The sequence below is a fragment of the Rhinolophus ferrumequinum genome, chromosome 22 (assembly GCF_004115265.2).
Source record: "Rhinolophus ferrumequinum isolate MPI-CBG mRhiFer1 chromosome 22, mRhiFer1_v1.p, whole genome shotgun sequence".
Taxonomy (NCBI): Eukaryota; Metazoa; Chordata; class Mammalia; order Chiroptera; family Rhinolophidae; genus Rhinolophus; species Rhinolophus ferrumequinum.
This window is the reverse complement of record NC_046305.1, coordinates 28,174,687-28,280,304: the sequence shown is the minus strand read 5'-3', so window position 1 is coordinate 28,280,304 and position 105,618 is coordinate 28,174,687. Positions and strand designations below refer to the sequence as shown.

General features: G+C 42.6%; 4 protein-coding genes across 7 annotated transcripts; 2 read left to right on the top strand and 2 right to left on the bottom strand.

Annotated features, from left to right (window-relative positions):
* Positions 1 to 9,846: 9,846 nt before the first annotated feature.
* PEX19 (peroxisomal biogenesis factor 19) lies at positions 9,847 to 20,801 on the bottom strand. Of its 2 annotated transcripts, XM_033092990.1 has the most exons (9): positions 20,690 to 20,772; positions 19,978 to 20,208; positions 19,141 to 19,250; positions 18,559 to 18,724; positions 18,044 to 18,129; positions 17,664 to 17,825; positions 11,488 to 11,664; positions 11,209 to 11,253; positions 9,847 to 11,043 (listed from the first exon to the last, which is right to left on the bottom strand). In XM_033092990.1, the coding sequence occupies exons 2-9, from the start codon at positions 20,147 to 20,149 to the stop codon at positions 10,960 to 10,962; spliced, it is 1,002 nt and encodes a 333-aa protein (XP_032948881.1). In that variant the 5' UTR covers positions 20,150 to 20,208; positions 20,690 to 20,772; the 3' UTR covers positions 9,847 to 10,959. The 2 variants fall into 2 exon arrangements, with proteins under 2 accessions (XP_032948881.1, XP_032948882.1); XM_033092991.1 differs by lacking the exon at positions 19,978 to 20,208 and having other exon boundaries at positions 10,411 to 11,043; positions 20,690 to 20,801.
* A 3,430-nt stretch (positions 20,802 to 24,231) lies between these two features.
* COPA (COPI coat complex subunit alpha) lies at positions 24,232 to 62,523 on the bottom strand. 2 transcript variants are annotated; one of them, XM_033093630.1, is made up of 33 exons: positions 62,368 to 62,523; positions 60,891 to 61,004; positions 60,613 to 60,686; positions 56,393 to 56,473; positions 55,985 to 56,061; positions 55,168 to 55,277; positions 49,934 to 50,043; positions 47,492 to 47,591; positions 46,757 to 46,892; positions 45,907 to 45,989; positions 44,323 to 44,473; positions 43,295 to 43,361; positions 41,839 to 41,914; positions 39,733 to 39,815; positions 39,089 to 39,228; positions 38,454 to 38,539; positions 38,201 to 38,366; positions 33,446 to 33,608; positions 33,193 to 33,339; positions 32,223 to 32,412; positions 32,023 to 32,118; positions 30,825 to 30,913; positions 30,564 to 30,687; positions 29,076 to 29,165; positions 28,788 to 28,897; positions 28,330 to 28,407; positions 28,095 to 28,163; positions 27,394 to 27,530; positions 26,932 to 27,118; positions 26,729 to 26,839; positions 26,289 to 26,450; positions 25,361 to 25,555; positions 24,232 to 25,090 (listed from the first exon to the last, which is right to left on the bottom strand). In XM_033093630.1, the coding sequence occupies exons 1-33, from the start codon at positions 62,405 to 62,407 to the stop codon at positions 25,031 to 25,033; spliced, it is 3,702 nt and encodes a 1,233-aa protein (XP_032949521.1). In that variant the 5' UTR covers positions 62,408 to 62,523; the 3' UTR covers positions 24,232 to 25,030. The 2 variants fall into 2 exon arrangements, with proteins under 2 accessions (XP_032949521.1, XP_032949522.1); XM_033093631.1 differs by having other exon boundaries at positions 38,201 to 38,339.
* A 38-nt stretch (positions 62,524 to 62,561) lies between these two features.
* NCSTN (nicastrin) lies at positions 62,562 to 76,852 on the top strand. Of its 2 annotated transcripts, XM_033093634.1 has the most exons (18): positions 62,706 to 62,721; positions 63,917 to 64,021; positions 64,640 to 64,787; positions 67,289 to 67,412; positions 67,911 to 68,032; positions 68,450 to 68,595; positions 69,344 to 69,494; positions 69,811 to 69,920; positions 70,179 to 70,331; positions 71,000 to 71,104; positions 71,286 to 71,363; positions 72,219 to 72,391; positions 73,828 to 73,930; positions 74,056 to 74,151; positions 74,463 to 74,550; positions 74,798 to 74,952; positions 75,179 to 75,391; positions 76,005 to 76,852. In XM_033093634.1, exons 5-18 carry the CDS (start codon positions 67,918 to 67,920, stop codon positions 76,125 to 76,127), a joined length of 1,809 nt encoding a protein of 602 aa, XP_032949525.1. In that variant the 5' UTR covers positions 62,706 to 62,721; positions 63,917 to 64,021; positions 64,640 to 64,787; positions 67,289 to 67,412; positions 67,911 to 67,917; the 3' UTR covers positions 76,128 to 76,852. The 2 variants fall into 2 exon arrangements, with proteins under 2 accessions (XP_032949523.1, XP_032949525.1); XM_033093632.1 differs by lacking the exon at positions 64,640 to 64,787 and having other exon boundaries at positions 62,562 to 62,721.
* A 3,363-nt stretch (positions 76,853 to 80,215) lies between these two features.
* NHLH1 (nescient helix-loop-helix 1) lies at positions 80,216 to 90,091 on the top strand. The gene is made up of 2 exons (XM_033093770.1): positions 80,216 to 84,289; positions 87,840 to 90,091. Exon 2 carries the CDS (start codon positions 88,012 to 88,014, stop codon positions 88,411 to 88,413), a length of 402 nt encoding a protein of 133 aa, XP_032949661.1. The 5' UTR covers positions 80,216 to 84,289; positions 87,840 to 88,011; the 3' UTR covers positions 88,414 to 90,091.
* Positions 90,092 to 105,618: the final 15,527 nt, after the last annotated feature.

Sequence of the window (105,618 nt, the reverse complement as noted above, 5' to 3'; positions counted from 1 at the left end):
GCAGTAACATTTAACCTACAATTATGTATTTTTTAATCTAACTATACTATTAGATATAAGCACTATGAGAGTAGGGTCTTTCTTTATCTTTGTAACCCCAACACATAAGAGTGCCAAAGCACAAAATAGCTACCTAATGCCCTACCATTTCTATTCATTCATTCATTCCATCAACAACTATTGATTCTATCAACAAGTACTACATCTGAGGTCCTGTTCTAGGTGCTGGAACTGCAGGAGTGAATAAAACAAACCAAGTTTCCTGCATTCACAGAACTTGTATTAGTGCAGGAGTTGGGAGTGTAGGGGGATAAGAGGGACAAAATTATTAAGACAAAATTATTGAGTACTATAAACGAAAAGAAAGCAGGCTATGCTCTTTTACGTAGTGGGTTCAGGGAAGGCCCCTCTGCTGATGACATTTGAATAGAGATCTGGAATGAGCCATACACACTGGGGAAATAACCTTCCAGGCAGAGGGACCAGCAAGGTATAAAAGCCTGAACCGTGAGTGTGTTTGGTGTATTCAAAGAACAGCAAGGAAGGCAAAAGAGCATGTAGGAAATTAGTTTGGAGAAACAAGATGGGAGCCAGATGACTTACAGACTCATAGACCAAGGAGAAGACTTTGGATTTTACCCAAAGAGTGCTAGGCAGCCATGGAAGGTTTTGCATAAAAGAATGATATGATCTGATTTTTATCAATGAAGAAATTTACTTTGGTTGATTCTTTGAGAACTGCCTGCAGGGAGGCAAAATAGAAGCTGAAAGACTAGTTAGGAAGCCATGTTGCAGTGGAAGTGGTTGGATTCAGTATGTAATTTAAAGGTGGCAGAAGTGATTTGCTAATAGATTTGAATAGAGGCTGAAAGGTAAAAGGATTCTTTCCTATTGCATTTGAGGTTGTAATGATCATTACCCTTTTTAGATATTCAATCCCACTGATTCCTAAGACACTGTATTCCATAGTTCTATTTATATCTCTTACCACTTATTTCATGAGCTTCTCTTCCCCTTCATTTCACATGCTCTTCCAAAGTGATCTTATCCATTCTCAGATTAAACTACCACATAATGATGATTCCCAAGTTTTTATTTCCAACCCAGGCTTCTCCTTCATGCTTTAGACTCACATACTTGACAGCTAGTGGCACTTTTTAAAGAAAAGCTTTATTGAGATGACATTCACACACTGTACAATTCACCCATTTAAAGTGTACACTGGCTTTTACTACATTCACAGATATGTGCAACCATCATCAATTTTCAACCACTATCATCACCTCAGAAAGAAACAGTACCCTTCAGTTATCTCCCCATCTTTCCACCCTCGCCAGCCCTAAGAAACCATTAATCTATTTTGTCTCTGTAGAGTTCCCTATTCTGGACTTTTGTATGAGTGGAATCATATAGTACATGGTTTTTTGTAACTGGTTTCTTTCACTTAATGTTTTCAAGGTTTATCCATGTTGTAGCATGTTATCAGTACTTCATTCCATTTTATAACCAAATATTCCATTATATGGCTGTACCACATTTTGTCTATTTGTTTATGAACACTTGGGTTGTTTCCACTGTTTGGCTATTATGAATAACGCTGCTATGAACATTCATGTGCAAGTTTCTGCGTGGACATGTTTCATTTCATTTCTCTTGAGTATATATATATATATATATATATATATATATATATATATACACCTGGGAGTGGAATTTCTGGGCCATATGATTAACTCTATATTTAATCATTCGAGGAACTGACAGTTTTTCAAAGTAGTTATATTTTATTCACACCAGCAATGTATGAGGCTTCCAGTTCTCATCCTTGCTAATACTTGATATCTGACTTTTTGATTCTGGACATCCTAGTGTGTCTGAAGTGGTATCTCATTATGGTTTTGATTTGACTTCCCTGATGACTAATGCTGTCAACCATCTTTTCATGTTTATTTAACATTTGTGTATTCTTGGAGAAATGTCTATCAGACATTGTACATTCATTTATGTTGGGTTGTCTTTTTGAGTTGTAAGAATTCTTTATATATTCTAGATACAAGTAACTTATCAAATACATGATTTGCAAACATTTTCTCCCATCTGTAATTTGTCTTTTCACCTTTTTGATGGTGTCTTTTAAAAATTCTGATGAGGTCTAATTTATGTTTTTTCTTTTGTTGCTCATGCTTTTGGTGTCACATTTAAGAATACTCAGCCAAATCCAAGGTGTTACCCCTGGGTCTTCTTGTAAGATCTTTATTGTTTTATTACTTTTAGGTCTTTGGTCTATTTTGAATTAATTTTTGTATATGGCACAAGGGTTAAACTCATTCTGCATGTGGCTATCCAGTTGTTCCAGAACTATTTGTTGAAGACTATTCTTTCCCCACTGGATGGTTTTGGCACCCTTGTCAATAATCAGTTAACTATAGATGTATGGGTTTATTTCTGGACTCTTAACTCCATTGGTACCTGTCTTTCCTTGTGCCGATACCACTTTTTTTTTTTTTTAATTGGTGAAGGGGAACAGTGTGTACTTCTAGGACTTTTTCCAAGTCAAGTTGTTGTCCTTTCAATCTTAGTTGTGGAGGGCGCAGCTCAGCCCCAGGTCCCATTGTTAGCTGCAGGGGGCACAGCCCACCATCCCCTATGGGAGTCAAACAGGCAACCTTGTGGTGGAGAGGACAGGCTCCAACCAACTGAGCCATCTGGGAGCTCAGCGGCAGCTCAGCTCACGGTGCCGTGTTCAATCTTAGTTGCAGGGGGCGGAGCCCACCATCCATTGTGGGAGTCCCCACTGGCCCATGTGGGAATCGAACTGGCAGCCTTCGGCGTTAGGAGCACGGAGCTCCAACCGCCTGAGCCACCGGGTCGGCCCCCACTCTGTTTTGATTACCATTGCTTTGTAGTAAGTTTTGAAATTGGGAAGTGCGAGACTTCCTTTTTCAGGATTGTTTTCTTATTCTGAGTCCACTGTGATTCCATATGAATTTTAGAATTAGCTAGTCTATTTCCACAAAGTCAGCTGGCATTCTGATAGGGATGGCATTGAATCTGGAGTATTTGGGGGAGTATTCCACTTTAACAGTATTGTCTTCTGCCCCATGAACAGATGTTTTTCCATTTATTTAGATCTTCCTTCTTTCAACAAATTTTTGTAGTTTTAACAGTATAATTTTACACATCTTTGTTAAAATTATGTCTAAGTATTCCTTTTTTTCCTAAGTATTCTTTCTGATGCTATTGCTGCTTTCTTAATTTCATTTTTGGATTGTTCCCTGCAAATGTATAGAAATACAATTGATTTTTGTATATTAATCTTATGTCCTGCAACCTGCTGAACGCCTTAGTTCTTAGATTTTTTAGGGAACTCTAGGATTTCCTATATACAAGATCATGCCATATGCCAAGTTTTATTCCTTTCCAATCTCTATGGCTTTTTTCTTGCCTCATTGCCCTGCTAGAATTTCCAGCACAATGCAGACTAGAAGTGGCAAGAACTGATATCCTTGTGTTGTTCCTGATCTTAGGAGAGAAAGCATCCAGTGTTTCACTATTAAGTATGATGCTAGCTGTAGGTATTTTGTAAATGCACTTTATTAGGTTGATATTCACTTCTATTCCAGCCAATGGCATTTCAACATTACCAAACTGAACTTACTTGTGCTCTACCTTCTGTCAAATTCAAACTGCTCCTATTCTTCTTAGTTGACACCACTGTTCTCCTGTCTTAGGTTGGATTCCCTAAAAGCAGAGCCTGAGAAAGGAATTCTGTGCAACTGGTTTATTGAGGGAGTGCTCTCAAGTAAAATGTGTCCTGTAGTGAAGAAAGCAAGATAGGACAGGGGGAAAAGTCAAAGATATGGGTAAGCTGATTAGTTTAGCCTCCACTGGGAACTTTTGGCACATAAATGGTAAATCTGTCCCACCTTGAGGAAAGGGGAAAGGACTTTTGTACCCTAGTATCATTTGCTATAACTGCGTATCATCACTGATAATGCAATCACTATCAGAATCCCCACTGACTTCTTTGCAGAAATTGACATCATACCATTGGCTGTGGTGCTGTCCCTAGGAGGGCATAACCTTCCAGAAGTTTCCAGAAGCGGCTCCTGTTTGCACAGAGGGCAGTTCTCACGAGGATGCAGCTGTGAGCTATTAGCCACTATAATTCCTGGTAAAGGGGATCTAGACAGCGTACCAACAATGTCTACTACAGTCTACCTCTAGCATCGCTCAGATCCATTTGCTTTGTACATTAAGTTTACTCTATCCAGGCAGTTTCTCCAGCATTCTGGTTAGTCGCAATTTCTGGGGACACTTACAAGAAGAGGTTCTGAGCCCCTGGAGATACCTTTATCAGACCATAATTGTTTAGTCATTTACAGTTAAAACTGAGTATAGGAGGACCAAGAAATACCCTAGGGAATCACATATGTATCACTTTCTGAATCCATAATGTAACAGCAGTCTTATCTCCTCATAACGAACAGTCAGTTATCCCAGACAGTAGAGTAACTTCTTTGCCTAATAGTTTGCTGGCATTAGGAGCCTCAAGTGACCAGATGAGAGCCATTATCTTTTAAGTTTATTGAGATTCTTATGTCGTGCCTGGTAGAAGCATCCCCCCTTTGGGAACTAGTACCTCCAGACCCACAGAATTTAAAGTTGCAGGGATGGGAAGCACAAATCCTCAAGTGAATGACTGGAAGTGATGTTGAATAGGGTCACTCTTATTTCCACCCTTGATTTCAGAGCCCATGAATTCTACCTATTGGGGATAAAGCACCCTATTATGATCACGTAGTTTTACTGTATTGCAAAGGACAGCACCCCATCCTTGCTGGCACCACAAATGCACCTTCAAAAGACCATTCCACTACTCTGCCAGGTCAGAAGCTTCTGGCTGGAAAAATATTTGGTAGGAATAGTGGATCACACTGTCATGTGCCCACTGCTGCACCTGCTTTACCATTAAGTGGGTCCCCTGTTCCAAAGCATTAGGTATGACCCCATGGCAGTAGAACAAACATCTCTGAGTCCTTGGATGGTAGTACTGGCTGAGGCACTTTAGGCAGGATAGGCAACGCAAAATATGTTATCAGTCCTGATCAAACTGTTGCCTTTTTCAGAATGGAAAATGTTCAATATCATCAACTTGTCACCAAGTGGCTGGTTGTTCTTCTTCAGCAGTGGTACTCAACTGGGGATCAGCATTGCTTTGTTGCTGACAGGTTTGACATTTAGAAATAGCACCAGCGAGGTCAACTTTAGGTGACAGAGGAGTCCATGCTAATAGGCCAACAAATAGCCTCCATCTCTGCCACTGGGGTGATTTATGAGCACAAAGTGCAAGAACTGTGACAGGTAAGGTGGTCCTGAAATCATCCTGTTCATTTGGTTATTATTTAGCACTTTTCGGGTGAATACTTTAATAGGTCCCTCTCTCATAGACCCCCAAATTCTCCACGCCAGACCTTTTTCACCTCCATTTTCCTATTTTGCTCCTGAACAACTAGCCCACTGTCTGTGTGTTCAGGTATATCCTTGCCTCAGGCCACTTCTCTCCCCAAAATGGATAATCAGGTACACTACCTGAAGTCCCACTCATTGAATTTCCCCTCATTATCTTTCTGGATTTCTCTGGATTAGGCTGTTGTAGTCCATATTTGGCTTGCTCTAACATCAAGCCAACCCATCCACGGACCAGACTTGGATTTTTTCCTCCTCTGTAAAATGGTTGAAGGAATTCTTATGTTCCCATAGGTATGATATGAGAAAGGTATTAGTGCAACAGACGTAGGTAATATGCAGGCCTGGGGCCCCTTATTCAATTTAACTTTCTTGTGCCTGACAAGTTTGCTTGGGCTTCTTCCTGAATGTACAATTTCCATTGTAAGATGGATGGCTATTGTATCCATCCAATCTTATGGGTTGGCAGGCCTGGCAAGAACCAGCTGGTTATATGCATAACTGGTCACATAGTCACTTGATATTTCATGGTCAGAAATTGAGTCTTTATCAGGACCTAATAGCATATGCCAGGAGATGTTTTTCAAATGGCGAAACTTTCTCAACTGTAGATGACATCACCTTACTACATAAACCTAGATTGTCTGTACTGGAACTCTCCTACTGTGGATTGCCTGAGAATCCACAGAGCATCTTTTCATTCCACATATACTTCTAGTACAATGGAATTTACCATGTCGTGTGGCCCAAGAAGCAGGGCTGCTTGCATCATAGCCTGGACCTGCTGCAGAAGCCTTTCTTGCATACTCATGTACAGAATATGCTGCCTCCAAAACTGGAAGAGGCATTGTGCTTCTTTCTTGGATTAAAAGACATAAAATGCAATAATATATCCTTTACGTTGGAGGGGAAGTCTCGGAATGCTTCAGATAGCTGGACTCCTAAAAACTTAACCAATGTGGCAAGGCCCTGTATCTTTGCAGAGTTTATCTCCCACCCTTCTGGAGTGTGTGTCTCACCAATGAATCCAGAGTACAGCAGGTCTTCGAATAACATTTCGTTATAATATTGATGAGATGCCAAAGGAGCTTAACTCCTGTTTGCATCAATTAGCCTATGGTAAAATTGGTTTCATTATTCATCATTTTGCTTAAAGTCGCAAAACCTATCGACATCATTAAATGAGGACTTATTGTATTCACTAGATCAGGAGTCAGCTAACTTTCTGTAAAGGACCAGGTAGTACATATTAACAGTCACATATCTATACCAGAGGCTATGTTCCTCTGTCTAGTAAAGAAAACACAGGACTGCAGTTGTACTACTACTTGCTTAATTTTGCAGTAGTCCATTGTAGTCCACCACAGGCCATCCAGGTTTTGCAAGGCCCACACAGGGGAAAATAAATCAGGATATGATGGAGACCAACACCCCCGCATCCTTTTAAGTTTTTAAGGGTAGAACTAATGTGTCATTTTCCTTAGAATGCATTATTATTTTTTATTTACCATTGTTTCCCCGAAAATAAGACCTAGCTGGACAATCAATTCTAATGTGTCTTTTGGAGCAAAAATTAACATAAGACCCGGTATTATATTATTATATTATTATATAAGACCCGGTCTTATTTTACTATAAGTAAAATATAGTAAAATAAGACCGGGTCTTATATTAGTTTTTGCTGCAAAAGGCGCCTTAGAGCTGATTGTCCAGCTAGATTCTATTTTCAGGGACACACGGTACTATCTTGGCAGAGGTAGGGATGTAGTTTCAGGGGCTTCTACTTGGCCTTTCTCCCAACTGCGAAATATGTCCATTCTATTTAGAAATTGGAAAAATGGCCATAAAGTGGGTCTTTGGACCCACTGGGAGACAGATTTGGGCAAGTACTCCATTTATTTACTGACCCCCGTATTTCCCTACTGTAATGGGGGTGGGGTGTGGAGGGGTGGGGAGGGGATGCACTGTGGTGCTGCTTTGAGTTCCTGGGCGTCAGTGTGAAGTCAGACCCCAGTATCCCTGTTTCCCAACTCAAAAAATCTGGGTATTCTTTCCCTACTGTGTGGTTAACTAAGTAAATGGCTGTTTCAATTGATAGGCTGAATTTGAGAACTGTCTGAGGCCTAAAAACTGGGCAAGGAGACCTCAGTGTTCTAGTCAACCATTCTTGGTCTCTCGTAATTATATACAAATCAATACCTTCCTTGGCTGCCCATCTATCTGGTCCATAGGACCACCCATGTTCCATTAGCCATCTCCGCTTGGACCATACTGCCCTTATGGAAATTCACCCATCTTGCTTCTGAGAGTTAAGTGTTGCCATTTGGCCTCAACTCTGCTATGCCAGAGTTGTCATCCCACCGCTACTAAGGAAACCAAATTTTAAACAACATCCCCTTCTATCAGCCTCCACCCACAGAGACTGCCACTTCCAAACATCTCAAAGATGCTGATGCCCCCTTTGTCAGTGCCTTTCCTTTATAAAATATTTTTCCCAGCCCTTCCTGAGGAACATAATCAGTTGGTGGGTTTCTCAGTATAATATATACTCATTCCTGCATGTCCACTTCCTCTAAGCTTTTTGATCATTTCTCGTAGCAGTTACTGTGGGCCATCATTTTTCCCAAGCTCCCAAAAGCCATCTCCAAAGCATATTATAAGCACCTCATGGGGACCCTGCCAAGACGATCCAGAGTCACAGGAAAGTGACTATTATCCCTATTATCACAAATTCTGTATGAATTTGATTCTTAATTCATGAAACCATATAAACAACCACAAATTTGTTTTCTAACATAAAGAATTTTGGAACAAAGAGGCACCTCCTTCAAAGTTTGAGATCAGCATAAACGCTTCACATACAGCTTAAACTTAAGCTTTGTAATGGTTATTTTTAAGCAGCAGAAAAAGCAGTCTAGAAAAAAATGATGTCCTTACAATGACACATTCTTGCTGAAAAAAAAGTTCACTAGAAGCTAGCGTCACCTAGGAGAGACCTATAAAGAAATGTATGTTTGGCTGATGGAGCCCCAGAGAGACTGAGGAGAGCCACAGAGCAGTGCTACTCAAAGGTGGTTCGAATTTGTACTAGTCTGTGAATAGTTTTTTTGTTTGTTTGTTTTTACCAGTCTGCAATATGATAAGTTAGAAATTGAGAGTTTACAAACTTTCTAGCATTTTGACATTGCTGTGACATCCAAGTGCATGATCCGTGGAGTTATTCTGATGAATGCAGTCTGCTCAATTTGGATGTTGTCAAACTTGTAAGGTGGGGAGCATACAGTGTGAACTGCACACTTGTCATAGGCAACAGGAACACATATTGGTGTACGAAGAATTGGATATTTGTAAGACAAAACCCTGGTTCTTTACCACAGACAGTTTGAGAAGGACTGTTCCATCCTTCCACAAGTCCTAGAATAATTCAAACAGTCTTTGGAACAGAGTAACTGGAGGTCAATTTGTTCATGTTCAATTAAAATCAAAATGAAAATAAATGGCTCGAGAACAAAACTAAGGTAGACTAGGGCATCTATTTAGATTCTTGGAGCAAGCTCTGGCCAACCTAGTGAGAATTTGTAAATGAAAATTGGCAGGACAGTAGGAAGACAATTCAAGGGGCAGGGAGGGCCCTTTTGTTCTTCCCTCCTGCCTCTTTATCCTCATCCAGCTTTTGGTGGGAGCTGTAAGGAGAGAATTTTGGCCATTCAGGCCCAAAACCACCACCAGAAGTTTGTTTATCCTTTCCCTATCTCTTGGAGAGTAAAGGAGTCTCAGATTCAGATCTGCTCTTTCATACTGATAAGGAACAGTAGCTGGATCTTCCCCAAAAGCCTGAGGCCTCATAAACATTTCCTTCCTTGCCAATACCATAGAACATGTGAAATTTTAAGGGGTGAAAAGCCTTATTCCAGGGGAAAGTGACATGTCAGGAGCTCACAGTGACTCAGATGATAAATGTGAATTTGCTCTGGTAGTTATTTTCTAAGAGCTGAACCTGAGAGCTAGCTGGTCTGACCAGAATATCCATCAACATATGGCAGCCAAGGTCCGTAGACCCACTGGCTTCCAGAGGTCAGCTCAAAGAAAAATAATTTAGAAAACATGTTAACAATATATTACTAACATTAATAAAAATAACATGAAATGTTAAAATCAATACAAATGAAAGAGCTTCCCAGATTAAAATACTCAGAGGAAATGATGATAGGACACTGAGTCTCCTTTGCCAAATGAAGTGCTGACTGAGCTGGGGAAGGGGGATGGTGGTGGAACCTAGCACTGCAATGTTATGCAGAACTAGTCTGCTAACATTACTTACACTGCAGCTTAGAGAAGCTGAGGAAAATGAGAAAGAGACCTGGATGAAAAACAGGCCACACTCCTCACTCAGAATATTTATTAGTCAGAATAAAGAACCCAGGCTGCACCTTACCCCCTTTACCAAACTATCTCCCTGAATCAAGGGACAGGATTCAAAGGAGAGATGTCTCAAATAAGACAGACTGAAGAACAGTAATTCATTTCCTCGACTTGACACTATAATTATATGTGTTTGTCAGGGAGAGAGAGAGCCAGTAAGAGTGGTGGATGGATTAGATGAGGGGGAAACAGGATGGGCCCTGTTTTGTCATAGTTTGGGTTCGGAGAAGGGTTGGAATAAACAAGTATTTTTAAAAGAGGGGAGATAAGAGGAGAAGCAAGGGCAAAGGAAGGTCAAGAGCTGGGTTCACCCTGATCACACGGCATGGTGGAAAGAACCAGGGCAGCAACTTGACTTCTCAGGGTGGAACAGACAGTTGAGGACTCAGCACCTGGAGAGAAGAGAATCCCAGGGCTTCTCTTTCAATCCTGCTGTGATTAGATACAAAAACCCTACTATTTAAACTTGCCTGTAGCAAAACAGTGAGGCAGGGACAGACTTGAAATGATATCCTACTTCCTTTCCCTTTAGGGAATTCAGAAAGATCTGTCTGAAGGTAAGAGGGCATAGTGACAGACCTATAACTCCAGTCTAGGTTGTTTCTCTCCATTCATTCCAGAAGACCCTGCCCAAAAGAACTATAAAAATACAGAGTCCCAGGACTCTGTCTCTGCTCCCCAGATCCAAGAGAAGGGAGCAGAGACAAGGCACAAAGACCCTGGGTACAAAGGTGAAAATCAGTGTGGCCAGAGATAACATTACTTTGGGAGACGGAAGAAGATGCATGCCCCAAAAGGGATGTCTTCCTTCACCTGATAGGTAGTCAGGCCTTTCCTAGCAACAGAAACCACTACTGAAAGAGCTCTAGAAATGGCCTGCAGAACAGGTATTATTCCTAGAAAGACAGAGAAAAAGCCTCAGGTGGTATGGCACAATCTTGGCTGGGATGACAGAGGGCAGTGGGCAGACCACTCCTGTAGACGGCACTCCTGCCTCAGCTCCTAGTGGTTCTGCTGACTCCAGGTGTTCCCAGATGGCTGGGAATCAGGGAGGAAATGTGTTGTGTTTCACATGATCAGACACTGTTCGCCATTGGCACCTGGTGGGCCCGATAGATTGAGGGCATCCAGGTCAAAGTTGAGGCCAGGAGGCTGGAGAAGAGATGAAGGGACTCAGGTAACTGCTCATATTTCAGGTGAGAGCACCTAAAGGTCCATCCCCAGTAGCCACAATTATCACCTGAGGTGGAATCACTAAAGGTTAAAGAATTCTAGAAACTTGGGCACAGATTAAAACCTAGGAGAAGATATACTCACCATCTCCCCAGCCAGCTCTTTTGGAGGATGGCCCAAATCCTGCAGCTGCAAGATAAGGAAAAAGAAAGGTAAGACAGAAAAAAATTCTAAAACACAATATAGCAAAAGAAGAATCTGAGCCATGGTCTCTATGCTTTCTCCTGAGGACTGTGCTATGTGGCCTCTGTTGGGCTCCCTCATCCACCTGGGTTTGACAGTGTGGCCTCCTTCCCAGATGCCTCCTCCACCAAACACCCAAGTAGAGACTACCAGCAGGCAAAAAACAGAAGGAGGCCTTACCTGCTGCATAAGATCCAGCACTGTCTCAAAACGAGCTTTCTGAGTGGCCTCACTGTCTGTGGGGGTCTCTGCCTCAAACTGCTCACATATCTTGCCCATGACACTATGTTGTTTCTGATATTTTTCAAACTGCTCTGGAGGTAGAGATTCCTGGTGACTCTGCAACCATTCTGGATACTAAGGAAAGAGAAAATGAGTGGGGAAGAATTAAGTGAACAGTGGATAAGGAATAGCAATAAAATATGAAGAACAATAAAGTATGAACAGGAAGGGTGCACAGAACAAAAATGCTAAATAAGCTAGATTAGCACTGACTCCAACCAGATCACCTATGCTAGCATTTATGACCAGAGGATGGCAAACTTCTTCGATGAAGTGCCAGATAGTAAATATTTTAGGCTTTAAGAGCCACATATGGTCTCTGTAACACTCTTTTGTTTTTGTTTGACATTACAACCTTTAAAAATGTAAAAGCCTTTCTTACCTTGAGAGTTGTATTTGGTCCACCCAGACCCTGGTCTGCTGACTCATGGTCTACACTATTCATTTCACACTTAATCACATTGTTGCTCCGTGTCACTGAAAAGCTATTCCTATATTTTATCTCTTTAGTAAAACCATAAGCTCTTTGACAGCAGGGAGTATCATTTAAATTACTCAGTGAAACCTTGGAGAAATAAATAAAGTTAGAAATGCAGCAAGGGGTTATCAGACAAAGAAAGTGTTTGAAAACTAGAAAACAGTTTACAGAAAACTAGAGCTAAAAATGCCGGCGTGAGGTGAGCCTCTGTAAAGCTCCCGTGGAATTTACAACTAATCGAACAACAGTAACTCCACAAAGGACTCCCTGCACAGCAGACAGGGAAGACGAAGAGGCCCACTACTGAATTCACCGAAAGGTGGGCGAATCGCACAGGGGGGGGGGGGGGGGAGAAGTGCAGAGACGGAGCCGAGTAGGCGGGCGGCAGGACACAGACCTAGCTCAGTGCTCCGAGCTCGCTGCATCCCGGAACTACCACAGCTGCGGGAGAGGGAAGAACTCAGACTGCTAGGGTTCCGCTTATGGCCCACAGGGCTGAGGGGGCAGCATATAACATGGCTGAACCCAACGCTCATGGCAGAGACCTCGGAGCAAAGACTGAGGGAAGAAGGCTGAAAATGCTGGTTTAAGACCTCACTGCCGAGCAGAGAACGGACACCTTAGGGACTGAGACTAGCCGCCCCCTCCCTACCCTACCAGAGCTCGCCCCGCCCCCACCTGCCCGGTGCTAGAAGCAGAACAGAAGCAGTGTCAGATCAAAAGAACAGAATATTTGCTGTTCTGAAAAACTGTGAACCGCAGACACAGATTCGCAGCCCAACTAGTTCCGGCAGAGGGGAGGGAGCTGTGGAAGCAGGACCAGCTGTAGTGGTGGTCGCCACCATTGCTCTGGGCCATCTCTCACAACTCACCCAGCACCTGGCCCCACCTATCTGGGCGGATCCCTGCAGGAGGAAACAGAACTGCTGAAACACTTGGGCTCTAAATCTGGTGCAGGAAGAGCTTTGGAACTTCCAAAGCTCTCCGCATACCCATACGGACACTGCGCCCTGTGATCCACGCGAACTATTAACAGAGGAGAAGCCCATCTCCCAAGGAATCCCCCCATTGTGAGAGAAGCTGGAATAGTGCACAGAAAACATAGCACTACCGTGTGAGAGAGAAACAAAAGGCTGCAGTCGGAGAGAAAATAAAACATTCTACCAACAAGTACTGGAAAACAAAAGAAAGACCTCTTCCTATCAACCTGTTGCAGAAGCCACTCCTGTAGATGTCTAGGAAGAGAAATAATAAATCAGTAACTGCCATGAATAACCAAGGCAACAAGACAGCTCAGAAAGAAAGTGAAAAGTCTCAAGAAAAGGAACTTAAAAATATGGAAATATGTAACTTAAATGACAGAGAATTCAAGATTGCAGTTCTGAAAAAACTCACAGATTAGATGAAAAAAACTAAACCCAACCATATGCTGCCTTCAAGAGACACATCTCAGCTACAAGGACAAGCATAGACTCAAAGTGAAAGGGTGGAAATTGACACTCCAAGCAAATGGTACCCAGAGAAAATCAGGTGTAGCCATAATGATATCAGATGAAACAGACTTCAGGGTGAAAAAGGTAACAAGAGACAAAGATGGACATTTCATAATGGTAAAGGGGACTATACAACAAGAAGACGTAACAGTCTTCAATATTTATGCCCCCAATCAGGGAGAACCGAAATATACCAAGCAACTAATAACAGAACTAAAGGGAGAAATTGACCAAAACACAATTATACCAGGGGACTTAAATACATCATTGACAGCTATGGATAGATCATCCAACCAGAAAATAAATAACAAAATAGCAGCCCTAAATGACACATTAGATCAAATGGACATAATTGACATACATAGAGCACGTCATCCTAAAACATTAGACTATGCATTCTTTTCTAGTGTACATGGAACATTCTCAAGAATAGACCATATATTGGGACATAAAATCAGCCTCAGCAAATTTAAGAAGACTGAAATCATACCAAGCATATTCTCTGATCATAAGGCTTTGAAATTGGGTATCAACTGCAAAAAGCAAGCAGGAAAAAACACAAATACATGGAGATTAAACAACATACTTTTAAAGAACGACTGGTTCAAAGAAGAAATTAGACAGATAAAAAGATACATCGAAACAAATGACAATGAAAATACATCCTACCAAAATTTAGCGGATGCAGCAAAAGCAGTTTTAAGAGGGAAATTATATCCTTACAGCCCTATCTCAAGAAACAAGAAAAATCCCAAATAAATAACCTCATGATACACCTTAAAGAACTAGAAAAAGAAACCCAAGGTCAGCAGAAGAAAGGAAATAACGAAAATCAGAGCAGAACTAAATGAAATAGAAAACAAAAAGACAATAGAAAAAATTAATGTGACAAAGAGCTGGTTCTTTCAAAAGATTAACAAAATTGACAAACCCTTGGCTAGACTCACTAAGATATAAAGAGAGAAGACACTAATTAACAAAATCAGAAATGAAAAAGGGGAAGTTATCACGGACACCACAGAAATACAAAGGATCATCCAAGAATACCATGAAGGACTATATGCCACAAAATTCAATAACCTAGAAGAAACGGACAAATTCTTAGAAACATATACCCTTCCGAGGCTGAACCATGAAGAACTGGAAAATCTAAACAGACTGATCACCAGTAACGAAATCGAATCAGTCATCCAAAACCTTCCCACAAGCAAAAGTCCCGGACCAGATGGCTTCACTAGTGAATTCTACTAAATCTTCAAAGAGGATCTAATACCAATCCTGCTCAAACTCTTCCAAAAAACTGAAGAAGAGACGGTACTCCTTTACTCATTTTATGAGGCCAACATTACCCTGATACCAAAACCTGGTAAGGACAGCACAAAAAAAGAAAACTACAGACCAATATCTCTGATGAATACAGATGCAAAAATCCTAAACAAAAAATTCTAGCAAATCGAATACAACAATGCATTAAAAAGATTATTCATCACGACCAAGTGGGGTTCATCCCCAGGGCACAAGGATGGTTCAACATCCGCAAATCCATCAATGTGATACATCACATAAACAAAATAAAGGACAAAAATCATATGATTATATCAATTGATGCAGAAAAAGCATTTGACAAGATACAACATCCATTTATGATTAAAACACTTAATAAAATAGGTATAGAAGGAAAATACCTTAACATAACAAAGGCCATATATGACAAGCCCTCAGATATTCTCATAATTAATGGTGAAAAACTGAAGCCCTTTGCTCTACGTTCAGGAACAGAACAGGGCTGTCCCCTATCACCTGTGCTTCTCAACATAGTGTTGGAAGTCCTCGCCAGAGCAATCAGGCAAGAGAAAGAAATAAAAGGCATCCAAATTGGGAATGAAGAAGTTAAATTATCACTCTTTGCAGATGACATGACGCTATATAGAGAAAACCCTAAGGACTCTACCAAAAAGCTATTAGAAACAATCAACGAATACAGTACAGTTGCCGACTACAAAATCAACGTACAAAAGTCCATTGCATTCCTATATACTAAGAATGAAATCTCAGAAAAAGAAATACAAAAAATAATTCCTTTTGCAATTGCAGCAAAAAGAATAAAATACCTATGAATAAACTTAACCAAGGACGTGAAGGACCTATATGCTGAAAACTATAAGATATTTTTGAAAGAAATTGAAGAAGACACAAAGAAATGGAAAGACATTCCATGCTCATGGATTGGAAGAATCAACATAGTTAAAATGGCCATGTTACCCAAAGCAATAAAGAGATTTAATGCAATCCCCATCAAAATCACAATGGCATTTTTTAAAGAAATAGAACAAAAAATCATCAGATTTGTTTGGAACCACAAAAGACTCTGAATAGCCAAAGCAATCATAAGAGAAAAGAACAATACTGGCGGTATCACACTCCCTGACTTTAGCTTGTACTACAGGGCTACAATAATCAAAACAGCATGGTATTGGCAGAAAAACAGACACATAGACCAATGGAATAGAATTGAGAACCCAGAAATAAAACCACATAAATATGGACAGATAATTTTTGACAAAGAAGCTAAAAACATACAATGGAGGAAAGACAGCCTCTTCAATAAATGGTGCTGGCAGAACTGGATAGCCACATGCAAAAGAATGAAACTGGACTGCTATCTGTCACCATGTACCAAAATTAATTCAAAATGGATCAAAGACTTAAGTGTAAGACCTGACACAATAAACTGCATAGAAGAAAACATAGGTACTAAACTTATGGACCTTGGATTCAAAGAGCATTTTATGAATTTGACTCCAAAGGCAATGGAAGTAAAAGCTAAAATAAACGAATGGGACTATATGAAACTTAAAAGCTTCTGCACAGCAAAAGAAACCATCGAGAAAATAAAGAGGCAGCCAACTGAATGGGAGAAGATTTTTGCAAACAGTGCCTCCGATAAGGGGCTAATATCCAAAATATACAAGGAACTCATGCAATTCAACAACAAAAAAACAAACAACCCAATTGAAAAATGGGCAGAGGATCTGAAGAGACATTTCGCCAAAGAGGACATACAAATGGCAAGTAGACATATGAAAAAATGCTCAATATCACTAATCATCAGAGAAATGCAAATAAAAACCACAATGAGGTATCACCTCACCCCAGTCAGAATGGCTATCATCAACAAGACAAATAGTAACAAGTGTTGGAGAGGGTTGGTGGGAATGCAGACTGGTGCAGTCCTTATGGAAGGGTGTGGAGGTTCCTCAAAAAATTACGAATAGAATTACCATATGACCCAGCAATCCCTCTCCTGGGTATCTACCCAAAAAATCTGAAAACATGTATACATAAAGACATGTGTGCTCCAATGTTCATTGCAGCTTTGTTTACGGTGGCCAAGACATGGAAACAACCAAAATGTCCTTCGATAGATGAATGGATAAAGAACTTGTGGTATATATACACAATGGAATACTATTTTGCGGTAAGAAAAGATGATATAGGAACATTTGTGACAACAAGGATGGATCTTGAGAGTATGATGCTAAGCGAAATAAGTCAGACAGAAAAAGCAGAGAACTATATGATTTCACTGATATGTGGTATATAAACCAAAAACAACAAAAGAACAAGACAAACAAATGAGAAACAAAAACTCATAGACACAGACAATAGTTTAGTGGTTACCAGAGGGTAAGGGGGTTGGGGGGTGGGAGATAAGGGTAAGGGGGGTCAAATATATGGTGATGGAAGGAGAACTGACTCTGGGTGGTGAACACAGAATGGGATTTATAGATGATGTAATACAGAATTGTACACCTGAAATGTATGTAATTTTACTAACAATTGTCACCCCAATGAATTTTAAAAAAAAGAAAAAGAAAAAAGAAAACTAGAGCTGAAGGATTTCTCCTTCTACCTTAAATATCCTCAGTTTGGTAGCTTTATTCTCTTAGAGACAGAACTCCTTTCCAATTCTTCCCACTCCAAATAAAGAAGAAAAAAACAGATGGACTTGAGTACTCGTTTCTCTATCTCTGCAGTCTCTAAGGAGACAAATTAGCCCACAGGAGAGCAAGGAAGAAAAGCAGAAATAGAAGTTCACATACCTTTTCTGTGATCTCCCTCAGTGATGGGTACAACACATCCTTGGACAGTAGGTTCTGCATGATACTCTGCATGATGGGGAGGATGTTGCCTTCCCCTTCCCCTTCATCCATGCCCAACCCTTCCATGGCTTTGGTCAACTCCTCTTCTGACATGCCTGAGTTCTAAAAAGGACAGGAGAGAGATGAGCAAGTACATTGCCTTCTTGGGATGCTTACTACCCTTTCAGGTGGGAAAGAACTATTTAAACTTGCCTATAGCAAAACAGTGAGGCAGAGACAGACTTGAGATGATACCCAAGAAACTCTGTCTTTGAGAATCTGCTGGTGAAGTGTCTAGGAGTGGGCCCCTTGTGGTTCCATTCCTGCCCACCCCCCCTCACCTGCAGATCAGTGGCATTTTTGGCTAGTCCACTTAGTGTCTCCTTTAGGCAAGAAGTGAATTCTTGTTGGGAAGTCGCATCACTGCCTAAGAGATCAAAAGAACCAAGGTCATTAAGGATTTTAACTGTTTGCTTACCTAGGCTGACCTGGTTACCAGCTTGGACATGGAGCATTTACTAGTGAGTCACGATTACTCCAAATCTTTATAGTTATCTTTATAGTCATTTTCACCAATCTACATGGACTACATGTCAGTTTGTTCTCCATGATGACACCTTCGAAAACACTGCGACCATTTACATGACCAGCTTTCAATAATCTTTCCTATTACTTTCCACTTATTTCACCCCTTTCATTAAGCAGCGTGCCCATCCTTCCTCCCATCTCCTTGCCCTACCCCCATAGAAGTGGTATCATGACTATCAACTTCACTAAGAATTTTGGGGTTTTCAAGCAACGATGACTTAAGAAGAGATTTGTTCAGATATTTCCAGTTGTCAGGCACCCCCCTCACCCACTCTCCCAGCAGCCTCTGAGAGCTTTTGGAACTGTTCCACCAGGTGGGGCTCTTCCTCAGCCAACTCCTTCATTGCCTTCTCGAACTCTGCAGTGGCTTGGGAAGCCAGCTCGCTGTCGAAAAGTTCCTGGAAAAACTTCTCTTGGGAGGCGAAGAGGGCATCCTGCAGGGGAGGAGTGGCCAAAATGCATCTCTTACTTGGCACTGCACTGCACCTGGTTTCTGACAGAAACCACAGGCAGAGGCTCTGAGAAATGCAGTGTCTTCTTCCTACCCACTTTCACTGAACATTCTAATGACCTCTCTTAATAAGGACAGCAAGAAGGTATCTGTCAGTATGGAGTGGTATTCCCAAACCAATCATTTAAATTTCCTTTCTTAAGGAATCCCCTTGAGATCTCTAAACTCCACCTCAAGTCAATTCCCTGTTTCACAAGGACTGAGGCCTGCAAGAGCACTCAGCAGTGTGAGGCCAAGGCACCCTCCCCTCACTCCCCTCTGGCCCACTGGGGCCTGCCCCACCTCTGCTCAGAGTTGCATGCCATCCCCTCCCCTCCCTTAAATGGGTAGAATTTATACTTTGGCAGTGTCTCCTGGCGATCTCTTCTGGGTCCCTGAAGCATCAGGGGCTGTAGTGGTAGGAGGGGGTGCTGGGGAGGGTTTGGCCTTATCGAAATCATCAAGAGCACCTTCAGAGACAAGAGACATGGTATGAGTTTTGGGGATGGATGAGGATGAAGGAATGAGGGGTTTCTGGGTAAAGCACTGAGAGAACAATTTTTCAAACTGCCCACGTTCCTAAATTTTTCTTTTTCTGAGTGTCCCTTTCCTGGCCCTCCCCTCAGTAAGCCTCCCACTTACCTCCCCATTACCTAATTTATTATGATCAAAGGGGAAGAAACATCTTAAGGAACAGGCATCTCTCTCAGAGCTGGGAGGAGAGGGTTAAAAGAAGTTCTGCAGAGACATCTCCATCTACACAGTGCCTTCCCTGCCACACTCTAATGATTCCCTAGAAATCTTATACAAATATCTAACAGGCACAGAGAACACAAATGTCCTTAACCCCCTGAACTCACTCTGGATCCCTGAAAGGAATAATCTTCTGCAAGAAAGCAAAAGCCACAAATGTCCCACCCAGCTCCTCATGGATCCTGATACAACTAGAAACTGAGGGACTCCATACTGCACTCCAGGGAAGGGCATTAAACTCTCTTTTCTTATCCTTCAACTTAGGCCTCCCTGGGCAAAGCTCCTAGAGCTAGTTCCCTCTGGCCCCATCTCTGCAGATAACTGTGAGCAGATAATTCACACAGAATCACTTGGCACTGTTGCTGAATCACTTATTCACTGTTTCTGTTGTCCTTCCACCTGCCCACATCTCTGTGACTGGGCAAGAGACAAAAAAATATTCACCTCTGCCCTGAAAAGCCTGTGTCCTCACTACCTTCTGCTTGCCAGGCCTAGGGGAAGGGCACTGGCTCCACTCTGGGCAAGAAACCAAGAGGAGTGGAGGACAGGGTTCAGGAAGAAAAGAACATCCACCCTCTTTCAGTAGGGTGAACTGTCTTCCTTGAGACCTTCTCATCCTCTATTTTTCAAAATAATGGCAAGGGAGTCGGCTTCAGCTTTGACCTGATGAAATAACTGAAAAGGGGCCTGGTGAGACAAAGGTGAAAGGACTGGGAGCAGGAAAGTGTCTTTTATGTTAAGGATAAGGCAGTGCATAGCAGAGTGAGCTACGGGCTTGTTAAGAGTTAATGTAAGCAATCTGCGAGTGTCTGGTTTGCTGCCCACCGAGGACCGAATGAAGTTCGACTTCAAGAACTTACTAAAGGGAAGGAGGGTTTGGAACTGGATCGTCAAACGCAGTCCCCTGGGTTACTGTTTCCCCTCTGGCAGAGAGATCAACGGTCTGGGCTCTCAGGGGCCCAACGTGAAGGCCGCAGCTCCCGCCGCGGAGGAAGATGAGGGGGACCCAGAAATCGGGATCGCAGTCAGACCCTCCGCACCCGTCCAATCTTTGGACAGCCTTCCCCGCTCCGCCCCAAATATCTCAGGCTCACTTAACTCCTTGAATGGGTTCTCATACCCGCCCTCCTCGGTTCTTTCCATTATGGACTCTTACTTTCCAGAAGCTCTTCCAATTCCCGGTCCGCTTCGGCGCTGACCGCACAGTCCTCCTCCGCGGCGGCCATCTTGCTACCTCTGACTCGCCGTAGGAGGCGGGATTCCGCTAGGCCCCCCGCGCTCCACCCTTTCCGCCTCTGCGACCAATACTAATTTGGGGCAGTACGGAGCCGCCCCAAAGGGACAGGAAACTCGATTTGGGGTGGGTTTTTTCCCCTTACGCCAGGAATCATTGAACTAACATAGAAACTTACTGTTATCTTTTGCTAGGTTTCTTACTGGCCTGGCTTCCTTTCATTCAGTTTCCCTGATTACCCAGAGAAGTAGCTCTTCCATTATTTTTTTCAGTACTTAACTCTTTCTGACATAATATATATTTTACTTATATTGCTTATTGTCTCCCCTTCCCAGTTCCACCCCTCCCCCCTAGAATTTCAACACCGTGATGGCAAGGATTTTCGTCCTGTTGTCTTCAATGCTGTATTCTCAGCTCCTAGGCTAGGGCCTAAAACTTAGTAGGCATTCATTGGCCATCCTTTGTTCTCCCAGATCCTTATGAAACACGTTTCTCTGTGGGACCTAATGGACATCTCTCCTTTCCTATTCTCCATTAGAACTGTTAGACTAAAGGACACAGGGCCAGGACTTGTTACGACTCAATGTTGGTTGAATCAATTCAGGCAGGAAATGAGACTCTGGGACCTTGGACTGAACAAGAGGGCAATTTGAATGTAGTAGTAATAGACCTGCCTTCCCTGATCCATCTCCTTTTCTCTGTACAGAACGCAACCTCCAATGGAGTGAAGTTGGAGAGGCTCACATAGAGACAACTCTAGACATCCCTTTCCTCCTCTGAGATTGTTCTCCTATTCAGATCTGTCATAATACATAAACTGCTTCAGACACAAATCTATTTTAGCACTTACAGGACATCTGCTGTTGTTTAAGACCTGTTGCAGCTCACAGTGGAAGATAGAGATAAATCAGGATCAGCCCTTGCTGACTGGGGATTAGGCTGGAGGTAGGACTACACATACACACAGTAAGAATGGCACAAGGAAAGTGTCTTTAAAAAGCTCAGGGTAAAGTGCCATAAAGTTTAAAAGGGAGAAATCACATCAGAATGAAAAGAGTCACTTCATGACTTTCATCCTTAGCTTTCCAAACACTTGAATACTGTGTCAAGCACCAGATTAGGTACGTTTTCTTTCCTTTACAGATAGGGCACAGACTTGTAAAATCATACCTGTGCAAAAACTACTGTATTCTTCTAAGCACAAGTAGTGTGACTTGGGAGAACACATTCTGAACTGGGAGACCCAACTCTGTCAATAAATTACTCTGTTCAAAACCCTTCACCAATTTAGACCTCAGATTACAAGTATGTAACAATACAGTTGGGACTCCAAGGTACTTTTCAATAGTTCTATAATCAACACTTGTAACAATTTATTACAGGCTAACTTGCTCATTCAATTCCAAACTGCTTACATGTGTATGCCTAATATAACTATAACTACCGTGTTTCCCCGAAAATAAGACCTCGCTGGGCAATCAGCTCTAATGTCTTTTGGAACAAAAATTAATATAAGACCCGGTCTTATAGTAAAATAAGACCGGGTCTTATATTAATTTTTGTTCCAAAAGATACATTAGAGCTGATTTTCCAGTTAGGTCTTATTTTCAGGGAAGCATGGTATATCAAGTGCATGTTTAAAAATATAACAGGCATTTCTATTGGCTTTTCATTAATGTGGCTATATAATCATGTTAAGGAAAATACTAGATGGTAATTGAGAAGATTAAGATGGAGTTCTAAACAAGCACGGTTCTTTGCTTTGTATCTTAAACTTGCTTCTGCTTTTGTTTTTACTACTGATACTCCTAACACTTCATCTCATATTTACTCACCTTCTGCCTTTCTAATGTATAGTGAACACTGTTGCAAAAAAGTAATTTACAGCATTTTTTTTTATATCACTCTCTCGCTTAAGGATATAATGGCTTTCCACTGTTTATTTACCGACTTCAAATTCTTGCCCGGTATTCACAATTATTTCACATATATCCATGTTGTTTCCCCAATTCCCTAAGCTTCAAGAGGCACAGATTGCACACTTTTTTCATATCCCTGAGTTCAGAATGTTTATATTTATATGTGAAGTTAATTTTGTAATTTAATTTTTAAACATAGAAAAAAATTTTTTTGCCAAAATGTATCACCAATTTGCTTGTTTACAGAAAGAATGCAGGGCGGCCAGATGGCTCAGTTGGTTAGAGCGCGTGCTCTGAACAACAGGGTTGCCAGTTCAATTCCCACATTGGCCAGAGAGCTGCGCCCTCCACAACTAGATTGAAGGCAACGAGCGGTCGCTGAGCTGCCAGAGGGGCGGCCGGATGGCTCAATTGGTTAGAGTGTGAGCTCTTAACAATAAGGTTGCTGGTTCAATTCCCACATGGGATGGTGGGCTGCGCCCCCTGTAACTAAAGATTGAAAACAGTGACTGGACTTGGAGCTGAGCTGTGCCCTCCACTAGACTGAAGGACGACGACTTGGAGCTGATAAGCCCTGGAGAAACACACTGTTCCCCAGTATTCCCCCATTAAAAGTTAAAACAATAAACAATAAAAATAAAAAAATTTATATATATATAAAGAATGCTTATAACTTGAGAAAATGTTATCAAAGTAGTATGCAAATTTTTGAAAAAACAGGCTCAGCTTGGGGATACTATGTTTAGAAAGCGACTCTTAAAGCTAAAAAGAAAAATAAAGGCCTGTGCTCTTTGACGTAGGAATTCCATTTCTAGTTTATCCCCCACCTGTATAATGTGTGTTCAAGTTATTCATTGCAGCCTTGTTATAATAGCCAGAGATAGACTGGAAATAACTCAAATATCCATCAAGAAGGCAACTTACATAAATCGTAGTAAATAATACATGGTACACTATGCAAAGAAGTAAAAAAGAGTGAAGCTCTCTAATATAATGAGATGAAAAAAAAATCCCTAAAATATGTTAAGTGAAAACATTAATAAGGTGCAAAATCTTTAAATAGCCTGCTTCCATTTATGTATAACAGGGGGATAGGGAGAAACATATTCCTATCTGTTTGTATATACATAAATCTCTGGAAGGATAAGGAAGCTAACAACAGTGGTTTCTTGTTTTGGGGAAGGTGATAGGAACTATGTGGCTGAGGAAAGGGATGGGAGGAAGACGTCACAAAATAGCTTTTTACATTTACTGATTTTTGAATCATATGAGTGTACTGTTTATTGAAAACATGAATTTAAAATGAAAAAGTACATACTTTAATCAAAGGCACAGCATGTCACTGTATAGTCTTAGCACATAACAAGCAAAATACTGTATTGCTAATATAATAATTGTAATAAATACAACGTGTTTAATACTAATTAATCTGATATATAAAACATCCAGAACAGTTACAGGTGCTCAATAAATATTGGTATAATCAGCAATAGATAGAAGGATGCAGTTCAATGATGAAATGAGGGAGCCACTTACTTTCTACCATTCTCATAGCAGTTTAATATATCCTATGGGAAAAAAAATTTAACAACGGGTATTTATTATTTTGTAATTAGAAATAATTATCGAAGGAAAGACATCTGCTTTGGTGGGGCAGCTGCATGGAGTAAGCAGGAACATGAGCGTATCCAGGAAACAAATAGCAAGCCATAAAATTCTTGTAGAAATTTATTTAGTGTGAGAAACAAAAAATAAGAACAATGGTTGTAAAGAACAAATCAATAAAAAGGGATGTGCGTTTTTGAAAAGCCAAAGTTTCTTCTTAGACTTTAAGTTTCTGGGCACACAGAGGGTACCTGCCTGGGAGTTTAAAATGGGGGATGGCTAAGAGTTTGCTGTGATTGAGCAAAAGATGCTATCTTATTTATTATATCCCATTCCTTTCTAGCAAAAAAGGAAAAAAGGTGGTGAAGAGGAAAAAGATAAATATTGAAGGAATTTACTAAACAAATGTTCACCACTAAGTTTTCATTTGTTTCTTGAAAGAGCTAAGCTGGGAAGGCAAGTTCAACTGTGACTGCAATTGTGACTGCAACTATAGTAGTGACCTTGAAAGAATGAAAGGTCCTCAAAGGCAAAAAAAAAAAAAAAGAAAAGTCAAGTTTAGACATTTGATTAGCCACAGAAGAAGAGAAAAGGACACTACATTTTAGGGTAGGGAGAGCTAAATGTCAATTTGAAAGGTAGTTAAGGAACAGGGAGTTACAAGGACACAGAGACTAATTCTCTGGGGCAGTGGGAGGCGGATGGTATGGTGATTGACCCTTTACACACAAAGAGGGCCTTAGCGAAACTGCAGAGGACTAATCCTTAAACCAATCACATCTTTGCCAATCTCTGTCACCTGTAGAAGAGGAAACAAGAAAAATTTACGGGTTTGTGAGGGTGAGAAGCCTAGAAAGCTTACTCCCTCCACTCCTCAATGAGCACAGTAGAGTGATTTGTTATTGTTTGTTACTGATTGGTAAAGAGCAATGGGGAGAAGTTCTAGCTTTCTCCAGTATCACTGTCTCCAGGAGCTAGGGGCAAATAGAGGAGAAAAAGGACCAACATGCTTCTTTCTCGTTCACCTTCCCTCAATATTCTGGATGCATTTCTCAAGGACAGTACTTACTGTAGTGACCCTGCAGATTTGACCCTTGAACTCCGGGCAATAGCAGGCTCCACTGAGTGGACATTTCTCCACTGGCTTTCCACGGTAGATGGGCCGATAAGATGCAGCACAGATATCGAAAGGGTTGTGCATGTCATAATTGAGCTGGTAGACATCTGTGGGGTTCTTCTCACAGGCAGACAGGATTTTGCGGGTCTAAAGATAGGAGGGAAGGAATATTTATTTAAGAGGACTGAAAGCTGCACACCACAACTCAAATGATCTCATCTTCATGGTTTAGCAGTTTATTTGATGCAGGATGCAACTGTACTAATGAATTCAGAATATGTCCTCCGTACAGGACATACATGAAGGGATAACAATCACCATTCCTCTGGTACCAGGCTTTCCCCTCTCAATACCAAAGAAGCTCCATGGATCTAGACCCATGTTTCTCCGCCATGTCTGAGAATTATCAGGCCTGAAAGAGTTGGAACTGGCTTCCACTGCCCAATAAGAATGCTTTTGGAGAACACAAGTAATGGAAAATGTGGTAATATAATGTGGTAATAATATGTGGAGGTTAGTTAGTGGTGGTATTAGGTTGGTGCAAAACTAATTGCAGTTTTTGCAATTATTTTTAACCTTTTAAACCGCAATTACTTTTGCAACAACCTAATAGTAATGGGAGATCTGGAGTTTAAGGACAGGCATGGGGATATTTTCAGATATAATCTCACACTGGCGTCATGTCTGAATTAAGTTATTAGTTCATTTTTCAGGAACAAAAGGAGGCACCCATGCCAGTAAATAAACACAATGGCATTCTGTTAGCTCTTTTTGATGAATGTCATTCAGTGCTTTGTTTCAGAGGCAAGGGCCTTGGTCTTCTACTCCCTCCATGTGAAAGCAGATCTGGTTCCCTTATGCTACTGAAGGTCCTATCTACCTGTTGAGCCACCTCTGGCTTGGGTCCAAGTTCTAACAGGCGCCGAGCAAAGGTGGCAGCTGTCTTAAAGTTCTTGAGTTTAAAGAAGAGGTTGAGGGCTGTCCGCAACACCAGAATCATGTGCACAGGCTGCAGGTTTGAGTGGGTGAAGTAGGCTGCCATCTGGTGGACAGAAAGAGGAACACATGCCAGGCTGATGCTACAGCTGAGATAGGTTATTCATAGCTGCTAAACAAGCATTAAAAACAAAACAAAAATAGGACTAGTTATAAAGCAGAGAAGTCTTCTGCTTCCTAGGTATGCAGCACTGATGAGATGAGGAAGAAGGGTGGAGAAATACATTCTCTTCTCAGAGAAATGGGACCAGATTGAGAATTCAGACCTAATGGAGGATGAAGGGGAGAACGCCTCTGTACTGCGCAGAAGCCCAGAGATCTTACCTCACAGATGCGCTTCTGCTGTTCCAGGGTCTCTTTGGGAAGCTTCTTCCTTTCTGTCTCCATGGACAAACCCACAATATACTCACGGCAAATGGTGATGAGCTGCTGGGCCTGGACAGAGAGACAAAGGAAGGTCATAATACACAAGAAAGAAAAGTGGGAGTGCTCATGACTAGGACAAATGGCTAGACCTCTCCTCTAACCTCTGCAATCTCCTGTTTATTGTCCACAACAAGGAGTGGTACACTGAGTAAAATAGAACGGAATTTTTCCACAGCCTCCTCAAACTTGCCAACTGTGGTGAGCTGGTAGCACAGCTGCAACCGTTGGATGAGGTCATTAAGCTTCAGGCCCACAGCTGGTACACTGTTCTTCAGCCCTGCATCCTTCCTAAAAAGGGAAAAGTTGGAAGAAGACAGGATAATCGTGAGCCCACCAGGACTCAACTTTTTTTCCTGGCAACATGATCACAACCACCCTATTGTGAAAGTTAACTTGGGAATAGGTTGCAGAAGGTGTAAACCAAACCTCATGAGTAGCAAGCCAAAGATCTTTTTCTACTAGGTAACTTCAGCTCTGGGACAATTGTGACTGTCCCTGAGACTACCACCTGAAATATCTACCCCAAGTTGAAACAGATAGAAGCCAGGAGCAAAGGGCCTTACCAATTGCGATTAGGGTAGCCATACATGGAGGGTAGGCAGGGCAAAGCCTGATAGGTGGTACGGCCTCGTGCATAGGTCTGTAGGAACAGTTGCTTGTAGGGGCTAAACTGGGTTACCCCCACCTGGTCATGAAGAAGCTGGAATACAGGAGAAAAGAGACATAGGATTTTGGTCCTACCACTTAAAAACTTGTTGATCTTGGGCAAGGTACTTAACTTCTCTGCACTTGTTTCCTCATCAGTAAATTATATGTAATTATAGAACCTACTTCATTTAATAATATCCATAAAGCACTTAGGATAACGCCTGGTACATAGTCAACAGTGAATAAATGTTAGTCGTTATAGCAGTTGTGGTGGTTGCTATTATTGCCATTACAACACATGGCTTAGTTTTCAAAACATATACCTATTCATGAGGGGTGCTGATTTTACTGATGGGAGCCAGAAATCAGGCTTTAGAATGAGTGGAAGATGGCTGGAAGTATTCACCGTGGGAAACTACGAAGCCAAATGGAAAGCAGGTAAGAGGAAGACCTTATGAGGCAAGTTTCCTCAGTCAAGACCAAGGGCTTCCATGATAAATACATGCCTCTGCCCTTGTGGGTGGGAAATTTCCATTTGGTTAAGGTGAGTCAACCATCTCCCTGGTACCCTGGGCCATACATATTCAACAAAAGCCAAAGTAACTTTAATACTTACCCGCATGGCGGTTTCAAAAGAGCCTGCCAGGATGTGATCAACTGGAAGTTGAGTGTTATTGCACCAGATCTAATAAGAAACAGAAAACCCAAGCCAAGTGAAGTCTTGCTGTTTCTCTTCCCAAACTATCCTATTCCGTATCTACAGTAGAAAAGTATCAGTACTCCTTACACATTAATCAAGCATAGCCAGATCAGAAACATTCATCCCCACAGGGCTGTATTTTCCTGCTTACCTGATTTGGGCTGGTTCCCTTGGTGGGGGGCACAAAGAACCCATCCTCAACCCCACCAGCTGCCCCAGGGGGTATATCCTAGGAGAAAATCAAAAAGTGAGTCATCTTTTCAGCCATTTAAGCACTTAGTGCTGATAAATCTAAACAGAGCCCTTTACCTTTTTCCTAGCCTCTATCAGGGAAGAAGACCATCAAAATAGGAACAGCTTCCCCGGTAACAAAATGATAACCCAAAAGCTGCTGACAAAAAAGCTTGCTGCCTTTCATAAGCTGCCGCTGGCACAACCCTGATTATCTCATTCTTCTTTCTTTCAAATGGGAGATAAGCATCAGATTAAGAGGGTCTAGACCCCTTCCCTTTTGAGGACCTCAGGACAGGGGTGGGGAGTGGTGATAAGGCCACTGGCTTCCACAGGGAGAAATGGAGACAACCTTAGAAGGGTAAGAATTCCACATACCAGCTCAGGAGGGAGCTCCAGATCTTCCTCTACATCCCAGCCACCACCTTCTTCCTGTCCCTTCCCAAGAGCATCATCCCCCAAACCTTCTGTAGCCTCCACAAACCCATCTGTAAGAAAAATCCAGGCTCAAAATAAATCTTCTGAGTGACACAATCTTAGCCAAAGGAAAGCAATATGTTGAGATCCTTTTGGTCCCAAGGTTTGGAACCCTGCAGAACTGCCCACAGCCCAGTCCCAACCCAGGGGGCCCATCTGCCCAGACCAATCCTAGCACAGCATTCTTACCTTCATCCAGCTGCAGCTCTGCATCCTCTCCCCAGCCCTCAGTTCCAACAGTGTCAATGTCAATGTCAGCAGCCAGTGCTCCTCCCTTCCCTATAGAGTGGACAAAAAGGAGCTGGTTATAGCCCAGCAAGTCTGAGATATGGCCTCCTCTGCAGGCAAGTTGCATTCTTTCAAAAGCAGGTGCCAAGGTTCTGTTCACTTACTGTTTATTATTCATTTTTGTAATATGTATGTTATGCTAACTTTCAGTAGTTTTCACAGAGAGAGGGAATAGAAAAGAGATGGAAACAACTGGCCTTCCTGCTACCAAAAACTGCCTCTTAAACCAATTTTTACTCATCAGCCTTTGGCTAGGAACTCTTAGAATTTCTTGCTGAGATCTTTGCTGTTATCACCACTACAGTGTGTACAGGGCATGAGGACACAAGGTAGGTAACAGCAGTGGAGGAAAGAGTGGAGCCGGGCACAAAATGCCTAAGGGTCTATTTAAGCTCTAAGTCAGGAGAAATGACTTCATAGACATATCCAAAAAGACAGGAGGAGGGTAAAGGTGGGTGTGGCACAGAATCTGAGGTAGCTGAATTTTTACCTTTAACATTGTGTGTCATGAGTAATAAAATACTGAATAGAGAGTATAACTATACATAAGGTGTAATCAAAAACTACAGTGAATGCTGCTGCCGAGTGCCATCCAACGAAAAGGCAGGGATCTTCAACAAGGGAAGTGGCATGTTGAACCTTAGTAATAGTATGTGACAAGTTTCAACTTGTTTGGTGCAGTCAGTCAGGTGTGAACTACAGTTGAGAGAAGGTGTGTTTTAAAGTGTGCCGTAAATCATGGATCATGAACAACGCATTAATGTGAAATGGGCAAACGGGTTTCATCCTCCATCATGACAATGCTCCATGTCACACATTCCTTCTGGTATGGCAATTTCTGTCAAATAAAAACATCACGGTGTGTCCTCATCCACCTTATTCACCGCATCTGGCACCATGCAACTTCTGGCTCTTCCTCAAAGTCAAAATGATTCAGGACATCAAGGCAGCCACGACAGTGCAACTAGACACTCACAAAAGACTTCCAGAACTGCTTCAGAAAGTGGCAAGAATGATGGGATAAGTGTGTGTGAAGCAAGGAGGAGTATTTTGAGGGGAATTAATAGCAATGCATCTTTTACTGTAATAATGTTTTTTAATTTAAACATTCACCATATTTTTTGTTCACACCTCGTATACGGTAAAACCTAAGGAAATACACCAAAATGTTAGAAGCATTTTCCAAATGTTAAGGATCTCATAATGCTTCTCTATTTAGATTTAAAAAGGCTGCATTATAACTCTGTTTGGCATCTCAGTGCTCCATGAGGCTTCATTCAGAAAAAAGAACAGATGAAAAGGTCAGAAGAGCCAATGGTACTCTCTGCCAATGGGGCAATTCTTCACAAAACAAACAACAAAAATGCTATGAGAGAAGTGGGCACTTACCCTTGCTGGCAATGGAGCCTTCAAAGAACCCTTTGGATACAGTCAATAAGGGCCAATTGGTATCCAATGGCATGATAGGTGCAGGTGGCTGGAGCAATTTGGCATTGGGGTCAATGTCTGGGATCTGAAAGGTAGAGGAAAGAAAAGAAAGCAGCTCTCAGGAATCATATACATAGGAGAGTGACATTTATAGACTTTAACTGTCCCAAGATCTCAGAGTTAATCCTATAATCAGAAACACTCACATAAATAAAGACTCACCGTCTCCTTCTCTGGGTCAAATGTCTCCTTCAGGCTCTCAGCTTCTTCATCTAAGCCATGGGTAGCAGCTGTGAGATAGGCCAATGACTCTGTAGAGAAAATAGACATTGTGGTATAGGTACATTTCCAAGTAAATACTGCTGTGGTAGGCAGACTCTAAGATATCCCCCCAGTGATCCCTGCCTCCTGGTATTCAAGTCCTTGCATAATCTCCTCCCCTTAAGTGTGCACTGGACTTGTTGACTCACTTCTAATGAACAGAACATGGCAGAAATAATGAGATGTCAATTTTGAGATTATCATACAAAGACCATAGCTTTCATCTTGGGTACCCTCTCTTGCTCTAAGGGAACCTAGCTGTCATGTCATGAACTGCATGATGGAAAAGCCTACATGGCAGAAAATTGCCACCTACCAGCCAACAGCAGCGAGGACCTGAGGACTTCCTACAGACATGTAATGAGCATAGAAGCAGATCCTTCCCCACTTGAGACTGAGATGTCTGCAGCATTGGCCAACACTTTGATTACAGCCTCATGAGAGGTAATGTGCCAGAGGCACCCAGCTAAGCCATGCTGCAAACTGTTGTTGTTTTAAACTAAGTTTTGGGGCAATTTGTTACACAGCAATAGATAACTAATACAGTTGTTTATCCTTGAGATCTATCATCAGTGTTGGTGAGAACCTTGGAATCATCCTTGACTCCTCTGTTTCACATCCCATATCCAGTCTTTCAATAAATCGTGTTGATTCTATCTTTATATGCTGAGTCTGACCATTGCTTAACCCTTCATTGCTAGCACCTTGGTCCAAACCACATCTTTTATCTTTCTTATTCCCTAATGTATCTCAAATGCTAGTATAATGCTTGGTACGCAGTGGCTTCTCAAAAACTATCCCTTGAATATATAAACACATAAATAAATAAATAAATGAGTGAAACCTCTAGGACCCTTTAAAACCTCCTATCTCCTCCATGACAATGAACTATTTTCCTAAGAGAGCTTGGCCAGACTGAATATTCTGGCTATACCTCTTTTTGGCTTTGAAGAAAGTCTTCTGAACATGGTAGGAATATATTGCCTCTTCTGGAAAAATGCACAATGAAGGCAAATCCCTCACCACTACACATGAATAACTCACCATGAAGAGAAGATACTTCTAAGGCCCCAGGGAGATGGTGAATCTGGGTACTTACTCTGCCCACAGTTCTTTAGGATCCGCACCCGTTCTGACACATCGCCCAGGTACAGGGCATTCTGATAATGGCCACTCATGTCCTTTCGGATCTCAGCTACACCAAGTCAATAAGAGACACCAAGTTAGGTCTTCTCTCTTAAGTTTTCTTTCTCCTCTATTTGCCCTCCTCCTTCCCATGCTTAGTTTCTGGTGCCTCACCAATCTTCATCATCTTGCGAAGTTTCTCTAAGTTGCCAGTGATAAGGTATAGAAAGGAAAGTCTGTCAAAGTTTTTGGTGCGCTGATAACACATTTCCACAATCTGGTGGTTCCCCTGTAGCAAAGCCACTTCTCCCAGCTTTTCCCAGCAGTTCTTGTCATCCAGTGCTTTGGCTGCTTCCAGAGCAATCTAAAGAATTCCCAGGATCAGAGTTAACAGGTTGGATAATACTGGCTCCAAACCAGGGACTACAGTCAAAGTGTTTGCCTCTAAATAAACCTCCCAAGGAACTCTGTATACTTTCAATCAAACCTAGCTTTCAGTCTAATTGTACTAAAAATCCTATCAACAAACAAGATCCCTTTGGATCCATGAACAGAAGAATCATATCACATTATCCTCAGAAATTTATTTTTACAACAAAATTATCTCATAGCAGTTGCTGATTCCATAGGGCCAATTCTTTCTTAGATACCTTATTTCCTACTTGCCAAGTCTGAAGATCCATAGGGGCTTTGGGAAAGGCAGAAGAAATAATGAAAGAATGAAGTTCAGAACTGGAAAGTCAATGTTCCTAAGCCCTCTCCCCATTTAAAATAATGTCTGTGGACTCCAAACCCCAACATTTAGTAAGTACTCCTTCACCTAAGCAGCCAATCAGCAAGTCAAATGTCAAGGAAGTAAGGAGATTTTTCAAATTCCATGCTATCTTGCTCCTATTCTAGAAGTTACTGGATTCAGAATAACTAAGCATGACAATAGTATAAATGCTGTGGCAGAAGCAGACAGGAAAAAGTAGAGACTGGCAAACAGCAACAGAAAGATGGCTCTATCTAACAACTAAAAAGTCCCAAATTCTACTATACTGGCTAAGAAAGCAAGCCCAGAATAATAATGCCTCATCAATGCCACCCTGACCCTCTTACCTTCTCTGCAACGATATGGGGCTTATAACCACATTTGTCTCACCTCAATGTTGCCACACTCCAGTGCCAGACTAAAGCGAGTTTTCTCATCCTTGACAAAATGCAGTGCCACTTCAGGATAGCCCTTCTTCTGGAGATATGCAATGATAGACTGGCCTACTAGTTTGGCATTCCTTACCATGTGCAGCACCTATACATTTGGGGTGGAGTAGGGCAGGAAACAAAGATTACTTACAGGAGAAAAAAAAAGAGTGCCGCCCCTCTCAATACTCCTAATATGGTTTCTCCTTTCATACCTCATCATATTTTCTGTTGATCAGGGCCAGCTTGAACTTGAACTCAGTAGGATCAATGGTGAGCACTCGAGGACGACACTCCCTATCTAGGCAATATACATTGTTGCCCTTCACCCTTGTGACATAGATGGGTAAATCCAGAGTTCGGATGATCCCGTAGTCCCTAAGAAAAAGAGTTAGAGAGCACAACTTTCAGTGAGTGAGGGGGAAAAATCCAGCCTGTAAAGAAATGGAACAAGCCTCGGACATGGGCTTTTGTTTTCTCATTATCCTTTTGTCAAGTGTCATTTGAACAATGGTATAGGTAGAAAGTGATTTAAAAAAAAAAAGAGCAGAACTAAATGCCATATTTACTTATTTTATTCTTTTGTGCAAAATGGGAAAAGATAGGGCATATAGTATGATCTTTCTTCATATGCTATTACTCGAAGAGCTAACAGACTGGGCTATAGGAATCTGACCTAAAAGTTAACTCTTAAATTCTGATATATAATTACTAGGTCACTATGGACAGTTAACGCCTTCCTTATAAGCTATAGGGGAAAGTAGGAGAGAGACGTCAAGATTTCTGACACACAGAAAAATGATAAAAAGCATAAAAATTTTTAAACTGAATGAAAATAAAACATTTATAAATTAAAACTTATGGGTATAGCTAACACAAAACTTGGATAATTGATAGTGTTAAATGCATATAATGTATTAGAAGAAAACTGAAAATTAATGAGCTTAATGCATATATTAGGAGAATGACTAAAAATTAATAAGCACCCATCTCAAAAATTTTATTGACCTTTTTTAAAGTTTAACCAAAGAATATAGTCAGAAGGAAATAATAAAGTCAAAGTAGAAATTAAGAAACAGAAAACAAAAATACAATACAGAAGTTCAATGAAGAAAAAAGCTGGATAAAATTGATACACTTTTTGTGAGGTTAATTAAGAGAAAGAGAGAAAAGGGCAATAATAGGAATGAAAAAGGGGCTATCACTATAGATCCTGCAGAATGAGAATATGCATAAACTTTTCTTAAATGATCTAATCCTGAGAAAAATAAAATTTACCAAAATTGACTAAAAAAGAATAAAACACCCCTATAGTCCTATAATTGTTTCATAAAATACACTGAATCAAATACAAAATTCTCCTATACATAAAGTTCCAGGCCTGGATGACCTCACTGGCAAATTCTACCCAACATTCAACGAAGAATTAATTCCAATCTTACAAAAACTCATTGAGAGAACAGAAGAAGAAGGTATATTATTTTGCTTATTTAATGAAATAAGCACAACCTCAATACCAAAACCTGACAAGGACAGAAAAGGAAAATCATAAATCATAGGCCAATCATACACACACACACACAGACACACAGATGCAAAAATCCTAAACAAAATATTAACAAACTAAAACTAGCAATATTTGAAAAGGGTAAGACATCATAACCAAGTTAGATTCATATCAAGAATACAATGGTCTAACATTAAAAAATATATCAGTTTAAATTTGCCACACTAATCAATGAAAGGAGAATAATTATATCACTACCTCAGTATATGCAGAAAAGGTATCTAATACAATTCAATATTATTTCAAGATAAAGCAAGGAATACCTTGATAAAGAGTATCTATAAAAATCTACTGAGGGCAGCCAGATGGCTCAGTTGGTTAGAGTGTGAGCTCTTAACAGCAAGGTTGCCGGTTCGATTCCTGCATGGAATGGTGGGCTGCACCTTCTGCAACTAAGATTGAAAATGGCAACTGGACTTGGAGCTGAGTTCTGCCCTCCACAACTAGATTAAAGGACAACGACTTGACTTGGTGATGATGGGCCCTGGAAAAACATGCTGTTCCCCAATATTATCCAATTAAAAAAATAGTAATAATTAAAAAAATAAAAAATAAAACCTACGGGGAAAAAAACTACAACAAGTTTATATAATGCCAACGAAAGCTCACCCTTTAAATTGGGAACAAAACAAAAAAGTTTGTTATCACTATGTTTATTCAACAGTGGGCTATAGATCCTGGTCAGTGCAGTAAGACAAAAATATATGAAAGTAAAAGTACTAGCAAAGAAGAAACAAAACTGTCATTGCCATGCAAGATGTCTATGGAGAAAATTATAAAACTTTATTGAAAGATGTTTCAGAAGACCTGAGTAAATGAAAAGCTACTCTACCAAGCTCACAGATTAGAAAAGTTAATATTGTAAAGATGACAATTATGCCCAAAATGACATATAGATTCAATGTAATCCCAACTGAAATCACAATAGGGTTTTGTTTGTTTTTGCTTTATTTTATGTAGAATTTTGCAAGCTGATTCTAAAATTTATACTTCATCAGGACAACAAATTATTTGAAATTTGCCTTTTCAAGGCAAAATTAATTTGAAAATAGTCTAATAACTTAAATAAATAAAACAAAGTGGGAAAGATTTGAGGACCTAGATGTGAAGGCTTATAAAGCTACAATACTTAAAGTGTAGAAGTAGATTAGAGATAGATCACAGAAAACAATTCCTTGCGTTTGTTTAAACATGATTTTTATATGACACAGATACTACTGCAGAACTATGGGGAAAGACTGGTCTTTTCAATAAATGACAATAAATGGGACAGCTGAGTGTCCCAATGGAAAAATGTGAAACTGAGTCCCCTATACCTCACACCACACACAAAAATGAACTTCATGTAGAGTATAGACCCAGATATAAAAGGTAAAACTATAAAGTTTCTACCAGAGATATAAAAGAATGTCTTTATGATCTTGGAGTCAATAAAGTTTTCTTAAATAGGATACAAAATTCAATATCCATAAAGGATAAGATTCATAGATTCAACTACATTAAAATTAGGAACTTCTGTTCATTAAAAGATATCATAAAGAGAATCAAACGACATGCCATAGAATGGGAGAAGATACTAACATCTGCAACACATAGCCCTGACAAGACAGTTCCAATACAGTTGACGCTTGAGCAACATGGGTTTGAACTGCGCCGGTCTACTTACACGAGGTGTGATCAAACAATATGATGAATGTTTAAATTAAAAAAAATTTATTACAGTAAGACATTGCCATTAATTCCCCTCATATGTGGATTTTTTTCAATACTGTAAATTTATTTTCTCTTCCTTATGATTTTCTTAATAATGTTTTTTCTCTAGCTTACTTTTTCGTAAGAATACAGTACATAATACATATAACAAATAAAATGTGTGTTAATCAACTTTATATTATCAGTAAGGCTTCTGGTTGACAGTAGGCCCTTAGTAGTCAAGTTTCTGGAAATTGGAAGTTAAGCAAGGAATTTCAACTACATGGTGGGGAAGGTATTGGTGCCACTAACCCCAGCTTTGTTCAAATGTCAACTCTATATAAAGATCTACAAATTAATAATGATTTTAACTCATTTAAAAAATGGATAAAAGACTTGAACAGAATTCATAGAAGAGGAAATACTGATGAATAGCCAAATGAAAAGTTGTTCAATCTCATTAGGAATCAAAGAATAGCAAAGTAAAATTACGATGAGATACTATTATACATCCACCAGATACCGTGTTTCTCCAAAAATAAGACCTAGCCAGACAATCAGCTCTAATGCATCTTTTGGAGCAAAATTAATATAAGACCTGGTATTATATTATAATATATTTTATCACATTATATTTTATTATACTATATTTTATCATATTATATTATACTAATATTATATTATACCTTGTCTTATAGTAAAATAAGACAGGGTCTTATATTAATTTTTGCTCCAAAAGATGCATTAGAGCTGATTGTCTGGCTAGGACTTATTTTCAGGGAAACACAGTAGACAAAAAGAAGTCTGAGAAAGGCAAGTGTCAGCCAGGATGACAAGCAAGGAAACTTTTATACAATGCTGGCAGGGATGCAAATTGGTACGACGACTTCAGAAAGCAGTTTTCACATTATCTAGTATTTATAAAGATATGCATACTGTATAACTCAGCAATTCTGCTCTGAGTAGACACTCTAGAGAAATATGTGTATATGCACCAGGATACATGTAAAAGAATATTTAAAAGAACATTGTTCATAATAGTCAAAACCTAGAAATCACTCAAATATCCCTTTAGAGTAGAACTGATAAACTGTGGTATGTTTATATAATAGAATATTATACAACAATGAAAATAAATAAATTAGAGCTACCACATGGATAAATGAATCTTACAAACAAAACACTGAACAAAATATGAAATAATATACTTAGCCTGATTTCATTGATATGATGTGCAAAACCAGGCAAAATTAAATCAGTTATTTTAAGATACACACTGGGTGGTAAAATTGCAAAGAAAAGCAAGGAAGAAATTACTAGAAAGTAATGGGTGGGGGACAGTGGGGCTTGTGATCAATAATGACCACATGGCAAAGGGCTCCTTGGGGTGTCAGAACTGTTCTATTTTTTGACTTGGGTGGCAATTATATATGTTCACTTTATAATTATTTGCTATTCTCTCTCTCTCTCTCTCTCCCCCCATATATATATGTATATGTGTGTATATATATATATGTAATTTTCTATATTTGTGTCGTATTTCACAATTTTAAGAGTTGAAAAAAGAATATTCTGATGCCCCTAGCACATATATGCTAGACAAAGCTTTTGCATGAAGAAAGTTCAAGGACTTCAGTGATATCTCTTGAGATAGGACAGTGATTTCAAGAAGCCAACTTCTCCTACTATGTATCTCAGATAATTAACTTACCCAGTGGTGACAGCATATTTGATGTGGTTGCTTGTGGTATAGATAAATACCCCACTCTCATCCCAGGCCCCACTCTTGACACGGATGTTCTCATGAATGTTACATAGAGCCTCCAGTTTGCGGTTACAGATCACAATGGCTGTAAGAGGCAAAGGGCATGAGTGCTCTGCTGGACAGGGTGAGTGCAGTAGACTGGCAGGGATGGGGAGGAGGGACTGGTCTCCAAATCAGGGTGGATATAATGAAGACTTACCATGTTTGGCCAGTAGTGCTACATGGGACATGTCTGCTGACCAGATAACATATTTCACTTTGGAAATCTTCACAGATGCCAGAGTTCTGGGACAGAGAGAGAAGGGCAAACATGAGTGGACCTGATTCCCTTGTCCCAGGTTATAACCTACCTCCTTCTCATCTCCAAATTAATGTAAACTCCAATTTCTTAAAATACCAAATAAACATTCTCTGTAGCAGTGACAAACATTTTGGCTCACACTGTACACTTTCCCCTTCCTCAACTTCAGGGCCTTATTACCAAGCATTATTAGGGATTTGCGTTATGTCTGTTTTCACCACTGGACTGTAAGCTCCTGTAAGTACAGAAATTCTATTTTTCATTGTTGTGTGCCTATCATTCTATCCCAAAAGCATTCTTCATTTAGGTTAGTGATCTAAAAATAAATAAGCCCTTGTTTTAACGCTAATGCTTATGTATAGGATGGAGAGTGATTACAAAGGGAAAAATGTGGCTAGAAAGTGTTTGGGAGTTATGGCACAATAAGTGATCAAGCCAAGAAGCAAACTCACTTTGGGAAAAAAATGGTCCCACTAAATTTGTTTACTCTCCCCCACTATATGCCTATCTGCTTGGGGCATCTGACATGTTACCGCTTCTGCTGTACGTCAAAGAGTGTGATGGATTCTGCGTCTCGAAGCAGGAGATTGCCTGTGCCAGCATAAAAGATCTCATCACAGTTGGGCACCTGTACTTTTTTGGTGATTTCATTCTTCAGATTCTTGATCAGAAGCTGAAATGAGTATTAGAGATGGGTTTAAGAGAAGAGTGTATATATGACAATAGCTGACAGTATCCCTCAGCCATTGTTCCTTAGCTTCAATAAACAAAGTTTTTTTTTTTTTTCTGTCCAGGTAAATCAGCAGTCTGGATAGACCCTTCATCCAAGATCCTCTCTAAGGGTCCTGTGTTTACCTTGTTTAGGACCTATTACATTTTAACTGCCAATGGGTAACAGGATAAGGATAAGGTCAACTCCTCATCCAGCCCACCTTTTTCAAATTTGATGTTTTTTGGCTCCTGAGTTGTCAACAGTGACTTTGGCTTGGTTCTTAAGTCCAGAGCCACAGTGACCATCAACCCAATCAAATCAATTTAAGGCCTTTTCGTCTGATACATAAGGATCACAACCACCCAGGGGAGGTTAAAAGGGAAAAGAAATGCTCTTTATTCTATAACAGAAAGGACACTGCCACCACACTCCCCAAATTAGTTTCCCCTTTTAGTCTTAACTCACTGAGTGCATCCGATCTAGGACAGCAAACCGATTTCGAGCAACCCAAACAGCTGTCAAGCCTGAGGATCGTTTCCCTTCAGGAGCTGAGAACAAAATCAAAGGGCGGGAGCATGTGGTGAGCCACTGGCAGGTGACAGAGTCAGGTGCCATGAAGCTGCCAGTCTTGCTGGCTGCCATGTTGGCCATGCCAGTTCAGCTGCTTCATAACTAATTCAGCCATAACCTGGGGCTATTGTCAGTGACTTTTCCCCACCAGTCCCCTCCAAACCCCAACCTGCATCCCTGCCAAGCCTTTTTTCTCTAGGCCAAGTGGCTGCATTTCAGCCAACACCATGTACTGGCAGAAGGACTGCCCATCTTGGGAGACAGCACGCTCCATCAAGCTAACGAGCAGGGCCTCACTGGCCAAGCTGTGGCACACTGAAAGCAGCCTGTCAGTGTCGCAGGATCTCCTATCTCAACAAGCTGGAATAGAGAGAGCCCCCTGCCCAAGATGCAGCTGCTTGGCTGCTTTTAACATGTAAATGTAGACCTCCAATAGAGCAGAGTGGGGTAGAGCACTCCCAACAAAATTTTGACAGGCAAGTATTTAGCACCAAGCTGTTGCTCCATAAATGTCAATCACTCTCATTACCCTGCAGAAAGTTACAAAATGTTCCTCAGTTTCCAATTTCAATGACTGATTAGAATTCTGAACAGGCACTCCATTCTCTGGAAAACTTCAAGGGACATACATGGAAGGGTGTGCTGAAATATTTGTTTACCTATGGGTATGTTCTTTTATCTATTAGTATCAGCAGAAAACTGGATAGCACGTGATGGCCAGCCTTGCTTTGTATTTCTCTGGCACCTGGGGGTGACAGACTATTTACAAACTAATTCTTATGACAACCAACACTCCCATTTTCCAGGGAACAGGGAACCTCACTATTCAAGCTTTTGCTCTTCTCTGCTGCCTACCACTGGAATGCACCCTTACTCCTTTACTAATTACCATCTCCCTCAAAAGATGGAGAAGAGAAAAGCAGGAAGAAGATAAAACTACGATATTTTAAATTCTATTCATTGTAAATAGATGGGGTAAAAAGCAAAGGGGTGGGTAAGGAGGGACCAAATCACAAAATTCAGTCAGAAATGGCTTAACTAATTAATTCATAGGGGAGACTTTGAATTATGGATACCAAAGACATATAGGTTTTCTCTCTTCTTGCCATAACCACACTTAAGAGAGCGAATCATATTAGCAGCAATAATGACACAGTAGTGGCACCCACTATAGGGACAGAGTGAACAAAATATTTCTCAGAATTTGTTGATGGGGTCTAAAATATGAAAGTATGCTAGTAAGAGTGGGGACCTGAGAAATAAACCTCTGACCTATAAACCAACTGGAGGAAGTGTACTGAAAGGAGCATTAACAAGATTCAAATCTATTCTGAGAAGGTTTTGTCAGCAAGTTCTAATAGTAGTAAGGACATCAATAAGAGATGGTGGTGATGGAAGAGGCAGGCAGGGGTCTCAGCTGGATCCTGGGATCCCTGGTGGAATGTTGAGCTGTTAGCAGCCTCATGTTTTTGACATGCAAAAGGAAGCAAATAGGATCTGGATGTGGATGGGAGAGCATAAATCCCTAGTCCCAGGATGAGACATTGCAAGATTGGAACCATATTTTTAAATAAATGAAATTACCAGGGTGGAAGTCATATCAGCTGACAATAAACTAGGATAACATGTTGGGCTGAAAGAGAAAATGGAGTCTCTAACAACCAAATTATAATATATGTGTGTATACACACACACACACACACACACACACACACACACACACACGTGTATATATATAGATACACACACACACACACACACACATATATACACACACACGTGTGTGTGTGTGTGTGTGTATCTAGCTGGAGTAATAAAATGGAGGAGGAACATGAATATTTCACACTATAATCGCCTCTGATGCAATTGTCAGCGGCACCTGCCACAGACATGAGTGATGTGGCCACAGCCTGGGAATGGAATGCGAAAAATTCAAAGAGGAGTGATGATGTAGGGGAGGAGAGCTAGAAACAGAGTTGGTCAGACAAACAGAACACGTACCATCAGGATTCTGGGAGTCAGCATCCTTGGGTATAGTATATAAGTCATAGGTACTATTCTCCAAATTGCTGGCTCTCTGTAGAAGGGAGAAATTAAACTGTTAGTGAGAGGCAACCAAGATACCAGTTTATTCTGAGAGAGAAAACAGTACATTTACACAGGCAACATGAAACTATACTTTTCTCACCCTTCACCCAGATGACATTTGAATGTTTCCACAGCTAAAACTTATAGGACTTGCTGCCAAAGAAATCAGCATTCCTGTCACCAGGGTTTCCAGGCGGGAATTCCCGCCGGTTCTCAGGAATTTTTTTCACTTTCCTGTTCCCGAATCCTGAGATATAAACTGTTTTCTGTTCTCCACGATGAATCGTTTACACAAAGTGACAGCCTATACTACCAACCACCTGGGTTCAAGGAGCTGATTTTCCCGATATCCTGACCAACTTTTCTCGGGATTTGGAAATGAAAAAGCGAAAAAAATTCCCAAGAATGGGCAGGAATTCCTACCCAGAAACCCTAGCGATAAATAGGAAAAATGTCTAAGAGATACATTGTGAGTAGTATGTTTATTTCCCATTGTGGGTATCACCGGGTTCAAGGAGTCTAGTTTCCCGATTTCTCGACCAACTTTTCTCAGGATTTGGGAACAGGAAAGCGAAAAAAATTCCTGAGAACGGGTGGGAACTGCCTTCTGGAAACCCTACCTGTCACTTTATGTTTTTATCTTCCAAAGACGTAGCTACTATTTGAATGAAAGCAAGGATTGCTCTTTATTCCACAAATTAACCAACTAAGACCCCACTATTACAGTGCCCCACCCGAGTATACTCATCAACTTAAAAGTCTGTTTGAAGAAAGAAAGCAGAAGAAAAGGTATTAAAAAAGACATTGAAGAAAATTGCCAGGAGGAAAACATGGGACTGTTAGATATTGAAAAAGGACTGGGATTAGACACTAGAAGTCACATGGGGAAAGACAGGTTTTTCTGTCTTTTTAACTTGGCAACCAGGACTCTAAAATTAAAACGTTCTTTTTTGAATTGTATGGCAAGATATGAGGAGGGCTACGTGATGACCCTGAAGGCAACTACACTGAAAGTACCCCCTCTTTCAAAATCATCTCTACTATTTTCACCCAAATGGAGGAATCAAGATAAGCATCAGTTGCGCATAAGATATAGTCCTAAACATTCTCTCAAATTACTTTTAATAATTTGGGTCATTCATCTTGATGCTTCATTAAGTTTAGAAGGTGTTAGCCTTACGAAAGATATAAGTTCAAAAACCCTTAACATATTTATAACAACTGAAGACTACTTGGTTTGAGCCTCTGTTTTCTGTGTTAGCTCTCTCAAAATGACCAATAGGTTCTAAGAGTATATAAGAGATTCCTGAGGCATGAGAGAGACCTACAGAAAATGGAGAGGTCCTAGGAGGACTCCATGGTTACTTACTGTACACAGTAGGACTGCATTTTCTGCTGGATTGTATGACATATTGAACACCGGAAACTTGGAACCACTAGAAATATAAAGAGAAAAAAAGAGAAAAAATAGAAAGAGGAATAAGGATAGAAGGAAGAAAGGAATTATTCCTACATCTCCTACTTATCTAATCTTTACACATATACTCATCATCTTTATAATCAGGAATAAAAATAAATATTGCATCTATTTTCTTCCTTCCCTTAAGACTTGGGGACTTCCCTATCTCAGCTTTGAGCAAACAGTTTTTAAAAAGCAAACCCTAGTAGAAGTCAGATTATTCAACAAAAGATATGATTAGCATTCACTTATAGAGAGTGAAACTGGTTCTTCTTGGGTACAAATTCCTACAGATAATTGCAGTGGACGCCACAGAGTAACATGATGTGATTTGTCTCTGGCTAGTTTCTCCCATCCCTTGAAATGTTCACATAAACCCATCTTTTTATTGTAGTCATGCTAAAGGGTGATTATCAAATCCTCATGCCAAAGTCTGCCAGCATGAATGTTTCAGCACGATGATGCAGCTGCCTTTCTAGGACAGTTTCTTTTGCCAGGTATCCCAGAGGTTATCATATCTTCAGAGTTAAAGAGTTTCCAGAGACATATGTCTGGTTTAGAGTTGGGTGTATTTTGCTGGAAAGCAAAGGAGAGTTACAGAAATGATAAATAAAGGCAAAAAGGCTGCTCGCCAAATGGGGCTACTCTACCAGGAAGCTTTCTCTGGTTTGCAAGAGAACAGGCAAACTGTGGCAGTATAATTTCCTGTCCACCGGGTCACTAGCATTCTCAACAGGGGAACTTTCATTCCCCTTGTGGCCACCTCCTTGCCCACCATGCTCCTGGAGTTTAAACTGAGCAGCCTCAGGCAATGGAGGTTTGATCTATGATAGGAGATGAGATCCAACATGTTCTTAAAAGAACAGAGTCCTGTTTGTGGGTATTGTACCATGGTGACAGAGGGCAGAGTTTGGAGGGAAGAAAAAAGTCTGATTTACCTCCGCAACTGCATCACAGCTACATCTTTAGAGCTGTTGAAATCCAACTGACGTAAGAATCGGTCCTTGACATAATGCAGCATATTGCCATGAACAGCATAGGCTGGCCGTTCCCGTTCCAGTTTAAACACAATCATGCCACCATCATGGCCTGAGGCACAGAGAGAGGAGAGGAAAAAATTAGCCGTAGGCAAGAAAGCAAGCTGGAAACAGGAGGTACACAAGGATGAGGATTGTATATGTACGCCAAAAACAAAGTTAAGACATCTCAATGCATCCTTCATTTGCCTAAATTATCATGATCCTTGGAGTCTTTATTCAAATAAATTTCTGTGAATCCTTTCTTCTTACAGTAAGTCCTCACTTAAGGTAGTGAATAGGTTTTGCAACTTTAAGCAAAACAATGCATCACGAAACCAATTTTACCACAGGCTAATTGATATAAATAAGGGTTAAGTTCCTATGGCATCTCAGCATTGTAACAAAATGATGTTGAACCAAATGTTTTAGTATCAAGGATCTGCTGTACTCTATCACACTGCCACATTTAGACACACCCTCTTCTGTGTTCTCCTAACACACTTTGTACAAACATCCATTATAGCACTTACTCACCCTACACTGTAATTGTGTAGGCCTATCACTTCCGCTATGCCATGAGCTCCCTGAAGGCAGAAATTACAATACTTTCCATCCTTCTCCAGTACCTAGCTTCTAAGAACATAAAAATACTTGCTGAACAAATAGATGCCTTTGTGGTTCTGTTTTTAAACAATGTCTTGCTTTTTCCCTACTGGCATCACTCATCTCTGAGAGCAACCTTCGACGTTTGTCCTCCAGTCTGCTCTCCACATACAAACCAGATTGTGTTACTTCCAATGGCTTTCCATTCAGAGTGAACTGCACTACCTCCTACACGTGGCCCCTTACTCACTGTGCTCCTCCTGGCATCTTCCTCAAACAAACTCAGGATCCCTCACATCACGGTCTTTGCATTCCTTGTTCCTACTGTCAGGGTACCTGTCATTCCCTGCACTTTCCAGAGCAGCCAACATTAAAGCAGCAATCCCCACACTCATCCCTCTCTATCTCCCTTACTTTTGCTTAACTTTTCTTCGAAGCATTTTTCACTATACATTGTTTTACACATTTATTGCTTTATAGTCTATCTCCCTTCAGTGCAAATAAAAGCTCCATGAAGTCAGAGACATTGTTTTATGCTGTAATACCAGCACCCAGACTAGGGATTGACACTCAGTATATGTTTGCTAAATGAATGAGTAAAACTCAGCTTCTAGCTCCTCAGTGTCAGAACTCCAAGTGTCCAGTATTAGCCTCCTATGCTCCTATGAAGTAATGAGCTTTATTCTTAAATGGCTCTTGGTGGAGAAAGAACACTGAAAGAATACTACTCCAAGAAGGTAAGGGGAAAAAAGGAGAAAAGCCTCACTATGTGGTTCTGAGAATTCTATTTTTCCTTGTCATCCTACTATTCATTTACTGGAGACAAAGCTAGTGGAGAATCACTCTCAAGACTTATAAATTTTGAACTAAAACAAAGGGGGAAAAAGATATGCCCCTTACCTGCTGCAAATAGGTTAAGGTTGGGGTGGGCGGCTAGGACCCAGAAACGATCATGGTCCCTGCGGAAGGTCTGAACCCCTGTCCTAGGAAAATAAAAGACACACAAAGAAAAATATTAATTTCCAAGGAATTTTCAGCTCATCACGTACAAGAGTATTTAGTGGTAAGCCAGCGTTTAAATCAGGGACAGTATACTGCATATCTTAAATAAAGGTAGTCATGACAAATTCTACCAAAAAACAGAAAGGAAACTCCAAATTGACCCTATTATTTTGATATTTCAATTTCCCCCATTCGTCATAATTTTCTACTATACTGCTTTCACTCCACATTTCTTATTCTTTAGCTACAGAAGACCATGCTTAATTTTAGAAGAGAAAAAGAATACACATAGAGATTTCTGTTTGACGAAAAATTTGTAAATGTTGGCTGATTTCTAGGTCCCTTCAATTTTTCATAATAAAAGCATACCTTGTTTTATCAACCTTTGCTGTACTGCGCTTTGTAGATATTGCATTGTTTTACAAATTGAAGGTTTGTGTCAACCCTGCGTCAAGCAAGTCTATCAGCACCATTTTTCCAACAGGCTCAGATAATGGTTAACATAACTTTTATAAGTACTGGGAAACCAAAAACTTCATGTGACTCACTTTATTACCATATTTACTCTACTGCGGTGGTCTGAAACTGAACCTACAATATCTCTGAGGTATGCCTGTATATGATTTGGCTTTTCTATATGCTGAAGATGATGAAAAACAAACAGAAGTATTCTAATTTTTAAAAAGAAAGCGAGTAAGAGAAAAGGACTTCCCCTGGGTTTGGTCCCACAACATTGTAACCCATTTACCGCTTAGACATATCCCAGACTCGAATACTCTTGTCCTCAGAATTGCTGAGGATCAACTCTTGGCGAGGGTGGAAGACAGCACAAGACACATTGTTGTAATGGCCCCGGCAGGTATCAACCTCCCATGCCTTTGATTCTGAAGGACAAAAAAGAATTAGGTCATCACAACTCCCTACTACTATGAGTTTGGGATTTGGAATTATGACATCCTCTAACCAAATGCTAGGTAATACTACAAAGTGCTATATTAGCAACTTCTTTCTAATAGGGCAGTTTTCTTCATTTAAGCCTTTGAGCCTTTTTATATTTAATTCTTGTTTCATTTTGACCCTCCTATCAATTTTAGTACCTCTTCTCCATCATTCTTTATCCCCTTACCCAGTTTTGTCACTAGCTGTCACTATAGAATAAATGTAAGCTCCATGTGACAGGAATTTTATCTGTTTTAGTCACTTGCTATATCTCCAGACCCTTGAACAATGGTTAGTATAAAGCAGGTACTCAATAAATATTTGTTGAGTGAATGAATTCCTTTTCTTCACTATGTTCCTACTCCTCAAAACTCAGGATGCTATCACAAGAAAACAGGGAATGGGGCAATTTTTATGTTCCCAGGATTAGCATAACCACCTAAGGTAGTAAAATGGATCACTAAGTCCAGAAGACCTGGATACTTCACCTTGCTGGCCAGCAGTCAATTTTTTAGACATGGTGATACTGTCATTCTTCACTCACCATTCATGCGCCAGATTTTCACTTGACGGTCATCTGCCCCAGATACAATAAGGGGCATAGTGGGGTGGAAGGCAGCCCAGTTTACTCCACGATCATGACCCTGTGGGAAAAAAGTGGTTCTTCTAAAACGGCTTTATGTCCATTACTCAAAGTAAATCAATGGACCATGCTGATGGTTGTAAAAAATATCTCTGAATTTTACTTTTCGTTTGAAAAGACTAAAAAGACTATGCTGCTCTAAGATTTGAACATGAGAGTTACTATGTCAATCTATCCAGTATTACCCCCAAATTCTCATGGGAGTTCTCCCCCCAAATTCAGCTTCATTTGTATCTGGGATATATTGCCTTTTTACTTGTCTATTTATAAATTTCTCCAATTAATTATAACATCCCAAGAATAAAGACCAATTCTGCGTAACCAGATGACTCAGTTGGTTAGAGCGCAAGCTCTAAAACAACAGGGTTACCAGTTCGATTCCCACATGGGATGGGGATGGTGGACTGCACCCCCTGCAACTAGACTGAAAACAGAAACTGGACTTGGAGCTGAGCTGCGCCCTCCACAACTAGACTGAAGGACAATGACTTGGAGCTGACGGGCCCTGGAGAAACACACTGTTCCCCAATAAAAAATATATATACGTTAAAAAAAAAAAAGAATAAAGACCAATTTTATAACTTAATGAAGAAATTCTCAAAGTGTGGTAGGGAAACTTTTAGATGATCCCCAAGTTCCTTTTGGGAAATCTGCAAGGTCAAAACTATTTTCATAATAATATTAAGACATTATTTGTCTTCTCACTCTTTTTTTGTTTTTAAAGATTTTATTGGGGAAGGGGAACAGGACTTTATTGGGGAACAGTGTGTACTTCCAGGATTTTTTCTAAGTCAAGTTGCCCTTTCAATTTTAGTTGTGGAGGGCGCAGCTCAGCCCCAGGTCCAGTCGCTGTTGTTAGTTGCAGGGGGCACAGTCCACCATCCCCTGTGGGAGTCAAATCGGCAACCTTGTGGTTGAGAGGATGTGCTCCAACCAACTGAGCCATCCAGGAGCTCAGCGGCAGCTCTGCTCAAGGTTCCGTGTTCAATCTTAGTTGCAGGGGGTGCAGCCCATCATCCCTTGCGGGACTTGAGGAGGTGAACCGGCAACCTTGTGGTTGACAGCCCACTGGCCCTCACTCTTTACTCTCTCATGAGTACAGCATTTTCCAGAGGCTACATGACATGTGATAATATCACTGCTTATATATTTCATGTTTTAAAAAGTTCTTGGTTTCATGTGTGCTTATATATTTCACGTTTTAAAAAGTTCTTGGTTTCATGTGTGCTTATATATTTTATGTTTTAAAAAGCTCTTGGTTTCAATTTCAATATGGTAAAAATGAACAGATATAACCCATATAAACAAAAACTCTTTTGGGTTCTCAATAAGTTTTAAGAGTATAAAGAGGTTCTCAGGGCCGGCCCGGTGGCTCAGGCGGTTGGAGTTCCGTGCCCCTAACCGAAGGCTGCCGGTTCGATTCCCACATGGGCCAGTGGGCTCTCAACCACAAGGTTGCTGGTTCGACTCCTACAAGGGATGGTGGGCTGCGCCCTCTGCAACTAACAACGGCAACTGGACCTGGAGCTGACCTGCACTACGATTGAAAGGACAACAACTTGACTTGGAAAAAATCCTGGAAATACACACCGTTCCCCAATAAAGTCCTGTTCCCCTTCCCCAACAAAATCTTTAAAAAAAAAAAAAAAAAGAGGTTCTCAGACCAAAAAGTTTAAGTCCTGCTGATTTTAAGATATATTATACCCTATTTATATAGTTGTACTCTGTATTGTGACATAGTCATAGATAAGGCAGTTTAGAATTAGTATTTTTGAGATAGCATGTGGTGAAGTACATGGGTCTTGGAATCAGACAAATCCAAGTTTAAGGCCATTTAGTGTGGACTTTGGTAAATCACTTAATTTTTCTAAATCTCAATTTTTTAATCTCATGTCAGAAAAATTAGGTTAATAATGTCTACTTCAATGGATAATTGTGAGGATTAAATTATTTTTTAAAAAATATATTTTCCATCTTATGCTTTTGTATTTTCCTACCATGTATCCAAGTTACTTACACATACATGGTTGGTTCTCAATAACTTGGATTAAATCCTCTCACGCACCACCTTTACAAGAGGCCTGAGATGGGCTTTATTTTGGGATGGTGATGGAGGCTATGACAGCTTTCTCTCTATCTGTCCACTATGTTTACAAGGTAATATGACTCTCCTTTAGGTGGCACATAAGTTTCATACCTGTTGACTCGCCCACTATTCTATTTCCAATGCCTCAAAAATAGTGCCTAGCACTTATTAAGCAGTGTATAAATCTTTGTTGAAGGAATGAACACGTTTCCCTGGAGAACAGCCCATATCCAGCCGATGGCTGTGAAGATAACTACCTCCAGTACATGCTTCACCACTGCATCCGTAGTTCCAAACAGATCAACCCCAGTTATTCCTCTCACATCCGACTCCACTGCACCAGGGGACAAGTTTTTTTTCCTTAGACCTTTGAAGGGATAAGGAATGGGATAAAAGATGCAAACATAACATTACCAAAAAGAGCACAGTAACAGAAACACAGAAAGATACAGTGATAGACTAACATTAAAGAAAAGGAAGGTAGGAAGAAACTTAGAGACTGAGGAAAGAAGAGAGATTCAAGAGCTCCTGCCTATTTCTTTCTAAAAATGTTCAAAATATTGAAGTACATTCACTATCTTCTCTCTTGCTCCCTAACACTTAACAGACCCACTACTGGGATTTCTTCCCAGAGGAGGACAATCCAAACTTCTGACACTGCTAACGTCTTCAACAAACCTGACCTCGAGAATTGTCTATTTGAGATAATGTCCGTTTCCATTCTTTAATGATCTTGAAATGTGGCTCAAAAGGCAAACATTCAATTTCCACTTTTAGCAATCTATAGCAACTTTTCTTCCATCAGCTCAAAGAATTTTCAAAGGAAAGCCATTTGGGAAGGCCACAGCTCAGTGTTTCCTAAACTGGAAGCTTTTAGACAACGCATGGGGAAGTCCCAAAGGAGTTAAGGAAAATAGACCTATTAAATATATAATAGCTCTTTGATGGAAGATACTGTAAAACTACAAACTATGCAAAAAGTGTACTCAGGTCTTCTACTTGACTCTTAGGTAGGGGGCAAAATAATAAGACTGTCATGTCCTTTTAAGCTCTTGCTTAAAAGGCTAGTGATCGCCTGAATACATGTATTTTGCCATTTAAGCTTTTGGAAGCTAGTTTCACTGGGAGGAATTAGTTCATAATTTGTAAACAATGGAAGAAAGACTCTTATATGTAGGATCCAAATTTATGGCAAAACTACACTTACCTTTAAAAGCTAACTATTATATTTGTGCTATAATCAGAACCAAAATTATGACAACAACACTACTATCTTACATTTGAAAAAAACCTTTGTGGTTTTCAAAGCACTCTGACATATGTTATGTGATTTGATTTTGATAACAATCTTTGAGACAGGCAAACAGGCATAATCATACCAGTTTATAGATGAGATAATAGAATTAGGACTAAAATCCTATCTTTTGAAGTATATGGGGGCAAAGAGGAAAATGGGACCACTTGGCATTTATAAAACAAAACACAAATGTCTATAATAGAGAGGAAAATAAAAGCTATCACTGAAAATAAAAGCTAAATAGTTTTAAGCCTAATTTTGGCATCGGTAGGAATACGCAAACATTAAGTTTAATGATAATATTTATCTTCATTATATTAAAATTATAATGTATCTCTTTTATTATAGTGGCACGTAAACATCAGCACTGGAGAAACAAGTGCTTAAAAAGACATGACAGTTTTAATTATCTTGTCTTCTGTCCAAGATAAGCATTTAGCCAATAAGTAGAGAAAAATAAAGCTGATGCTTTAAAAAATAAATAAATAAAAGAACTCTCCTAAAGCTTCATAAATACATTATCACAAGGATGCCTCCTTTCACTCATTTCACTTGTCCCTTTAATGGGATCTGTCAACTTCTTCTAATAAATCTGGGGTATAAAACAGACTCAAAGAAAGATACAAAGACAGACAGCTGTGAGGAACTTCACCTCCAATAACCTTCAACAAACACATTAAAAGGGAAAGCTGTATGACAGAATGAAAGCCTTTGTTGCACTTGCTTGTAATGATCCAGGAAAAGTGGCAGGGCAAAGACAGATGAATAGTAACAGGCAGTGAAAAGATACTTAAGAGAAGAAATATTTGAGCCTTTGACAAGCCACTCACTAAGAATGAACAACAGATGGAAAATTTCTACAGCAGCTACTCAAATCCAGAGGGAGGAGAGGACACTCTCAGAATGGACCAGTTTGACGCACAACTCCCAATGGAGACCAGGAGAAGTAGTAAAATGAGAGGGGAAGTAGTAAAAAGAGACGGAGGAATGAGGACAGGAGTTGACAGAAAATTAATACTTTTTTAGAAGTCATTTCAAAGATTAAGCCTGAATTACATGGGTTCGACATGCAAAGATGTTAGCACATTAAGATAATTTCAATTTACTTGGAAGCTCTAGGTAAAAAAGCAACCTATCTATGTTCTATATCTAGGTTGTAAATATACTCCCTTTTAAGCAAATATTTTTTGCCAGGCTAACACAAAAGATTCAGATTAAGCTAAGCCCCATCGGGCTCAATTCTCAAGAAGACAGGTTTTCCTTTAGAGATTTCTGTTTTCTTATTGCTTACCTGGCTCAGAGTGTTCCCTTTCTTTTATAGAATCAAAACAGAAAAATTAGAATTTTCACCAGTTCTATAAATGTGAAAGTATTCATTCTCTGACTCAGAATTAACTTTTCCTCTCCTGGAAATATCAGCTCTAGTCCCTAACAGACCTGAAAGCTAATTCCTCTTCCTGTGTTCAGACTCAATGGAACTGAGGCAAAAACAACTGCTAAAAGAATATGCTTAGGGCCGGGCCGGTGGCTCAGGCGGTTAGAGCTCCATGCTCCTAACTCTGAAGGCTGCCGGTTCGATTCCCACATGGGCCAGTGGGCTCTCAACCACAAGGTTGCCAGTTCGATTCCTCGACTCCCTCAAGGGATGGTGGGCAGCGCCCCCTGCAACTAAAATTGAATATGGCATCTTGAGCTGAGCTGCCGCTGAGCTCCCAGATGGCTCAGTTGGTTGGAGCGCGCCCTCTCAACCACAAGGTTGCTGGTTTCAACTCCCACAAGGGATGGTGGGCTGTGCCCCCTGCAACTAGCAACGGCAACTGGACCTGGAGCTGAGCTGCGCCCTCCACAACTAAGACTGAAAGGACAACAACTTGAAGCTGAATGGCACCCTCCACAACTAAGATTGAAAGGAAAACAACTTGACTTGGAAAAAAGTCCTGGAGTACACACTGTTCCCCAATAAAGTCCTGTTCCCCTTCCCCAATAAAATCTTAAAAAATAATAATAATAATAATTTTAAAAAAAAAAGGAATATACTTAGTTCTAGAAAAGGAAAGAATAAATGTAAAAGTCTAACCCAAAAGATCCTTTCACTTGCTTAATACCAACGCACCTCCTTCCATTCTGGTTAAGGGGTTTTGGAGAGATTTGAATAGAGAAAAACAGTTGGAAATTGGTAAAGAGAACATTAACATTAGTAGAGGAGTTAGCACAGAATTTTCAATAGAGCAAGTATAAACCCCAGTTGGGGTCACACTTTCTCCCTCCTTCTCTGATTTAAGGCCCTTAATTCAGAGGCAAAAATATTCTCCAGCCTACAAAGGGGAAGAAAAGGATTTCTTATCTTGAGCATTTCATGATCACCAATGAGAATCTATCCACCTAACTGCCTCAAATTGCTTTAGCTAGGTTACAGGGAAACACTGCTGCGCTAGTATCAGGTGGTATAAACTCTTAGAGTGGAGCAGTACAAAGCCCTTCTTGACCTGGTGTCCAAGGCAGAAGTTAAGCCCTAATGGCCAAAGCATCAGTTTATGCATGTAACAAATTAACTTCTTTATGATCTAGGATGGCATTTAGCTGTATACCATTCTTAGAAGAACTAAGAAAGTAGTCAAAATAGTCATTTGAGTAGCCTTAATTCTGTCACAGAACCCAGTTGGGAAAGGCTAATCTAAATAACTGCCTCTCATCAGCTGGAACAGCATAAGCCAGGATCCAACCCGACAGACAGGGTGCTTTGAATGTGCGCATAGTGAAAACCCATGAAAAGCCATAGCTAGGTTACTAGGAGAGTGAATAATAAGTTCCCTGGTACTAGCAGTAAGGAGAGGGCACAGGCTCACAATGTCCGTGCCTAACTCCTCCTATTGGCATAGTTGGCCCCATCTGGGTGTACTTCAAAACACCTTGCCAGTCTGATACAAAACTGCAATGGCAAAAGCCCTAGGTGAAGAAGGTCCAACTGTCCCATCCCCAGTACAATCTTGTTTATACCACTTCCTTCTAATTTGGAACCTCTGAAAACTGCAAACACCACATGCTCTAGAGGTTTTACTCTCCAACTATCCTCATCTTCCCTTTGGCTTGTTTCTATGCTACATGAATCTTAAACAACTGCTATTTCAACATTCCAAATGCTGCACCCAGGAATCCAAATTTTCAACTTGCTGTTCATTAATGGCTTGTAGGAACAGCAAGTACCATACTGTCCCAGCCCACCATGCCACAAAGGAATTGGGAAAAATTATCACCTCGGCCATACAATGCAGAAGGGTGACTCCTTCATTACCATAAAGAACCAGACAAGGACCTATGAGGGGGCCTTTCTTTTACAGAATGAAAACAGTTTATAGTCTAGCCACTGACCTTTCAGAGAACCCAACCTCCAAGAATTTCTAAGGCAACCAACAAAGGAGATTCAGCAAGTGATAAGTAAACTTAACTGAGCATAGAATCACAGCATTTAGAGTTGCACTTCCCTATTCCGATTCCCAGCAAAGCACTTTCGTTTATCCAGCATGTCAATCTCATAGCTACAGTCCTTTCTGCATTTAAATTATCTGGTTAGCAACTTGTCAGATCTCCTCCATTCAGCACTAAACATTTAAATACTATCACAAAATCAAGATATATAAACTGTGAATGGAGGGATTATCCAAATTATCCAAAAATCTGTAAGTTATTTTAATTTCTGGTCCTAGAAGTCTGTCCTAATATTTAAAGTATTCTGGAAATAATTCAACACACACCTCCTCAATGCTCCTTACACTAGAAGAAATATAAAAGAGCGATTTTCCTATATCAAAATGAAGCCATAGGATCCAAGAGTCCTATTTCCCTGCACTAATTTATTCCCCAAATTTGTTTTTGTCAAAGATTTTTTTTTTTGTGGAAAGCTTGATTCTTAATCAAATTTTGCCAATGGTATTTAGATTTTTAACTAAAACTGATTTAACTAAAAAGTGAAACTTTCTTCAAATTAAATGAATTTTTTAGAGCAACCACTTTTCTGAGGAAACAACTCTAACATGAAGAACCATCAAAGATTTAATACCTTAAGAAACAAAGATATTATATGAGAGCAGAATATTCTAAATTTTCCTGTTCTAAGTCAACTACCTTCATTATTTTAAGCAATTGCAGTTTTGCACCAGACATGACTAGGTTGTCCCCTGAACTTGGGCGGCTCACCAGAAATATCCCAAACGCGCACAGTCTGGTCCAGGCTGGCTGATACAACCAAGTCTTCAGAGGGGTGGAACTGAGCACACATTACGTAATGGTTGTGCCCTGTTAAAACACTGCAAGAAGGAAAAAAAGATAAAGACAATACCAAATTAGAGGAAGGAATCAACAGATTCCTACATGCTAAATACCATTCTACATATTTAACAGATACAGATATTCAATTACACTTTTTTTCGAGGCAAAGGCAAGTCATCCTAACAATACTGAACTAATAATGAGCAAGGTCAGCTGTTTTAACAATAGCTCTCCTCTTACCTTTAATGCTTTGGTATTAATTTCAGGAGAGCTGAGATTGTATAGCTCTCCTCTTAACAACATGTTAAAATATCAAAATAAATGAAATATTAGTAATTCATACTGGAAACTATCTGTTAAATTTTAGTGGACTATCCCTCTTACATAGTCCTTACATCTTCATGGAAAGCTCAAGACCGAAACACAAAGCAAAACGGAGGTCTAGACCTTGATTTAAGTTTAACGGGAACAGAACTAAAAACCAACTAACAGTTTTGTTCTAAAAGCCTAGCTATATGTCCCCCTTTCTCTGGTAAGAAATGATCAGAAAATCCAGATTCATACCTTACTTACAAGATTGCTTTCATATTTATCATTTTTTATAAAAGCATCTTACAAATACAATCAGTAATTAATCAGCAGACCCTGCCCATTAGGGGAGGGAGATGATTGTTCTGAAGAAAAGTTGATTATAAAAACACTAGGAGAAAGGAAGACACTTCGAGCCCTCTGTCTCCTGTTTTACCAGACACAGGTTCTAGACTGCCAGTTCCACACTCGGATGGTCTGATCATCTGAAGCACTCAGAATCCAAGGATATTCCTGAAAGATATTCCAGAGAAAGGGTTTGAACATTAAACAAAAGTGTCCTTTCAGGCTCCTGTTACCATTTCTCTCTTTGGAGGGTTCCATTGTCTAACATCTCAGCTATATGAGCAAAGGGATGCTGAGTCTGATTTGATTCAATATAACCCTGAGTGCTTTATTTTACAGAAGGAAACAAAATAGGAAGGTTAACACCACTCAGATCCTAGAATAGCCAGTCCAATAACATAATTCTGTTATGAAAGCATGGGTTCTTGAGGAACAAGTAGATGATTCTTATGGGGAAACTGAAGAATGCTCTAAAACTAGAGGCACCATGGCCACTTACATGATGAAAAAATGTGGTGCGGATGTAGTCTAGGTGCCCAAGCAATGTGAAGAGACAGCGCCGAAGCTTGTAATTCCAAACCTGCGAAGATGGAAACAGATCTAAGGAATAGGACCTAAGGGTCCTGAGCCTCTAAAAGACTCAGGTTTCTCAATAAACAAGTTGGATTTATATTTGGGTATTTCTATATAAGTAAGAACTTTGATAGGGAGTCTTGTTTTAGGTTGCAGGAAAAAAGACCAAAGTCATCTAAATAACACATGGGGAAGAAAAAAGACAAAGCTAGGGAAAAACCTAAAGCTAAAACTATGGAAAAGGTTTTTCCATTCTTTGGGGAGAAACCATCTGTTTAATGACATGAGACAAGATGTTTATCCAGGCTTAACTTGAAACTTTTTTATACTGCATAACTGTATTCTCAGCTTAAAACACAGACCTCCCTTAGTGCTTTACCTATCAGGTTAAAAAAAGTAGGACAGGGCCGGCCCGGTGGCTCAGGCGGTTGGAGCTCCGTGCTCCTAACTCCAAAGGCTGCTGGTTCGATTCCCACATGGGCCAGTGGGCTCTCAACCACAAGGTTTCCCGTTCAACTCCTCGAGTCCCGCAAGGGGTGGTGGGCAGCGCCCCCTGCAACTAAGATTGAACACGGCACCTTGAGCTGAGCTGCCTCACAGATGGCTCGGTTGGAGCGCGTCGACCTCAACCACAAGGTTGCCGGTATGACTCCCGCAAGGGATGGTGGGCTGCGCCCCCTGCAATTAGCAACAGCAACTGGACCTGGAGCTGAGCTGCACCCTCCACAACTAAGACTGAAAGGACAACTTGAAGCTGAACGGGGCACCCTCCACAACTAAGATTGAAAGGACGGCAACTTGACTTGGAGAGGAGTCCTGGAAGTGCACACTGTTACCCAACAAAGTTCTGTTTCCCTTCCCCAATAAAAAAAAAATCTTAAAAAAAAAAAAAAAAAAAAAGTAGGACAGACACCAAAGGAAACAATAATATAACATATGACATCATCTTCTCTTAGACTCTTACTTTGGTGGCAAATGATGCCAATACGTTCATGATATACACTCATCTACCATGTAAACAGACTTTACTTAACTCATTACTATGGGAAATACTACATGCTCAGTTAGGCTGAACAAAGCAGAGAAACATCCTACAAAGTTGAGTTAACTACCAAAGTACCAGGCTTCAATGAACACAACCGAAGAAGACACTGAAATCAGGACCATCAGTGTAAGAGCTCAGGCTCCCCATCCAAACCACGCTCTCCTCAAAAATGAAAAGTCAGATGCTTTTCTTTTTTTAGCTTTTAATACATGTTTATAATCTCTCCAGGCCAGCTTACTATTATTCTTCCTTTGTTTTACTTAAAAATTTTTAAATTTTCTTTTGTAAATTACAAAAAAATTTGTAAAAATTTGTAATTACATAAAAAATTACAAAAAGTAATACCATTTCCTATAACAAATTAAAATAACCCAAAAGTATGATTGTCCAAACTAGACCATAAGCTCCCTAAAGACAGGGCCTTTGTCCATCATGCTCAACATTATACCCCTAGCACATAATACAGAGGCGAACACTTAGTAGGTGCTCAACAGGTATGTGTAGAAATGAGAAAAGGTAAATAACAGAAAAAGTGAAAATATCCCAATACCTTCACCTTCTTCTGTTGAATCATCTATAAATAAATATACATGTATACAGCAGAGTTGGAGTTTCATACAAACATTAGGTCATATCATACATACTGTTTTGTAATTAGCCTTTTGTCCCCTTATTGAGTTCAGAGATTTAAACTTTCACATACTTAGCTTCAAATTGTCTTGGCTCTTTTATAGTCCTCTATCAAACTCCAGAACTCTGAATCCTTAAAGACCGATAGGGTTTGTAGACTGACCATTTGCTGGGCTTCCTACCTAACTCTTTGTAAATCTGGATATAGCAAACAATATGATGAACCACAGACATGACTTTTCTAGATAATCTCCCTTTCATCAAAGAACTATAAATTAAAACCACAGCATGACAACACTACATACCTACCAGCTGGCTAAGGCAATTCCTTTAATTAAACAGTTTTATTGACATGTAATTCAAATCCCGTACAATTCACCCATTTAAAGTATAGAATTCAATGGTTTTTAGTGCATTCATAGTTATGCAAACATCACCACAATCAATTTTAGAATAATTTATCACCCCCAAAAGAAAACTATACCCATTAGCAGTCACTTCCCATTTCTTCCCAACCCTAGATGACCACTAATCTACTTTCTACTTTATAAATTTGCCTATTCTAGACATTTCACATAAGTGGAAGATAACTCCTTTTTAAAAATATTAATCATTTTGGAAAAACTTTTTTGTGGAAGTAAACAGAGTAAATATCAATTTTCTTTTTTCAATACAGGTTCAAAGTCTCTGGCTCCAGCTTTTGCGCCTTTATAACAGTCAAGGTCTTCTTCAAAGAATTGCCTATATTCTGCCTCTGCTTCCTCACTTCACATTAAAGTGCTAAGATCATTTATGCCCCGCTAAATAAACAATACAAAGATTACTTGGTCTTTATCTTACGCTGACCACTTTCTCCTCCCCAAAATTCTCTCCTTCCTTGGTGTCCAAGATGTTTCTGCTTCTCCCTTTTGGTTCATCTCTAACCTCTCAAGTCATTCTTTCCTATACTAATTTTACTTTCTCTATCTTTTAAATGACAGTTTGTTTTCTCATTCAACATAATTCCTGAGTGATATGTTCTAACTGCTTCTGCTTTGGCTCCCTCCTTCATGATGACAACTCCCAAATACATCTCCTGTGCAGATATAGCTCCACTAGGCATCAGCACCAAGATGGTAATTATTACCCATCTGCTATGAAATGAATGTGTCCTTCCCAAAATTCTTATGTTGAAATCCTAACGCCCAAGGTGATGGCATTAGGAGGTGAGAGTTTTGAGGTGCTTAGGTCGTAAGCGTGGGGCCCTCACGAATGGGATTAGTGTCCTTTTAAGAGAGACCCCAGAGATCCCTTTGTCCACTGCCACCATGTGTGTACATAGCAAGAAGTCAGCAGTCTGCAACCTGGAAGACCTTCAGCAGACCCGGACCATGCTGGCACCCTGATCTTGGACCTGTAGCCTCCAGAACTGTGAGAAAGAAATTTCTGGGGGGTGACTGATTAGCTCAGGTGGTTAGCGCGTGGTGCTAGTAACACCAAGATAGCCGGTTTGATCCCTGCATGGGCCTCTGTAAGCTGTGCCCTCCTTTAAAAAAAAAAAAAAAAAAAAAAAATTCTGTTGTTTATCGGCCACCCAGTATGTGGTATTTTGTTATAGTAGCCCGAACAGACTGAGACACCATCTTCTTCCACTCCAAAAAATTGTACTTGTTTTTCCTTTCCTAGTTAATGGTACCCTTTCCACCTAGTGACCTAAGTTAGAAGCCTGAGATAAATAATCTCACTTATTTTCCCTTACAATTCCTCTAACATCCATGCAACAAACTTACTGATTCATTTCCTTAAGCACTCATATCCATCTTTCTCTCCATTTCAAATGCTACTGCCTAAGCTCAGGCGCTGTTCCTCTCTCATATGAACTTATACAACAGTCTCCTAACTGGTATCTCCGCCTCCAGTCTTGCCCAATTCATCCAATCTTTTCTCTATACTACCACACAAGTAATCGTTATAAAAAAAATGTCAGTCTGATATCACTCCTCTTTTTAAAACCCTTTAATGGTTCCTCGTTATTTGTACAGATCCAATCTCCTGAACACTGCAAACTCCATGATCTGGCCCTTTCTCTCATCTTACACAAAACTAATTATAGTTTCTTATCCAGCTATGTCATGCTTTTTGGTCTCTCTACCTGGAATGCCCTTCCCTATTTCACTTTGGTTATCTCTCTATTGTATCACTCACTAAACTGTACACACCTATTATTTGGATATACAGTTATCTCTTCTATTAGAATGAAAGCTCCTGGAGAACAGAGGCCATTTTTTATTTATTTTTGAATTCCCAAAAAATAAAACAGTGTCTGATACACAGTAAACATTCAGTAAATGTTGCTGGATAAGTGTTCTGGATAACATTGTGAAAAGCCTGAGCTCTGTATGAGTAAGAAGTACTGTTTTTTAGACCCTTCCACAATTCCCAAACTCCATGTTCTCTGTTCTTTACTCCTAGTAATGACAGACCCGCTGTACCTTAATCTTATAGTCGTCTCCTCCAGAGACAAACAGTGGCTGCTGCTTATGGAAGTCAATGCCTCGTACTGGACCTGGGGAAAAAGGCAGGCAATATATGTTAAAGAGAGCTATGCTTCCTAATCTCTAAGGTGATTCTTATTCAGGATCTTCCAGTTCTATCCCCTCCACATTGTTTAATCCTAAAAGAATTAATGTCAAACAAGGCTTAAAGTATTCTAGAGGACAATAAATACTTGTATCTTTTTTTAATTTCCTCCTAGAAACTATTATCTTACCATCATGCTCATCAAACTTGTCAATGAGGGTACACATCCGATAGTCCCATAACTGGATGACTCCATTGTGTAAACTGGTCAGGATCCAGGGTCTTTTGGGGTGAAAACTGAGCCCTGGGGGAAAAAAGCAGAGAGTGATCCAATAAATTAAGTAAGCCTCACAAAGTCACCTCCTGTCAATTCTGATAAGAAAAAGGAACAGCTAAGTTAATCCTAGGTTCATTCATTCATTCACTGGATGCTGGGCATTGTGAATTTTATAAGGTGCTGGATTTTAAAAAAATATTTGCTATCTTCTTTTAAATATTGTTGGAATTTGTCTTAGGGTGCAGTTAAATTACTTGGAATCAGTTGATTCTTTTGACACTTGCGTTTTAAGTTTTTTTAGGGTGGGTCCACAGCAGTCTTTAGTGTAGGTCTAATTTGGCACCACTATTAATGCAATACCCTTTTGAAGTCTCTATATGCCTTGTAGTTGTAGGAGGTCTTTCCATCCTCGCTAGCAAGAACAGATTTTTAAGCTAATGAGTCTATGTCAGGCACTGTAACAAGCACTTTTCATATACTTTCCCATTTTAATTATCTTTATTAGAGAATGTTAATTATTCACATTTTACACATTAAACAGATTTAGAACTGTTAAGTCATACACCTAGCTAATGGATATTTCAGCATTCCAAAGCAAGCCCATCTGATTCCAAACGCTAAGTTCCTAACCACTTTGCAAGCTGCATCTTACTAAATATTCAAGATATATACTTTTTCCAAATCTCAGAAGACCTTATTTCTCTGCCTTTCCCACTGTAACATTCTAAGAGATTACTGCTGTGATTTCAGTCATTTGCCCTCCACCCCCAACCACTGATACTAAAGCTCTAGAATTGCCATACTTAGGAAATAAATATGCCCAGTTACCTTTGAATTTTAGATAAACCATGAACAATACCAAAAATTACTGTTAATCTGAAATTCAAATTTAACCGGGCATCCTGGCAACCTTATCAAGTTCAGACTTTACTGGGGTTACAGGCCTAAATGTCCTGTTTCCAAGTAGGAAATAAAGCCCAATGGAGGCATTGGATGTTGACCTGGTGCAGCCTCCTTAAGTGAGGTAGCCAGTGCTCATCTCCAAAAAAGCTACTGACTTGGATACAAATGGCAGAGGTCGAGACTCAATCCCCAGGGACACTCCCTAGAATACGTCATCAAAAAGCCAACAGGTCACAGGGCGTTGGGAGCAGAGGAATAAAAGTCAGGAACACAGGCCCCAGATGAGGAGAAGGGAAAGAATTGAAAACGGGCCTTAGGACCCTCCTGAGGTGTGGCGGGCTGGAGAACCGCCCGCAGGTCTAACTTCCCTCCGGTCCATCTTCCTCAGGGTTCGTTCCGAGGGCCCAATTCGGCCCACCGGTCTACCTTCTCTCTTCCCCGGTGACAGCGCCGCCCCTGACATCCAGCCCCTATGCTCCTCTACTACCTTTGACCCGTGCGCTCTTGGTCTCGAATTTGGTTAGCATCCTTCAGGCCTGCAGCTCCGAGCTCCTAATCCAAGCCCCGCCACTCCCTGAAGCCCTTCGTTTGTCTCCACGTCAGCGGCCCTCAGCAGCAGCTCCCGGAAGTTCCTCCAGACACGAACTTCCGGTCCCTGGAGCTCCGGGCCACAGAGACGGCGCCGGTGTGGGCCTAGAGAGGCCACGAACGGACAGGAGGGGCACAAAGACTTCCGCTCCGCAGAGAGACAAAATGGCCACGGCCGGGGGTGGTGCCTCTGTGGCTTACCTGGGATGTCGGGATCTTCTTTGCCTTTTGTCTTTCTGCGTCCTCCTGGCAGGTGAGGCCTCCCTCGTCCGTGAGTCTGTAAGGAGAACCCTTCGGATCGGCCCAGCCGCGAGCGCCACCGTCTATCTCCTGGTTCCTTCTGCCCTTCTGTCCCCCAACCCTGTAAATCTCTTTCTCATTCGTTCCCACGACAGAAGTTTCCCTTTTACTTGGACCCGAAGGTCTCTCCCCCGCGGCACGTCGGGTCGCCCCATTTCTTCCTCCAGGTCTTCTCCAGGACTTCCAGCCCGACTCTATCCCACTTTATCCGGATGCCTTCTTTTCCCCAGGGCCCCAGCCACCCCACCCACAATCAAAAAGGACAGATGTCATCGTTCAGCTTCCTTCCCAAAGCGGTTAGACATTTCAAGATGAAAGCAGCCTCGTTCTGTGGGTGCAGTGCAGCGCTTATTAGAACAGTAGATTCCTCATTTTCTCTGCTGTTGATTCCGCGTACTTTATTCTCCGTACTTTTCCTCAGTTTGTGTTATCAGGATATGGGGTACTCTTAACTGTCTAGACCATGAAATAATGATTCAAGGAACTTTAAGCATTTATAATGTATATAAGTGTTTGCTTATACGCATTTATTTTCTGGTATATGGCTTTCTAGTTTGTCAAGCCCTAAAATTCAAACATGCCTGTATATAACGGTGACCATACCTTCCCCAAGTTCACATAGTTTTTAAAGATCCCCAAAGGAGAAACTATAGCCGCCCCACACTGGGCACACACAAGTGATGTACTGATGTTAGATTAACTGACAGGTGTGGCAAAGATTTTCTCCCAATTCTGTTCAGACTCCTGGAAAAAAGTCTCAGAAAGATTTTTTAAATTGTAATTTATAATCTTAGATTGGAACCCTTTTATTAACTAATTTGTAATACACATACAGATAGAAAAGTGGAAGTGTGGTCACCGATGCAACCAGAAGCTGGTACATCTGAGGTTAAATGCCTTTCCTCTGACAAAAGAAGTTTTTTCTTTTAGCTTCACTGTCAGTTGCTCTATGTAGAATTTGTAATAACCCTCTGAGGCACATAGGTGGTTGCATTTAGGTGTTCCAGTAATGTGCCCAAGAAGTGAGAAGAATGGACATTAGTCCCATTTTAGAAAGTATGATATGCCCAAGCCATCCAGTGAGCTAAAGACAAGATGGAGGCTAGTACTATCCTAGTTTTTACTAACACTTTTTATCTTCTGATCAGGTTTGTGCGGGGGAAACTCAGTGGAGAGGAAGATCTACATTCCCTTAAATAAAACAGCTCCCTGTGTCCGTCTGCTCAATGCCACCCATCAGATTGGCTGCCATTGTGAGTTGAGGTTGGGATTTTTGCCTGTGGCCATTGATGGTTCAGTCTTTGCCCTCGATATAAATATCCAAGTCCTGCTTGGGAGTCTCAGCATACAGATTAGGCTATGTGGGTGGGAGCTGGTAGAGAACCATTTGTCAAACCAGGCAAGATAGTTATTAAAAGCTAACATTTAGCAAATGCTGCATACTAAGCTTCTTACATGTGCATCTCATTTAATCTTCACAACAACCCCATGGAGTAGGCTCTATTATCTCATTTTACAAATGATGAAACTGAGTGGGACTTAAAGAAGTTCAGTAACTTTTCCAGGATCATCCTGCTATTAAGGATGAAGCTAGGGTTTGAGCCCTGGTGGTCCAGATTCCAAGCCAGGACTCTTAACCACCTAGTGGGTCAAGTGGAAAACTATACTGTTTTCTTAGGAGAAAAAAGTCTCATATTCTATGGAATTCAGTCATTACCTGAACTCTAAATGATCTTTTTGCAACCAAAATGGGCTTCTTGAAGGCAGTGAACTATTTGAAGAGAAGGCATTGATAAAGCCAAATAGTTGCAAGAGGAATTTGTAAAGCATTTGGATTTGTCTTTATGCTTTGTAAATGTGTTCCAAAACAGGGTACCATGACAACATGCCTATAAAACTATGAAAGGGGAAAAAAGTTGTGATCTGAAGTCTGAATCCCAGTTCCTCTTCTGCTTAACCTGCTATCTTCAAATTTTGTTCTTCTGTGGATAGTAGCTCTGTCTGAATGTAGTTTTGCAGGTAAGCAGGAAACAGAATCAGATCTTGGCTCCTTCATCAAATTGGTCACCTCTGAATTTCAGTTTACTCGTATAAAGACAATATACCTACACAAAGCTGAAAGTCAGACAACCTTTAATAAATGTATATTGATGATGCTGAGTAAATAATGTGGTCTCAGCAGTACTCTGTGACTTTCCTGAAACCTAATTTTATAGGAGAAAACGGGGACACAGAAGTGACGGACTTGCTCAAGGTGGCAGTTACTACTTTTGTACCTATCCTTCCTCTTATGTTGTCCCATATGTTTGCTACAGGAAGTACTGGGAGTAGGATAATTGGTTTAAGCAGTTCCAAATAACATTTCTGTTGTACTTAGTTCTTAAACTGGACTTAGTTCTTAAACTGTGGGCTGAGTCAGACTGCTGATCTTGCTAGAACCCCACTTTAGTGCAAGGGCTAGGACCCCGTCCTCCTGGAGCTAGCCTCCAAGATACCCCTTTGGGAATGAGTCATTCTGCTGCATGTTCTTAGAGCAGCCCTGTTGGAAGCAAAGCAGTAGCTTCTAGAGATACAGCCAAGTGCCAATACAGAGAAACAAGTGGGGAGGGGCTGGACTCTGGCCACTTCCTCATTAAGATCTTGTTTCCTTTTCAACCTACTCATTTCTAAGTCTTACTTCATCATGTATGTCTGTCCTGAGCAGGCTACGCTCTCTTTAACTAGAGTTGCTACCATGATAAAAATGAAGGAGAAAGACCCAGGTTTGATTTTCTGATTAGAATGCCCTGTTTCTGTTAGACCCTATTAAAGTGCTCGAAGAGTTTATATATGTAGGTTTCTTTTCATTCCTTTCTTTCCTTTTTGAATTTGTCCCTACAGTATAAGATAGATAGGGGTGGAAAATCTTCTCCTCATTGAAGGTTTATATAAAGTAAGCAAATTACTTAAGACAACACAGTCACCCACTGGAACCCAGATTAGAATCCAGGTTTTTTTCAGTGTCATAACTTGTCTTCTTCTTGTCCTCCTTGGAGCTGAAGTTACATATTTTTTATTTGCCAGACTAGCTTTTCCTTTTCCCATGTTTTAAATACTATGGCAAAGACTGCTGTCTTTTATTTTACTTAGAACTGCCATTGATAGGTAGGTCTTTTTTTTTTTTTTAATGAGACTTTATTTGAACCAAACTGATGACATATGCGAGGGAGCAAGATCTCAAATGCTCCCAGGTAGATCTTTACTAAAGTTATTCCAGATTCTGATATTCCTCTGTATTTTATTATCGTCACTATCAACATGAACTTAAGTATTTGCTATGTGTAAGACATAGTTGAATGTTGTGGACCTGCTTTCATATCTAGATTTTACCAGATCCCATGGGAGCAAAAGACTACCTGGCTGGCAGTCTGAAAGTGCTTATAGTTTTTGTCTCATGGAAGTTACAGGTATTTCAGTGCCTTGGTCTAGAGCCATAATTTGCATGCCTGGCTGTGTATAATAAAGAACCACAAGTGGCGTGTTTTGCAAATACACATGCCTGGGCCTCACCTTTAGAGATTTTAATTTAGTAGATCTAAGGTAAAGCCCAAGTATCTGTATTTTTAAAAACTCCAAAGTGATTCTGATATACAGCCAGAGTTGAGAACTGCTCTAAAACAATTTATGAATAACACATCCAGTTTTGAGTGGGAAGAAGACTTGCGGGGAGACCCTAAGATGTCTCTACATGGATCACTAGGGACTTGAGCTGCATTGCTACATAGAACTCAGGGTCATCTATCCTCTAATGCAGTGCTTCCCAATCTTTGTAATGTGATGAGATACATAGAAAATGTTATTTGTATGGCATTCTGGCACATATAGAAATCGATGATATTTGTAGAGCCTCCTGGGGTAATAGGTGAGTCTGCTCCAGCCTAGGGTCCCCAGAAATGAAGGGAATCAATATCAGCACATCTCTAAATGATTCAAGGCCCATCAATTGGGAAGCTCTGTTCTAGAGACCTTAGTGTTCTTGATGAACTTTACCTAAAACTGGCCAAAAGCAAGTAAAGTTATTCCCAAATAGGGCAAAGGAATAGAGATCCAGGGAGGCTACTGAGGCCAACGGAGTCTGCACATATGTTTTCACAAAGGAAGATTCAGTGCTAGAACAAGCTAGATATTTAGAGCCTGCCATTTCTTGGAGAAAATACAGGTTTGAACCCTTTGGTGTCTGCTGTCATAGAATCTTGCATATATGACTTATGAGGTTGAGGGAAGAGGGCAGGAAAGTGAAGATCACACAGCCTTTCTAATCTTTAATGAACAAGACCTCATGAGTAGACTTCTTGGCTCTTTTGTCTTCTCTTCCCTTCTGGTAGCCCTCAGGTATAGCAGGACCCTTTCAGCTGTTTAGTTCAAGTCTAGATGTAGCTGTATTAACCCAAATGTCTTGTGACACATTTTGGGGGATAGATGATCTGCAGAATCAGTGAGGCAAAGTCTAGAGCTTTAATTGACCCATTCTGTCCTGGCAGCTTCCATTAGTGGGGACACAGGGGTTATCCATGTAGTGGAGAAAGAAGAGGATCTGCAGTGGGTGTTGACTGATGGCCCCAACCCCCCTTACGTGGTTCTGCTGGAGGGCACGCTCTTTACCAGGTAAGAACAGCATGTACCTGCTGGAAACTGTGTGCAGAGAGGAAAATTCAGTGAACTTGTGAGTAAAAACTTGCCTTGGCTGCCCTGGTCTGATCAGGGGAGGGAGTAGGGTGATTCTCAGAAGGAAAGATGCACCATCGAAAGGAATCATCTCAATAAACGTCTAAGTATTACTTTGTCTTGTGTACCTGAAACTAATTTTAAAAAAAAAGAAAAAAAGGAATCATCTCAGTGACCTTACAAATAGAGTTCTAGTTAGTAAGGACCCCAGGGAAGAAGGAAGGGTGCGCAGGGTCACTCAAATACAAAGTAGATGAAATTAAGCCCTGAGCTCATATTGTGTCATAGTCCTCTCAGAAATTAGAGACTGAAAATGCAAGAAATGAGTCAATAGTTTGATTCCCCTAATTCCCCATTTGTTTCCAACCTTGGGGGCAGGATATTGGGCTGCCTGATAACTTTCCTGTCTTCCTTCATGGCATTCCCTCCCTATTCCAGGAAGGTGATGGAGAAGCTGAAGGCGAGTACCAGTCGAATTGCCGGTCTTGCAGTGTCCTTAGCCAAGCCCAGTCCTGCCTCAGGCTTCTCTCCTAGTGTGCAGTGTCCCAATGATGGGTTTGGTAAGAGCCCCAAAGGATCGGGGGAGCCTACTGTCATCCAGAGCTCATTGTTGCGTTAATCTCATGTGTTAGTATATGTATGTAAGGGGGTGGTATCTGTCTGTGTGTAGTGTGAGCAACTGACTCCTTAACAGAAGATAGTGTTTCTTTGTCTTTGCCACTCATCCCTTCCCTCTCCTGCTTTCCCTTCTTCCACTAACCTTCCATCCTCCCTTTTTGTCACATGCTCAGATCCCTAACTGGACAGCCTAGGGCTCCCTGAAACCAGTGTCTGTTTTACTATAGGTGGTGACATGTTGATGCTTGCTTCTTTAAGTCTCTTAGTCCCAACCCTATAATATCCTACCCTTCCTCCCTCATCTGGTCCTTAAGTGCTTAGTGTCCTAATGTCCTATTTGTTTCCCTCCTCCCTGTCAGGTGTTTACTCCAACTCCTATGGGCCAGAGTTTGCGCACTGCAGAGAAATACAGTGGAACTACCTGGGCAATGGCTTGGCTTATGAAGACTTTAGTTTCCCCATCTTTCTTCTTGAAGATGAAAACGAAACCAATGTCATCAAACAGGTAATTACTCTGCCAGCTCCTGCCAGTTCCAGTTAGAAAGAGTTATTTTTTAGGCTCTCCGCTTGTTTGGAAGGGAGTTTCATCCTACTAGTATACCCTCTGAAAAACAGTTCCTTCAAGAAGAGCCAAGAAGTTTATTTTTCTCGCATTTCCCCTCTCCCATTTCACTCCTGCCTTGACAGCATTAAAGACTTAGACTGGAAGAAAATGTAAAAGGTGTTTAATATGAAACAAGGTATAGAGCCCTGGTTAAGAACCCCTAGTATGGTAAAAAGAGCATTGGACTAGGAATTGAGAGATTTAGTTCAGTAATTGCTGAGGTTCTTCTTAGCTCTAATATTCTAGTCTAGCTTCTTCATTTTGACACATAGAGCAGTTAAGAGATTTATCCAAAGTGACATGGTGAGTTGATGAACAAGCTGGCGTTAATTTGATTTTTGATCTCCAGTTCAGTGCTGTTTACATCAAATCACATTGGGAACCGTGGCTGAAGCTCCAAATTGGACCAGGTTATTTGGTGCAGGGTAATTTCATTTGCCCCAACTAAGTCATTGAGTCTGTCCCCCTTTGCACCTCTTGATGAGTTTTTCCCTTTCACTTTATAGATCCTGTGGTTGTACCAGGACAACTACAGCTCAGGGACAGATGTGGGAATAGCTTCAGAATAGAGCTGGACCCTCTTCTTTCTGGGAAGTGTGGGAGGGACTCCACAGCTACCTGCCTCACTGGGGTCCATCTCCCCTTCCAGTGCTATCGAGATCACAACCTGAGTCAGAATGGCTCAGCACCAGCCTTCCCACTGTGTGCCATGCAGCTCTTCTCACACATGCATGCTGTTATCAGCACTGTTACCTGCATGCGACGCAGCTCCATCCAGAGCACCTTTAGCATCAACCCAGGTAGGACAGATCTGAGGCATGCTGGGTGCTTTGAGTGGGGATAAGTGGACCAGGCCAGGGAATGTTGCGAGAACACTGTGGGGAAGAAATGGGTATAGGCAGGGGGCACTGGGTGGGAGAAGTGGAAACAGTTCTGAACAATCGCAGCTTATCCCTGAAGTGGACTGGGGCAGAGAAACCAATCTAGAGCAGTGGAGAATAGGGAACATGACTCACAGAGTCCATGGGTCACTGGTCAGAGAGGTCTTCCATGCCTTCTTTTTGGCTACCTTCTCCCATACACCTGTTGATATCTCACTGTTTGTGTCCTGTTCAGAAATCGTCTGTGATCCCCTGTCTGACTACAACGTATGGAGCATGCTTAAGCCTATAAATGTATCCGGGACATTAGAGCCTGATGACAGGGTTGTGGTGGCTGCCACCCAGGTGAGTGTTGGCCCCTGATTAGCATGGGCAGAGCTGGCACAGAAAGGGCAGGCAGGCCTCTGTTGAGCATATTAGGTTTCAGAGTTTGCTACAGTGTGGAGCCTCAAATGGAGATGTATCTGGGCCAAGGGACTCCAGGCTCAAGCTGTCACTCCAGGACATGAATATTCTCTTGGCTGGAACAGGAGAGGGGGCCTGGGGCCTTGTCGTAATTTCCATTTTCAAAGTGTACTTCCCTGCCTTTTCTGGTGGACCCAGCTGGACAGTCGTTCCTTTTTCTGGAATGTGGCCCCAGGAGCTGAGAGTGCTGTCGCCTCCTTCGTCACTCAGCTGGCTGCAGCTGAAGCTTTGCACAAGGCACCTGATGTGACCACCCTGCCTCGCAACGTCATGTTTGTCTTCTTCCAAGGGGTAAGGGCTCTCTGGCTGGAGTGGAATGGCTGGAAATTAAGGGTGGGAGGGGCGGATAAAGATGGGAGTAGCCATTGTTTGGAGAAGACCTCAGCACTTGACCTAAGTTGTTATTTAGCAGAGAGCTTCTGGATATGTCTACATGAGTCTCCCCATCAGATTCTCCCATTTTAGTACCTGGAAGTGGTGTTCTGCCCACTCCTCTCTCCCCAGTGATGCCATCTACTTGAAGCATCCTTTTACTTTTATTCTCTCGACCCCTTGTACTGTCACTCCACCTCAGAGCCCTGAGGCTCCTGACCCTCCCACTGTCCCCACAGCCTAGCCCTAGAATAAGGGAACAGCAGCTATGGCTGAGTTGGTAGAGGTAGTGGAGGGGCAAGAAGCAGGCACATAGAGGCTGATATTCGCCTCAGGTCTTCCTGAGGCCACTCTACCCATTTCTAGGCTCAAGAAGTCTTGTGATACATACATGTGAGGGATAGTCACAGCTGGGAATTTGGGTGGAGAGGAGGGCCCAGTGACATGACTGTGTAAGCTGGCCAGCAGTTGAGAGGCCATGAGACAATAGCCTTTATACTGAGAGCTTTGATGGTCTGACCTCAAGGAACTGAGGCTTCCCTAACCCTTTGGAATCTGTTCCCTTTCCTGCCATCTCTACCCTTCAGGAAACTTTTGACTACATTGGCAGCTCAAGAATGGTCTATGATATGGAGAAGGGCAAGTTTCCTGTGCAGTTAGAAAACATTGACTCATTTGTGGAGCTGAGACAGGTGTGTAGCATGTGTCCCTACCCTCTTCCTTCCTGCTTAGAGTTTTCTCCTTTGTTGTCCTCACTGCAGGTACCACCACTTCTTCCCTTGACTTCTCTTCTTCTGATCCCACTCTTTTCTCCCGGGCATGGGCTGGAACAGGAGACTGATTATAAGTGTTGCTTCTTCATCCTTCCCCCAGGTGGCCTTAAGAAATTCACTAAAGCTTTGGATGCACACAGATCCCATGTCTCAGAAAAATGAGTCTGTACGGAACCAGGTAATCTGAGCATCTCTTCCCCTCACTTCCATTTTCAACAGCTCAGAATACGGGCACCCCCTCACCCTGGCCCTATCCCCACCACCCCTCAGGGCCTGTGAGACAGGACCTTAGGTTGGGTGTTGGCTAAAGGGCAAACATCACGGCTGTCACAGCTCCCCAGGAAGAACCATGAGCTCAGTTCATGTCACTGGTACCCTGGAATGGGTACTTCTCTGGTCATTTGGTGCCTAGCAAACTATCGCTGCCCATTGAAGACAGAGCAGTTACTAGCTCCCTTCTCTCCCTGCTGCCCCGTGTGTCCAGTGGTCCAGGCTGCGCTGCCCCATTCCTGGCGTGTCAGACTCCCGACTGAAACTGTCCTCTACTTTCCTTACTACTTGTTCAAGCCTCTTCCTCCCTTCTTAGTCCAGCTTTAGGCCTCTTTTTTTCCATGAGGTCTCTTTCTGCCACTCCAGCTTCAGTGTCATCCCTGGTCTGGGCTCCTACAGCATTTACTGACTGGATTACCTGTTTTGTATTATTTGTCCCTCTAATTCTGCACAGCAAATAATAAGTGAGGCATCTACTGAGGATAAGACAGAATCCTGAGGGCAATAGTGTTTACCTATAAATGAAAAGCACAGGCCTCTTCCTTCTTTGTGCCATAATTTTAAAAGGATGGTGGGGGTGCTGCAGGAAATTCAGAGGGCCTGGAGCCCAAAACCCTTGAGATCTAGGAGGGCTTAGGTCAACTCCCCAAGCTGAGAACTTGAAGTAGAGAGCATTTCAGGTCTAAAAGAGGTCTCCTGCTTGCCATTCCCAGCTTCCCATGCGTTAATCGCCCATACTCCGCCCCCCACCTCCCATCCCTAGGTGGAGCATCTCCTGACCACACTGGAGAAGAGTGGTGCTGGTATCCCTGCTATCATCCTCCAGAGGCCGAACCAATCGCAGCCTCTTCCACCATCTTCTCTGCAGCGATTTCTTCGAGCTCGAAATATCTCTGGTGTTGTTCTCGCTGACCATGCTACTATCTTCCATAATCGGTGAGAGTTACCTAGCCTGCATTCTCTTCCTTCTCAGAGAGTCTGCTCTGCAGTTGGGGGTCCATAGAGAGAAATGCACTCTGTGTCAAGAAAGATCACTGCTCTCTCTACCCATACCACCCTCTTCAAATCCTCAGGTCAAATTGTGTTCTTTGCTCAGTGGCCTGTTCACATCTAATTGGTTCCCTCATTTGACTTGATATTCATCTTAGAAAAGGCTTCACCTTAGTCCTTTCCTGTATAATCATCCTGTGGTTCTACCTCTCCCAAGCTCTCTAGGGGCCTGAATTCCCCAGGGGTACTGGCAGAGTGCATCATGTCAGACAGAGCACTGGAATAATAATGGGCTTCTTAAGGAGCAGGGCAGAGAGCTGTCGCTGTTTGAGGCCCACCCGAGTGTGCCGCAGATAATAAATACTCTGATATGTTGCATGTTCTTGCCATGTGGTAAGTGCATGTGGTTCAGTGTAAGGGTATATGACAGTATAGCTTCCTGCAGTTGAGGGAGCTCCAGAAGAAAGGAATAAGTCCTGTTAGTCACCCTTCTCCTGGTCCTAGGCACCCCTAAACTGCCCCTAATTTGAGCCCTGGGCTAAACGGGACTTCTTACTCAGGCTGGACTCCTAAGCCCCCAGCCTCCCTTCCACTCTTCCAACAGGCTAGAGTTTCTGAGTGAAAATGCTTAAGCTCTGGTTCTCCAACCCCAGTCAAGTGACAACTTCTCGTTTATTTTGGACAGCAACGGTTCTGGTGCATACAGTCAACTCTTCTCCCCCAGTTTGTTGTCTGCAGCACTTTTGGGGTGAGGGGTGATTCATCATTTGAACACATTTTGGACTCCTGTGGCCAACTTGATTCCGTAAGGGGCAGGCATTTACTGATGGTAAAGTCTGGGAGATCTCTCCTCGTAGCCCCTCTTCTAAGATCTGTCTCCTTGGCGTTGGCCCAAGCAGCGGCAGGGTGGTTTGGCCCAGTGTAGTATTACATATTTGTGAATAGATGTGCTAATCCCCCTCTACTACCAGCCACCTCAGTATAAATGATCACTGGTACAGTCACACAATTGCTCTCATAACGTGGGGCAGGCTTCTCTGAAAGTCATCTTAGCCATCCACCTACATCTGCAGCCCAAATGATATAGAAGTATCACCAATGTTTAAAGAGCTCCCAGGAAGGAGATTCCTGCATCCTGATCTTAATTCACCTTTTTCTACCTTGTCTGTGAGGAAATTCTTTGTGTTTAACTAACCACTCCCACCCTCACTCCTACCTCCCATTCTCCACACTTTCTTCAATATGAGATCCTAATTTCTCTTCTCTTCTTCCTGAATGATGAAAAATGAGATACCGAGTTGCTGCATAAGGGGCATTTGAGGGGCGAAAAGGACAGGGCCCTGGCTGAGAGTAGCCAAGGCTCATGCTGGCTTTCCTGGCAGCTATTACCAGAGCGTTTACGACACTGCTGAGAACATTAATGTGAGCTATCCGGAACGGCAGAGCCCTGAGGAAGACCTGAACTTTGTGACAGACACTGCCAAGGTAGCACTGGGCTGGGCTGGGCTGGGCTGGATGGGAGCATGGGGAACACAGTGAAGAACATTAGAATGTTGCTGTTTGGGGTCAGAAGAGGTAGGCCATTTAACCTCCCTCCTCACCTACCATAGACCTTGGCAGATGTGGCCACAGTGCTGGGACGTACACTGTACCAGCTTGCAGGAGGAAGCAACTTCAGCGACACCATTCAGGCTGATCCCCAAACAGTAAGAGCAAATGAGCCCTGACTCCTTCCTATCCATTTACACAGAAAGCCACTCCATCCTTTACGTCCCTTGCCTGGTCTCCCATATCTTGGAGTTCAGCATGACTGTATGTGCCTGTGAGGATGGACCCCTGACACCCCGAGGGCTCTCGGCTGGGCCTCATCTGTACCCTTGTGAACCAACCACTGCTCGCCTAACCTCAGAGTCCATCTGGCCAGTCAGGTTTCTACCCAGTGATTAGATATCCACTAATCACCCTGTCCTTGGGCTCCAAGTCACAAGGTTGTCTCTTCTTACTGTCCCAATCCTAGGTTACCCGCCTGCTCTATGGCTTTCTGGTTAGAGCCAACAACTCATGGTTCCAGTCAATCCTCAGGCAGGACCTAAGGTCCTACTTGGGTAAGCACCTGAGGTGGGAATGGGACCCTTAGCCAAGAAAAAGAATAGAGAAAAGTCATCATTTTGGTTTAATCTTTTTTTTTCTTTTCGTCTCTTTTTTCTCCCATTTCCCTTTCTTCTGATATTTGTTGGATCCTTTTCTCTTAACCTCTTCTTCTCTGGCCGATCCTGGGCTCTTCCTATCTCTGTCCATCTGCACTTCACCTTCCACCCACCAAATCCTCCCTTCCCTGTGGTCTCCAATCAGGTGATGGGCCTCTTCAGCATTACATCGCTGTCTCAAGCCCCACCAACACCACTTACGTTGTACAGTGTGCCTTGGCAAATTTGACTGGCAAGGTGACCAACCTTACTCGAGAGCAGTGCCAGGATCCAAGTAAAGTCCCCAATGAAAACAAGGATGTGAGTAGTGTTGGAAGTGCCCCAAGGGTCCCTTTCTCATGGGAAAATTGGAGGATCTCCTAGCCCAACTGGACCCAAGGGATTGGGATGGAGAGGTGGAGGGATATAGACCTTTGAACTTGAGTGTTGAAGAGAAGTAGCCTGGGTGAAAAAGAGCCGGGTAAAGGGTAAAGGGAGTGAGTGACAGAGTCACCTCAGCCGTGCTCTGACCTGTCTTCCTGTGTAGCTATATGAGTACACGTGGGTCCAGGGCCCTCTGAACTCCAATGAGACAGAACGGCTGCCCCAGTGTGTGCGTTCCACAGCACGACTGGCCAGGGCCTTGTCCCCTGCCTTCGAACTCGGGCAGTGGGGCTCTACTGAGTACTCTACATGGACAGAGAGCCGCTGGAAGGACATCAGCGCCCGGATATTTCTAATAGCCAGCAAAGAGCTTGAGGTGAGATGGGGGAGGGGTGGTGGGAAAGATCTCTTTGAGTCTTTTCTATTGCCTTTTGTCTCATACCCCCTTCCATCACCCATTTGCCCAAGGTTTGCCACAAAAACCTACTGATAATCTGTCCTTTGTCAGCCAGTATGCCCCATTAGGAAGCTTGTCTTGACTGATAGATTGAGCCTGTTCATTCTGGAGATAAGCTCCCATAGAGAACCAAGGAGATACTCCTTACTGTGTAGTCCCTAGGTAGCCCTTCCACAGGTCCGCTCCCACTGGCATTCCCACCTGGCATAGCTGGGATTGGTCAATCTAGTATTCCAAGTACCTGTCACAAGTATGTCAGTAATATAATTGCCACAAGAGAACCAAAGTCAATGGGCCCTGCCTTTAAGATGCTTAAAATCTAAGTAATAGAAGATAAAAGCAAGAACAGAGGTACTTTACTGCTCTTTTCAAATGAGGAGACTAAGTCTCCAGAGAGGGGAAATGTTGTCTATGATTGTTCAGTACTTGGTGCTTGGAGCCCCCTCCAGAATTCCGATGCTGGCTCCCAGCCCCAAGCAATTACCCCAAACTGCACTGAGATAATCTGAGAGCACCTCTCTTCTCCCTGCAGTTCATCACCCTGACAGTGGGCTTCGGCGTCCTCATCTTCTCTCTCGTCATCACCTACTGCATCAATGCCAAGGCCGATGTCCTTTTCATTGCTCCCCGGGAACCAGGTGCTGTGTCTTTCTAAGGAGAGCACCAGCTTTTCCTGCCTGCTCTGTTGTTCACTTCTAAAATCATTTGTTCCGCTGGGACAGAAACCACTAGTTTGTCGCTAGAACCTCTCTGGGCCTGGCTCATACTGGGATTAACATAAAGAAGTGGAGCTGCCCGACAGAGACAGAGATAAACAAGTCCCCTCCCCTCCCCAGCTCCGCTTTCTGGTCTCCCCTTGGCTGTTTCTTCTTTCTTCCCCCCTCCGCCAAACCCACCCTCCAGGCAGGTTCTGGGATAACAAATTGAAGCTTCTTGCTTCTGTTTGACTCCTAGCTACCCACCCTAACTTACCCTTCTTTAGGATCCCCCTTCTACTCTTTCCTTCCTGCCCTGTACCTTCCTCTGCTCCCTGCCCCACCCCCTGTATCCAACCACCTTCCTGACCAGGAAGAAGGACATGAAGGATTGAATGCCAGGAATAAACTCCAAGGAAGCCCTGAGGAGGACAACGAGCTGATGTGTGGGCCGAACCTCTGGTCCCCCTCCCACCACTCTATCTCCAGGCCCTTAGACGGCACATCAGGGTGGGTGTGCTGCTGGAGGGGATCCCATCTCCAGCCCACAGCGCTCAGTTGTCGTTTTAATTAAGCAGTAATATCTATTTTTGTTTTCTTTTTCCTTTTTTTCCTGTGTGTAAATATATAAATAGCAAGTTTCATTAAAATAGACTATCCCATATGACCTGTTATACTTCTCCAACTCCCTTGTCAAGTGACCCTGGAATGGAAGTTATGAAATTGTTACCTCATGTGCTCTATTCTGGGTCTCTAGAGGCCCAGGGTGTAAGGCTTTGTCAAAACCAGCTGGAGTTCTTGGAGCCCTGGTTTCTGTCTCATAATGATGTTAGCAGAGTTTTCTTCCCACCTTGTATTTGACAGACATTTCTTTATTCACTTTGAGATGAAGAGGATACACCCCTTGAATAGCTTCCAGTTGGGGTGAAGGGGGAGAGAGATACACTCCCAACTAGGTGTGATAAACGGAATAGTTACTGAATATGCAGAGTGCCCTGGTAGAACACATTGGGACTTGGGGTAGAGGGGTGGCATTTAGAAAGGCTGCACAGAGGAGGAGGCGTTTGAGATGTGATTTAGAGTTGCCAGTGTGGAAGCACAGAGCCAAGAGAAGGTACCAGTCATGTTAGGGAATGGTGAGTTATTCAGTATGCCTAAGTCATAAGGATCAGCAGGCGAAGCTGGGGCCAGGTCACGAAGGCCCTTGGGTGGTATGCTAAGGAGTGTGGGCTTTCTGTTGTTGGTGGGCGTTTTATAGACCAAAACATGAGTGATTTTGGAACTCTTCTAGAAAGAGAACCTTGGTTCTTAGGAGATGCTAATTTCCTGGGTCTCAGGGAGGCAAAATTCTGGAATGGATCAGTACTGCTAAATGATGGGCAGTGGCTGAGTCAGCAGAGGGGAAAAGAACCGGCAGGAGTGGCCCTGAAGCAGGCTTCTCCTCCCACTGTGACCAGGAGGCTGTCTCCCACATGCCTGAGGACAGCAAAGATGGAAAAGAACCTGCCATTTTCAAAATCCCAAACCCTCCTCTTAGTTTCCTGATTGGGCTGGTTAACATTTTCGAATCCTGTTGAGATGGTTTTTCTCCAGGTTTCTTTCCCAGTTCCTTCAGGGGTATGTTTGGGGTTCTGGGAAATGCAAATACACCCTGCTGCTTCCCCCCCACTGCACCCCTCCCAGTTTGAGCTGGAGAAGCTGTGTGTGCTGTGTTGGCGGGAGCTAAGCACAGCTGCCACCATCATCTGGGCTGACTCCACGCCTCCCTCAGCCAACAGGTCTCCCAGTGGACAGAGCCCTAAGCTCCCTCATCCTGCTGGCAGTTTCAGGAAGCAGGGAAGTGGCTGGATAGCAGTGAGGGGGCTGAACAGGGAAGCAGAGGAGTGGGCAGAATCAAGGGGATGGGGTGGGCAAGAAAGAAGGTATGAGATGCAGGCCCCGCAATAATCTCTGCCTCGGGAAGAATCCTCAACACATGCCTTCTGTGCTATGCCCCCCGCCCCCCAATATAAAACCAAAAAATAGCTCTTTCCTTGGCTCATGGGAAGGCCAGACTCTGGAAGGGGCTCACGCCCCCAAACGACCCAATGGAGCTGCCTTTCAGAGACTATGGTCTGGCTCCTTGCCAGGCCCCTCCTGTGCCTTGGAGACTGGTGGTACTGGCGGGTAGCATCTTAGGGCTGCAGAGTTTAACTCCTTAGCCTCCTCCCACTTGCTCTGGGCTTGCTCACCCCTCTGCCTTCTGAAATTTATTTTCCAGCCCTTCCCTTTCCCACAGGGCTTCCCTTCCTTCTACTCCTACCCGTTGATAGTTCTCATTGCACCTTCTCTTCCACCCAGCCCATGCAGAAAGTTGAGTAACTGACCATCCTGCTCCAGGACCCAGCCTCTGCCTCTTGTGACACCTTGTCCCTCAACATTGATGGCTTTCCTGTCAGCTGGTGTCTCTCCCCAACTCCTCTAAGTGAAGTGTTTACTCTCCTGTTTCCCACTACTGGGTCCCATCTAGGTCACTACTCCCAAAGGCCTATCCTGAGAGGACAGTCTTTTCATCCAGAGTCTGGTGTTGTGTACCGAGATTACACCTTATTCAGTAGGACTTTGTTTCTTCAACAGACCATGTAATAAGACCTTAGAAATTATGTTCATGGTCTAACTCATTTGATAGATGGGGGAAACTAGCCCAGAGGAATAATGTGGCTTGGCCAAGGTCACACAGAAAATTAGAGCTGAGACTAGAACACTTCTTATATCTGCACTGGCAGCTGCAGCAGTAATAAACATTTATTGAGCATGGCTATGGGCAAGGCACTGTCCCGGCATCATAAAAGGGTATGAGATAGGCCGCCTTCCCTCAGAGACTGAAGACCCAAAGTCTAGGTGGCAGGATGGGACATGACACAAAATAAACAAAGCAGCATGCACTCCATGCAAAACAAAATCAGTGCTGTAAACAGGTTCTACCTGAGTCTAGAGGATGGAGGGTTTGCTTTGGGTGGGGCCAGTAAGGAGGAACTACCTGTTGTGGGAAATGCTCAGGACCAGATATTCTGGTGTGCCCTGATGCTCTGTGACTTTGAAAAGGGTACTCCCTCTCTTGGGCCCCAGTGTTCTCATCTATGGAACATGGAATTGGGCTGATCTTTGAGGTCCCCCTACCCTGGCTATGATGTCTGGTTCTGTGTGGACTCCCTTTCTCCCTTTCATCCTAAAGTCGGGGTAGGGCTGACTTGAAAAGTTGATAATTCAACTTTTCTAAGGCATTGGGTGGAGTCAGTTCTAGAGAGGGAGGCCTGAGAGGCACTAACCCAGAGACAGTAGGAATTTAGGGAAATTGTGGCCTAATGTGATTTAAAAAAAAAAAACAACACACAAAAAACAGGACTTTCACTCAGCATCCCATCTGCAAAAAGAAGGAGGAGTTCTAGAAAGTTGAGCTTGGGAAGCAGAGACCCTTGGAAGGTCAGGGTCTGAATGGGCCTCAGGTCAGACGTTTATTCCTAACTGAATCCTCACCCAAGAGGTAGAGTATCTCCCACTCACATTGTAGAGAAGGGCAGCTATAGCCCCTATCTCCAGCCAGGGATAGCTTTGAGCAGGAATGCAGGAACATCTCAGGAGGTCTAAGATGGTGATGCAACTGTGAGTAAATGTTAGCCTCTGGCCCAGGCTGGCTGGCTGCTCAGGGGCTGGGGGCTAGGGCCCTAGAGTCCCCACTCTCCCTCCCCCTCTCCATCAACTGAGGAGAAGTTAGAGAAACTAGAGGGAAAGAAGGAAAAATAGATGAAAGAGGATTTCCGGAAAAAACAAACTGGTCATGGGATATAGGAAGTAGGGATACCAAGTAGGGCTGATGGAGGAGAGAGAGACTGGGAATGCTTGGAGAGAACCAGGGAACTGAATGGAGCCTGAGGGGAGAAAGGCCAGATAGGCGTGGCTGGGAGAGGAGTGGGCCCAGAGCTGGTGGTGACAGATGGGTGGACACAAAGAAGAGAGCTTCAGGGAAGACAGATGGATGGGGGAGGGAAGAGAAGAAGCTTGGGGAGGGGGGGGCGGAGCCTGCAGTGATAGGAGGTCATAATGAGATTGGAGATGGGCTCTGAGCTGAGGAGAGGTGAGTGGAGAAGAACGAAGAAAGGAGAGGCTGCCTTAGGAGACAAAGGCAGCAAGGCCTGGGGGGCCATGGGCATGAGAGGGCTCAGGGACCCGGATGCTGAAAAGGGGGGCTTCTATCCTGGCTGACAGCAGAGAGTGACAGATTGTGTAGTTAACCAGAGTGGAGACCTGCTGTCACCTTCTAGAGGCTCAGAGAGGTGGAGAAAGAAAGACAGACTGACGAGATCATGTGGAAGCAGGCAAAGAGAGAAACACAAAGATGGAAGATCTAAGATTTGCAACTGCTACCCAAGAATGTACTGGCTTCTTCCTGCCTTGCTGCTGTGACCCAGAACACAGAACCCTAGCCAAGGGCCACTCCCAGGAAGGGTCAGGCAGTAGGTCAGGCAGTGTGGCACAGCGAGGGTTAATGCCATCTTCTCTCCCTGCCAGCCTGCTAGCCCGGTTGGGTCCCCAGGGCTCCCCACATATGTCACCCCCTCTTCTGCCAAACCCACTGCTTCCCAGCTCCTAAGACCCTCCCTCCACCCTCAAGGACTAGGCCTAGGCCCCAGAGTCTTCCCTACACACTAACCTCCCTCCCCACCAATCTACCTCAAAGGCTGTGTGGATATGAAAAGAGATTGTACCCAACTGAAAAAGAGAACGCCTATAAAATGTAAACTGACAATAACCATAGAGCCATTGGCATTACCCCATCCCCAGCCCCTGCTTTCAACAAAGACCCCCACACAACTCCAGAGTTCCTTCCCCTTGGCCAGCCCGGGTTGCTGGCAACCTGAGCTGACCTCAGAGCCTCCCCAGCCTCCCTCAACCATAATGCCCCATATACATGTGTGGAAAACTTCTCGCCACGTTTAGATCACCGTGCGTAGATGTAAAGGTTGGGGTGAGCATTTCACAATTTACCTTGCACTTTCCCGTGCATTGTGTGATGAAAGCCCTATGTGGAAGGCAACATTATCCCCACTTCATAGTTGACAAAAGCAGACTCAGTCAAGTTTCAGTGACTTGTCCAAGGTCACCAGGACATGTCTCTTGGCCCCAAGTTCAGTACAATTAGTGGTTCTTTACACCACGCCATGCTTATAGCTTCTCTTTATCACATGCTTATGTTCTCCTTTACCTACTCCCTGGAGGAGCAAAACCTGAATTCTTGAGTGAAGACTTACTGGGGACCCCAGGTGCACAGGAGGAGGAGGTGATCACAGAGCACTCTCAGACCCCTTTTTACCATCAAACCTCAGCTTGTACTGGGGACAGTATGGACTGAGTGCTTCAAGGCTGAAGGTTACAGGGTCAAAGGATCTGAGGTAAAGGGCCTGAAAGGAGGTAGGCTGGGAACAGGGATCTTGTTTCTCCCTTCTCCACACACTGCCACCCCTCTTGCCATGGTTCCCTTCTGCTTCTAGGGTCTCTAGGTTCTGCCTCTGTTTTCCTCAATGTCTCACCCTTTGGGAACAGTAGCAGTCCCTCATCTCTATAGTTCTGTTTATCGTGTCTCCCCGCCTATTCTCGTCTGGAGTATTTTTTGTTCTTCAGAACTATCTGTGCTCTGCCTCTCCCTTGTCTATAGGTCTCCTGCACCCTGTCCTCCTGATACTCAAGACACTCTCCCAGTATCTGCATCTATCCATCCCTGAACATCTGTGTTTTTCCACATCTGTGTTTTGCCCAGGTCTGTGTCTCTTTAATGGTCTCTTTTCAGGTCTTTCTCATGTCCCTACCCCCCTGCCATATCTTGCACCTCTGAGTCTCCCACAAAACCTTGGCAACCTGGCAATTCTGCTCCCATCCTCTCTCTTTTTTTTTAAATCTCTGTCTCCTCTGTGTCTCCATCTCCCCTTGACAAGTCTTCCCCATGTCTGTTACCCAATGACTCTGTTTTCTCATCTTTCTCTCTCTTCTCTGGGTCTCAGTCTCTCCCCATGTCTCCCCCTTCATTTCCTCTACTTCCTCTCCATCTCCTATTTGTTTGTATCTCTCCTCTCCCTCATGGCATGCTTGCCTGAGTCTCTCAGTCTCCCAATTTCTTGGATGGGGTGGAGGGCAGGAGCGTGGGGGAGGTAGAATTGTTGTTGCTGGGGGCTCATTAGGTGGAGATTGGTTTTTAATCAGTACCATGGAAATGATGATGCAAGAACTGAGATGCCACCTGATCCCCAGCCCCCCCAGCCCCCCTCCTCAAGCCTCCTTTCCCCTCCAGCTCAGCCCATCTGCTGGTGCCTGGGCACCTGTCTGGGCCTGCCCAGGTGGGAGTTGGCACGTCCCAGACCTGGGGGTGGGGGAGCTTGAGGAGGAATTATAGAACTTCCCTTAGAGAATGCCTCACTCTGGAGGAAGTCCAGAAAATGTTGATCAGCAGAAGGGAAATGGCAAATACCTCCAACAGCCTGAAGGTGGTGTGTGGTACTACTAAGATCTGGGCTTGCTCACAAACCTTATCTCACTTAATCTCCATGGCAACCTAAGAAGCAGCTAGAATTAACCCCATTTTACAGAAAAGGACAGTTGAGGCTCAAGAGGTTACCTTACTTGTTGGAGGTCACACAGCCGACAGGGCTTTCTTCACTGTAGCACACTATCTTTGGAGTCCTCCCAGCCATGGTTCCTTCTGGATACTTGCAAAGGTTCAATGAAGACATTCAATAGCTGAGCAGGGGAGAGAACTTAAGAGACTGACACCCAGCCCACTGCCTCTCTGTGCTTCCCTTGGTACCAGCTCTTGCCACCCTGAAACACACATAGGCTGGAGGCAGCTGAGCTAGTGATAGGAACTTAATCACTGCTCATTTGCATATAATTTTGTATCTAGTTTTCTTATTGCTCTTTAGATGCCCCAGCATATGTGAAGCCTGCCCGGGCTGTCCTGCCTCCTCCGCCAGTGTCCTTCCAATGCTGGTTCTTCCTCTCTCCTCCACTTCATTACTTTTAGCCCTGTCTTCTTTCCTCCTAAGAGCCCCTAATTCCCAGTGGGTCAGGTTGGGCTGGGTAGCCTAGAAAAGCTCCTTGTGGGATCTATGTCAGGAATCTGATACCACCCCCTGTGATGAGGTAGGTGTGAGAATGGGGGCTGGGAAAGAGTGCCTGGGGTGATCGAGTCAGGGTGACCAGGGCAGGGGCCTGAAGAGTGGCCACAGGCAGCTTGGCAAGGGGGCTGTTGGGTACCAGCTTTATGAAGGATGAGAGCTTGGTGAGGGCAGGGACTCATGGGTCCTTTTCTGTGTTTTAGTGCTGTCCACTTGTGCTTTTCTAGATTTCCTGTTGTACCTTGGAGAGCCTTCTTCCCCAGGAAAAAGAGACAAGGGAAGAAGCTGTCAAAGTCACAATGGGACTCAGGGTGGGACCCTGGCACTTAAGTCGGGCTTGCTGGGGGTCTCTGTCCCTGCCGCCTCTGGTGTGAGAGAGTGAGGGGTTCATCTGTGATCCTGCCCTGGCTCTCGCCCCAGCCCCACCCCTTCCCCAGCTCTCCATTTCTTGCTTATGAAATATGCATGGAGAACAGATGTCCCTGCTCCCCCACTCCCTGTCCCCACCCCCCCACCTCAGGGCCAGCCCCTGCCCCCAGCTCCCAAGAGGGTTCCCAGGTCTCTCTGCCAATGGCTGCCTGGCATGCCTGTTTAATATTGATGAGGAGGGGAGCCTAAGCCAGCCAATGGAGAGCTGGGGGTGTGTGTGTATCTCCATATATATATATATATATATAGGGCTGGGCCAGCTCAGGTGTGTATGTGTTTGTGAGTGTGTGCGCTGGCTTGTGAGTGAGTACTGGTAGCCCCAGTACCTGGCCAAGCCCACCCCCTCCACCTGGGCTCTATATCCCCACCATGTGTACCCCTCTCATCCACCCCGGAGCCTGTACAGCCACATCGCGCTGCCCCCGAGGGCTCTAGAAAGCTGGTCACTAACTTTGCAGACGGATGAGCTCTGAGCAGCCAGAGAAGACGGGGGCTGTCAACGCTGCCCCTGTTCTACCAGCTTGGATCCCCTCACAGGGTCCTCCTAGGTAAAGGGGGAAACGGGCTGGGAGGGGTGGGCGTATCCCTCCCACTCTCTGGCTCAAGTCCCCTCCCAGAGCCTCTCTTTAGTTCTCTCTCTAGTGCGCTGTGTCTCTCTGCCCTGCACCTCCCTCTTCCCCACTTCTCCCCTTTGACTCTGTGGGTCTACCTATTTTCAATTGGGTTGGGGACGGCAGAATTGGGGGCAGAAAGTCCTGTCCTGAATGCTTGGAATTGCTGCTCTCTCTGATCCTCGGAGCCTGGAACTTTGAGACCAGAAGTGGATTTTGGGGTGAGGACTTAATGGGTAAATAGAAGCTGCTGCCAGGACTGGAGCTGGGGAGGACAGTGGGGCCAGGTGGAGATTGGCCAGGTATCAGATTGGCAGCAGACAGAAAGGAAGGGAGGGCATGGCAAAGTGATCAGGGATGCAGGAACATGGGGACCAAGCAGAGGGACAATCGAGCTGTGATAGATGTGTTGAGAACCCCGCAGCTGGACTCCTGAAGCATGGGGGTGGGGAGTTGGGGCACTGAATGTGTATCGGAAGGTACTGATTTTGGGGCCTCCCACACTACTGCCATCCCCTCCTGTTCCTTTGGACCCCAGAATATGGAGTGTGTTCTAAATTTCAGGACTAACCACCTTCTGTTTTGTTATGGTTGTGTGCGTACATGTCAGTCAGATGTTGATGACCTTGCACTGCCACCCCCTACCCCCAGAGCTTGGTAAATATTTGTGTCGACTACAATTGAGCCTGTCTTCTGTGCAGTGGGGTGGGGCAAGGCTGTGGGGTCCTGACCCCTGTGAGGCAGGAGAGCGAGGGCTGGTAAGAAAGGGGAGATGGAGACTATGAGGGAGCCTCAGTGCTTCTGTTTCTGGCTATTAAGTCCAGCTGAGCACACAGTGAGTGGCCCACTGTTCCTGCTTAACACCCCCTAAAGCAGAACCTCTTCTTCATCCTTCCCAGGCCATGTTCCTGTGCCTTACCTTGAACTCCTCTGGTCCCAGGGACAAGCAAACCTTAGCCAAGCCCAATAACGGTGGCTTCAAGAAGCTGTCCACATCCTCTTCTGTAGCCCATATCTGAACTGAGCTTGGGCTGTGGGAGGGTGCACAGTAGAAAGCTGATTATGTTCCTTTTCTCCAATCTTCCTTGCATAAGAAGGGCTGAGTGTGTTGAGAACAGAGCTAGAGGAAAGAGCTGGTCCTGACCAGGGGGATTGTGGCCAGATGAGATACCTTCCCCTGATTCTAGTGTACAGGGTGGTAGGATCTGGTGTCTGCAGTGGTCGTGTTTGGGAGTCGGGGGGTGGGCTAGGAGGGACTGAGCTGGGGCAGCTGTGCCGAGCTCCATATGTCCCAGTCCACTCTACAATGGGCAATCTGCGTGTTTTTCCTGGCCTCCCCCTACCCCAACACAGAGAGAAGCAGAAAGGGTGGCGAGGGGCCCTGGGAGGGAGGAAATCACAGGGCCAAGGCTAGCAGTTCTCTCCTCACAACTGGGAAAGGTTTAGAGTCACAGCTAACCTCTCTTGGAGCTGTGGCTTCAATCTCGTTCAGTTATTTTTTTCCTTTTTTCTTTTAATTAAAACAAAAATTTATTGTGGTAAAAAAACAGAACATAAAATTTACCATTTTAAGTGTGCAGTTCAATAGTATTAAGTATATTTACATTTCTGTGAAACAGATCTCTAGAATTTTTCATCTTGCAAATCTGAAACTCTACACCCATGGAACAACACCTCCCCTTCTAAGCCTCCCCCAACCCCTGGTAACCACCATTCTACTTTCTGTTTTTATGAAGTTGGCTAGATATCTTATATAAGTGGAAACATACATGTGTCTTTTTGTGACTGACTTATTTCACTTAGTAGAATGTCATCAACGTTCATCCGTGTGGCTAGCATGTGACAGGATTTCACTCCTTTTTAAGGCTGATAATACTCTATTGTATGCATACACCACTCTTTATTCATTCATTAGTCAGTGGACTTTGGGTTGTTCTCGTACATTGGCAGTTGTGAATAATGCTGCAGTGAACACTGGATGGCAGATATCTCTTCGAGGTCCTGATTGCAATTCTTTTTTTCCTCCCAATTTTAATTCTTTTGGATATATTCCTCTATACCGTTTTCCATAGTAGTTGCACAATTTTACAATCCCACCAACAGAATATAAGGGTCTAATTTCTCCATATCCTCAACACTTGTTATTGTCTGTGTTTTTGAAAGCATCCATCCTAATGAGTGTGAGGTGATATTTCATTGTGGTTTTGATTTGCATTTCTCTAATGATTAATGATGTTAGCTTCTTTTCATAAGTTTGACGGCCATTTGTATATCATCTTTGGAGAAATATCTAGTCAAATTCTTTGTCCATTTTTTAATAGTTCAGCTGTAGTTTTGTTCAGTTGTAGTTTTTTATAATGTTCTGGATTTTAACCCCTTATCAAATATACAAGGTATGACAATTAAGTTTGCGAACTTGTTGCAACACTGTTGCTAATCCTTTTAGGTATCAGAGGGATCATTCATTATGAATTTGTACCAACTGGACAGTTAACCAAGTTTACTATTTCAAAGTGCTGAAAAGACTGCGTGAAAAAGTTAGATGACCTGAACTTTTTGCCAACAATTCATGGCTCTTCCATCACAACAAAGCACTAGCTCACACGGCATTGTCTGTGAGGGAGTTTTTAGCCAGTAAACACATAACTGTATTGGAACACCCTCCCTACTCACCGGGTCTGGCCTCCAATGACTTCTTTCTTTACCCAAAGATAAAGGAAATATTGCAAGGAAGACATTTTGATGACATTCAGGACATCAAGGGTAATATGACGGCAGCTCTGATGGCCATTCCAGAAAAAGAGTTCCAAAATTGCTTTGAAGAGTAGGACTAGGCACTGCTGTCGGTGCATAGCTTCCCAAGGGGAATACTTCAAAGGTGACCATAGTGATATTCAGCAATGAGGTATGTAAGCACTTTTTCTAGGATGAATTCACGAACCTAATTGTCAGACCTTGTAGGATTTGCAAATATTTTCTCCCATTCTGTGGGTGGCCTTTTCATTCTGTTGACTGTGTCCTTTGATGCACAAATACTAAGTTTGATGTAGTCCCATTTGTCTATTTTTGCTTTTGTTGCCTGCGCTTTTGGTGTCACATCCAACAAATAAATGCCAAGTCCAATGTCATGAAGCCTTTATCCTGTGTTTTCTTCTAGCAACTGTATTGTTTTAGGTCTTACATTTAGGTTGTTAATCCTCTTGCTCAGTTTTATCCTGCCCCATGTCCTCCTCATCACTTCTCCTTCCCTGTCGCTCACTTTCTGGATTCTCTTCCTTCTTACCATCCTTCCTCTTACTCTTTTACAAGGGTCCACCTGCCTATCTCTCCTTCTGCCCCCTCCCTCACCCCTCCCCTGTTTCTGTGATTCTTCCCCCACATTTACAGTACCTCCCCCCTCCCAGCCCATCTCACACCTTCCTCATGCCCTCCCCATCTCTGAGCTGTCCTTTCTTCCTCCCTATCAATTTCCCCTTCTCTCTTTCAGGCTTTCAGCTGGAACCATGACCATGGAACCCTGAAGTGGCTCTGACTTCTCAAGCTCAGTGGCAGACCCCAACATCCCAGGCCCTTCCTGCCCCTCCCAGAACCAGCTTTCAGGCTTCCAAAGGGAGGGGTGGGGAGGGTATCCTGATCTCACAGGGCAGGGAGCTTCCATCATGATGCTCAACTCAGACACCATGCAGCTGGACCTGCCTCCCACCCACTCTGAGACGGAGTCAGGATTCAGTGACTGTGGGGGCGGTGCAGGTCCTGATGGGGCTGGGCCCGGGGGTACAGGAGGGAGCCAGGCCCGGGGCCTGGAGCCAGGAGAGCCTGGCCGGAAAGACCTGCAGCACTTGAGCCGGGAAGAGCGGCGTCGCCGGCGCCGGGCCACAGCCAAGTACCGCACTGCCCACGCCACGCGGGAGCGAATTCGCGTGGAGGCCTTCAACCTGGCTTTCGCAGAGCTGCGCAAGCTGCTGCCCACACTGCCCCCAGACAAGAAGCTCTCCAAGATTGAGATCCTGCGCCTGGCCATCTGCTACATCTCCTACCTGAACCACGTATTGGATGTCTGAAGGAGTCCTGGATGTGCCTGTCCTCCCCTGGTCTCTCTAGGTCCCTTCTCAAGGCCCGCTGCCTAGAACCTCCATCTCCTCCCCAGCCCTGTACCTTGGCATGGAGTCCCCAGTCCCAGGCCTAGGCAGAGTGCCCTCCCCTCTCTGCTTGTCGTGAAGGCTTCTTTCTATTACGGACACAGGCATCCTAGGGCTGTTCTCATGGGTACCTCCTACAGTTGGTGGTTGGGGCCCAGCTGGTTAGAAGTGTCTGCTTGGGAGGTCAGTACACAGTCCTAGTTGTATTTACTAAGCCAGCCACACGTGGGTCCCCCTAGCTCTCTATGGGCTGCTTGCCTCTCTACCCCACATGCAAATTTTCAGAGACCCCAGACCCACCCCTTGTCTCCCATCCTTTTTCCTCCCTGTGCCAGCTTCTCCTGCCCATGGTAGGGAGGGGACATCAGAATAGGAAGGGGGGAGGCTGGGTTCAGAGTGGGGTGAGCTTCTTCCTCAGAGATCTCAGTTTAGTTTGGCAGAGGGGTCTGGTGGGGAGGGGTCTGGTGAGATTCCCTGTGAGGGGAATCCCAGTAGCCAAAATTATGGAAAAACTCTTACTGTTTTCTGTTTTGTCCGTGAGGCTTAGCACATGCAGCTTGGCTCTTACTTGGTAGTGAGTGCCTTGCCCTCTCTGAGCTATTTGGCCCCCTGCCTGCTGCCTCCCAACCCCGACCATCCCATTTTTCTCCCTCCCTGGGTGCAGTAAGAGAAGGGGAAACCTAGATCCTGTGGTGGGGGGTGATGTCCCCAAACTCAGCCCAGGGTGGGCCAGATCTCACATCTGCTTCCTCCATCCCAGCCCACCACAAAAATGTGCAAACCCACACCAGTTCCTCCTCAGCTCCAGGGTGTGTCCTGTCATTGCCTCCTGGGAAAGCTCAGCTCTCTAGGCCCTAAGGCCTGTCTACTATATTTTTTCTCCTACCTTAAGCTGCCTTCAGCAAGGGAAGAGACCCCCACCCATTCCACCTCCAGGATTTCTGCCCCAACCCTCCCCATTGCTGAGCCCCACCTGCTCATTGTAGCCCTGGGTGAGCAGTAGAACAAGGGCCCTCAGACCTGTGTAGAAGAAATGAGCTCACTGCACTTACCATGCTCCTCCTCCCTCACACCAAACTCTTAGCTCTACAAGGATATTATTTATGTATGTATTTATTTATTCATCTATTTATTTACTTATTTATTTATAAATATTACTATTTATTGCTGAGTTGTGCACTTTGTGGCAGAGTGAGGGGAGCCCTGGCTGCCCTAGTCAGGTCTCTCTTTCTTCCTCCCTGATTGCTCCATTCCCTTTTGTGCTCCTTCTGCAACTCTGAGTGTGTGTGGGGAACTCCTTTGCTCACCACACCCACATCCCTTCCTCAGATCCATCTGTTTTGACACCTTAGTCCGCTGGGATGGTGCCTCTCTTCTAGCTCCAGGGTTCCTGGATCCTTCCTCAGCAACCTCCATCCCCAGACAATCCCACCCCAGTACCCCCGGCCTCTTTTCTATCTCCAGCCCTCCCCCATGACTCTCATTCTTCCTAATACCTCCAAAAGTGGGCCCTAGGGGTCTGTGTCCTGTATGTCCTGATTCCCTCCTGTTTGCATTTCTGACTTCATACAAAAAGAAAAATTAAAGTGACCTCGTTCTAGCACCAGGTATGGCTTGGATCATTTGATTGGGTTGGGAAGGTGGCCTGCAGTTATGGTAGGGTGGCACTGAGGGGTCTAGGCTTTGATGGCTCTTCTGATGGGATCATGAGAGTTCAGTCTGGTGAGTAAATGAAGACAGAGGGAAGAAAGGGCCACCGAGTAAAGAGGTGCAAGGGGAGGTGTAACACACAGGTCTCAGACCTCCCCACCTAAAGTCCCATGTACCCCTATCTTGGCACTCAATGAGTGACAGACACTTTCTGACCTCTCTGATGTGCTTCTGTTCCAGCTCTCTATGGGCCTGACAAGGAGCTGAATGTCCTAGTGGAACCCAAGTTAAACAAATGTCTGTGGGTCCAACACTCCTGGGGAAAGCCATGGAATGAAACATTGCCTTTCCCACTGTTGTCTCTAAGCTGGGTCAAAATTCCTTGCAATTTCAGTTCTTGGCCTATTTTGTGTTCCCCAACCTTAAGATACTGGGGAGAGCACGACTAAGACTGAGAGAGGAATAAGGAAAGGGATAAAAAGGAGTGCTGAAGGAGTATCAAAGGAATCCTGGAAAGGACCTAAAATCAATTTATAGATGAAGAAACTAAAGCCCAGAGAGGGGAAGGGTTTTGCCCAAGGTCACACAGCTAGTTGTGGGCATAAAGTTCAAACCCAGGTTCTTCATGTACTATACTGCCAAGGCCCCTCTGCCTCCCTGAAATGACCTGGCCTGACAAGTGACTTTCTATGGACCCCACATTTTAATGGAACATTTATAAACTAGAGAGCAGTTAGAGTTGTGTGGCCAAGAAGACTAAAAGCCTAGGGACTACTTTACAGAAGGAATAAGTGAAAAACTGAGCATATGTATCTTTACAAGAGTAGATTTAGGGGCACTGGGATACCCATCTTCAAATGTTGAAAGAATAAACAAAACAGACATTCTGTGTGGCCCCAGGAGTCAGAACCAGGACCAATAAGTGGAAGTTATAGGAAAGCAGATTTTAACTCCAAGAAAAACTTTGCAACATCTAGAACTGTCCCGCAATGGAAGGGCCAGCCTTAAGGAGGAGGACAGGCCTGAGACCCAACCACATGCAGTGATACCAGGGAGCGCATTCCTACCTAGGTGGTTTCCAAGATCCTTTCCAAACTTAAGGACATCTGAGAAGGCTGAATGCAGAGAGTGAGAAGAAAATTCTGAGATGTCCTTCAGTCTCTGAACAGTACCATTTTCATCTGTGATAAGCACAGAATGCCATCAGCAGCAAGAGAGGTTTGCATTAGACTTAGGGAGGAGAGTTGATATCTTTCCTTCCCCATTTGAATTAGATTGAAATGTGCTCTGCTCAGAGCTTGGCAAGAGGGAGGGCTGAACTGAGGCTAGGGAGAATCTGGGGACTACAAGTGTCAAGGTTTGGAAGGGAATACAGAAAGTATTGAATCTAACACTTTTGTTTTGAAGGTTGTCCACAAGGGTGATGGGACTCACACATGATGGTGGACTGGGACTAGAACCTGTGTCTTCCATTCCTGGCCCCAAGTGCTTTGTGCAACAGTCACAGTCTTCTGAACTCCCTGCCTCCCTCTCTCTTCACTTTGCCCAGAGGGAAAGCAGAAGGGGTTACTGGGCCCCTCCCCTCAGGGATCCCTCAGGGGCTGGGGTGGTGAGAGGAGGCAGCTGCAGCTGTTCTATTGCTAGCTCTGAATTTCTTCAGTTAATCAATTGGCCTCGCTGTTGCTGGGCTCCAGCAGGACAGGAAAGGAAGGGGGTAGGGAGTGTGAGGGGGAAGGGAAAGAGGATCAGGAGCTGGGAGAAGAGACTGTCAGAGACAAGGAGTCCCCAGACTGAGGGCTGAGGGGTAAGTGATAGCTCCAGGGCAAACAAACATGGAGGGGGGAGGAAGGGAAGGCTAGAAGAGCTCCCAGCTTGGGGCCCTCATTTTATTATCCTCCAAATCCCAGCAAATGGGCCAGTGGGATAGGGGAGGGGAAGTTTGGGGGCACCAGGTGAGGGCGGCTCTGGCACCTCACCTCTCCCTTCCTCCTCCAACCCCCTCCCATCAGGCCATAGCTGTCTATGGTTCCTTCCATCCCTAGTTACGACAGATCCTGACCTTCCAAATGCTGTCTGCCAAAATTGCTCCCCTCTGCCCTCTTTCTCAGCAAATCCCACTCCCAGTGACAGCAAGACCCCAGGGATTTGAAAGTGGTAATGGTAGTGGTGGTGGGGACTCTTAGCCAATCCTCCCCCACGCCCCCCCCAACACACACACAGAGTGTAGGCTGCCAGGCATATGGCCCCTTTATGGCCACACAATGGAGGCCCCGTCTGTGCCCTCTTCCTCGGTTCACCCAGCTTTCTTCCTTCTCAGGAGATCTCCAGTCCCGTGCCCACCTTTTTTGCCTTCTTTTCCTCTATGTGGAAGGTCCTTTTTATTGCCCCCTTCCTTCATTTTTCTGCCTCTTTCTTATGTCCTTTCCTGAGCTCTTGAAATCTGACTGTGTGAAGATTGTGAGAAGAAAGAAGCTAACAATAGGATCACAGTTCTCCAATGCTAGTTTGGGGAGAGAAGAAGTATACAAGCAGAGAGGGAGTGGGGAGAAGGGAGGCAGTGTGGCAGCAGCTGCAGCAGCAGCAGAGAGAGTGAGCAACAGTGCTAGTGAGAAAGTACACACCTGGCAACCAGAGCACCTGTGTCCCAGCTCCACACTAATCTTTCCTCTTTGTGCCACAGTGAGCAAACCACATGCCTCCCTGGATCTCAACTTCCTCATCTGTAAACTGGGGAAGATAATAAGCCTTGCCTCACAAGAGTGTTATGAGGATTAAGTGAGATCATCGTGGTGCTGCTCACCAAATGGTACTTCAGGGGCAGTAAATAGCAGGGCCAACCTGTACTGTTGTACAGCTTGTGCACAGCACAAGGTGCCAGGCCAGGGCAGTGAAGGGGCCCCCACCAGAGCAGGCATGTACCAGTGAGGATACATGCACCCTTTTCCCCACTCCAGAGGTGGCCTGGGAATCAAGCCCTTCATGTGGGGTCCTGAGCACCAGTCAAGAGTCCAAAGGAAAACTCAAGAGTCCTGACCACCTTGGAAACCAAGATAGTGTGGGAGGGCACAAGAAACTATGGGGACACCAGAGAGGGGGATCTCTTAGCTCAGTGTTCTCTAGAAAATTGGGAGGAGCCAAACTATGAAACGTGTTAAACCGAGGATGGAGACACTGCAGCTGAGGAGAAGAGGGGAAAAGCTGAAGAGGAAAGGAAGGGAGACCTAGGTTAGTGATGTGATCCCAATGCTGTGTTGGTCTAAGGACCTCTGGCACTTGCTCTTCCTCCTCTGTTACCTCCGGTAAGTCCGTTTCTGTGAGCCGGGTCTGATTATTGCTGGTTGAACACTGCCCCCTGCTGGACACATGCAGAAACATTCTCATTTTCCCCCTTCTCTGGCTAGGAGCTGGTAAGAAACTGGGAGAAGACAAAACCAGACAAGGAACAGAGGGTGAAGGACCTGCCATCCAGAATACTGTTCTTGTCAGAGATTTCTAGGAGGTGAATGAGGGTTTATTGCTGACTACGGATAGAGACCAGAATTCATAATTGTTTTATTTACATATGTTAATGATCTGTAATTTTCAAATCGCTTTTTTTCCTGTCTTTGTCAGTTTCATTTGTTGTATGCATGCGTGCGTGCATGCGTGCGTGCATGCGTGTATGCATGTGTTCTGTCTCTGGGGATTCTTGCCTGCTTCTGTGCTTGCTGTGTGTGTACATCAATGTGTTGTGTTTGTGTCCTTTTTTTATGTAGGAATCTGAGTAACAGCTGTCCGGTCTGAAGCTATGTCACTTCCTCTCCCCTAGAAGCCCTTTCCTTTCCTCTAGGTTTTACTTCTACCTTCTGGTTCCATCCGCCACATGACTATCTACAGGTGACAGTCTTTTGTTGGCTCCTGCCCCACTTTGGACATTCCCAGCTCAGAGCCTTGCTCTGCTTTAACCTGGGACTCTTGGACCTCCCTAGCAGGGCCACCAGCTTGGTTCCCAAGTGAAGTGAGAGGAGAGAGAGGGCCCTGAGATCAGAGCCTGGCTGCTTCCGACCTCCTTTTTATCCTTACTGTGGCACTTAAACACCAGCCTTCTCCTTTTATAGCCTTGTAGTTGTCTCCTTCATTAGTCAACCTCATTTTATTCAAAACAGTATACATTCATTGAATAGCAAGTGTGTGTGCCAGGCACTGTTCTAGGTTCTGAAATATAGACCCACACTCTCCCACATCTACAGGGGAGGGGTGTGGGGACACAGACATGTAAACACATCAATTTTTTTTGACAGTGAACAGCACACACAAGGAATAGAAGTTGTGCAAAGAAGGAAGGATTAACTCAGAGGGACGGAACAGGTAAAACCTGAGTTGGACTTTGAAGACAGATGGGGATTTGCCAGGTCTGCAAAGGTGCTTGCAAAGAATTATGCCGTGTGCTGTCAAGTACCCCCTTCACATATTTCCTCCTTCACTGGACAGGAACACTCACTTCCCCAGCTGCAGGAGTACTGACTCACAGTGGGACTATCTCAGCTTGAGATCTCCCATGGGATTGCCAGAGGCCTCTCCTCTGCAATCAGCTTCTCTCTGTGCTTACTTCAGCTTTCCAACACCTAACAGGTGTTCCCAGGGGCTCTTCTGCAAGCATTCTCCTACACACACTCTAGAGTGCAAGAATCTGTTTCCCAGGGAACCCTACTTAACATAGTGATATTCCAGGTAGAGGCACTGTAGGGATGCATGCATGGAGGCCTGAGGAGACTTGGTGAGCAAGAGCACACTACAAGCAGTTTGGTACTTAAAATGCAAGGGGCTGGTGAGACAGGAAAGTGATACATAAAATGCAAGGGGCTGGTGAGACAGGAAAGTGATAGAGAATGGCCTGGAGAGGTTAAGCAGGGGTCAAATCAGGAGAGGCTGCATATTCTGTGTTAGGGAGCTTGTACTTTGCCATATAGTAATGGGAAACCAGTGGACATTAGGATTAGATAAACACCTTCAGATTTACATTTGAGAAATATCACTTTAAGGGCAGTTCTGAAGATAGACATGTAGAGGTAAGATCTGTGCAGGGAACAGTTTTCGGAAGCCATTGTAAAGTCACTGGAGAGAAGAGTCTGTATTTAGGCAGTGGTAGTGGGAATGGAGAAGAGAGGACAGATATAGGAAAGCCATTTATTTAATAATTTTTTTCAAGAATTTTTTTCAATTTAACATACTGTAATATTAGTTTCAGGTGTACAACACAGTCGTTAGACATTTATGTAACTTACAAAGTGATTACCCCAATAAATCCAGTACTCATTTGACACCATACATTACAATACTATTGACTATATTCTCCATGCTATACTCTATATCCCCATGGCTATTTTGTAACTACTAATTTGTACTTCTTAATCTCCTCCCTCCTTATCCATCCCCTCAAATTCCACCCCCCAACCCCCATCCAGCAACTACCAAAATGTTCTTTGTATCTATGAGCTTGTTTCTGGTTTGTTTGTTTGTTTGTTTGTTTATCCTGTTCTCTAGATTCCACATATAAATGAAATCATATGGCATTTATCTTTCTCTGTCTGATTTGCTCCACTCAGCATAATACCCTCTAAGTCCATCTGTGCTGTTGCAGATGCAAGATTTCATTCTTTTTTATGGCTGAGTAATATTCCATTGTAAATATGTACTACTTGTTGTTTATCCACTCATCCATTGATGAACACCCAGGTTGCCTTCATTTTGTATTCATATTTTTTATCTTTTTCTTCTTCTTTTTCTTAAAGAAGTCCCTTTAACATTCCTTGTAATACTGGTTTGGTGGTGATGAACTCTAGCTTTTCATCTTGGCTATTGTAAATAATGCTGCAGTGAACATATAGAAGCACACGTCACTTCAAAGTTGTGTTTTGGGTTTCTTCAGATAAATACCCAGAAATAGGATTACTGCATCCTTCTTTGTCTCATTATAGTCTTTGTTTTAAAGTCCATTTTGTCTGGTATAAGTATTAGTACCCCAGATTTTTTGTCGTTGCTGTTGTTTCCATTTTCATGAAATATCTTTTTCCATCCCTTTACTTTGAGTCTGTGTGTGTCTTTCAAACTGAAGTGAGTCCCTTGTAGGCAGAATATGTAAGGGTTTTGTTTTCTTATCCATTCAGCTACCCTACATCTTTTGATTGGAGTATTTAATCTATTTACATTGAAAGTAATTGATGATAGATATGCACTTATTGCCATTTTGTATTCATATTTTTTATCTTTTTCTTCTTCTTTTTCTTAAAGAAGTCCCTTTAACATTCTTTGTAATACTGGTTTGGTGGTGATGAACTCTAGCTTTTACTTGTCTGGGAGGCTCTTTATCTGTCCTCTGATTCTAAATGATAGCTTTGCTGAATAAAGTAAAATTGATTGTTAGTCCTTGCTTTTCATCATTTTGCGTATTTCATGCCAATCCCTTCTGGCCTGCAAACTTTCTGTTGAGAAATCAGCTGACAGACTTATAGGCGCTCCCTTGTAGGTAACTAACTGCTTTTCTCTTGCTGCTTTTTAGATCCTCTCTTTGTCTTTAACCTTTGCTATTTTAATTATGATGTGTCTTGGTGTGGACCTCTTTGGTTCATCTTGTTTGGGACTCTCTGTGCTTCCTGGGCTTGTATGTCTCTTTTGCCAAGTTAAGGAAGTTTTTTGTTATTATTTCTTCAAATAGGTTTTCAATTCCTTGCTCTATCTCTTTTCCTTCTGGTACCCCTCTGATGCGAATGTTGGTATGTTTGATATTGTCCCAGAGGCCCTTTAAACTATCTTCATTTATTTTTGTATTCTTTTTTCTTTTTGCTGTTCTGATTGGGTATTTTCTGCTACCTTAATCCTTGGTTGCTGTTTGCACATCAATGGCAGGGATTGACCCTGAGGCTGATTGGTTGTGATGACTTGCTGTGATTACAATGGAGGAGCTGTTGTGCAGGGGCTGACCCTGCAGAGCAGGATTCACTTTAGTGGGATTCTGGGGCCTGCCCAGTCTGCCCTTTGGGTGAATCTTTTGTGGAGCTGGTTGGGTGGTGCCCTAGTGTGGTCTGAAGCTAACCACCAGGTGTGTTAGTTCTGCGATCTTTTGGGAGGCGCTCTGGATTAGGTCAAGGTTAGATGCTGCTTGTGCCCTCCCTACCTGGGTCCACTTGATGTGAGCTATAACGTGATCTGCAGATGGTTGCCATTTGTTCTGGCCTTGGAAGTGCCTGGGAAAGGCTATGCTGGGAACCGAGGCTGGCTGTTGCTAGTGCCAGATTTACAGCTGCTTAGCAAGAGGTACAGGGCACATGGAGGCCAGATGCTACTTGTTTGGCGTTTGTGAAACTTTGAGAGATTTTAGGAAAGTCTATAGCATAAGCCTAGACAGGTCATTTGTATGCAAAAGCCACTAGAAGCAGTTGGGTGGGCTGGCAAGTTGGGAGGGGTGGGGTCTCAGAATCACCAGGACAGGGCAAACAAACCGTGTTAGCCAGGCTGATGGAGACTGAGATATGGCAGCCACCTGAGTCTGCACGCCGGGATGGGGGAGGCCTCAAGAAAGGAACAATAGCTTCTGCCAGCACTTTTGTCTAGAAGAAATCTGCTCCTCCAGCCCTCACCTTGAAGCCAGATATTCAGTTTTTCCCCATATATCTCTGGCTTCTTTCAAGCTGCTGCCCCAGCACTGGAGCTCTGAGTGAGTGAGTCTGTCAGCAAGTAAGTCCATATGTGGGCCTTTGAAAAGGAACGTCTGGGACTCCAGCAGCCCTCCTTCTCACCCAGCCACAATCTCCACTGGTTTTCACAGCCAGAAGTTATGGGGACTTCTCTTCCTGGCACTGGAACCTTGTGCTGGGAAGCCTTGTGAGGGGCTGGGACCACTCGATCCTCTGGTGGGACCTCTGCAGCTGAGATAGTTCCCCTGATTTTTGACTGTCGCCTGTGGGGTGTGGGACCAGCCTTTTTTGCATCTCTGTCCCTCCTACCATTCTTGATGTGGCTTCGTCTCTATATCCTTAGTTATAGGGCTTCTGTTCAGCTAGACTTCAGGCAGTTCTCAATGATGGTTATTCTGCAGTTGTAATTTTGATGTGGTCAGTAGAGGAGGTGAGCACAGCATTTACCTACTCCACCATCTTGACTGGAACTCTTCAGAAAGCTGTTAAAATGGTTGATTCAACAGGGTTTGGTGATTGATATTAAATGTGGTAGGCTAGAAGAGAGCTCCCAGGTTTCTGACTTGAGAGCCTGAAGGAACAGTGGGGTCACATTCCAAAACAGACCATATAGGAGGAGAAACTTTGCTGAGAATTGTGGTGGGGATGGTGGCAGTATTGATGACATAATAAAGACAAGTTGAATGAGAGCTGTTGTTCCTTCCCATGGAGCTGTCCAGAAGGAAGTTGGCTTTCCGGGTTTGTAGCTGAAGAGTTGGACCTCTTTACTAGTATGTCTCTCAGGAATTTCCTCATATCCCAAACTGGCCCTCTCATTCCCTCCTCCCCTACTTTTCCCTTGGTATTCCTCAAATAATACACGGCACTGTCAGCATTCAATTCCCCTGTCTATCACACTTTTCATTCTCTCTACTCCCACCTCAATCCATCATCAATATCTATCAATTTTGCTTTCTAAACGTGACTTGGAACTGTTTCTATATCTCCACCATAATACCCCTGCTTTCCTTCACTGGCCTTATTGCAGTTGCAGAGTTGGTCTCCCTGCCTTTTGGCTAACTCCCCTTACATCCACCCTCCAGACTGCTGTCAGAGTGAGCCACCCAAAATGCAAATCTAATCAGGACAGTTCTGTACTGAAACTCTCTATTATTTCTACAATAAAATCTAAATTTTTTCAACATGGCATAAAAGTTCCTTTATGGTGCAGCTCCTGCCAGTCTGTGCAGCCCCATCTTCTATCCTTCATCACATTGTGCTCTATGGATGGATTCCATAGCATTCTATGGAATTCGACGCTCTGGCACATTCCCTATTGTCCCCTACTTCTGTGCCTGTGCTCATAGGAATCCTCCTCCTACTTCACGTAGGTAAATCTTACTCGTCCTTCTAGACAACGCATATGTCCTCTCCTCTAGAACACATCCCGATTTGGTGTGCCTTCCTATAGCCCCAAGCTTGGCTCCTCCTGGCTCCCTTAGCTTTCTGTGCATATCTCTATGATTGTTCATCTCACATTGAATTGTACTGATATTATCAATGGGTTTCAGTGTGATTCAGAATAAGTTACTTAAAGTCTCTGAGCACCTGTTTCTTTATCAGAGGTAATATGTAAGGCCCTTAGCCCAATGCTAGTGCATAATGAAGTTCAGTAAATGGTAGTTATTAGAGGATAATTATTGTTTTTATTATCTTCCACTTCAATTTGTCAATTTATCCCAATATCCACCTTTTACCATTCACCTTGAGAAAATGTATTTTTTCATATATTCCAATCCATTTGACATTTCAGATGGGTTCTCATACATTATTTCCCTCCAGAGGCTGTCTTACCTTTTCAGTTCACTGGGAGCTATAGTATTACTCATTTTTAAAAAGTAGTTTAAAAATTACCAAAGTAATATATGTCTACTGTAACAAATTCAAATAATACTAAAGTACATAGAGTTAAGAGTAAATGCATGACCCCTACATGTCAACTGTGTAGGTATGAATTACACATCCCTTCCCAAAGTATTCCATATTAACTATTTGGTCTGTATTCTTGCAAACTTCAGATGTTATAAATATATATAAATATATAGGTATGTGAATTTAAAATTATATTGTACATTTACTGTTAGACTTTGTTTACCTTAATATGTACTGCCCCTTAATTTCCATTAACAATACATTATAAACATTTTTTTATATCTGTATACAAGTATGTAGACTAACTTCACTTTTTAAACTTCTGCATAGGACATATGTACGAGTATTATAACTTATATAATCACCCTCCAGCTGACTCACATTAAGATTAATTCCATTCTTTTGTTATTAACAATACTGAAGTGCACATAATTCTATGCATATATTTGTACACTTATGTGAACATTTTCGGAGGGAAGGTTCTTAGAAATGGAACTGCTGGATTAAAGAGAATGCACATTTGAAATTTTGATAGACACTTCCAAATAGCGGTCTAAAAAGTCTTTATCAATATACACTATTTCTAGCCACACATTTCTATATACCCTTTATACCAATGGATATCAGCATTCTTTTTAAAATTTTGTCCAATTTGATGGGCAAAAGGAAATAGCAAATTTTTCTTTAATGAAATTTTTCTTATTATTTGAAGTTGATGGTAACAATTTTATATGGTTATTAGAAGTTTGTATCTCTTCTGTGAATTGCCTATTCATCTCTTTGGCCTATTGAAAAAATTGTTTCTTTTTTCTTTTTTCTTTTTTTTTTCACTTTATGCAGTACTTATTCCTTAAAAAATACAATTTAAGTAAAACAAATATGTTTTTGTTCTTCACAGAACTGAGTTGCTATGATCAATTAAATTCCTCAGTTTGTAGCACAATAAATAATTGGTCCATGCCTCCCTTTTCTTGCTTCTTTTTTTCCCATTCATGACCCAATTTTCTCTGCCACCCCTCCCAGAGTCTTCTACTCATTTATTTAGTGCACATCTTTAAATCTCCCTTTCATTCCTTTATTTTCACATGTATGTATCCATGATCAATACATTATATTATGTTGTGTGTTTTACATTTCAGGACAATATTGTGATACACATCTCATTCTGTTTCTTTTCCTTTCTCTTTTCTTTTTTCTTCTAACTAAACATTGTGTTTTAAGATTCTGTTCCGCTTTAATATGTGAGATTGAATTTAAAACACAATATATAGTAAACTAGCTTAATTTTATCTCCATATATCATATGTTCATTCCACCATATATTTATCATATAGGATTGTTCCCCAGTCATTTGCTGCAATGAGTATCGTTGAATATGTCATTTTATGTATCATTTTTAGGGTTATTTTTGTAATATATTCCTAAAAATGGAACTGGATTATAGACTATATACATATTCAATTTTACTAAGAATTTCTAAATTGCCCTACAAAACACATCAATTTATACTCTAACCCTCTAACCAGCAGCTCATGAAGATCCCTATTTCCTACCACCTCATTAGCACTTGATATTATCTAAGTTTTAAATTTTGCTTCTCTGGTAGATGTAAAGTGATAGTATTCTTTTCTTATTTATTTGATTATTGGGAATTTTTCTTGTTTTTTTTTTTAAATTAAAGTTTATTGAGGTGACAAATGTTAGTAAAGTCACATAAATTTCAGGTATACAATTCTGTATTACATCCTCTATAAATCACATTGTGTGTTCACCATCCAGAGTCAGTTCTCCTTCCATCACCATATATTTGATCCCCTTTACCCTCATCTACCACCCCCTTCCCCCTTACCCTCCGATAACGACTCAACTATTGTCTGTGTCTATGAGTTTTTGTTTCTCATTTGCTTGTCTTGTTCTTTTGTTGTTTTTGACTTATATACCACATATCAGTGAAATCATATGGTTCCATGCTTTTTCTGTCTGATTTATTTCGCTTAGCATTGTAATCTCCACCATGCGTGTTGTCACAAATGGTCCTGTTCCATCTTTTCTTCCGCCGAATAGTATTCCATTGTGTATATATACCACAACTTCTTTATGCATTCATCTGTCGAAGGACATTTTGGTTGTTTCCATGTCTTGGCCGCCGTAAATAAAGCTGCAATGAACATTGGAGCACACTTGTCTTTATGGATAAATGTTTTCAGATTTTTTGGGTAGATACCCAGGAGAGGGATTGCTGGGTCATACGGTAATTCTATTCGTGATTTTTTGAGGAACCTCCACACTGCCTTCTATAGGGGCTGCACCAGTCTGCATTCCCACCAACAGTGTATGAGGGTTCCTTTTTCTCCACAGCCTCTCCAACACTTGTTACTATTTGTCTTGATGATAGCCATTCTGACTGGGGTGAGGTGATATCTCACTGTGGTTTTCATTTGCATTTCTCTGATGATTAGTGATGTTGAGCATTTTTTCATATGTCTATTTGCCATTTATATGTCCTCTTTGAAGAAATGTCTCTTCAGGTCCTCTGCCCATTTTTCAATTGGGTTGTTTGTTTTTTGTTGTTGAGTTGCATGAGTTCCTCGTATATTTTGGATGTTAGCCCCTTATCGGAGGCACTGTTTGCAAAAATCTTCTCCCGTTCAGTTGGTTGCCTCTTTATGTTGTCGATGGTTTCTTTTGCTGTGCAGAAGCTTTTAAGTTTCATATAGTCCCATTCGTTTATTTTAGCTTTTACTTCCCTTGCCTTAGGAGTCAAATTCATAAAATGCTCTTTGAACCCAAGGTCCATAAGTTTAGTACCTATGTTTTCTTCTATGCAGTTTATTGTGTCAGGTCTTATGCTTAAGTCTTTGATCCATTTTGAATTAATTTTGGTACATGGTGACAGATAGCAGTCCAGTTTCATTCTTTTGCACGTGGCTATCCAATTCTGCCAGCACCATTTATTGAAGAGGCTGTCTTTCCTCCATTGTATGTTTTTAGCTTCTTTGTCAAAAATTATCTGTCCATATTTATGTGGTTTTATTTCTGGGTTCTCAATTCTATTCCATTGGTCTATGTGTCTGTTTTTCTGCCAATACCATGCTGTTTTGATTATTGTAGCCCTGTAGTACAAGCTAAAGTCAGGGAGTGTGATAACTCCAGTATTGTTCTTTTTTCTTAAGATTGCTTTGGCTATTCGGGGTCTTTTGTGGTTCCAAACAAATCTGATGAATTTTTTTGGTTCTATTTCTTTAAAAAATGCCATTGAGATTTTGATGGGGATTGCATTAAATCTGTATATTGCTTTGGGTAATATGGCTATTTTAACTATGTTGATTCTTCCAATCCATGAGCACGGAATGTCTTTCCATTTCTTTGTGTCTTCTTCAATTTCTTTGAAAAATGTTTCATAGTTTTCAGCATATAGGTCTTTCACATCCTTGGTTAAGTTTATTCCTAGGTATTTTATTCTCTTTGCTGCAATTGCAAAAGGAATTGCTTTTTTTTTTTTTATCTCTTTTTCTGAGATTTCATTGTTAGTATATAGGAATGCAATGGACTTTTGTACGTTGATTTTGTAGCCGGCAACTTTACTGTATTCGTTGATTGTATCTAATAGCTTTTTGGTGGAGTCTTTAGGGTTTTCTATATATAGCATCATGTCATCTGCAAAGAGTGACAATTTAACTTCTTCATTCCCAATTTAGATGCCTTTTATTTCTTTTGCCTGATTGCTCTGGCGAGGACTTCCAACACTATGTTGAAAAGCAGAGGTGATAAGGGACAGCCCTGTCGTATTCCTGAACGTAGAGCAAAGGGCTTCAGTTTTTCACCATTAATTATGAGATTAGCTGAGGGTTTGTCATATATGGCCTCTATTGTGTTAAGGTATTTTCCTTCTATACCTATTTTATTACGTGTTTTATCATAAATGGATGTTTATCTGGTCAAATGCTTTTTCTGCATCAATTGATATAATCATATGATTTTTGTCCTTTTTTTTTTTTTTAACGATTTTATTGGGGAAGGGGAACAGGACTTTATTGGGGAACAGTGTGTACTTCCAGGCCTGTTTTCCAAGTCAAGTTGTTGTCCTTTCAATCTTAGTTGTGGAGGGTGCCATTCAGCTTCAAGTTGTTGTCCTTTCAGTCTTAGTTGTGTTGGGCGCAGCTCAGCTCCAAGTCCAGTTGCTGTTTCTAGTTGCAGGGGGCGCAGCCCACCATCCCTTGCGGGAGTCGAACCAGCAACCTTGTGGTTGAGAGGATGCACTCCAACCAACTGAGCCATCCGGGAGCTCAGCGGCAGCTCAGCTCAAGGTGCCCTGTTCAATCTTAGTTGCAGGGGGCAGAGCCCACCATCCCTTGAGGGAGTCGAGGAATCGAACTGGCAACCTTGTGGTTGAGAGCCCACTGGCCCATGTGGGAATCGAACTGGCAGCCTTCGGAGTTAGGAGCGTGGAGCTCTAACCGCCTGAGCCACCGGGCCGGCCCCTGTCCTTTATTTTGTTTATGTGATGTATCACATTGATGGATTTGCATGTATTGAACCATCCTTTTGCCCCGGGGATGAACCCCACTTAGTCGTGATGAATAATCTTTTTTAATGCATTGTTGCATTCGATTTGCTAGAATTTTGTTTAGGATTTTTGCATCTGTATTCATCAGAGATATTGGTATGTAGTTCTCTTTTTTGTGTTGTCCTTACCAGGTTTTGGTATCAGGGTAATGTTGGCCTCATAAAATGAGTTAGGGAGTACTGTCTCTTCTTCAATTTTTTGGAAGCGTTTGAGCAGGATTGGTATTAGATCCTCTGAAGGTTTCGCAGAATTCACTAGTGAAGCCATCTGGTCCCGGACTTTTGCTTTTGGGAAGGTTTTGGATGACTGACTCTATTTCATTACTGGTGATTGGTCTGTTTAGATTTTCCAGTTCTTCATGGTTCAGCCTAGGAAGCCTATATGTTTCTAAGAACTCGTCCATTTCTTCTAGGTTATTGAATTTGGTGGCATATAGTCCTTCATAGTATTCTTGGATGATCCTTTGTATTTCTGTGGCATCTGTGATAACTCCCCTTTTTCATTTCTGATTTTGTTTATTAGTGTCTTCTCTCTTTTTATCTTAGTGAGCCTAGCCAAGGGTTAGTCAATTTTGTTAATCTTTTCAAAGAACCAGCTCTTTGTCACATTAATTTTTCCTATTGTATTTTTGTTCTCTATTTCATTTAGTTCTGCTCTGATTTTCATTATTTCCTTTCTTCTGCTGACCTTGGGTTTCATATGGTCTTCTTTTTCTAGTTCTTAAGGTGTAACGTGAGGTTACTTATTTGGGATTTTTCTTGTTTCTTGAGATAGGCCTGTAAGGATATAAATTTCCCTCTTAAAACTGCTTTCGCCGCATCCCAAAAATTTTGGTAGGATGTATTTTCAATGTCACTTGTTTCTATGTATCTTTTGATCTCTCCTCTAATTTCTTCTTTGACCCGGTCGTTCTTTAAAAGTATGTTGTTTAATCTCCATGTATTTGTGTTTTTTCCTGCTTGCTTTTTGCAGTTGATATCCAATTTCAAAGCCTTGTGATCAGAGAATATGCTTGGTATGATTTCAATCTTCCTAAATTTGCTTAGGTTAGTTTTATGTCCCAGTATATGGTCTATCCTTGAGAATGTTCCATGTATACTAGAAAAGAATGTATAGTCTGATGTTTTAGGATGAAGTGCTCTATAAATGTCAATTATGTCCATTTCATCTAATGTGTCTTTTAGGGCTGCTATTTCATTATTTATTTTCTGTTTGGATGATCTATCCATACCTGTCAATGACGTATTTAGGTCCCCTAGTATAAATGTGTTTTGGTCCATTTCTCCCTTTAGTTCTGTTAGTAGTTGCTGGGTATATTTCGGTGCT

Excerpts from the sequence above, each read along its gene's own strand:
- COPA (XM_033093630.1), bottom strand. The coding sequence starts at position 62,407 with ATGCTAACCAAATTCGAGACCAAGAGCGCACGGGTCAAAG. Across the intron at positions 56,474-60,612 it reads GAGACGACTATAAGATTAAG|GTTTGGAATTACAAGCTTCG; the intron begins GTACAGCGGGTC and ends CCATCTTCGCAG. Across the intron at positions 50,044-55,167 it reads GCGCGTTTGGGATATTTCTG|GTCTAAGGAAAAAAAACTTG; the intron begins GTGAGCCGCCCA and ends ATCCCTTCAAAG.
- PEX19 (XM_033092990.1), bottom strand. The coding sequence starts at position 20,149 with ATGAGAAGGTCTCAAGGAAGACAGTTCACCCTACTGAAAGAGGGTGGA. Across the intron at positions 17,826-18,043 it reads AAAATGCCACTGATCTGCAG|AACTCAGGCATGTCAGAAGA; the intron begins GTGAGGGGGGGT and ends TGTCCTTTTTAG. Across the intron at positions 11,254-11,487 it reads TGCTGGATCTTATGCAGCAG|CTGCAGGATTTGGGCCATCC; the intron begins GTAAGGCCTCCT and ends CTTATCTTGCAG.
- NHLH1 (XM_033093770.1), top strand. The coding sequence starts at position 88,012 with ATGATGCTCAACTCAGACACCATGCAGCTGGACCTGCCTCCCACCCAC.
- NCSTN (XM_033093632.1), top strand. The coding sequence starts at position 62,634 with ATGGCCACGGCCGGGGGTGGTGCCTCTGTGGCTTACCTGGGATGTCGG. Across the intron at positions 70,332-70,999 it reads TGTTTGTCTTCTTCCAAGGG|GAAACTTTTGACTACATTGG; the intron begins GTAAGGGCTCTC and ends TCTACCCTTCAG. Across the intron at positions 74,551-74,797 it reads GGACCTAAGGTCCTACTTGG|GTGATGGGCCTCTTCAGCAT; the intron begins GTAAGCACCTGA and ends GTCTCCAATCAG.